Source organism: Galleria mellonella, unplaced genomic scaffold (genome assembly GCF_026898425.1).
Source record: "Galleria mellonella isolate WM207_F2 unplaced genomic scaffold, CSIRO_AGI_GalMel_v1 utg28, whole genome shotgun sequence".
Classification (NCBI taxonomy): Eukaryota; Metazoa; Arthropoda; class Insecta; order Lepidoptera; family Pyralidae; genus Galleria; species Galleria mellonella.
Window position 1 is genome coordinate 5,891,333 of NW_026442064.1, and position 124,242 is coordinate 6,015,574.

Here is a 124,242-nt window from a genome sequence, read left to right on the forward strand (position 1 = left end):
AGGGTACAGAGGAATAACACCTGAGTCCTCAAGAATGGCAACGCTTGGGGGTATCATGGGCGAAACAGTATACTCTGTTATGTCCATGATACTGCTCATGTCTATAGGCGACGGTTACCACTTTCCATCAGGTGAGCCGTCAGCTTGTTTGCCATTCTAAGTTGTATAATAAAAAAAGGTAGCCCACAAATCTACTTTCACATTTAATATATTAATAAGGATTAAATCTAATGCACCTCTACAAAACTAGATACTCATTTGGATTTATATAAATAGTGGGGATAGCAATAAAACAGCAAATTTTATAAAATCACCTTTTAATAGTCCCATATTAAACTCACACAAATAAATAATCTTCCGACTATAAATTATGCTTCGATTATACACTACAAAACCAAATATTTTCCTTTTAATGTTCATAAAATTTATATCTAGAAAATATTATCGTATTATTGTACTTCTACGAAGCATATAGTAGGCACCATGACAAATTAAATGTACGATGCGACCGCCTCGGGTTTCATTTGAAAAATATATTTTGTTCAGAAAATGTTTGGTGTTGTGGGCGCCTCATCGCACAGATAAATGTTCAGGTTTGAATGAACTGACCTGGTCTACTCAGATCCAACTACAGATCAAATGCTATTCTAATTATAAAGAAGAAATCTTCCATCAACATCGTAACCTTCAAGTATGGCATTCATGAAACGACCATCGTTTATGTGAACCAATACATTTGGTGGCATTCGTTTACAGATATTTGGAGGTGCACCGGTATTCTGTCAGTGTAGTTGGTTATGCTCGCGCCCTACACATTTTATACACAGGTATAACTAATAAAATAATAATAAATATTTGTGAAGTTACAATTTATTTTATTACCAACGTTTAAGCAATATTTTCCTTCCATTCTTTAGCCATATTTATATAAAAAAAAGGGTCGCCGTTTATATCTAGCAGTGCTTGAAGTAGTAATTTTTATTTGGGTGTTGGATCAACTTTTAGATTAGCTTTTTTCATTGATTAATCAACGACATCATGAATTTATACAAAGCTATTTTGATATAAACATGTAGATACATACAAAAAAACGAAGACCTAGGAGTTGATTCGGAGGCGCCAGTGCTAGTAAATTTAGATGCTCCAAATTTATCTCATATCCTATTATTTTAATTTCATAATTTCCAACTACACTGTAAGAATATTTTATAGATTATTTTGTAAAACGAACTTTGTTTTTGAAAGTGGGACGGATAGTGGTACGTTCGAGACGTGGTAAGAAAATGCCGTTACACGCTTTTGAACCTCGGATACCTATATTGTAATACTAAAGCATTGAAGTAACAATCACACTGACTTCAGCTAATAATCTAAACTAAAATAATATTAAAAAAGCCGCTGCACGATAAGTAGATCTATTTAGCATCACGTTTATAAGCGGTGTACATTTATTATTTATTATCTAATAAAAGAAAATTTGATACTGCTATTACCAAAATAAAAGTTGATTCTTATACATGTATAATCGATACGCTTAAAATTAAAAATGGTTATTTTTTTGTAACACGAAATAAATATCTTACATTATATAAATAACAAATCGATCACAACTTTCCAACACATGACATGTAGGCCTCCGAAATTATTCTAAATATACCGTTCACAAAGGTGATATAAATGTAACCTTATGCGATTTAAAAAAACTAAGCGAATATGATTCAAAAATATTAATCAAATAATCAGTTTCAAAAAACTATCTTGGTCTTAGCATAGCACCCAGCGACGCCCACTGAACAGCTGTCGGCGATGCCGTTTCTGCCTGCAACATGCCCCGAATTTGTATACGCCGCAACTATATTATAGTAAGTATGTGCTGAACTGGTCAAAAGTATTTTCAACTGCTTTTCTTGCAGCTAGAAGTCCTTTGGACTGTAAATTTATACAGCAGTAAAAAGTATGAAATGATTTTTTCAAATCTTATCACTGTTTATTACTAAACAGTGAGATTTCTTTTTTAAGTCCGTATAGTACAGTCATTCGTCTTTCTCACTTTCTTCTTCATCTTCCTTCTATCTAATATAATAAACGCCATTTGTTTATAACAATTATAGACTGTCGACTTTTTATAAAATCTAGGAGCATATCGAATTCAACATTACTACTGCGAAATAGTGGATTTTCCTAGTTTAACTACTAATATGTATCAGGTACAGGATCATAGTTATAGTATTTTTAGTTTTAGAAAAAACATTAGTATTTTTTTTCACCCAAAAACATATTATTTATGACAGAAATGATTTACAGAACCAACGGTATTCCTCTTAATACATGTTATGTATTAGCAGTTACTCTGGAAAATCACTAGTAATGTTGAAATGTTCCCCAGTTTTCTAACTGATAGTAAAATTGTGAATGAAATACTGTGCCAAGCTGTCTGGTTATCTGCTTCTCTTAAGGAGATAAAACCGTGCCTAGCAGTGAGACTTAACTGATTATTATTGTGTGATAAATTTGAAATAATAAACTCACAATCCTTACTAGTAGTAATACTGGGAACTGGTCATTCCAACATAATGTTAACTGTTTATGACAGCACGACAGTCCGCCGGACAGTGGTCGGCCCGCTCCGTCGGCTGTACCCCAGCCCTTCGTGTTCATTATTTCTAATTACAAAATAAATCATGCTAACTCTCTTACACAGTCGCTTAAATCAACATGTAATAATATGTGTCCATAGCCTAAATGAATAATATTTTATGCTCATAGTGGTATATATTATATATAAGTCAGTGGGTTCTAATAAAATTCTCTTAAAATTATATAATGATATAATTTCAACAGTGCGATTCACTGGTGAGCAACAGAACTTAGCTAGGTGTCAGTGTTACCCGGCAGCCCGCGTCGCCTCCCCTCCCCCGCCGTCTACGCTGTGCCCCCCACAAGATATGTACCTACACTTATGTAAATAGATAATTTTTGGTTCCGTATAAACATACTAATGCTTCGATCTAATATTTAAGGCGATATCACACGACTGTGCAAAATGTTTTCTAGTTTAAGAATAGTCAGTGATTCTGAAACTAATCTCTAACAAAAAAGAAAACTTATGATTTTAAAATGATATTGATTACAAAGATTAAACACTAAATTAAGTAACTTAACTGTCAAGTATCTATCATCTATATATAAATATACTTATTTTATTAATGAGACAATATGTTTCACCTAAAACCACTCCATATTTCACCAGTCCATATTCAAATCCATCAGGATCGAACCATTTATTTCCACCTAATATCAAATTAACTTAAATCCTGCTTGTAATTAAATGTGACTTAAGATTTAGTTGATAATTTACACGGTCGTGTATTACCTACTTAACATTATTTACATACAACACTTATCTCTGAAGTTGTAGGGGCAGGTTGTTAATACTTCCATTAGCAGATGCGGAATATAAATTAAAATAAAAAGAAAACAAAAAAATAATAATAATGATGTATATTTGTTGGGGAGTAAATTACAAAAGGTTTTCTGTAGAGCTACAACAAATAATAATGTCTCGTGGGTCAACAAAATAAAAAAAATAAAAGAACAAAAATAAACAACCTAAAATGTGTTTTTATTTCTAAACAAATTTATTTTTAACATAATTAAATGATACAAAACTTAATTTTTAGGTGTCAGACAATTAATTAATTAAATAATTTAAATTATAATTTTTAGGACAATACAATGAGATATAGGAACATAATACACGTATAATTACAACATAGATTTTTAATGTGTTATTCTTTTCCTTTCATAAATTTAAAAAATAAATTGTATTCACTTTGTTTCGTTAGCATCATGTCTAAATTTTCAGGAAATTATTGGAAAAAGGATATTAGATATCCTATCATATTTTAAATTACTTTTGTTAATATACAACTTTTTCATTGTCTTTAAACATGTATAAAATTATTTAATTTATTTAATAAATCTAATATTCTTAAATTCAATTTCATCAAAATAAGTTTAGCCGCATAGTTATGAAAATAAAATGGATATCGTTATTTTCACTTATTTAGGAATTTATCTTAATTAATAAAATAAATGGATGATTAATTGTAAATAATATAATAATATCATACGAGAGATTCTTAATCTAGAATAATAAATAATAGGAATGAATTAATTAAATATGGATAACATTACTCTTAACATTAAAATAATACTTACTAATAATATTTTTATAACTAAATCAAAAATTACGAGATTCTCATATTTGGTTACATTTTTCTATTACATTAAAATCAATAATCGATAAAATTGAGTCATCACTTAAAACTATTTCAATATAATGATTCGGTCGTGTAATTGGTAAGGTGTCATTTCACATGATTCTGAGTCATGCTTCTATTTGGTTTCAATAGACGGAAGAAATATATCAGTGATAGTTCAGTCATAGCTAAGCTTGGCCTACTAAATTAGAGGATCAGTATGCAATGGGGACGAAATCATTAGTAATGAATGGAGATTAAAGGCTTCATTTATAGCAATATATTACTATATTCTGTATTATAAGAGGCGCTAAGGTAACTTAATGGTCGAGGGATGGGCCGCAGCGTCCTTCTTAAGACATCAAATCCGTTAATGGCTGTGATGATCACGCTGGTGCCCAGCCAACCTAAACCATTAGCGCACGTGGGGTTCCCTGACAATTTTGATATGGGTAATGAAAAAAATTGTTCAATATAGAAGCGCACACTTAGCTTTTTTGGTTATACGGGAGCACCGTCACTGATACATCTTTTGAGGTTCGTCATATAATAGACGTAATATGTAATTTTTATGATATGACCTTAACATAACACACAATGATTTATATAAAACATTAAAATCATTTAAGAATGTTTTATATTATTCTACAATGAATATTATAAATACAATGATACTGTTCTTTTCTTTAGGCGCTGTGCAAACGTGGACATTTTGTTATCGACAAGAGACAGCGTCATAGAAATGGTTACATACATATACTGCAATATATCCATTATAATCTGCTTTTTATACTCGACATATTTATCATGGCAAACGTTTTGTCTTTTTTCAAAGTCAAAAGAAGAAAATAATAATAGTATTTAGGCAAACTGAAATGGTTTTTTTAATCAATTTGTTTATTTTATGCATTATTTTTATCAAAATAACCGTAAACTTGTTCGTCATTTTGGGTTGCATAAAAAAAGTATAAAGGCGGTTGAATTTATTCATTTAAAAATAAAACCAATAAGTGTAATAATTATAAATTTAAAAAATAGTACATTTGGAAACTAATTTATGTTTTGGTTCATAAGAATTAAACTAACAAGACATAATTATTCACCATAAGTAACAAATATAGAGAATAGATTATATAAAAAAATTTGATATTAGTTTATTAAAAGTTGACCGGTTGTTGGCCTCTGACATAAAATCCAGCATTTGCATTTGTACAGCGCCCCCCCCCTCTCATTTCCGAAAAAAATAAACGTTATAACCCTAAAACAAACGTTACAACACTAATATTATATTACGCAGAAATAATAAATAAATAAATTGTGTATATTATGTAGATACCTAACTATTTGTCAATGGTTGGTAAATATTTCAAGCGAAACACTTACGGTGCAAATATTATGGACATAGATTATAACCTTGTATGAAAAATTATAATATTCATTAAGAATCAATAAAAAACATGTCAATTTTAAATATAATAAAAACTTAATAGATATGCAACATTAACAGAATTCCTAATAAAAGTATTTAAAAAGGAAAAAAAAAATAGTCAATTTCATACGCCTTGCGAGAGTTAGCTTCCGCATCTGACCTTTTCAATCCTTACGCGAGCCCGGGTAAGTCGAATAATGTGTTTAACAGACCACCGCTTCCGAGATAGGATTCTCCGTGATACGGATGACGGGCGAGTGGCGGCACGGGCGACGGCGCTCAGCGTCCGACAGCCGTCGGAACGCTACAATCTTCGTCGGTGACAGGGGAGCCACTGAAATATGTTAGCAATATACACAATTAACGTACGTCATAAATTACATTTCAGCTGATAAATTCATATTTTGACGAAACCGCGAATATTACTCCTAACTAACATGGACGAAACTGTACTGTAAATATGAATTCTAAATACAATGAAACCAAATAGTTGAGTAGATTGTTTTAATATATATATATATATATTGTTTTAATATATCTTAATATATCATCAATATATTTAGAAGTAAGTTAGAAAAAAATGTCTATGATTATTTCATGTCAGTTAGGAGGTATTGGTTATTAACCATCGATATTCGATTTTCGAAGTCATACCATTGATAAAAGAGAAAAATAATGTCAAGTTATTTTCCTCTTGGCATTATTTGTTGTTGAAGCCTCTCTTAATAAGAATGAATAGGGCCCTAATTCCGCTATTTCTCATCTTTCAATATTATCCAAAGAAATACAATTTAAATTAAATCGTAAAACCTATTTCATAAGGCCTTGGCGTTGAAGTAAACTGTTTGAGACTGGCAATTTTGACACATAGCAAAATTCTCAAACTCTTAAAGCCGAATGATAATATTATATACAAGGATTTTTATTTATGCTAACATTATAAAAATATACTAATATTAGAAAGAGGAAAGATTTGTTTGTTTGTTTGTAATGGATAAAACTTATTAACGGATTTTAAAAATTCTTTCACTTTAAGTCTTTAAATTTAGTTAAAAAGAAGGAGCAAGAAACAGCTGTTGCTGTTTTCCAAAACTTGAATTAATTACTAAGCAATATCAGATTATAAACATTAATATTTCATCATACAAATACTATTAATACTAGCAGAATTAGGACTCTGTGCAAGTTTTTTGAAATGAATAGGTACAACTTCGAACATTCGGAAATATATAGTACACGCAACCTGTTTTTAGTAAGCATTAGTCCACAAAACACACACGACAGATTTCCTCTATAAACAGTTACAAAATAAATCCGTTGGGAAAAACGGTCGATATTATGAACATTTATTTGGTTATACGGCTCGAAATTACACATATTATGAAAACGAATCCAATTTCACGTAACTAAATTGAATATTATCCTTCAACAATCAATAAATTATGTACTCAAATAATAACTGCAATGACTAAATGATGATGATTCGAAATTGTTACAAAGCACAACACAAACAATACAACACGAATAAATCATATTAGCAAGATAATGAAAAATAAATGTGATTTCTATAATCGACTTGAACAGTTATAAAAATAATTTAAAAAATTTAAGGATTTAACAAACGCAAATAGGTAATTTAGTAAAAGAATTATGTATTTTTATTAATTAATCGATTAAAGTAGATAATATACGTGTTGGCGTACTTTATTATATTTCAAAACCACAAGATTATTTTAATCTGTTATTTTTACTCGTGGTATATTTAGCAAACTTAACATGTCTTTATGTGAAATTGATCATTTATAATAATAATTATAAATAAATAGTCAACACACAGACCACATTGTATTTATTTTATGAACAGTTATTTCGATAAATAGACATGGCAAGGTTTACAAAATATACCAAATATATAATAAACAAAAAATAAAAGAACATCATTTTACTTGTACAAATGCTCTGAGATCGGTACAAGTTGTTTAATTCGAGTAATAGGTTCGACAGACGGAAAATGGATTGATTGCAACGTGCGTGTACAGCCGAACAAAGCGAAAAACAACAATATATTTCTATTCGAACACTGATAAAATATAAATGTAACAGGAATAGAGTAGCATAAAAAAACGTAGAAAAATTTCCACTGAAAAATATGCACTTTACTTTTAGCGTGTGGTAGGTTATCAGACTATTATATTTATAGGACTATACTATTTATAGGATTATATTTAATGAAAACATATGAATTAATTAAGAGAGTAATGCAATTTATAATGTTGTATATTTTTAAAATGAATTAAGCCATTTATTGTTACAGCTCTGTATTTATGAGACAATCTTAAATATAAATATATAATCCTATAAATTCTAAATGAAATAGAAATCATTAACAACTTTTTAATAGAATAATCCAGAGGAACAGGCAGTTTTTTGCCAAAGAAACATGGGACGAAAAAAGACAAGAAATAAGAGCCTCCCTAACTCGAGTGTGCTTTTTTATGATACTTAGCACGGTTAAGACGCTGACGGCCCACCTGATTGAAAGTGGTAGCCAATGTTTACAGACATGAACTGCACCATGAACGTTACAGAATACACTATTACGTATATGGTACCCCTGATGCCTTGCCATCCCTTAATAATATTGTACACTGTAATTTCTTTACCATAAAATAACTATGAAAGTATTGCTGCTGCAGAGGTGTCTATGCAGACCACGTTTGTGCAAATTATGCCCTTGGTAAAACTGATGGTGTCATATTAATATGGGAGGTTTAAATTTGTTTGTCGTTTTTCGGCGCGTTTTTCTTTAGGAAGGATGTTCAGTTTCAGCGGTAAAAGGATGCTACAGATATCAATGTTATCCAGCATGATAGCGTAACAAGTGAAATAAGTTACATACATACATTCACAATGTTATTAGTGTTCGAACAGATTAGATAATGGTATATAAAAAAAAAATAAAGACTTACTCTCTCTCTACGCAAGCTTCGTAACAAGATACTGGCTAGAAGTGTGCCGAGCGATTCTGCAATTTCGAACTACTTCTGCGAGTGCCTATTTTATGTAGTGATAGTGCAGCTACCGGGGTGGGACCGAAACAAAAATAAAAGAACCAAATGTTATAAGTGAGGAATAATCTTTAGTATTTATATACATATTGTGAAAATAATACAAAGGCTGCCAATCGAGAAAATAAAACTTTCTTTAAAAATATTTCACAATTAATCGATATTGTATATTTATTTTATATTAAATCAAATTTGTTTCAATTTTAATTTCTCTATTGAGCCCATGAAGTTTTGAAGAAGTGTGTATAGTGAAAAAAAAATAAAGTGTAAGTGTAAAAAAGAAGAAAATAAATATGTTAATACAAATTAAAATTCATTTTGGAAAAGGAATCGAATGGCGTAAATTAATTATCTTATATATAAAATGTATACATTGCGATATTGAATGTCTGTAAAATTGAGTTTATGAGTCAACATACAAGACAAATAGAGAAGAACATATATAACTAATGAGGAAAGTGACAATAACAATGAGAATGGCAGGAATTGCTAATTAACGCTAAATACTTTTAAACGGAATTCTACGTTTATCTAAGGATATTGTAAAACAAACAAGTCATAGATACATTTAAGCCTCTCTATATTCAAGCGCGAAGATTTTAAGCGTTCTCCAATACATACCATGTCATTATGGGTTGCCGCATAACGTAATCGCATATCCAGGCTCAAACATAACGAGGGGAACAAAAAAGGGGGGGTTCAGACATAACTTATTGCAATGTAATTAATTTATCCATGACGTCATGCCGGCTACATGCTGTAAATTTGTAAATAATTAAAATCATCAACGGAATAAAAATCTATGATAATAAATAATTTCAATATAAATAAATAATTTAAAAAGCTGATTAGGACAATCAAATTTGCAATATGTAGCAATGCACCGTCTTATTAATGGTATGTTTAATTGAAAATAAACTGTGACTGACGATCGACGTGAGCAAATTGTGATGAATTTAACTGTTAATGAGAAACTTAAACAACGCAAAGTATACACTTCGAAACTACTATTATTACAATAATTTTCCATAAATAATAACGTAGATGCAATATATTAACATAGAGAATCAGCTCCCTAACTAAATGGCAAACGAATCTATTTTTAAAAATCTCTTCATTAAAAAGAAAGAAGACGCCGGACGGTGCTTTCTCGTTCTGTCATGGACGCAGCGGCTATAACGTATCTACATACATAGACAGGCACATTTGCCATTTGTCGCGAACTAGAATCTGGACAATTGATCATTACTACAAGTAATATTGTGGGCATTAGTAAATATGGAACAGTAATGCCTACAATATTTTTGGTATTATTAAATTCACCACTAAAGTTTGCACACTGTAGCCTCTGTATGTGGAAGGGTGCTTTCTAATTTTAATACAAGTAGTAGTTAACATGACAGTCCTTATTTTTTTTTTTAATTTCGTTGAAATACTTTAAATGGTTCTTTTTGTTATAAATAACAACGTCAACTTTTGTGGTCCATGTGAAAAATTTACATTGTCATTAATTAAAATTTTCAATTGTGATCTGATATTGAAATAATGTACGTATTTAAAACGATAATTAATAATAAACTATGATTTGCGAGTCTTAACAATTGGGCTTCTGAAACAAATTATCAGATAAAATATTCTATGCACCCACAGTTTATTGTACACTAGTACCAGTTTTTATATAAGAAATGACTGTTGATATTACTTGTAAACTGCAATGTAAGACTTTATTGCATTAATACGAAAGAGAGAGATAGAGAAAGAAGGAATATGCTTTCTTCGAATGATAATAGGAGAATAAATTATAAAAAAAAAATATTATGCACTCTCTATTGGTACGGGTGCAATAAGGTCGCTTTTGAAGACGTTGTTTCACTTCCAGTGAACGTCTTATATTTGTTGTTTACAATATTGGTGCTAGCGTACTTAATTATATTGTGTATAAAACATATTTTTCAAATGATGTAAATAATAAAAAAGAATGAAAAAGTTATGATGTGATTACAAGTGTTACTTTTCTACTAAGTACTTGGCGAGGCGTGACAGTTTGCGAAGCTCTAAAGCTTGCACTTTAGTTTTTAGTGTTTGATCTAAACTAGAACGCATTTCAGTGTATTAACAATAAAAGCATTGTCAACTAATTTGCTTTACTTCAAAAGAAATGATATTTTATTAGTGAACACATTTTTTTATATAATAATTCTCTTAATTTATTAATTTTTTATCACAGTTCCATACCTATATATAGTATCTGTTTCTTTAATTATGGAATTATATTTATTTTAATCACCATGTTTATTATTAGGCAGATGGTAATCATGAGTGTAGTGTCATACATACACAAGTATATACGTTGACCTTAACCTTATATTCGTACGGGAACTTAAGATTTATAACATTAGCTGACCCGATGTCATCACGTCCGGTATTCATTTCTTTTTCTTTAAATCCTTGATCGGACATAGATCATAAAAAAGAAAAAAATGCCAATTTCCTTTAATTATTATCAAATGATGCGAACAACGAATAGAATGACAATTTTATTTATGTATATAGATTTTTCTGACACTAATTATTGACAAATATTTCATATTTTGCTTTTGAAGTTGTCAAATATTTTTTAAAAATCTATTAAAACTTTTAAAAATCGTTTATTGTCTTTGTTATAACAGTACTTTTAAATTATCACCGAGATATATATGAAAATTTTTAATCATGTTTGAATTTTGACAATATAAAAATAAAAGAGCTGCCACTCTCTTATGATATAAATGATTTTAAAATGAGTAAATATTGTTTTAGATTATGTTAAGATTTACATCAATGGTTATGTATAAAATGTATAGAATATATTTAGGTGGATTCAGATCAAGCTTGAGAAAACACTTCCTTCTACTACTCCACTTTTTGTTTAGTGTAAACATGGTAAGAAACATTCTTAAGTGCATCACTGCATTCGCAAATTATCTGTATTATAAACATATATATTCTGTAATAAGTAAAATATATTATATATAAAGTTCAAAAGTGTCTAGCGACCTAATATTTACCAAACCTGGTCTTTCAGTCTGGCTTCTTACTTTAATTTCTATTTTTAAGTTAACTACTTATCCCTATATTTTGTACAAATTAATAAAAATTGCAAGTTATGCATATTGTGGGAAATTAACCCAAGTTAATGTTATCAATTAAATAGAAAATAGGAAAAAAATAGGACTTTTTGTTTTAATTATTTAAAACCATATCTCCACCATTGTCACGAATCATAAAATCGATTTGGCGTGCTTAAAATCAAATCATTCAAATTACTTTGAGATATGGCCACCCACGTTCTTTCTAACAAGTTAAAAAGTTGTTGTGGGCTGTATGCAAGGCCTCCATATTCGGCAGAGCTTTTCTTTGGAGCATATCCCTTGCGTGCTCAATTGGGTTGAGGTCTGGCAATTAAGCAGGCCAGAGCAGAACGTTATACTGAGCACATAAGATACTTTACAGTCTTAGTGATACAGCTAATATTGGTCTAAATGTCATGCTATGTGTTATTTGTTTGCTTAGCCTAAATCCACCTACGCATTTCATTGCCAGTTACGACCAAGAGTTCTGATGAGTGATGTTGTAGTGTTGCCCACCACAGCTTACTTACCATAGCCCTCGCCTTGAAGGAAGAGACGGAATGCCTCAGAGATTTTGCCTGGTTGCTCCTCCAGCACCATTCCACAGTCGGATATCTGGAATGTGAGGTTATAAGTATTTTTATTGTTTGTAATTTGTATGTTATTTTATTGAATTTGAATGTTTAGGTCAAATCTTGTAAGTTGAACCAAAACCATTCCTTGACATCAGATTAAGTTGAAGTTATGCATACATACATGCATACCTTGATTTTGATAGCAATATGCAATGCTCTTATCTGCAAAGTGAACGCGGCCATTTTGAAATTTTTTTATATAAATTTTTAAATATTTTCAAAATGGCCGTCGTCACTAAATGGCGGATGATGTTATTTTTGGTCAACTTTTTTAATATGGAAATTATGAAAGAACTTGAAGAATAGATAACGATAAAATAAATGACATTGTTTAAAAATTACCACAAACACAAGACAGATTACATTATAGAAGTTTGTTTTATTTAAATGGATATGTTATATTTTTTTCCGGACCAGCAAAAAAAAATATGGTCAATGTACTGCCTGTTTACTATCGTCTATAAATGTGTCGTGCTAATGACATCTAAATTATAGACACACATAGATTATTACATAACATCCTGCTATGAGGATTATTACTTGTAAGTTTGTATCTTATGCTTTATTTGTTTGACGAGCAAGATTACTTTTTGTATTTCATTCGCTGGCCACTCGACTGGTATTTCCAAAAGCAATACAAGCTAAAATATAGATTCTATTAGTAGAAATAATATTTTCCATCATCAATATAGATAAAAATTATATTTCAATAATATTGATACACCACTGTCTATACTTCTACAATTCTTCATTATATTTTACCCTATATCTATTCATTGTTAGACATAGGCCTTTATCACCTCCGCTTTCCGCATCCATCCATCTCCATCTACCCATTCACCAATTTAAAACAGTTTAATTACTAGAAATTTGGATACATTACCTTCATCCAAGTGGACTTTGATGGGTGAAGTCGTCCGTTCAACGTGACCGTGTCGTCGACGTGTGGCGACATCGCACCCGTGATATTCAGTACGGGCACCTGTTGAGAAATACTGTGTATTAACGGAAACGAGGTCTTCGTGATCAGCAGAAATCTCTATTTTGTAATATTAATAAATAATATTAGAAACAGACAAGATTTGGTCATATGTTTGTAATGGATGCACTCAAAATTTATAAACCAATTTTAAAAATTCTTTCCCCTGTAGAAACCTACATTACTCAGTAAAATAGGTTGTAAGTTATTTTTGAAAATTCTATCTACTCGTGCAAGGCCTGGTCGAAACGATAGTATATAATAGATTTTAAGAAACTATGATATATGTCTAGGTCATGTCGGTTACAATTGTCGGAATTGTCTCTTAGTAGCCACGCCAAAAACCTACGTAGGCATTCTTACTTTTTTTATTTTTTTTATAACATCTATAGAAATTGGGTAAAGGATTCGTAAACTAGTACACTTGCAAACAATTTACCCTATCCACATAGTTTTCTCTGGTAATCGTCTAGGTTATTTCCTGGAAGATTATTATTAGCCTTTGAAGTAAGTGTTTTGCTAGTAAAACTGGACATTTCAACAGACTTCCGTAAAAAAGAATATTCTCAATTCAGTCGTATTTTTTCTTGTTTGTTGCCTCGTAATTCTATCAGTTGTAAACCGATTTGGCAAATTCTTCTGTTATCTAAAATAATATGTGTTTATAGATTGGTTCTATAGAAATTTTATCAAAATAGATTCAGTAGTTTTGTTTTGGTTTTGCCTAAATTTTAAAGTGGTTGTTTTTTTTTTTTGTTGAAATCTTAATTATCATCAATAAAAAGATTAAACATTGCAATGATTAAATATTATACATCAATGAAATTTGATTCTGTCATAGATTTTCAGTCAGTTTATTAACGTATAAATTACCTTGATCGTGTCCGTATCACGGCCGATTCCGAGATCTGTGCGTTGTACGTACGCGTCAATGAACAACGATAGATTGGTTGGATTCACGTTGCGGCTGAAGTAGTTGCGGTACATCTGGCTCAGGTCGCGATTGCGCTCTTCCGAGTACTGGAAAGAGACAACCATTGTTCAGGCACGCACTCTCTCAAAACCGACATGAGCTCGATTATTAAATATCCTGGTTTTAAGACTATAAGAAAATACAATGCAATGCACAATACTATTAGCAGAGCGTTTCTTTAAAAGGAGATTATTGCTTTGAATTTTACGCTGTAGACGCATAACAATAAAACAAAATTGTGGAATTCGCATAAATTAATAAATATGGGACTTTAAGCTCAATCAATAAACTATATATCACTTTTGCAATAACATCAATTCGCAGAGCAATATACAAGCGCTATGTATATAAATAAATAGATAATGACGTCACAAAACGTATATATTAAATAATAATACATTTCTCACAATCTCAAGTAAATATATGTAGTGTAACAATATATGCAGCGTTAACGCTCGTGTTAAAAATACATACGTAGAGATACATAGAGTATAAATAGAGTATAAACATTTGTATCATCATTTCAGCCGTTAAGTGTCCATTGATGAACATAGGGCTACCAATTAAGGGGAGGTTTGTCAGTAGTTGCCATGCTTAGTAGGTGTATTGGCAACCGCAGTTTGCCAACACACCTGCTTCAGAACTGCAACACACATGCTTTCAGAGATGTTTTAAGAGGGGCACTGCCGCCCATCCTTCTACCATTAAATAGAGGGATGGGCATTCTCTGTTAGTCGCTTCTTACGACACATACGTTAAGAAAGAGGTGGCCTATTCTATGCCGGGACCACACGGTCATTTATACACATACCGTGATACACACAAACATTTGTATGTTACACGGTGCATATAACAAAAACTTATACGTCCATTCTTAAGGAGACAATAAGTATTTACACTTGAGAAAGCGTTATGGCGATACACAAATTATTCAATACATTTCGTGGTGTGCAGTGTAGGCATTGAATAACGCATTAGCATAATTCGCACGGCTAGCAATTAAACACAATGCATTGTGCACACAGATTATCTTCAGGTAAATAGTGCATTAGTACTAAGTAATTAGTAAAATAATGCTTATAAAAGTGAAAGTGAGTTTGTTTGTTACTTCTTAACGGTTTAAACAATCATTATGAAATTTGGTATACAGATACTGTACGGGATGATGAAACACATACGCTATTTTTATCCCGGTCAGTGAACATATCCCGGTTACATGGATAAAGTCACGGATAAAAGCTACTTTGAACTAATAATATATAGAGAAAAGATTTTTTTCTATGCTTGCTTTGTAATGGATAAACTATTTACTTAACTGATTTTGAAAATCTATGTACATAACAGATTTGAATTAAATTTGGTACACAGATAGGTTATTATATCCTAATTTAACACAGAATACTTTATACACTTACTCAGGCAGGCAAAACCATTGGAAACAGTTAATAAATAATAAAAAATCTAAAAATTGTTACAACATAATATATTAATATTTTTATAATAAAAATGACTGAAGTCTGTGTAAAAATTAGATACATAAATTACATAATGGCTCACTGTAAATTTGATGGCATTAAAATATAGCGCGTCGACGCGAAAATTCGATTAGGCTCTTCAAACGCGCTGAGAGGCCCTCGAACTTAATTACTTTAGTCCAGTCACAATTTTCAACAAGTAATTGGCTGTATATATGAGTAGGCGGATGGCTTTACGCGCTAATTATTCAATCTGTTTGCAAACACAATGTCGATGTAATCTCAGGGTATATTATGTGATATACATATACTATGAGTACATTCGACATTCACGGGACACAAATGATTTGGTTTCGAACAGAACATTGTTTGTTATTAGTCGATGTTAGTAATTGAGTTTGGTAGTTTGGCACGATTCGATGTTTTACAGCAATTTTATTATAAAATTAGTCGTGTCTATAACTTCGATTGCGTTGCACAGCATTTTAAACACATTTGGAGGTAATATTAAATCAGCGCTATAGGAACGTATATACTTTTTTTGTACAGTCTACTCCTAAAACATCAGCAAAGTTTAACTGCGGTTGCCAATTCGCCTGCCAAGCATGGCAACTACTAGCAATTTGGTATATACATACGATATACGATAAAGAAGGGCATAAGCTACTTTTCAACAAACTTCAAAAGAAGATTCCCAATTTGGTTGTATTTTTTATGTTTGCTTATAACTCCGTCACTTGTAAACAGATTTGGAAAACATACATAAATATATATATCTTTAAAATTCTTTTTTTTAATCTGAATGGATATATACTTACAGATTGGTCACATAGAATTTTTATTAAAATCGCTTCAGTAGTTTAGTTTTTAAATCAAAATAATTGGTTTCATTACAAATGAAGTAAGTTGTTTTTAGAACACAATTTAATTATTAGATCTACATATAAGTATTTGTTTGCCATTCTAAGTTGTATAAAAAAAAATAAAAAAAAGCATGTATTCCGGTCACACGGACAATGTTACGAATAAAATCTAGTATAAAGTAAGTTCTGTTTGTAGTGAAATATGTGTTAATTTGTTGACTCGTGTCACATGGACATTTTTAGGTCAGAGTGAGTAGGTGTTTGTGTGTAACTCTTGAGATTGGTCGAATGTGTTCGGACAAAAAAATCCTTACCATGGGTAAGGAAAGTAAATAAAGTTATATATGGTGAAAAGGTATAGAGTGTGACAGAGCTGATATACGTAAAGGTAAAAACACTTAAAAAAAATATAGCTAAGACATACCCGGCCAAAGTGATGCCACATAAGATAGTCCAGCACGGCTTGGGTCATGCCGCGCGTACGCAGCGAGCGGCTATTCATCTTCTGATATGCCCATTCAATCCAGCCGGCTTGGTTTGATGTACAGTTCACTAGGGCTAGGGCATCGACCTGTAACTCAGATTTATATTTATAAAATACTAGCCGTTTATATTAGTATACAAAGTGTACTTATGTGTTAACTAGTCGCTACTATGTGGTGACAATTTTCACTACAATTAGTTTAGCAGTGTGATTGAATAACAAACGTACATACATATTAACAAATTTTCACATTTGTAATAATAGTAGTATAAATCAAAATTCGTGTAGGCTTATAATAACATATAAACGTATAATCTTACGTGTTATAAGCTTTAAATACTTGGATTATTACGTCCATAGTGCTGTTCATGTCTTTAGACGACGGTTACCGCTGCCCATCAGATCGGCAATCAGTCAGTTTGTTTACTATTGTAAGTTTAAATTTAATATAAAAAATTTAAGTAATAAATAAATAGATCCTAATTATTAATTCGGTAATAATATCACTTAACGCTTTATCAAATCCTAATTGTAGGGAGTGAGAATAATTAAGAAATTAAAGCCTTATAATTAAAAAAAAATGCATTTGTGAATAAAGCCATTAATTAATTATATCCAATAATTAATGGCAATTTATATATCTAAAATCAATCTTTTCTTATTATAAATACTTAGATTATATAGATAGAGCGTCTCCATAGAAATGCTTTGAGAAAAGTGGGTCAAATTTTTCATACAATTTTGCGTGATAAATAGTTATGAGTGATTCCTGTATAACTTCTATGTTTATTTTGTCTTATAATTTCTGTATCTTTTTAATTTGTAAACACTCATTTTATTTACTAAATAATACGTCAAGATACATTTTATGCGTAAGTATATAGAACACTAATAAAAAAACGAATCAGCTAATTTAACAATTAGCTGGCTAAAAATTTACCCATTTTTGAACGCTCAATGCTCTATCTATATAATCTTACTATATATTTTTTTTCTTACGGTTAGATATTATTCAAATTAAAATTCTTTAATTGTGGAATACATACATGTTTCTACCGTGAAGCAGTTGTGTTTGCATGGCTGTGTTTCGGTTTGAATATTGATTATTTTTCATGAACAAAAAACCTACATATACCTAGATATAGAAACCATAAACAAGTATATTGTATACCCTTCGGTCATAGAAGCAAATTAGAGCAGCAATAACTATGAAAATACACAAGGAATAGCAATATCTGTATACAGAGGCGCACATTACCTATTCAAGTCTATTCCGCTTATATACTAACAAGCCGCGCTTTCGTGATTAATACTGATACCACTCTACATATATACAATATTTGGTCAGTAAGTACCAACAATATACAACGAATAGGCGTTTCCAGCGCAGACAGGCCGAAATTTAATCGAAAATGTCGTAAGTTTCGGTTAGATGTTTATATTATAAAGTATATACGAGTAGATTATAAAAGTATGGTATTGTAAAAGAGAAAATACATAATAACATATAAGTAAGAGCAAGATAGACAATCTGCACAAAAGCTCGAAGTTGATTTGGCGGAAGTATTCTAATTATTATTACATTTCGAATTGGTATTAGTTTTAAGTTAGTGTAGTTAGTTAAAATTAACATGTTAATACCTTGATAGAACATAAATTAGGAAAAATACATAACATTGCACATTTTTTATTCATTTATGCATATATTAAACATATATTTTTTAAATGCAGTGCAATAGTACAAGTACAAATATTTTGTATACGAATTGAAAGAACAATATATCTTATTCCACACAAAATTCAGAAGGTTCAGGAACTGAAATAAAAATTATAACAAATACGTGAATATTTGCTACCTCCATTTGAACTAATTCCATATAAATTCAGACTAGTCACATGCACACATTTACAAAATACGCAAACTAGTGTAACTATTTTCTTGTTTTCATGATTGAATTGCTAGTCAGTTAGTAACGTAGTAGATTTGCCTACGTCTATGACTTGAAGGATGTGATATGGTACTGAGATTACATGGTACAGGGTCACAAGATAAGTCTTCAGTAATGGTATGAAGGGTAATACGGGCGGATCAGAATACTCTGCGATATCTATTGTGATATTCATGTCTATAGAAGACGGTTATCACTTTCTATCATGGGGTTTGTCAGCTCAATGTCTTCTATTTGTTTTGGCGCTATAATGTTAAACGCAATCGTGATAGTATTTGCAATTTGGGATGTCCTTACGAGACCTTATTATCTCTGTCCAAGGAGGTGATAGAAAATTGTTTTTAAAACCGCTCTTAATTCGATTAAATAAAGCGCATAATCTACCTATATAATTTTGTACAATACACAAATATTATTAAAATATTTGAATAAGATTTTAATAATTTATTGATTGGAAAATTTCATAGCGAGCGAGATTCATACCCATAATTAATGTAAAATATGTTTATTTTGCTAGCTAATGTCGTCATAATTTAAGTGTAGTCTTCATTGTTAAAAATAGTAGATATTGAATTGAACTAATGGGATCTTTGTAAATATGAAAAGCTTCAAGTTACCAGAATGTGTTTGTCACTAGAATTAGTGATATTGACAGAGGTACGGCAGTTGACCTGGTTTAGCGTGAATACGGATATATGAAATGACGCATAAAACCGTTTACCGCTGTGTAGGTAGGTAGGTATCTGAAACTTCAGTGAATAGACTTGAGAATATTTAGAGCTAGATACAATTACTTGTGACCTTTAGTAGCTTACTAATATTATATGCATGACAGTGAGTTTGTTACCTCTTGCCAATCATAATGAAACTTATTCACCGTAAAGAAAATGGTAAAGGTAGCTTCAAAAACACAGTGTATATAATTTTTGTATAAAATTTGCTTCAAAATAAATAATGCTTTTGAAATAACTCAAGCTTTAAATTACTTTTTCTCTGCTAACATAATTAACTTATTATGCAAACAAGAGAAACACCAAATGAGTATAATAAAAAATCTAAAAAAGGTGTCGTTATTATGGGTTCAATTAAACTTCTAAGGGTTGAATTTATTATTATTTGAAAATGAACTTGACAAACTCTATGCTTGAAAGCTATTAAATATAAATTGTGTTTCTTGCGGCTAAACGAAACACAAAGGTGAGACAGAGTGACATTTTCAGGTATTTATACCTGACAACACTGTTTGCACTGAGGGGAACACAATAACCCTTAGGTTGTTGTGTTGCCCCCTCAGTGCAAACGAATATGAGCTGTTCCAACTATGTTGGATAAATAACACAAAAGTAAGGACCGGTCTGCTTTGGGCACTACAAATGATTTATTTTATAAATTTGTTTTAATGCTATGTGTATGCTAATATCTAATTTCATGATCCTACTACTTAGTAATTATGTATTCATACAAATGCATAATTTGTAAAATTTAAATATTTTAAAAAAGCAACAGCCAAGTTTCGTAGCCGTTCTTTTTAGCTAAAATAATTATTTAAAAGTGCCTTATATTTAAGTTTATGTGAACAAAAATTATTTCTTTATTTTAGAAAAATTCGTTACATATTCGCTCTGATTTCGTCTATACTATGTGGACATGCTACGAGATTACATCACCAATTCTAAACAGATATTGATCTTTTTGCAACGGATACTGTTTACTCCTAAGTTGTATATAAATTTTTTGGTAATTGAAGCTGCTGATTTTATTTGTAGAGTAAAAAGCCACATGTTGCGAGATATAACCTACTTGTAGGTACACAATTTAAAGTTTTAAATTCAATTATTTTCGACTGAATGTGTCTACAAAACGTCTCGTATTTTTTCTTGGATTTCAGATCAAACTTTTCTCTCTCGTTACTGAAATGGATGTCAATAAACATAATCTAAGAGACAACAGTAGGCTCACTCCCTGCTGGCTGAATTCAAATAACTTGGGAGAAACGAGGACAAAGGAGGTCTAAGATTTAGACCTATGTTTACTATAAAATTTCAGAGACAGTTTAAAAAGAATCTTGATCAAATTTATATAGGATGACATTTGCCAGATGAGTTGGTTTTAAATAATAAATTAAGAAATATTGACAATATTATGAAAAAGACATTGGCAGATAATTCAGACAGAAAAGTCAAGAATTTAAATTTTTATTATTTATATTCTGATGGTTCTAACATTATAATAACCTACTTCAAAATCATAACTCTTGTATTCTATAGAAGAGCATTGAGCTGAAGATTATAAACAAATCTAACAAATATCTAAAGAATCTATAGAAATTCTACAGGCTGCAAGACAATTTTTGTCGCAAACGAGTTAGGATTAATTGAAATTGCATCATATAGACGTTCCTTATACTGGATCATTTATTCGACATGATTTTTATTTCATCCCAATTAAATTGCGTTAAAAGTCGCCTAGCTATATCACAGTAGACGTACCTTCTTTGGTTGTGCTAGGGAGAATCTTGCTAGGATGTTAGCACCAGCGCCGACTCCGAAGCCGATGAAGGATTTGATGCCGAAATGTACCAATACATAGTTTATCTGGTTGGCCAGTTCGTCCATAGTTGGATATATGTAGCTGAAAAATATATCATTGTTAATTCTACCATATAATTTAAACATTTGAATATAAAATTTTAAATTATATATTATTATTAATTTTAATATAAAATCAAGAAAAAAACTGAAACTCCTATAAAGCTTATACTGCTAAGGATAAAAATAATTACGAAATCGTAGGTCATACCATATCTGCGACTTTGCGTGTACAGTCCTACTAATATTATAAATATGAGAGTTTGTAAACATGTTTGGATGTTTGTTACGCTTAAACGGCAGAACGAATTTAATGAAATTTGATACATGGGTAGCTTAGATACATCTACTAATTAGATACATATACTAACTTAACACATAGAATATTACGTATAGTGATTTATGTGGGCAAAGTCGCGGAATATAGCTAGTTAATTATATTTTAAATTTCAAATTAAAAAAAGTTAAACCTTTGTTTATATGTTATCTATAAGCATTCAGAATACATATTCGAGATCAGAGACCGCCGAAAACTAGGTCATTAAAGACCGGAAGTGTAAGCTTTAACAATTTTATACAATATCAAAATCATTCTTTTTTAAATATTAAAATATTTTGTAATTTTAAATAAACTCTGGTAGCTTAAAGGAAAAAAAGAAATATGTACCATGTTACACATTCGTTTAACACTTTTATGAAAACTGTAAAACAAAAAAATAATATATTTATAAAAAAACAATACTGTATAACATTGACAAATAACGTAATAACAGTATGCAAGTTTGTATAGACGAAAACAGTGAGGGATGGGTAATATTTGTTTCTTCTTTCTGTATTGAACAGTTACATAACGTTGTAGCAAATGTATGACACTCTTATATAAGGGGAATGCAGTGAATTTATTCAATGAATTTTTCGCATTACTTAAAAGAATATTGACCTGTGAATGCACTTTGAAAGATCGTTATAATCCTTATTATTCTAGCTATAACACGCAGTCCCTCAAAGAAGCACCTACCTCTTAGTAGGTACTCAAAGACTTTAAATTTCTTGCTTTAAATACGTTCGCAACCCCTCCTTATTACAATTTTTAATGTTTTTTAAATTTACAAATATAGGCTTAATTTTAATAAAGACGTTTGAGAGAATATGACAATTAAGTATATCTATTTAGTATTAGAAAGAAGAACTTGTGCCATGTCTAAGGGTGTCCAAATTTGCAGGTTATTTTACATTTCTGAATTTGCGGTTTCTGATTCCGCAAGACGTGTTTATACCTAGCAGATAGCTATAAAAGATATATACTGATTTATGTGTGTAAGCTTGCCACAGCTGTATATGTATAATCAAATCAAATAATTGTTATCCCAATTATATAGGATAAATTTTAATCTCTACCTAAGAGTAAGTCATCTTGTGCTAGGAATATTTTCAGAGAATATAAAATATAAGGTTCCAACTGTGCAACTGTTTTGAAAATAATTAAATAGCCGACGGAAAAAATGCTTCAGCTTACAGACTAGTTTTTTTTTTTTAATAAAAGACGTTATCTTGTTTCTTGGATCAAAAAATATGTTGGCCGATGCCCTAACCATGACTAGATGACCTAATCTTGAGCCACATTTCGGAACTCCGTATCAGTTGATTAAAGTTTATTTCGTTGATTGGTCTGACCGACATCTCAATTCGATACCTGAATTTAATCATCTAGGAATCTTTAGGTATAGAACGGACGATAAATAGGACTTTCAAAGGAACTTCACTTTGATGTAAAGCTTGAAGCATAGATATAATATGACAGCGCGACGACGGTGAATGTCTTGGTGAAACAATTTTCCGGTGAGTGATTTACCAAAGTCCTTAGGGACATAAAGCGACCTGACCAGACGTCAGTTGGCCGCCATCGCGCCGCTCCGTCCCGTTCTACGTACAGTTCATATTGAGCGGTAACATTACATAACACTGCGGTACTAGGCCCGCCGTCGATTCTATTCTGCCATTCCAAGTAATAACGGAACGTTTTTTAAATATTGGTGCACTGTATCTTAAAATATTTTATTATGTTCTATTGTTAACTGACTTCTTGAATTTACTTTTGCCTAATTTCACGGACTAAATTAATGTCTTATTTTCAAATTTAAAATAATAAGCATAAGATTTATTTTTATATTTATTTAGCGCACCACGTTGAGAGTAAGTTAGACAGCAAGTTTTTGTAAGATACCGACACTATTCTTCTACGAGTATTATTATAATGTTGTAGGGAAAATTGGTACACGGTCAACGATATTTGGTAACAGTTACATAGGATTGTTTATATACTGATTTACGCAGTCGAATCCGCGGGATACTGATAATTATCTATAAATCTATAATCTAGTAAGTATTTTTACAAATAATGATGCAGGGGGAAAACTTCATTACTATTAGAAAATACGAATCTAATCACTGGGGTCCACGTCATGAAATTGTACATGGCATGCGCACAACGAGCGCCAGTTTGTCGCGACGTTGGCCCATTAATGGAGTTTATTCAACTACCCTCGCGAGGGAAAACATTCTTTCGACTGTCGTTCCATTACTTACTACTGTTTCATATCCAACTAACTTAATTAACCTAGTGTCTTCCATGACCCACATAAGTAGTTTCTAATGAAGATAAATTTTTAGTTAGGAAGATATATTCATACTCGTATGTTATAGATTCATTAACGACGAATATATAAACAAAGAGCACCTAACAATATAATCAATATAGAAGAATTATAGATTACCATTATATAATAATAGATTGTCTAAAAATAAACGAAATAAAAATGACTTATTGAAATTATAATGGAGCTTTATATTGTTGTAATCTATTCTGTACCTTGAATAGATATTTGTTGTAGTATTAATCTCGGTTCCCTTACAAAACATATCTGAATACGCCATTTTCAAAAGAGATGGGGTCATATATAAATTTACTAACATTTTTGTTTAATCTTTTCCCTTGGCAAAGAACATAAAAAATATATTTGTATTGTCTTTGCTTTATTGGTTCAAAAAGGGTACTTAAAATTTCAAAATAATCCTACTTTTCCATGAGGAGAATCATATGAAAGGTTTGCTTTTTTTCATGGGAAGCCACCGTATATATAGATGTAAAAAAATAACATGTCGACACAAATAGTATAATTAAGTTATATGTTATTACTATTTCATTCGCTGTATTATTTTAAAAGTACATTATACTCTCAATACGGTATGCTATTTTTCAACAATGCAGTAAAATTTTCAAAGTTAATTAATAAATAATGGTATAAGTTACTTAAATTTAATTTACTTAAAGTTTTAATAATCTCTAAATGTTAATTCATTGTCACGATTTAAGTACTTGTGAAAATGAATTAAAAACTATTTAGTACGGCATTAAAGATTACCGAGTTAAAAATGGCCGCTTTACACGAGTGGGAGTGCAATTAATTACGTATAACTCATCGAGTGTGTAATATTAACGGACTAGTTATATTTCACACAAAATAAATAGTATTACGATTTGTTTTAAGCGGTATATTTTAATCTAAAAAATTAAGCTTATTGAATTTTGTATCGAGTATTTGTAAAACAAAAATAGAATTAAATTAATAAGACAGAAATAATTTAGCTACTGAATTTCGATTCCTTAAATAGTGAAATTATTGATAAAAAATGTAACCTATCGCTTTTCTCGTATTTTTAATGTGATAAAGATTCACTTTCTTAGCCTAGTTCGATTTTTAAATATGCGCGACTGTTGTAATATATAATTATTGTTGTGGATTTTTTTTTATTACTTTTAATGATGGATTGTAAATAACAAATGACTAATGAAAGGAGACCATACACTTTGTGTTACTGCAATTGTATTCCGTCGCTGGTTACTTAGCAACGAACAAGTAACAACGAAAATGCGGTTCCAATAATTTGCGTTAAGGGCGTATTAACCTCTGCATAATATTTAAATGGGGCCTTCGGAAATATACCGTGTCTGACCTTGACTTTTGCTTGATTATGAAATATGAATCCGTTTTCGTGCCCGTACAATTGGTACACGGAATCATAATCTATAACTGTCTAAATAAAGCGTAAAGACAAAGATTTGGTAAAGAAAATGAAATTTTCATTAATACAAAACTGATTGTTGTTGATAGTTTGACTAGTCGATCTTATTTATAGTTTGGTTATTTATAGTATTGTTTTATATTCTTAACATTATTAGTTTTCACGATAGTTTTCTTCTCCTCCGTAACTCGATAATATCATAACTCATATAATAATTATGGACAAATATTAACTTTTCTAAATAGCACTTATTAAAAACTGTTAGGACTTGGCTAACGATCGTAAGGGGCAGAAACAGGTGGAAGTCTTTGCCCAGCAGTGGATACCACTGCTGGTATCGGGTAAAAGCATCTGGCCACCATTAAGAAAGTTGTTTATATTTACGAAATTTGTATGCCCTTTTCGTTCATTATACCTTGCACGAATATACGCGAAGTAAAGCTTACGAAGAATTACAAAAACGAATGTCAAACTATTACACCATACGGCTCCAAGCGATATTTCTTTGTTGTAGAGAAGGAGAATAACTTTTCTATTAACGCGACGCTACTGTTTTTTTAGTCGATACGTTTGTCCTGTCTGAATCGATTTCGACACCTCTACTGGGACAGATAGGGTCTCTATACAGTTGTTAGTAAGATTGAAATTACCAGCATAACAATAAAAAAATTTGCCAAAAAAGCATAGCCGTTCTGAAGTGATGCGCTTACATACCTATATTCGGTGATTTTTGTTTATATAGAAGATTTATACAATAAAGATAGAATATATGGAAGTCTTAATATGTTTATATAAGTTAAATTATGGCTATACAAAACCTGACGGGTATTGATTCAATGACCTAGTAAACCTTTCGTTGTATATACACATCGTTTTTGGTATAGTATGTAAAGATTTTAAAAGGATCAAAGGACAAAACATCTCGGTAGTTTTCCTTTATAAAAACCCGTCTGTCATTATTAGATTCACTGAAAATTATAGAACATTATTTCGAAATTTTTAATTATATTAGGTCTGACTCTCTCAATTTTTATAGAATAATTAAAAATTAACTGAAACCATTAAAAATTTTTAGGTCACAATAATAAACAATTGTTATATTTTTACGTTAAGTAAAAATAAATACAACACAACAATTATAAAATAACAATGTCACACATTATTATATTCCGCACGAGCAGATTGAAGTTTGGAATTATAATGAACTAACTATATTGAAGTCCAAATGCGTACACGTTATTTCATAGCCAGCTTCGGAACAAAGGAAAACTTCGCAAGTTTGGAATGCGACATAAACCAAAACAATTTCTCTAAGACCCGAGACTGACCTAAAAACTTCAAGTGGCCTCTTTAAAACCACCTCGTTTTTAAGGAAGGTAGCTGACGTGTGTTTACTACCCATGTTACCACACCCCGGACACTTCGTACATACACAACGTGAGCCGTGACTGTCACTATTGTAAAAACAGATGACGTTTGTTCACGAAAAAATGCAAACTATATAATGTTATCAGCTTTTACTATCATTTCGTCCACGCGACCGGGATAGATAAAATATACGTGTATACCAAAATTCATACCGATTGGAAGAGCCGTTAAGGCGTTAAAGGGTAACAAAAACACTTTAACGTATGAACTAACTTTTTGTACACTACTTCGTACGCATGGAATTTACAAATAGTAAAACCAATAATATAGAATTCAGACTTCTAGATAACTAAATTCTATATTATATCCTTTTAAATTCTATATTCGATCCTTGATATATAATAATTCTATATTATTATATATCAAGCATCAAACATACATTAATTTTTAAGTTAGACCTTCAGAAATACATTTAAGAAATCTACATAAATTGTTTGTGTAATACATACAGATAGACAAACTTTCTAAAAATTATTGTTTTGGCTTCTATTGCTTTTATTAAGTCCCCTCATGTTTTTTATATATACAGACATAGTCTAATTACAATTTTCTTATATTTATTAGTAAAATTATACAGAGACAGGTGGTACCTTGAGTTGAAATTGATTCAAATGTAATCCACTAATTACGATAACATAATATACAACTATATTCGCGCCAAGTTGGCAGGAAAAATTCATGTTTGGCACTGGATTTTTCTAATTAACCAGACATACATTTTTTAATTCATCTAATGTCGTAATAGTAAATCATTAATTAATCCACATGAAGGATCACTTAATCTAATCGATACTGTGTTTTACTGACAAAGAACACCAATTTAACTTAACATATTTATTAAAGTAGAATAGCATGATTCCCAAGGGAAATTAGGCTAAATTCTGTCACTAAATTACGATACAATATCTTAAAGTTAGTCGCATGGAACGATAAACATTTGTTAATTTACAGAAATGTAATTACATAAATGGGATACAAGAAACGGTTCATTCATAAAGTTGGGTTACGTTTCAAATATGCCAATAAAAAATTATTTTTTAAAAAATATATATTAAAAGCTAGTGCTGATCCACGACTTCGTCCACTTTTATCCTTCTTTATCCCAAATGCTAAGTGTGTACTAAATTTCTTGACAGTTCGTTAAACCGTTAAGGCGTCAAGTGATAATAGACAAACTTACTTTCAAATTTATAATATTGGTATAAGAATAAAAAATCTAGGTAGAACTGGCATTAATGTACTGTCCTTTATGAGTATTACGGTGCTGACAAAATGTACTTCACTGCTCTTCAATCAAATAGGGTTATCACAGTTTATACTCATTTAATAAATTACTTTGTTATATATAATTAAAAACACACAATTATCAAATTGAAAAAGCGGATAATGTTTCGTAAGTATGACCCTGTATAGACACATGTAGAGTAAGACTTCCTAATAGAAGTAATGATGATACATACAATTTAACAACGTATACTCGACATGAATAAAGAGTAATATACGGTTCTTATCTAATACTCGTGCATAATATATCTATCGAATCAACTATTAACTGTCCACTGTTGAATAGCTCTCCCCTTTTTTGGGGTTTGCCAGTAATTGCCACACGTGCCAGGTGAGTTGGCAACCGCAGTTAGGTTTGGTAAAGTTTTAAGAGGGACGCCGCTGCCCACCCCTCGACCATTAAATTCCCTTATTCGCCCATTACGACATCCACCGGACAGAAGGAGGTGGCCCATTCTATACCGATACTATATTATACGATATGATATACGTACACTATATTTATTGACAGATGACAGATTTATCAACGTGCAATTAATACTATTAAAGTTAGAATTACCACATTTTGAAATATTCTTTTTATACGTTTGTGGATTGAGGGCTACCGCAATGAAAACGAGTCTTATTTATTTTATATTTGTTTTTCATTATAAAAGAAATTGGATACAGTAAAGGTGTACGAGTTTATATATTGAAGTTTCTAAAGTTTAACATTTAATCGCCTGACCGAATATGAATAAAATTGATGGACTATATTGTGGAAAGGAAGGAAGAAAAATTTTCCGAGTGATGACCCAATAGGGGCAAACGTAATGTTGGGCATCTTGTTGGATGAAGAAACGACCTTAAGAGAATCTCGGGGTGTAAATGTGTATAGGCGGTTTAGGATCGTTCCTCATGGCTATCTACATCTCATTCATATGGGAAATTTTGCAGAAAAAAGCCAATTCATATTATACGGATTTTGACATTCTTGGAGAAATTTATTTCATTTTATAAAAAAATATTACTAGCAAGTTTGGATTACTACGCACTCTATTTTGTATATTGGATCAACCATAGCACTATATACAGTGGAAACACTAATCATAGCCTAAATAATGCCAAGGCGAAATCACTTTATATACCAGTAGACGTCTCAGGTATAAATAAATGTTATCTAAGCAGTTAGTGTAGAGGCAACACTTATGAGAGCTCAGCTCCCCTAGGACCGGGATAGCAGTGACTAATGGACGAGCCATTACGTGCTGATGGAACTGAATCATTGCGGTGCATTACCCAAACCGACGTCTCTCTTTTCTCGTTTCACATTACAATATTAAACAGCAACATATTAAACGGGGTACTTGAAGAGATTAAAAAGTGTATGTCATAAAGTAAATAAAAATGCTTCCACCGTCTTAAAAAAAACATAAGCAATAGATAAGTTTTCAATCATTTTTGCGGTAACATCGCCTATAGTAATAAAGTACTTAAGCAATTATTCGCTAGTTTGTAATGGTAGGATGTACTCCAGTGTTCATCCTACACTACACACTTGAGTCACAATTGAAGGCGTTTTTATTTGTAGTAGCAAAAGAATAAGGAGTAGGTAGAAGTGACACTCCCGCCAATTCAATAATATTACCGCATTTGTTGCTCGAGCCAGAATGGAATTCCTTTAATCAGCGCGGTTGTGAACCACTCAGAGAGCATATTTAATCGTAAGCCAGAGGATGGCGCTTTATGTTTTATTTTACCTACCTAAATACTAATGTTGATGTTGTCGATTAATTTGGTGGAGTCGAGTTCGAAAACAATAGAAAAGATGGCAAATATGAAACTTTTACGGAGGATATACCATGTATTCGGTATGAACCAATTATTACTTGAATCTATCCATGTCATGTACAAGTTGTTCAATTGTGTATATTGTCGTTACTTCTATCGGTAGAGGGTTAGCTTTATACTATGTAAGTTGTTATAAGGTCGCCACTTACAATCTTTTCTGTTTTCTTTTATAATATACAAGATAAAAACTTGCTTTTTTTGTTATTTATGTACGACAAAGTAATATTATAAATGACAAATTTGTGACAAGGATTGTCACAAATTGATAATCATTTCATCATTTTAGTGAGGGGAAGTAAATATATTCTGTCGGGGTCGGTAGCCTAACAAAGGAAAATACAATACATGAGTGACACTTCTACCTGAATTTATGATTATGATAGTAACATGTGCTACTCGGTTAGTCAAAGAACTGTGTAAAAAAATGTATTGTACAACTACCACAATTATACGAATTTAAGGGATAATTAATAATAATAATATAATATTCTATTACATTTGAATTATTAAAATATGTATATAAATTCCATAAATAGTAAAAGAAAATGAAGAATAAATCATATCGATGATGCGAAAAAAGTAGTTGCACTTGCATATAAATTGAATGATTCCTAGAAACTACTTGGTCGATAAGCATTACTGTGTAAATTATGCCTCTACAGTACCATTAAGGCCTATAACCTATATTTAGTAGCTAGGTTTCTACGTTGAGACTATGCTGCTGCTCTTGTGAATAATTTGTAGTAGTACATAGGGTCGCGCTTACATTGTTGTTGGCTCAAAGTTTTAATTTGTAGACTTCGAGTTCGCCGAAAATGTGGCAGTAGGAATATGTTTGTATGACTTTGCGTGATTGTAATTTTGTACTTGCCCAGAGTACATCGCGTACGAAATGTAACGCAACTTGAGTACCACAATGTTGTAAGAACCCAAGTTTATCATTATTATTGGTTTTGGGATAACAGTTAAATGTTCTAACAATTTTGGAGGCATTACGCCTATAGTAATATAGTACACATATTTTACTGTAGAAATCAGCATCGAATCCAAGCGATATGGAACGACAGACGTATATACAGGTGCATGTGTTTCTGAAATGTTTTTTTGAAAATATTTAAAATCATAAGAGGTTTGATTTTTTGCAAAGAAAGATCCTTTGATGTAGTACAAAAAGCAGTGATCGAAAATACGACGGGCAAATATGAATTATTTGTGTACAAGATTTCCAAATGGCCCGCTGGACATAGTTTTTTCATATTTTACCTCTTCATATATAATGCATAAATAATCTGCCTACACATAACTGTGACTGAGAACAAAAACAGATCAGTTTTGAAACTCTATTCTAGACCAAAGGGGCTGTAATTAGCAGTCTTTCTTTATTATAATAATAATAATGATTACACTGACATGAGGCTGTATATCCCGCGGAAGGCTGGTGGTCGAGGCTTGTTAAGTGTTAAGACCATGCACAACCGCGAGGTTGACAGCCTCAGGACATATTTTCTGGAGAAAATAGACGAGGGTTTGCATAGAGAGGTCATAGAATGTGACAAAGGATTCACCCCTCTTTCTCTGGCTAAAGAGGACTGGCGAAAACCCGAAGTTTTGGGTACCTCTCAGCGGGAGGCCGTATGGAAAGAGAAGGAGTTGCACGGAAGGTTCTTCAAAGCCTTTCACGGGCCGTATGTAAACACGAAGACCTCCGTGCACTGGCTACAGTTCGGTGATCTCTTCGGAGAGACCGAGGGTTTTGTCTGTGCAATACAGGATCAGGTGGTTAAGACGAACAATTACCGAAAGCACATTCTGAAGGATGGCACTGAGGACATCTGTCGGGCATGTCGCCATCCCGGAGAGTCACTCAGACATGTGCTTTCGGGTTGTTCAGCTCTTGCCAACACTGAGTACTTGCACAGACACAACCAGGTAGCCAAAATACTCCATCAAGAGCTAGCTCTGAAGTACGGCCTCGCGAATGAGAGGTTGCCGTACTATAAGTACGAGCCCCAGCCGGTCCTCGAAAGCGACAGCGTAAGGCTCTACTGGGACCGATCCATCATCACGGACAGGACCGTTCTTGCGAACAAACCTGATATCGTGGTGATGGATCGGCACTCTCGAGGGTGTTTTTGGTGGATGTCACCATACCGCATGACGAGAACCTCGTGAAAGCCGAAACCGAGAAGAAGAGAAAATATCTCGACCTGGCTCACGAGGTGACCGAAATGTGGGGGGTGACATCTACCGAAATCATCCCAATCGTTATGTTGGTGAACGGTCTTATCCCAACCAGTCTGGAACAACATCTCAAACGGCTGGGATTCCGAGGCGGCTCACTCCCGGGAAAGATGCAGAAAGCGGTGCTCTTAGATTCTGCCCGCATTGTACGCCGGTTTCTCTCCCTGGGGCCCTGAACCCCGGCCGACTGTGCTTCTGCCGGGGGTTAGTTGCCATCTCCTCTCCTTAAGAGGGGAGATGAGAATTTTAGTGAAATTACACTGAAGTTTTTATTGCAGAGATAAGCCATTCAACTGATGAAAAAATTAATTATTTAAAGTCTCTATTATGCGTTTTCATTACCGGTTATAACGTTCTAATTAGGTATACATTGCTGCGGTAAATTTTGATAAAAACATCGAGGTTTTCATTTTAAAAATGAAACCAGGTGAAACCCTTTTAAATTTTTGCCACTATGCCAATATTTCAATCTACTTCTTTTATCATATAAGTTACAAAAAACATATGAAAGAGCAAACAACAGGGAAAAATGCGTGCTTTAGACAACTTTTCGGAACGTGCTATGCTAATATTTTATAGCGTTTCTTAATACATAAACGACGTTTAAATATTGAAATAGATTTCAGATATATATTGTTCTGATGTACATATTGTTCCCTTTTGCAATAAATAGCCTTTGTCCGCGTTTTCATCTACATGACCGGGATATATCGATTAACTGGGTTAAAAATTAGCCTACATCCATTTCAAATAGTACGTGTTTGCCAAATTTTGAGATGATTGTGTGAGCCGTTAAAGCACCAAGTGGTATAACAAACTCATTTTCACGTTTAAGTTAATAATAAGTTATAATTTTTAGAACTTAAGTTCATTGTTCATTAATTTTCGTTATATATATATATATATATATTATATATTGTAGGTGGTAGAGCCACGCTGTAATACCATATGGTATTGCAGCATGAATGGGCCGGCTCGACCGGGGAAGTACCACACCCTCACAGAATACCGACGCTAAGTGGCTGCACTTTTAGTGCGACCACATTCCGTATGGTGAGTGAGGGAGTCCGGAGGCCCATCCTATACCCATCCCTTTCCTTATCCTAAAATCCTCCCCCAACTCCGTCCCCCCATCTTTCAATGCCATGGCAGTGGAATTTAAAAAAAATAACGTACCCCAGGGAGGTACCAGCAGCCATGTTGCTGGAGAATCCTCCCTCGAGCAACCACGCTCGGGCTGCCCTGCGTATTCTGGGGGGGGCAAAATTCCGCTCTATGGGACCAAGGGCAAACAGAGCAAGACTTCTGCGGCATCCCCTTTGCTCAATGTGAGCCTCTGTAATATTAGGGGAATTCATTCAAACCTGAACGCTGTCCACCACCACCTAGAAACGGCGCGGCCGGCATTGCTCTTCCTCACGGAGACACAGATATCCCCTCCTAACGAAACATCATACCTGACCTACCCGGGGTATAAGCTTGAACATTGTTTTGTTTCGCGTGCCGGTGTATGTGCGTATGTCAGAGAAGATATCTGCTGTCGACGCCTTGGGACTCTTGAAGGTACGGACCTGTCCATTCTATGGCTGCGCGTAGATTGCAATGACCATCCCCGCATCTATGCGTGCCTATACAGGTCCCACAGCGGTAACACTGAAACCGACCAACTCATTGAGCACGTCCAAATGGCTACAGATTCCCTGCTTGAGCAGATTCCTTCCGCTGAAGTCGTGATTGTTGGCGACTTTAATGCCCACCATGCCGAATGGCTTGGTTCGCGTACAACCGACTATGCGGGAAGATCTGTTCATGACTTTGCTTTGGCTTATGGTCTGACACAGCTTGTTTCCTCGCCTACGCGAATCCCTGATGTGTTGGACCATTCACCTTCACTGCTGGACCTTCTGCTGACCACCCACCCAGACAACTATGTGATCTCCGTCGAAGCCCCACTTGGATCGTCGGATCACTGTTTGGTGCGGAGCGAAGTGCCTCTTACGAGTCCGACTCCACCTCGTTCTACGGGTAGACGTCGCATTTGGCACTACAGGTCGGCAGATTGGGATGAGATGCGGATTTTTTTCGCATCTTACCCATGGAGGCAGGTTTGCTTTACACTGGATGATCCCGACGCCATTGCCGATTCCATTGCTGATGTGGTGCTTCAGGGAATGGAATTATTTATTCCTAACTCTGTGGTGCCCGTCGGCGGGAAATCCCAGCCCTGGTATGGAGCCTCCTGTAGAACAGCATCTCGTCTAAAACAGGAGTGCTTCCTAACTTGGGCTAAAGGTGTGGCGTCGCGAGATCCTAACACCAGTGCTCTTAAAAAGAAGTATAACTCTGCCTCTAGGTCTTTCAAAAGAGTTATAGCCACAGCGAAGTCAGAGCATATTAGTAGAATTGGCAAGAGATTGGCTAGTTTGCCCTCTGGGACTCGAGCTTTCTGGTCTCTTGCCAAAGCTGCACAAGGGAATTTCTGTAAGTCATCTTTTCCACCTTTGCGCAGGGAGGATGACTCGTTAGCCCGGAACGCTAAAGAAAAGGCCGATCTTCTTGGATCCATCTTTGCGTCAAACTCGACATTGGATGACGGGGAGAAACCACCACCGACCATCACGTGTTGTAGGAGCTCTATGCCTGACATTAAATTCACGCATAGCTCAGTGCGTAGAGCACTTTTCTCCCTCGAAATCCATAAGTCGAGTGGGCCTGATGGTATTCCTCCAATTGTGCTTAGGACGTGCGCACCAGAGTTGGCTCCGGTTTTTACGCGTCTTTTTCGGCTTAGCTACTCATCGGGCATAGTCCCAAAGTTTTGGAAGACTGCTCTGGTGCATCCGATCCCTAAAAAGGGAGATCGCTCAGATCCAGCTAACTATAGGCCCATAGCTATCACTTCCTTATTCTCGAAGGTTATGGAATCCATAATTAACCGTCAACTGCTCCAGTACCTGGAAGAGCACCGGCTGATCTGTGATCGCCAGTACGGCTTTCGACAGGGACGTTCGGCCGGTGATCTTTTAGCTTACTTAACACACCGATGGGCAGTGGCAATCGAGAGTAAGGGAGAGGCCTTAGCAGTTAGTCTGGATATTGCGAAGGCCTTTGATCGGGTGTGGCATAGAGCACTGCTTTCAAAGCTACCTTCATTTGGGTTGCCTGCGAGACTGTGCATTTGGGTCGCCAGTTTTCTCAAGGAACGTAGCATTAAGGTCGTAGTTGACGGAGCATGCTCTGATTTAAAACCTTTGAATGCTGGTGTCCCGCAAGGCTGTGTACTATCTCCGACTCTGTTTCTTCTGCATATCAATGATATGTTACAGATAAGTAATATTCATTGCTATGCAGACGACAGTACAGGAGATACATTATATACCGGTCACGCAAAAATCTCGCGGGCACATACCGATGAGTACCGGAATAGACTTGTGTCTGAAATCGAAACTTCACTCCATCAAGTTTCGATCTGGGGTGAACAAAATCTTGTCCAATTTAACCCCAAAAAGACACAAGTCTGCGCGTTTACCGCAAAAAAGACGCCGTTTGTCGTATCTCCTCACTTTCAGGGCACTTCCCTTGATAAAAAGTCGAGTCTAGGAATTCTGGGCGTTGATATATCTTGCGACGTCCAGTTTTGCGGTCATCTGGAGGAGAAGGCTAAGATAGCTTCCAAAAAGTTAGGAGTGCTCAATAGGGTGAGACGATATTTCATGCCAGAACACCGCCTGAAATTATATAAAGCCCAAGTCAGGCCGCATATGGAATACTGTTCTCACCTGTGGGCAGGAGCGCCACAGTACCAACTCCTTCCATTAGACCGCATTCAAAGTCGGGCGGCTCGAATTATCGATAGTCAACGCCTTACTGTCCGACTTGACCCACTGAAACTGCGCAGAGATGTTGCATCTCTGTGCATCTTCTACCGAATTTATCATGGGGAGTGTTCTGAGGAATTGTTCGGATTGATACCTGCTGCTGATTTTCACCACCGTACAACCCGCCACAAACTAAAGTTTCATCCCAATCATCTGGACGAGTGGCGGTCTTCCACCGTGCGTTTTTCAAGGCACTTTCTTCCACGGACAACCATTCTTTGGAATCAACTTCCAGCAGCAGTATTTCCGAACCGATACGACAACATAACCTTCAAGAAAAGAGTATATTCCTTTTTAAAAGGCCGGCAGCACACCTGCAATGCCGCTGGTGTTGTGGGTGATCATGGGCGGCGGTAGTCACTTACCATCAGGTGAGCCGCATGCTCGTTTGCCCCCTGTGTTGTAAAAAAAAAAAAAAAAAAGTATATATATAATTGACATATATATATATATATATTATATATATATATATATATATATATATATATATATAATTGTTATATATATTATATTTATATATATATAATTAAATTTAATATTATATATATATATATATAATTGACTCTTAAAAGGCTCATTGTATATTAACTTAATAATAGCTATTAACAGTCAAGGGGAAGCAAAAATGCTAAGTTTAAGCTAGCTGGGCACTAGTAAGGGATGACAGGTGAGGATGTAAAGGCGGGACTTTATATATATATATATATATATATATATATATATATATATATATATATATATATATATATATAATAAGATATGTAGTATTTAATATGAAGCAAGAAATATTATTACTTTGCCTGTGTAATGAAAAAAAGTAATCTATGCTCTTTTTCATGACATATAAGTCAAATTTCAAACCGATTGGTGAAGACAAGAGGTAACAATGAACTAAACAACAAATTTTCACATTTGTAATATTAGAAAAACATCGACAAGATTATTAAACTTTTAACCCTTTAATCAACATAGATTACTTTTCATTTATTTTTTATTTTTAATACACTTTTCTACCAATAATAAAGTCTTTGTATTTTCCAAACGGTAGCTTCGTTGCTTAGTCAGTCTCTTTGTGTTTGACATGTCTTAATTTTAACAATATTCTTTTATACACGCTTCACTTAAGTGCGCTCATTAAACGTTTCTTTTGAGTTCGCGTTGCCTTTGCTGCAAAAAAAAAACATATATACATATATAAAAAAAAGCTAGCAACATGGGTTCGTTATTAAATGTTCTTATGGAGAAATGAGTTTTAATTACTGGTTTATCAAGTCGTGGTTTCATGAAAAATATCGTCCCGTAATTTTTAATGAAGCAAGCTCGGTAATAGAATAGGCAAAATTAAAAACAATTCTTTTCAATTATTCATCGTTATTTGGAATATAATATACCTATAGATTTGTACTTTCAATTAGCATAATTAATTTTGATAAAAAGATCCATTATTTACAAAACGCGATGAAAATTTTTATCACAAATGATTATATATTACTTATTAATGTTAAATATATTAAGTATTATTTATATAAAAAAGCATTTAAGTGTATTTGTTAGTCTGATGCATATAGTACACAAGTATATATATATGCTATCTAGTCGCTATAGTCATGGTCTTGAATATATATATACAAGACCATGTATTTATTATACTCATTATAATATTATTACTTTGCTTATTGTTGACAATTAAATATAAGACTTTTATATTTAATTGTCAATAATAAGTTTTGTATAAATTACATCTTTTATCCCAATCCCATATCATTAACGTTTTATAGACAAACCAGAGGGAGACTTTGTACAAAAGTCGATTGCTCGGGTACCTCTGTCCCATTCGTGTTTCAACCGTGAAGCAGTTGTGTTTGCGTGGCTGTGTTTCGGTTTGAAGGGTGGGATATGGCGTGAATTTACAGGGTACAGAGGAATAACACCTGAGTCCTCAGTAATGGCACCGCATGGGTGGTATCATGGGCGAAACAGTATACTCTGTTATGTCCATGGTACTGCTCATCTCTATAGGCGACGGTTACCACTTTCCATCAGGTGGGCCGTCAGCTTGTTGGCCATTCTAAGTTGTTTAAAAAAAAATACTCGAATAGTTTTTTTTATAAAATCCTAGATAATTAAAAATAGATATATTTATAAAAAGAAACATGTGGAAATTTAGAACAATCGAAAGATGAGGCGTTGTATGTAACGGTCTAGTAATGTACACCTATATCGATACAATATTTAAAAATATGCAAGTAAATTATCATTGTATTTTATTTATTTCTACCGTCTGAATGTACATTCTTTTAGTAACTGTATTTTAAATAGATATTTTTGTTTTCAAGTTAAATGAATTTGTAATTGTTAATGAGAATAAATATCTAAAACTTAAACTAAGGTTTACACATAAGGTTTACACTAAAATAGTTATCAGTAATAAAGGTTTTTCTTAACAAACAGTCAATATAACGTATACATTTCAAACTATGCCAAGGAACCATTCCTCGCAACATCAAATTAAGAATTGTTCCTTGTTATTTTCTTTTGAATTGACGGCATTCTTTTAGAGTTCCAGAAAAAAGACCTTTGCACTAGCAATAACAGTCTTTATTATAGATCTAATCAGACTAGCTAAGTTTCAACGTTACAATGTTTAATTGTTCACAAGTGAATTATAAAATGTTAACGTTAACGTTATTATTAAAATGTAAGGCTTACATTAAAAATATTATCAGCGTAAAATACACAAATCTAACAACCAGTAGCCGACATTTGACCTTTGGAGTCGTTTACAGAATAATCCTCAAGGATTCAAGATTCCACAGGATATTAGCAAAACAGATTGTCCGATAACATCCGATTTTCAAGAGACTTTAAAAAACAGAAGTTCTCAATTCGACTGTATTTTTTTTATGTTTGTTATTTCATAACTCCGTCAGTTATAAACCGATCTGGAATTTTTTTTTATCTGAAAGTCTATAGTTTCAGATTCCTCCCATAGAAAATTTAGTATAGTGTATTGTAAAAAAAAACAACGTTTACTCATAAATATATGTATTATACCCTACTACGATACACATTTCAAGAATCAAAAATTCATAAACGAATTCATATAAGAATTTTGAGCCTTCGTATGCAAACATTTTTTTTATCTTAAAAGCTGCGATGCGTCGTAATCTTAAAATTTTCTGTCGTTTTTCGACCCTTGTTTCAATGGGAAAAAAATGTTCAGTTTTACTGATCACTCCCATAAAAGAATGCTAACGATTTCCATTTTACTCTGTATAGGTATGTAAAAGATTGTTACTTATTTAAACGCATTATTTTCCAGTCAATCTAACAACCATACTTGTTACTCAGTTTTGCTTAAATGGAACGAATCAGAGGAGTATGGGTAAACTTGGCATCATTTTAAACTTACGAGTTATTTCCTAAATCATATCTATTTATTTATTAAACTTTAATACACCTAGAAAGTAATGGCAGACGTAACATCTTATGGCGTCATCTACCAACTGACCGTAAACAGGAATAATAGAAAATATAATTGACGGTGTAACGTAATAAACAATATTACTTACATTAAAACTTACTGTTCAAAATAACATATTAATATAATATTATATAAATAAATAATAATATATAAATTAAATAATATTTATAACACAGTATCAATATAATAAAATATATATAATAATATAGTATCCATATCAATTAAATAAATAGTCATTGCTACAAAAAGACGACAGTCGTCCATACAAAAGTAACTAAATAAACCCTTTTGGTATATAGAGAAGCCATTACGAGATTAAACGTGTAATGAGAATGATTATTCACGAAACTGTCGTTTAGTTGTTAATGTTTGTAAATATAAATGTAAAATATAAAATGGTAGAATTGTACGAAAGTCCCAGGTCGCATTCAAGGTGATAAAACCTTTCTATTCGATTTTCCAGACGCATTGTCTGGTTTTCTCTTTTAGAATTTTCTAGGCATCAATAAAATCCTCAAGTAAACCTGAGCGTCTTCGTCCTCTTTAATCTGGAGCAGACTGCGTTACAAGATTTAACGGATAGGATACGGTCTTACATAATAAGATAAAAGCCAACGGAGATGTATTTATTATATACATAGGTTAGAAAGTTTTAACATCTTATATTTATTATTTAAATTTTATATCTTTTGTAAACATATATTTATTAAAAAAAAAAATACTTTGTTTAAAATTTGTTACCTAGTTATTTGTCTTGTTTTCGTCAGCGTGACTTTTTTCTAATAATAATCGTACATGTAAAGTCACTTTCACATTTATAATATAAATAACGACCTTATTCTATCAAATACTATGTATATATCAGATTTTATAAAGTTTTGGTTAATTGTTAGTGTCAAAAGTTACCAAACTAATTCGCCACAAATCTTACTTCTATTTTAAATGTGAAAGTTTATAAATATAATCGTGATTCTCGTTACTCCATCATATTAAAACGACATAGCAAATAAAAAAAAATTGGTGCACAGAGATACAATATTAGCTGACGAAATATGTTTGAAAATTAACTGGTAAGTTTCAATTTGTTTTTATGGAATAAATTTGATTTTATTTGTTACCCTAAATTAATATAATTATTATAACTAATGCCACTACTATACTTTTTACCCAAATTACGCGGGTAAAGAAACGGTCAATCGCTACTTAATTATATATTATTCCACATTTCCCACAGTTTAAACTTTATTATTTCGGTTGATAAGTGTTTGTGTTTCAAAGTTGCTCCAAAGTTGTAATCACTAAGACATACAATGGTCTATTAGTAGGTAACATAAGTTATTAATGAACCAACTATGTATAGAGTTCAAGTAGTATTAATTTGTTAGTAGAATCGCCTTCGTCAATTATTACTAAGAATCAATTATCACTTCAGGTTGGGATCTCGATAAAGCTAACTGTGGTCCGAGAAGGGACATTAGTCGCTGTATTATACTGACTGTTGGGATTTGAATTATTACAGTCTTACCACAGAAATAATTTAAAACACTATCTAAATAGTTAAAAAAACCTAAGTAATTTCAAATATTGTTCAGTCTCTCTTTTCATTTAAAAGTTTCCTCTTGTCGGTGCAAATAATTCATGCATCTTCTTCCAACCAGTTCTATCCCAGGCCACATCCTTGACCTCCCTATACGACATGACACCTTTGTTCAGTCATTGTAATAATATTTAGGTATTGGTAATTTTATGTGCCAAATATATAGATTATAGTAACAAAAATTATTATTTAAAAACACTTTTCATTTTGTTTTTAAATGGATGACCCGATGAACTTCCTATCACCTACAACACAATCTATCTAAAGTAATCCGAAGTAACAATTCTCATACAAAATTACTATTATTATTATTTTATATTAATAAAGTACTAAGAGTATTTATGTCTAAAAGCTTCTGTAGACGAAATTATTTTTCCCCGATCAAACTATCCCTTAGTGTAAGCCGTGTACTTATCATACGTGTGCTACATCCCTAAAATGGCATGTGTTAAATTAGTTTATTTATATTATTTATTAGGTTTATTATATATTAGATATCTAGTAGGTATGTAATTTAGGCAAATTATTTGTTCCTTGGGCTTGGGAAAATGAGACAAAAATAAAAGGAAACGCAGACCACTACGTAAATATTATGCTATCATTAAATTTTCTGTTCAATGTAATTCTTCAAATAATGTAGTCTTCAAATAATATATTCATTTGAAACAATTAAGACAAATTTTAAGATTATGTAGAATTTTATTTTTGAATGCATACAGCTAATGACAACTACCTAATGCATTATTTTATCGGTTGATAGCTATACGCAGATAATAATATTGATACTAAGTATATACATTAATGCGTTGGATACAAATCTAGGCTACATTGTAAGCTGTTAGTTGTTTCTGCCTGTAGAAGCATGTTTAATGATAGCAATACTCCATGCGATAAAGAAAATGGAGTGCTAACGTAGGAGGGATCATCTTACCGAGTAATGCACATCTTCTTAGGTACAATATACTATGTTTCTTTTTGTCCACTACTACACTAAACGGCAAATAAACCGGGCCACCCATTAGTTTTGAACTCTAGTCCAATTTTCTCAAAAAGTATAATACTTACAATTGTCAAAGTCATACCTATAGAATGTGCGTTTCATGACGATTATAATTAATGGAAACACATTATGATTTATCAATCAATTAAGTGTTTATTAAGAATTTTACAAAGATGAGTCGTTTCCAGTCGCACAAGTCGTTTGTTATCACCAAGTAAAAAACATATTAAAGTCAAAAACAAAAAAAAAAATTAAAAAAAAAGTTTATGATTAGTACTCAGTGTTCCCTGTGTGATAGCATCCTCGTATTCATAGGTCTCACGAGCCTGACGATGAAATCTTGGGGAATTGCATTCCACTCCTCTTCAATTGCGATTCGCAGATATGGAAGCCTTGTTGGAGCAGGTACCCGGGCTCGAACCCGACGTTTCAGCTCATCCCATAAGTGTTTTATAGGGTTCAAGTCCGGACTTCGAGCTGGCCAGTCCATCGTACGGATGCCAACGTCGCGTAGATATTGGGTCACCACATGAGCAATGTGAGGCAGTGCAGTATCATGCATTAACTGCATATCCTACATAAGCAATAATTTCTTCGATGCAACACTGAGAATAACGTTCTCCAGGGCTACGATATTCCCTCTGACGTCGATCACTTCCATGTAGACTCACCCTTGTTTCATTAGTGAAGAGTACTTTACTCCACTGCTCCAACGTCCAATCTCTATGCTTTTGAGCAAGTCGTGCTCGACGGTGGGCTACCGTTAATGCTGTGCCTGTTGCCGCTTTTTTTGGAGTCAGGTCCCGTTCAGCAAGTCTTTTTCTAGCAGTATCTGACCTTATGACCACTTGGCGTTCATCACGCAGACTTTGTTGGACTTGAACTGCATTGAGTCGACGATTTTGCAGAACAGTAAGTTGTATGTAACGATCATCTACTGCTGATGTAGCCCTAGGTCTGCCTGTACCTGGATGGCGATTGAATGCTCCAGTCTCTAAGTATCGTCTGTAAACTCTTTGCACTGAAGATCTGCTATTTCTAAGTCTTCAAGCGACCTCACATTGTCTGTAGCCTGCTTGAAGTAATGCTACAGCTTGAACGGCTTCCTGAGGAGTTGTATCCATTATTAACTCAAAAAAGTTACAAAAATACACGCGTCTATGCAAATGATGGAAAACATTTAAAGAAATGATAAGAAATATCGGACTATCCTCATTGTAGAAGAAAGAACGCTGAGCGCGAATTCTAGCAAAAACAGAGCAAATCGTAAGCATTATGTTTGTTGCTTGATTGCAATGTAAGATGAGGGTACTTTAGATTAAATTTTAGTCATTTTGATCGTTATGAAACGCACTTTCTATAGGTATGACTTTGGCAGTTGTAAGTTTTATAGTTTTAAAAAAATCGGATTAGAGTTCAAAAGTAGCGAGTGACCCGGTGTATTTCTTGTCCAGTGTATGTTTTCTGATTACTTTTCACAGTATATACTCGTAACCCTGATTAAGCAATAGATAGCATCTCTGCGAACGTTTAGAATTATCTGTATGATATATTTTCACTATATATGATAACTGTTCGTCTAATGTTTTTTTTAAATGCACGTTATTATAAATGACACAAAAAAAAATTCTACTACTATCCGATAATGGACAACATTGTTAACAAACTCAATTAAATTGGATTCTAACATACTCGGCTAAAGTTGAACATATCGAAAGTTATGTTCATTATAACGACAACAGTCAAACAATTTTTGTAGCTACTCTATTAGGGGTTATATAGGTGAGCATATTTAATTATAAAATGTTTGTTACCCGCTATTACGGCTATTTTATAAAATAACACAGTTCATTAATATATCCCGGTCACGCAGTGGAAGCAACGAGTGTAGCTTGTAATAAATAGAATGAAAATACTTTATGTATTAAATTAAAATTATTCTAAACCAAAATTTATACAATACGTAAGGTTTTTATTTAGAATAGTTAAAAAGTAATAATTATTAATTATCTAGCTAAAACAAACAGTGATTTGTATAATGTTAAATTCTAGACGGTAGATTTAAAGTAACATAAATTATAAATATAATTTACTGTGGAAAATAATAGTTTTCTGAACGCTGCTGAATAACTATAAAGCAAACAATAAAGTGTCAAACATATTGGTCTCATAAAATTTCCACCCCATAAGAAAATGTGAGAATTTATGGCCGTAAAGTATGTCTTGTCTATTTGTCACAATGTAGGAGTATACGTAATGTACTCGTAAGACACGGGGCGGGTGAGGATTTGGTAAACATATCATGCATTTATACCATCTACTAAAACCGTGTCTACCTTTTGTTTTAACTAATATTCAGGGTATTCGATTAAAATTTAACCGGTTTAGAGGAATAGAAGAATCAGAATTTGAAAACACATATTTTTTATAAATTTATTTAGTTTTCCTCAATATCTCGTAATCAATATACTCTTTTCGCCTTATTTTATTTACAAATTCAAGCATTGAGGCAAGTGATACTGTCTAATTATATTTTCCCTTTAAATATAAACATTTTGAGAAATTTGAAGCTGATCAGGAATAATTTTAAAGTTAATGATAAACATTGCCTTTTACCATATATAACATTACGAAAAACATTGAAAAGAAACGAATGTACTGTACACCTAGTCCTAAGTAATTGTAATTGAAAAATTAGTTTTTAAGACTAGTTTTTAGATGTACGATTCTACACCCGTCACTATCTGCCTCTACTAAGGGATATACATCTCCCACGTGATTACGAGTGACGGAAGCGCAAACTCCATGACTACAGATGCCACTCCGCCACCCAAGGCTCGGTTTACATGGCAACGATCGCTCCATGTCACCGCGGATTAAAAAAAATGATAGCGAGGTAAGAGGGCATTATTCAAACGATATTACTTGGACGAAGTCGGTGGCGCGTGCCGTTCAAAAAATCAATACGCCGAGCAAGGGCCGACCGAGTCGCGTTCGCAAGGACACCGGTTAACTAACTAATGTTACAAAAACTTACGTCACTAACCACTAAACCTGCATACAGGCGTGTCCGCGGCACACGCCACTGCGACGGGGTGCAGGCAACCATAAACTTTAATTACCATCCAGTTTATGGTTTGTATGTCGTGTCATAACTGACTGCTGTACCGATACATATAGATATCAAGTGCAATAAAGTTCTGTAGCCGTAGTGGAGAATAATTTCTTGAGCTTATATATACAGTGTAAAGTGCAGTCTATATACTATATTTTATACAAAATGCAATAGTAAACAAACTGAAGGCTTGATAGAATGAGATACCGTCACCTATGTTAGACATTAACGGCACCTTTGACATGATACCCCACATGCACTTTGCAAACACAGCTGTTCGGCGCCAGAAACACGAACAGATAGAGGAAACAATAGTTGATTTTTAAACAGTCTCCCTCTGGAACTTTTTGAAGTGGGTATAATTGGCAATCTGGTCAATGGTAAACAACCTATGACTGTAATATTAAGGTCATTACTCTCACTTGCCTTCATAAATATAGGATGTACACGTTAAGTTAGAATATAACCGATTCATGTACTAAATTTCATTCAAATCCATACAATAGTTTCTGGGTGAAAGAGTATTGTTCCTTAATCGTTTCTTACGACATTCCGGAGCGAAAAAGGAGTGACACGTTGTATTCTTATTCCGTCACCAAACGGACATCCGTTCATCCTTTCTCGACCCTTTCTCGAGGTGGCTCAAATACGACCGTTAGACCAAACATGGTGTAGAATCACCATGTTTGATCATCTATTTATGTAACAGTTATTTAGAAACAAAGATATAAATGTCCTCTGAAGAAGATAAAGTAAGAAACAATTGTCGGAAACGGCAAAACACAGTAAGTTCGTTAATTTTCCATTATATATGTATATAGGCAACGGATAAAAAAATATACATAAGTTAAAAAAAATAAGGATATTGACAACATAATATTGCGTTGTAGCTTCATACGAGATCTTTTTCTTAATTTTCCATATGTCTATAGACGAGGATGAAACAATGAGAATAAGCTCATTAGCAATTTTATTAGGAATTAACAAGGATACCATATGGAGGTGCACACACATTTACATTGCTAGCAAAGAGGACTGGTGTCTCCATTATTTTAAATCCCTCTCCATAGGTGAGGGTTAGTACTTTTCATCAGGTGTGTCATTTACGAGTAGCTTGCCAAGTAGTAAAACAAGATACGTACAGTAAGCTTGAGGAACAAGCAAATCTATATGTGAGGGAATATTATAATTAAATATAACAAACACATATGTTATTATAGAAATATTATGTGTTGAGAAAAACAATAATGTTTAGATAATTATTTACAGACAGCTTTGTGAGACACGGGCAATTATTTACATTTTATTTAGAGCAATATTGACGTTTGAAATGATTGAACAGCTTCTCTGAGTGAACAAATTAGGGCAGCGAACGAACAAAGCTTAATGTACAAAGAATATTTAAAATGTCATTGTATAATTTTTGCCTTTATTCTATTTACTAATAAAATACTCCGGGAGCTTAGCCGAGCCTGTAATGTTTAAAAAAGCTATATATATCAATTCAAAGGTATAGCAGTATTTGTTATTTTGTTCCGTATAAAAGGCTTTACTTACTTTAGTTTATCCAAACACAAATATTGATGAACGACGATATTTTTGGTTTATGTAATAATTTTTGCTTCGCTATAAGCAGTATTTAAATTAAAAAAAGGAACACTCATTCGTTGCAAAAAATAAAATAAAATGAAAATTAATGAAATTTAAAATTAGACCAACATGACTATAGATTGCAAAAATAATTGGTACATCAGTTTATTGGGGATGTATTGCGTAACATAGCTACAAAAAACAGACGAAGTCAGAACTGCCATCATTTGGAAATAGCCTAAAAATACAAAGTATTTAAGATGTAAACAACATCTTAAAATTAAAAAAACATTATCCTAAAATTTCATTATTAAAATAATAAAATTTTAGGCGAAGATAAAATATGTTTATATTCAGAATATTTCTAAAAGTCAAGTTAAATATAGAAATCTTATGTCAGAAAAGCATTTAATATTGAAAATTTAATTAGCTATTATACAATTATAAACAAAGTATAAAAATTCCACTCATTTTTATTGACTTTCAGTAAAAAATTCGAGAAATTTTCTATTGAAACAGTGGGGCCCTTGTTTGTTTATGTGTATTTACGTATTTTAGAATCTTAAGTTAATAATGAAGTACAACACCATGCGCATTACAAAATAACTGACAACCTTGGTACTCTTCATGAGTTGCTATTGCCATTCATAAGGACTAAGGTCATATACTCGTACTTCCCTATCAAAAATTTCACTATTATATTGCATCGTTCAAACCAAGACAGCCATGCGAACACAACTGCTTAGTAGCAAAAATATATGTTGGATTTCTATCCAATTCCAATTTTTATCCATGCATACGATTTTTGTAAATGTGATATAACGATGAACAAATCCACGTCCTATTATGTAATCCTACTACCTGCCAATATTATAAATATGGAAGCATAACGTTTCGATGTTTGCTACTCAATCATGCTTAAGCGACTTATCAAATGAAACGCGACAAGCAGTCACAGTAATAGTATAATGAGTTACTCTGGTATAACATATCTGTAACATTACGTCATAAGCGTGTTCCCTGGCTAATACATGCCATTAGACATTTCGCTTTTACATTATGCTGACATTTTGCTTTTACGACTTGCTTCCATGATATTATGCTACAAAAAGGTTAAAGACAGTAGCCTTTGTTAAAGAACAATGCTTTTTATTATATTTTATAAAATATCAATTTCCTAATAGTACTAGTAGTAGTAATCCGACTATTCTTATTTTAAAACGAATTGAATGAACTGACGGACGGTGAGATATTACATACATATTTTCTAATTTTGTTATGATACCTAGAACTGCAAACAAACTGACACAGCTCACCTGATGGAAAGTGGTTATTAGAGATGAATATTTTTGAACGCTAATTCGTATGCGTAGATTTTAAAAACAGGAAACCCACTTTTAAATGACGTGTCAAGATAAAACATATACTAGTTTTTAGGTCAGACCTTCAGAACCACATCTGTGGGCGATATTATGGACTGTATATTGATGTATATGTTGTAATCAAACAATGGGTTTAAAAGGAAAATAACTATAATACAGAAAACTACGAAAAATAGACTACGACAGCAAAGAGCAAAAGTGACAATTGGTGGAAACAAAAGTATAAAAAAATACAATAAAAATAAAAACCTTTAAAAATAACTAAGGAGTTCGCAACACACATCTGTGAATAGCGTATTTAATTTGGTATAGTATTTGCATGATGCCAAAATATATATACAGACAGACAGCCAAAATCGTACTGCAAGTAGATTTTGCTCCGCAACAAGCAAAATATTTCGTTTAATCGTGGCATAACTAACAGGGGAAGTGTATCTTAATTTTATTGCAAAAAGAATTATGGAAATCGATTCAGAATTGGCGAAGATATTGCGTAATATTTGTATTTTTATAGTCTATGAAAAAATAAAGATGAAATGAATAACTCCTCTTTTTGGAAATAATTAGTTGGTTACATAATTGCTTATTAAATATTAAAAAAAAACCTACGTAAAAAGAGAAATGGAATTAAATTATATTTCCATTTGTGTGATGGTGTGTCACATTCACAAAACAGGTGGTTGGCATTAGGGATGATGTTCCTTATAAATGGAAAAAAACCGCTAAAAGCATATGCGACATGTATTAATAGTTCTACTATTCAAATTTGTTTAATATTTAATCTGAGTATCGAGACTGTAGATGTAACTAGTTCACTCGCATCCATTTTTCAATACGATCGGATCGTGGTGTTATTTAGTGTTAAGTCCTGATTGTGTATTTATACAATGTGTAAACAAGTCGAAAATTTAAAGTTACTACCAAAACAAGTTAATCATTAATATTTTTTGTGTCCATGCTTACTTCCCTAAGAACCGTTTTTTATTCTTTCTACAATAGAATTGATTATATCTATTAATTTTGTGACGATTGTCATTGTGGAAATAAACTAATTAAGATACACAATCTACTTGTAGACACATTCTGATTTCGTCTTTTAAATTCGAATATTTTCAATATTATCTTTACAAAAGATCTTGATGTTTATTGTGATTTCTCAGAATCGAAGTCCATGTTTTTTGCGGGGCAAACTGTGCTTGTTATTTATACAGACAGCAAATTTGTTTACAAATGGTTTCACAGGACGTAGAATTTCAATAAATCGCTTATAGAGCAACCCTTTCAATGGATTGCGACGACTGAGTAAAAGGCCTGGAATTCTTAACCCTCAGAAATAAGTAATAAAGCTTTCTGTCTCTCATCACGACTGCACTGCATTGTTCTGGGACCTAATGCGAACTACATTTAAATTTTGTAAAATTTATTATCTTCATGACAGATTTTCAGTGGGGTAGTGGTACAAGAAAAATAGATATAAAGGCTTACAGCAATTATTTCCATTTTTTGTCGATAGTTTAATTGGTCCACAGATAAAAAGAGCCGAATGCCTATGATTAGTTGGCTTGCTATAGGGTTTTCATCTCTTGCACCGATATTGTATTTTCAGCAAAACGAGTTCTTTATTTTTATTTCATGAATAATGATTTTTTATAAAAATTTGCAAGTTTTATGGTTTCTAATCAAGAGATATAATTTAAGTAAATTATCTGTATTATAAACAAATGTTTTGTAATATATTCTATATGTATTTCTATTTTGGGTATTCCCATTACCGCGTATGTTATGTATTTATGTATAGTAAGTATGTTTAAAAAATATTTTTTAAGCAATACGAGTGAAGTAACGACGGCTTACGACGCCCACGGCTTGTACGCAATATTAAATTTTTCGTATCCTTAATTTATTTTAATATCTCGTTGGAAATTCAAACACGTCACACTAAATCCAAAATTAATTTCAGTGACATATAAAGACAAGATGTTTGTCTTATAAATTCTATTTTCTAGCTGCAAAAATAATTTATAATGACAAGTAAATATGAAGTATATAAGACCAGTTAATATAATTTATACATGACTAGTAAATATAATTTATAAGATAAACATTAAAAAAGGGAACTACTTAGTTTTTTTTTTTATAAAATAGTGTTTTTTAACTGTGTTTAATCTATTTATTAAATATTAAATAGCGGTTATTATATTTAAACCAATTGTAATACACGCCAAGGGATACATGTATATGCAAAGAACATAATTTGCTAACAAAAAGGTGATCACATCAGGAAATTAATTTATAGGGCGCAAATTGACATCACATACGAGTACATGAGGAAGATTGTTTTTTTCTCCGTTATAAGTAATGCACCATAATACAGATGATCAGCTTTTTTATAATTGTAAATAAAATATTTTGTTAGCCGACAATAGATGATGAAAATTAGAATTATATAAATTCGAATGATTGAAACTTTGTTATGTAATATCTATTTTTATTTTCAAATATTAAGTGGAATATAAAATAGTGGTATCGAGTCGAATTTAATAAGATTAAGTAATTGTTTATATTTTTCATGTATTGGAATACACTTGCATGAAAATATATTAATTATATTTTTGTCAATAATAAAATAATATATAAAATTAATAAAAAAGTAATGTAAAAGTACGATGATAATGTTCTGATTGAAAAAGTTTCGAAGTGTGCGGAGTTTGAACCCGCTCTTTTGTAGAGCCGCACGTTTGACTGCTTGGACCAGTGCTCATGACAATAAACTTTTTAATTTTAATAAATCTTTAAAGGTATTTTAAACTCATGCTTAAACTTAAAATTATATGATGTTTGACTACTAAATTAATGGATTCAATTTATACGAGATTAAGAAGAGAAACTGCTTGAAGGACATTATGAATATAATATCAATTTCTAATAACTTCATCATCAAATAGCAAGTGAAAATGACATTTAGAATTCTATAAAAAAGCGAAAAAATCCAAATGTGAAATATTACATGTATATTTACATTCTGCTTATAAAACGCTCACTCTCTCTCAGTGACGTGTCGAAGGTGGGAAAATCGCATTAGAGTGAATATTGAATAAACATAAAAATATCGAAGGTTTTTTATCTCACTGCCACGACGAAAAAGTGATTTTATTATAGTCGTACCTGTTCCAGTGCTGGGATAAGGTACCAGTCGATTTGTGTGGGGATTAAGATATACATCCAATCATGCTCATCATTTGAAACCAGTTAATATTCCATACCATGAGTGGGCAATATATATATTAAATATCGGTTATCTAATAAATAACACCGAAATTAACCACCCGATTGAAGTGTATATTATATGCGACTGGTATAGGCAATATCAAAATTGGTGAAGACCTTTTTTCAGTGATCAATGTCCAGAGATATTACCACATATACATGTATACTTCACACTACTCCGAATCAGAGGCTTCCAAGCCTCGTGTCGTGTTGCTCAGTATCCCGATTGCAGTGAAACCTTATTCATGTTCATACATATTAAGGGAATCGGTATTTTTTTTGTATTGGGATAAAATAAATAAGTTTATGTCTAAAGGCGACAATTACTACTTTCGATTGCTTACCATTCTAAGTATCATAAAAATTATGCTATCACATATATAATACATATTTTTATATATCATATAAAAAGAAAGTTGGACTACATGGTTACTAGAAAATACACTGTGACATCTATAAAACATACCTACGTTGCCATTTTTAAGGACCGATATGTTATACTTACATATTAAGTAATTTTAACGCCATATCACATCCTTCAAACCGAAACTCAGCCATGCAAGACACAGCTATATGGCAGCAGAAACACGAATTGGATAAAGGCATCCATGCAAACGAAAACGTTTTAAGCGACTTCAAAAAGACGATTTCCAATCCTTCCGAATTTTTGTGGCCACTTTACCCTCTCACGTCGCCGATTCTGATCAGATTTTGACAAATCTTTTTGTAATCGATTGGGTTTACTCCTATGTTGGCTCCATATCAAATAGACCTTGTACACATTACCTGTACTAAAGAATAAATAAATAAATAAATAAATAAAAAAATTACGACGTTTTAAGCTGTTATGCTCGGCCGACCAAGAAGTTATCTTTTAACCTCAACGATTCCGCGTTCTAAATTCAAATATTTTCATTGTGTCTACAAAGCTGTAATAATGTAAGTTGCATAAAAAAGCGCTTTGAATCTTTCTTCATTATACATTCGACTAAGAAGTGGAACTCTTGCTCGCCCATCCCACACATATTCAATCTAGTAATTAGCAAAAAGTAATTGAGAATAGTTTAACACTAGCATCGATATTGGCAAGCTTTCTAAACACTGAAACACTCAATATGCAGAGACTATAAAAAAGATAACCTTCCACAACCATCCGAGGAACGAGCTTATACGACACTTCGCCTCCAATAAAAACGTTTACATCACTCGGTCGTTCCTTTCGACGTTTTACGGGAAAGCAATGAAACACATTCACACAACTGTGTTTTACTACTTATCAGAAAAATGGAGTTATTTTCTATTCTTTACTCAATATTTCTGGATGAATTTCGTAAAACATAAAAAGCATGAAGGTAAAATGTAAAACACAATACTGCTATGGTAAATCATGAATACAAATGCTCATATACCTAACAGTGTTTAAAAATGAACTACATATACTTGATTATGTTATTTAGAATGGTCATATTGCGTATATCCACTAATATTGTTAAAGTTTCTAAAGACGGATAAGAAATTTGTATGTTTGTTACTCAGAGACGCTTAAACAACTGAACGTATTTTAATTTGGCATATATACTAACTTAATATTTAGAATACTTTATATAGTGATTCATGCGGGCAATGCCGCGAGAAACAGCTAGTACATTGTAATTTCAAAGATTAATCCTAAAATTCAAGTCTGAATACATATAATCAAATCGTAACTGGTCGCTGTCTGCCCATGGAAGATATATAAGAAAAACTATTATAGGAGGACTTCATGAATGCAATAGAACCCAAACCAGTGACTTTTAGAATTTTTGCCTATTTCTCTGTATGTCTGTTTGTCTGTACATTTGTACATGCTTATCTCAGAAATGGCTTTATTAATCTGTTGCGGTTTGTTCCACTTAACATTTAGCGTTTATTTAAATCAGTTAATTAATAAATAAGTTAGATCAATATAAAGAATTACATATAAAATGCTTTAACCAATCAAATGAATTGGCTGAAACTTTTTTATGATGTGTACTGATTATTGAAAATTCTGTCTACTCCTGCGAAGCTGGGTCTGGTTGCTAGTTACTAGAATAAGAATTGAAGTTGCGAAACATACTTTAATTATCTACATTGGAACCTATTGTAAAGACAAATGTATTCACCATTGATATTAGGCATTTAGTACGGCAATGTTTAAACGTAATGATCACTATGAATGTATTACTATTGCATACTAGATTAGACACATAACTGTATTTAGAATTTGGTTAGTTCATTTTGTTTATTTTGGATGGAAGAACTTTGTTCCAAATGTATTTATCAATATAATAAAGATATTCAACAAAAGCAGTGCCAAATAACATAGCGAGATATCGTGTAACATACGATCACATAAAAAATATTTGTACCTACGTTTTTCGAAGTCGACTGTAAAATGAAAGGGCAGGTTATCAATTCAGCGTGTATATATTTTATGCATGACCACGAGAACTTTTTATAGGATATTCAGACTTTGATGAGTCTAATTTTATTGAACAATATACCTTTCGATGGATGATATAATTAAAATTTAGTAGCGGGTGAAATTTTGTATTCATCTCACATTTATGTATAATAGAATTAAAATATAAAATAAAAATCTTCTTTGAAATATATATTATAATGTACACATATACGAGGAGTGTATGATAAGTTCGCAGTCTCAGGTGCTTAATGAATGTATAGTTTTATTTTTCAATATAATTCCCTTCAAGAGAAATACATTTTTCACATCGTGATTACAAACTCTTTATGCCTTTGAAAAAATATTCTTCGGTTTTCTCCTCGAAATGCTTTACTACAGCCGCCTTCATCTAAATCCGTATATTTCGTCCTTGTAACTCCTTTTTTAAATTTGAAAAAAGAAAAAGTCACTGTGAGTTAGAACTAGACGAGCTGTTTGTCGAGCGATGTGAGCATTCGCGGTACCCAACACGCACAAACTTTTTTCATTTGTAAATGTCTATGTAAAATCTCTCCAATTCGTTCCTTACTAATTTGTAGTTCTTCTACTATTTGCCACAGTTTAATTCTTCGATCGGTAAGTACTAATTGTTCGAGTTTTTAACGTTTATTTTAGGTCACTACGTTACTGGGCGTCCCGGGCGAGAGTCCCCAACACACGTATCTCTTCCTTGTTTAATATAGTCAAGCCCATTTTTTACTATCGCATATGAAGGTACATAATCCTGAAAAACCGATGATATTTCTTCAAAAATTTGTTTTGGTGTATTTTCTTTTTTAACAAGGAATTTAATTACAGTGCGGTGCTACAAATCGCGAGAATTTCCAATTTTTTCTGACATTGTGTTGTTAATTGTTCCAGGGATTAAGTGTTAATGAAATAAATACAAAAATGGGGTATTATTTATATTTACAAGGAGTCACGCAATTAGTATTATCAGTAGTGAGATGATGAGTCATCGTTAGGTACCTATCTTAGATCGCGAACTTATTAGCAGCCCCTCGTGCTATGCTACTGAGATCACGCTCAATATAATTTTAAAACATTTCTTTTAACAGTCGACTTTTTATTATTTTGTTACGTGCACTTTTTAGTAACACTACTTACTTTCCCAAAACCGATAGATACTGTTTGTGAAACCGATAGATTAGTTGTCTATCGATTATCAGAAAATTATTTCTACAAAGAACGTATCTAAATACCTTAATTTTTATGTGCTACACTTAGATTAGAACTATATTGTATACACCGCGTCATTTGCGAAACGACCTTTAGGATTTATCTCTGTTTACATTACACTTGTTTATTGTACTTCAACGTGACATGATTTTAAATATACAAACCTATTGAATTAATAAGTAATAGTCTTTTATACATAGCTTACGAAGGGCGCGGCAAATATCGGCATACCTTATCGCTCCCTATCGGTCTTATTACGCAATATTGAAAACGCATAGATAGGTAATCATCGGGGCAATGCCCCTTTTATGTATTCTAGACCTTTTTATTCATTTATATGTAATAATATGCTGTATCTATCTGTTCATTTATTTCAGTACGCAACGTCCCTTACGTCAATCGAATATCGATCGATGCATAAACTAACGATACTAATTTTAATCCTAACTCAGTACAGTATATTTCAAGAAATATAGCGTAGATCAATTTATGACGCAATAGATGTACTTTTAAAAACATACAACCTCATATAATACCTTATAGCACGGGGACGACCTAACTATACTACAGTGAGGGGAAGGAATTGTTAGTAATGCGGATTACTAGTAAAATAGCCTGTCAGGTCGACCTCCACGTAGTCCCCCCCCCCCCTCGGAAACCATCATGTTGAATTCCAGGTGTATTAATTATGATGGACTAATTGATGACCTGTCCATTCTCGTCCATCATCTCTCACTGGTGTCTCGCCTCCTCATTGGTGTTAGACCAGTCTCGTTAGGCCGGGCTACCGCTCCATTACCGTTAATTAAAAAAAAGTCATACTATAGTACCTTTTTTTTTGTGTTAATTAGGTACTTTAAAATTTAGATATTTATTCGTACTAATCCTAAATAATTGGGATGAATAAATGATTGTCGTGTGATCCCTGCATAGAATGGGAACAATTTATTGGTAATTATTGCAAGCGATCGGACATGATAGGCACATAAATGGTCGCATTTATACCAAAATCTTTACTTAGTCCTCTATAGTACAACACAGCGGTAATTATTACATTATCTGTATTCTCTGAGCTACTTCAGAAGAAAAACGTTTTAGCTGTAAAATAAATATCACAAATTTTCTATCGACGACATTGTTCGTCATAATGTTCATAGAGACGATTTTACTAAAAGCTAAAAGATTGCTAAAGCTTCAAATCGGAAAAGGACTTTGTGAGTAATGTCTAAGTTACTAACGTACAGAGAGATTCCCCTTTAAAACATAAAATATAGAGAGAATAAAGTTAGGCGACTTTATACATGATAATTTCATAAAAATTAACTTGTCTCCATAGACAAATTTGTCGACCGATTCTATCGATAAATATGTTTTGGTTACCGTACTCGTATATATGTGAAAGAAATAACACCGGATGTTGGCATTTCACTCTATCTTTTGGACTCAGTACGTAGCGATAACGATTATATAATTTTATTTGTCTTTTATCTACGACTAGATGACCCAGTGAATTTCGTGTCATCTATAACGCCATCTATCTAAAAGTAATCCGAAGCAGCGATTCTCATAACTTTTACCTACATTAATAAATTACCTAACTTATAAATTACCTATTTTTATTTTTCAATTTTTCAGTTGTGTAGTGGCTTTTCGTTTAAATAACCTCTGTATTACAACGAACAACGTTTTTGAGTTGACTGATTTTTGTACACATAGGATACGATATTTGAACGTAAAAATTAAAAGCTGTTTCTCTAAAAAAGAGATATGAATAAAAGTGTGATGTCGCTTTTGGAAATAAAGAGATGGTTACATAATAAGAAGGAGAGAGTTACATAAGTCGGTTGCCCCTTCAAAAAATTTTAGTTGCAAACAAGAAACAATTATGAAATGAACATTCTAAAGATAATTGAAGCGAAATTTGAAATTGTGCAGTACTCACTCTTCCGGTAGACTCGGGGCGCCCTCCTCTTGTCCCGGTGCATTCACATGATACACGCAAAAGTTCTCCAACAGAGCTCGCATATCCACGAAGTTGAAGAATGGTTGGAAACAGAAATCTGTGGACATATGCTGTGCGTTAGGGTTTTCTAATAATTGCCTAAAAATTATATTGATCATATACAGAGATAATACAAAAATACCGCTCTGAAACATTAGATACCTTTTTAACCGTAAGAATATGTAAGATAAGTGAGTAACTTTTCCCAAGGAGCATAATCGAAATATAAAACTAATTATTATGCGACTTTAAAAAGGGAGAAGTTTTGAATACACACATGTAGTTTTTGAAAGTAAATCTAAATTTTCGTTAAAACGATTTCAATTATACTTTTTGTAATCTACGTGATTGATTTCCGTGACGGTCTCGTATTATTTTTTTACGATTGTAAGACTATTTTTGTTGAAGTTATACTTTTTCATTAATGTCACTTCTATTTTACCTAGTCTCTCAAATTTTGTTACTAATTTTTATTTCTTACATATCTATACTATTACAAACTCAGCACAAACTAGTACAAACTCAGAATTACTCAACTGATTTTAAAAGATTTTCACCTATAAAGTTATATTTTCGATAAGTAACATAGGCTAATATTATTTTTGAGCCCGTGCGATGCTTGGTCGAATCTGTATTATATAAATACAGTTTATAATTTGCATGAAATAATATTTGTCTAATAGTAAATAGACCGATTAGATATATAACATAATCAACTACCTAAAAGTTACTGCTTATAATTGGAAACTGAGCATTGACAATTCGCATTGCAGCATTTGCATATGTGATATTATACATATAATAGAAATTGTTATAAAGTCGCGTGGTATATCACTTGACGTATAACAGACGTATTAGCATTTACTCCATTAAAAGTTTTTGGAAAATCGCCTTAATTTAACGAACGTCCGTTTCATAAGACACTTTGTGTGAAAGCTTTACGAGATGTCAGTTTATGAATTCAGAATGAAAGGGATTGTTATTAGATATGATATTTGTAGCTCACAAATAGATAACTATGGTAAATTTCTCTTTATTACATAGAAAGTTACTAAAAACATTCCAACTGAGTTGGCATACAAAAGTATACTAGGGAAGGTTTCTAAATATACTAATAACATTAACAACACAACAAATTTTATGAATAACATAACAATGATACATTAAAATAATCGAATACAGAATGATATCTAAATAATCAGAACCTTTTTAAAGATGTGTTCTACCGGAGAAATAAAACATTTTTTCAGTGAGAAACATTAAGAGTCGAAAATCGATAAAAAATTTAAAGCCTCCCTATTTTTATGTCGTTTTCGATCCATGTTTCGTTCAGAAAAAATATTTCGTTCCATTTGTAGAATACATTTTTAAAATCATGCTGATATATTTGTTTTAACTAATATAACCTTGGAGGGTGCATGGTGAATGATTTGATATTAGTACGTAGTGATGCTCCACAAAAAATAGACTTCATTTGTGATAAAACTAGTTATTTTAACTTAATACCAAAACTACTGAACCAATTTTGGTAAAATGTTTATGGGATCAATCTGTAAGTATAACGATTTTGATAAATAAAGAATTTCTCAATTCAGTTTAAAACTGATGAAGTTATGACGCAATAAACAAACAAAAATACAACTGAATTAAAAACCTCCTTTTTGAAGTCGATTGGAAATAGATTTACAACTTTATAAAAACTCCATAAAACTTACAAACAGTTCTTATGTAAGTTCTATCATGTTGTTTAAATTAAAAAAGACGAAGCAAAATGACTATGATTCTAGCGTTTCAAAAAGGATAAATAAAAGAAAGTAACAGAAGAGAAAAAGACAAGACACACGTATTGCTTAACAGGTTTATATATCTAGTTTAAAATTAAATTTGGAACATGCTCCTTTTTATGGATGACTTCATAATGTAAAAGTAGTAATTGAGGTAAGAATTTTTATAACGTTAATGTAAAAAAAAACTAAAGACGGCCAAATCTTAGTATTATATTTTATCGTATTGTTTGGTATCTAATTGTTTTCTGTAAAAAGTTTTACGCATAAAGCCACCATTTTTAAAGCTTATTCTTTCAAAATGTTGATTTTAGTAGGTACACAATAGTTTTTTTTTTAATTCCTACTTGAGTACTAGTGTAGTATATTCCTTTAATCACCTCTTTTGGCATACTGGAAGAAAGGGGATACGATAGAGAATAACGGTTACCAAACGTTTCAATCTACGTGAATGTCACTTACTAATATAACAGACAATCAAAAAAATTTGTTGTGCACGTGTCACAACATACGTTTCCATTAAAATACATGTCGAAATAAGTGTCACATACACAACTCTGTTTGTTACATACATTTTGGTTGATACGAGGGGAGGCGCCATCTATCGTGTATTAAAGGAATAACTTTTAGAATTCCCAGTAAGAAAATAAAAAGAAATCTTCAGATTTTAATAATGTAAATAATAATTATAGGAAACAGACTATTTTCTCATACTAGTGTCAAATATGTTGGGGCAAAAAGTACACCAACGTAATTAAAAAGTAAACTGCGATATCGTTGAAAAGACAAAGGTGAATGAACTAAAATTTCATAAAACTCTCCAATATAACTATTACTCATTGCGCCAAAAGTCCAGTCGTACATTTAAAAACATAACTCCTCTCTGGTAGTTTGATATAATATTATTTATCAAACAATTCTAATATGTCAAACAGGTACAATGTTTCCTGTGTATTCTAGGTGTACTACAGTGTGGCGTGATCGATATTAGCACTGTACCCACGGAGGACGTGCTGTAATTAAACAATTTGCTACTGATTGCTTCCCTTTGACGAGTCCTGTGGGTGCTGTTAATATTCTACGGAATGCCACCCATTTGGTTGTTTATGCCACGCAATTTGTGCTCATTTTTTGAATGCCCATACTTACTTATAATTTTCCAGAGGGACGAGAAAAAAGTTTACAATTTACGGTTTTAGAGATCTTATTATAGTTTAGATATAAATGTTTGTCTTATTATCTGAGGGAATGTAAATTATTGAAAGGCTTCCCGTCTTCAAATAAACTGTATCTTTTTTATTATTTTCTACGTATATCTTAGGCGGTATCTTTCATCTTAGACTATTCGGAAATTATTATGTTTTTATTGAAATATTTTTGAGTATTTTTTTTTTGTTTTTATTACAAAAAAGTATTAATTGAGTGTATTTCGTACAATATTTTACTAGACTAATTGATAGATAAATCGATCCAACAGCGAGATTTCTTTAGCAGCGCTCATCGAGAGTAGAATACATTCAGATCGAGGTAACACCGTCTGTAACACGCTCCGAACTGAATAACAAACGATGAAATATATCATAAAATTCAGAGGATACATTAAATCCCTGATATACTTTTTCTCGGCGAACGACGTCTACTGAATGAAACGAGAGTTCAGAGCCGATACTGTATTTAGTTCCTTTCCCTCTTTGCTGTAGTAGCGTTCGGTATAAAAGTAGCAATGTAAAAGGAGCAACTGAGAAACTTGCACGAGCTGGAAGAATTACGTTGCGGGAGCGAGGAATTGTTACGTAACACCGTCTGGATTTCGAATGAAAATGAAACTGTGGAAATACGGGCTTTGAATTTTCTGGCCGTATAGCAGACGCGTAGACTAGAAATAGCTAAATAATTCGCCTAGCAACGATTTTTTTTTATATATAGATTTATATCTGACTAAAACTCTGTGGTAATACAGAAATTAATACCCTATAATATTGTTGTTTATACATATACAAAGAAAAATGCCATCTGCTATCGCTTGTGCTTTTTTATTTTCTGATTAAAGCGCCTTAGTAAATATTTTTATAAAAGAAAACTGAAAACATATTTTAATTTAAAATGGTAATACAGAAAATTCTGCAGATTCAGATAAGTATAATTTAAATAGAACTTCTAATTAAATAAAACTGCTTGTTAGGCAAAGCGTAATAACTGTTAAACATTGTAAAATCACAATCTTGCAAAATGTCGTCGAGTAGTAAGACAGAGGATTTAATACCGGCGAAGCGGAAAAGAATTAGAGAGGGGATTGGATGAGTTGAGATAATATTGGCGGGAAACGAGTACTGTTATCTTTTTCCATGTATTATGTCGGATTTTCTCGCAGTTCTAAATTTGGTCAACAAATTTTTAGATTTGTAATAGGCGTAACACAATACATTTATCGGGAATTTTATACCTTTTAAGATCACTTTGTAAAGTTTTTTTTTTCAGATTAGAAAAGAACTCAATAAAACTTACAAAAATACTACCTAATACTTTTTCATGTAACAAATTTTTTTGTTAAAATATAATATATGGTATATTTAAAAAAAATTAATGCGCATATATTGTAAAGTTAAACAGTAGATACACAGCCAAATATAATATTATATTTAACTCAATCAGTATGACATTACCTACGTAAAAAAAAGATCCATAATAGATGATGGGCTTAGAAAATTATATTGCGTATGATGGCTAACATTATACTTTCAACAGTTAGTCCTATATCCAAATGCAATCATGTAATACGATCAGTATCAACTTTTGTCTATTAATTTAAAAAGCTTTTGTATTCATAAAAAGTCCATTGAATGAGATCATCTTTAGCTATAATAGTGTTAATTTTCTTTCTGTGATATTTTCTTTATTTATTTTTTTCTTTATGGAATACTTAGATCCTAAAATACTTCAGTTCCTAAATTAGTTAATAAATCTACAAATATGACAGTATTAAAATGAATTGGAAGTTCTAAATATGAGCCCATTTTAATTTTATTTAATGTTACAGTTACTGTTATTTTGACTTCTACAAAGGGCTTATACAATGAATAAAAGAAAAGAATGAACAATGAACGAAAGAAAAAATATCAAGAAATAAAAAAATATTCACAGAATGATCGACACAAGTAATAAATAATTCTTCAAGAGGAGGATAGAATCGACACTGACGAAACGTTTGAATGTGTCATGAAAGATAAAAGATAACTCAAGAAATCGAAAAAATTTTATACATTGTTGTATCAATATATTTTGCCTCTAAAATAAACGTTCGTATAAAATCCTACATACTTGTATGAGAATCGTAAAAATTAGCTTATAAGATTATTTATAAAAAAAAAAGTGATCGAAAACATCATAATATGAAAGTAAGCCTTACTAATACTCGTAAATATGTATGTTCAAGAAATTGTCATTAAATTTATTAAATTGTCAGTCCTTTGTTTTTATTTGTAAATGTATATTACAAATTTATATATATTTTCAACAAAGATATTGAAGTTTTAATCCTATGCTTGTCATTATTCGCAAGTTACGAGCGTTTTTCTCTTAATAGTCGCCGCATATGTCTGCAGGCATAAAAATTTTTAATGAATCTTGAAAGAAAGTTGAGCGAAAATATAATAAAATGCAACAGGGCTGTCTGCTCTCAGTTACTCACAACCTACGATTGACCGGTGAAAATTTATAATAATAATATTATGAAGGAAAAAGGTTTGATTGTTTGTTTGTAATATATAAATTCAAAATCTATTCGATCAATTTAAAAAATATTTTCACGTACAGAAAGTTATCTTATTAGCGAGTAACATTGGCTATATGTTATTTTAGAAAATCTATGTAACCGTACGAAGCCAGGCCTAATCACTAGTAGGTAATAATATTGGTAAATATAGTCAAATATAATATAATAAATTATAATGAGCCTTTTGATAAAATTTGCACCACAGGGAGTTTATTCATTTCTATACACGGTAGCATACAGTTTCCTGTAAAAAATGGGATAAGTGAGGGTTGCCAGTGGCAACCCCACATTGGAAGTAATTGAGAGAGAGAAACCCGGACACATTAGCATTAATTTTAACTCATATTTCTATTAAATCAAGATTGATTAAAAAGCCTGGAGGAATAAAAAGCGTATCATTACGTAATCTGTCACCGACCGTCAATACCAAACACCTTTATACATAGTAAATAAATATAAAAAGAGAGAATTTTATACATAATAAATAATGTATAAAATTCACTCGACGAAATTGGACTTTTTCTTAGGGGGATAATTATTCTACTGTAAAAATTCTTATTTTTCGACATAAATTCTGTGCACCAACAAATCTAAAATATTATTAAAATTTATCTAAGCATTTACTTAAGTAGATATATCAAACACTGTCTGATATTAATTATAGATTAAATTATAAAGTCAATTACACAGTCAAGATAATTAGTAATATTTGAGTAGATTAAATTAGGTTACGCCAAATGGAATTCGTTAACTGTAAATTATGCATGCCTCATCAACTTCCATACTTATGTATATAGTTGATGTTATTGAATTACAATTTAAGATACGAAATGGGGATACGTATTCACATATAGGGTGATGATGTTAGATCATACGGTAATTGTTTAATAGATTTGGAACAATTTATTTCAGTATTATTCTATGTTATTTCTTTTCTCTAATATTCGTTAAAGTCTAAATAAGGTAATGAAAAAATCAGCTTTCTCAAAAAAACAATAAGATGAAGAGAAAAAGAATGAAAAATATTGGGGAAAAACTTAAAGACCCAATTTTTATTTTTTCCATATAAATTATTCCTAGCTGCCAATTTTAAGCAGGTCAACTAATTGTCATAAAATTTAGCTTACACGAACTATTTCGGATCGAATGTCAATAAATAAATAAATGGAGAAGAACCTAGGTTACTATTTATCTGGGTGAATCAACACAGCCAGGTGATACAAATAAAATTACGGGTTTAAGTTAGTAGACAATAGGTTTGTAGATTTCTATGATGACCTGAAGGCCTGAAAGTCATTCAGGAAGACATCTCATTTAGGAAGAACGATGGCAATGAGAATGTAATCCTTTATTGAGAAGTTTCCGTTTATTAACTACGAGTTTTTATTCGCGACTTTATCTGTGTAACCTAATTATGCTGATTGATCGGGATACGTTTACTATGATAAAAAGTAGACTATACCCTTCTCCATCCTATACAGAACGTGTATACCATATTTTATAGCGATTTGTTAAGCCATTAAAGCGTATTTCTCATAATATTAGTAAGGTACTTGTAAAATTAAAGGGAGCCTAATTAGTCTTACAGCGTAACATCATTAATTACTATATATTATAAAACAAAGTCCCCAATCATCTTTGTCTGTCTGTATGATCACGATGATCTTAAACTACTGAAGGAATTTTCATGCGGTTTTCATTTATCAACAGAGTGGTTCCTGAGAAAGAAATAAATGCATAATTCGTTAAGGTGCTGTGTTAAATAGTTGTAATATGACGATAATTGTTGAAAAGTCGGAAAAATCAAGCCATCAGGGAGCTGTCGTCGAAAATGCTGCCTAAACCGTTTGAAAAATAAGAAAACAATGTATGGTGGAATTGTTACTCTTTTAAAGGTCAACGAAAAAGTCCGCAATGGCGTATGTCTATTTTTTAAGGAAAACTTACTACTACACTCGTCTAATTCATAGTACACAGCAAGCTGATGCACAAAATATAAGCATATATGTTCTATTACACGTGCGAAGCTGAGATGGATCACTAGTATAAAATCGCAAAGACAATGAATTTAAATATTAGTCACGACTCAATTATTTTTAATTAATAATATCAAAAATTAAATCAGACAAAACTTTTGGTCCCGCATTAGAAATATGATCTGGCACTACGTCACCTTATTCTAAATGCTGTACATACCTAAATGTATTAGCGTACGTATTATTGTAGAATATAATGTACCTATGGAGAGTGAGTAATATATGTTATGTATCTGAGATAATTTCAGATTGCGTTTAACATAAAAAGCAATTTAAATTTTGGCAAAACATGTTATTTAATTTAAAAACTAAACTCCTGAACAGAGTTTGATAAAATTTCTTTGAGACCAGTTTGTAAGTATATATTTTTAGATAAAAAAGAATTTTCCAAATCTGTTTATAACTAACGGAGTTACGAGTATAAGGTAATAAACATAAAAAAAAAATACAACCGATTTGAGAACATCCTTCTTTTCGAAGTAAGTTGAAAATAAATATATTTATTTAGGCAATTGAAATGTAACAATGCTACTTAGTATATGCGTAATTTTGTATATTTTAATATATATATATATATATATATATATATAAAACGACTTTATATATTTTTCTTAGTAACCGAAATCTAGAAATAATGATAATAAAACCTAAAATATACAGCCTTACTCTAAACGAGGTTAGATCAAATCTTGGAAAGATCAAGCACGAACCCATTGTCTAATAAAAAAATAAACGTCTTTCAAATATAATATACGAAATTGATATAAGTAAGATCGTAAATTAAAATTATTAGTATTTTAATTAAATCATAAAAAGAGACAAAAAAAAAGAGTTACAATAAATAAAATGAACATAAAGTAAAATGATTCGATAAATGAACCTTTGCAGGACATGATTAAATAGCGATAATATTCCCCCAGTCCAAAGGGAAAAACGCGTAAACAACTTTTTAAAAAGCAAAAGACAATATTGAAAAAAGTGGGTCATTTCGCCCGAACAATTTATACAATTTAAACAAGCTGTTACAAATTAACGTTATCGTGCTTCACAACGTTGTTAACAAAACCTTTTCATTAATATATTAGCATATTAATGAACGGGTGCTGTATAAGGCACTCAAATTACAGCATCCCTCATACTCCGGCTTTTTTCTCCTCATAAGTAAATAAATAAGAACAACAATTTTAATAATTCATATCCGAGGCTCTATTGTGGAATAATAAATAAATTTGTCATTCTATGTCATAATATGATTAATTATGTATAACAAATAACCCTTTGATTGAAACTGTATAAGTCTACTTATATATTTCGCCCTGAGCGCGGGACGGGGTATTCAATACGAATTGTATTTCGATTTGTAATACAGATTTTTCACTCACTAGGACTATTTATTATAGTCAATTTCAATAAAACCTAATATAATGTATGTAATAATATATTACATACGTCTGCCTTTTGTGCCACATTATATTAATTAATAAAGTTTAAATAAATAAATAAACTTAATAAAAAGGCAACTAAATTTGGTAAAATTATCACAGAAACATGCTCTAAATGAAATTGAATATATACCGAGAGAAGTACCTTAAGAATAAGAATCGATTATTTATACTTATCGTAGTACCATATAGTTGATATTCATAGGCCAAGGAATGAGTTCTCTGGAATAACATTGGTGTTTTTCATAAGCTGTGGCTTCTAGGATTAAATGGATGGGCGTAGTAAATAGCTATACACAGTATGAAAGCGCACTGCTGCACATGATTCATGCAATAAAGTGGCCAAATATCGATTTATTTTACAGCCGGGACTCGCTATAGATATGTACATGTAATCAACGTCAACACGCTATAACCTATAAATATCATCATTCGTTAATGAAAGTTTGATTGATTTGAATAGTTAATAGCGACTTAAATTGTGTCAAACTTAGTATGGAAATTACGGAAATAAATCATATCAATTGTAAGAAGAATCACCCAAATCGATGTTGAATGGGCGAAGATATACGGCAACACAAATATAAATATATAGTTGAATAAAGAACCTTCTTCTTAGATAAATTTCTTTTATGATGTAGGGATTTTTTACTAAGTTTCCTGAAATTCCCATGGTACGGATGACAAAGGACTCTAAGCGGGTAAAGATGTGGTATAGGGCTGTTTTTATATACAAATACTTAAGGCACCAGTCATATAGTTGCAGAGCTATAAATGGCACTCGACGGATAGCAAATTTTTTTTATATACAATTAAGAATGGCAAACAAGTTGAGAGAGAATTGAGGGTGATTATGATTGAAAGTAGTAAACGTTGCCAATAAACATAAACAGCACTATGGACAGAACGGAATGCAACAAAACAGCCTGATCAAACCTATAGAAAATTTTATGTCGACGATGATTTTGTACATTTGTTACTATGCATACACATTTTTTTATGCAACTTAGAATGGCAAATAAGCTTACAGTACTTTACCTGATAGTAGTAGTAAAGTCGTAACATTTGCTGCTAAAATTATGTTTCATCAACAATTTTATGACTCATCTATTTTTAATTCAAAGTCTTAACTTATACGAGTACATAGCGAAATTCAATTTAATGATGTTGACGTTAGGTTTAATTCCAATTCTATTTCAAAGTTTAATAAAATTTTGTTCACATATAAAATTAAGTCACCCTATTATATATACATTACCTTTCACATGTTTACTGCCCATGACAGTGGCAAAACGGGCAGCAAAATATTAAAACAATCGTTTAATGGGCGCTCGAGGAACATAATTTAAACAACTCAAAAGTTGCCCCAACTACCGAGAATCACGTAATCGAACTTTCTTAATGAACGTCCCGGTTTCCGTTTCGTGTAATAATATCATACTAATGTAGATTCATTTTTAACTTCTTCAGGGTTCAAGGATTTTTGTAATTTTGTGTACTATTGGAAATAAAAAAATATTATGCCGTTATATTTTTAAATAACATAATATGTAGATATGTGACAACATTGTACAACAAGTAAACTGCAAGTATTCAATTTACTGTGATAAGGAAATTTGAAGGTGTCTTATAAATCGAGTGACACTTTTTGTTCTGTAGTGATACTTGCAATCAACAGCGACATATTCAACACCTGTCTGTTTTGTATATGTAACATATTTAGTAAACAATATTGACGATAAATTATCATAATTTGTTTTTTTTTAAATAATAAACTTGTCATTTAAGAATAATTCCAAATAAACGAACAATGTAAAAACCATTTTCACTGGAACTCATTGAAAATATTTTTATACATACACTGATGTACTGTTATTTGGATAAAAATCTACGAAGACCTATTATTATATATGCCAAGCACATAAAAAACAGTACAGTAATTAACGTATACCTACTTAAAAATAAGTAACTGATTCTCATTGAACATAATTAGATTAATTTTTCGCCTAAAACCTTACGAAGACCCATTATAGCTAAAATATTGTGCTCGAATGAATTAATTGCATTCAGAGGGAAAAAGTGTATGGGAATGGCAGCTATCCTAAAAGTAGAGAATTATAGCTCATAATCATTTGAAACATATGATATGCAAATTAAAGCAGATTCATCCATCTAAAACAAACTCTTTTGTTTTTCACAAAATCTTTTATTTTTTTTTTTAAGGAGAATTTACAAATATATATTGCTTAAAAGCAAAGAAGGCTTTTAAGCAATATATAGAAAAGAAAAGCAGCAGGCCTTATCCTGATGAAACTAATATGGGACGAATAACAGAATAAAACTTATATATATATTAAAAAAATCATCATAAAATGGTTAAGATATCACGCATAATACCCAAAAAAATACACGTAAATTGAGAACATTCTTTTTTGAGAAGCCACTTATATACAAGCAAAACTTTATTAATTAGTATATGCGATACGCTCTGGAATATACTTATTGTATTGCGTTTCATATCAATTTTAATACCTTTTGTAAAGAGGAAAAACGTGATATTTATTTCCGTTTCTACAATCACGTTTTTAAGTAAAGCTTAACTGTTCTAGAAAATTTTATTTATCTAATTCATAAATTTTCTTTATTTCTTTTATTTAAATTTCAAGGCTTGTCTTATTATGTTTCGATTCGATATGAAGCATTTTCTTTTATAAAAAGGTACAACTTTTTAGAAACATTCACTGATTAATCATTCATCTTATTAATGTTCTGTTTATATCTACGAGAGTCATTTGAAAAGTTCTTAGCCTAACATAATTAATGAAACCACACGATTTTAATTTTATTTTTATTTTTCAACATACTCTCCGCCGAGCTCAAAACACTTTTTCTATCGACCCGGTAAGGTTTCGATACCCGTTTTAAAAAAATCTTCGTCTAACTCCTCAAAATAAGCGTCCATGGCGGCTATGACCTCTTCATTTGTAAAAAAATGTTTACCACCTAAAAATTTTTTCAGCTTTGGGAACAGATAAAAGTCGGACGGTGCTAAATCCGGTGAATATGGGGACTGACGTAACAATTCGAAGCCACATTGATGGATTTCTGCCATGGATTGCACAGAGGTGTGAACGCGCGCATTGTCCTGATAAAACAAGACTTTTCTTTTCAATAAACCTGGACGTTTTTCTTTGATTTCTTCTCTCAAACGACGCAACAGGTTGCAATAGTAATCGGAGTTTATTGTTTCACCCTTTTTTTAAATAATCCACGAGAATTATACCCTTTGCATCCCATCCTTTGGATGCCATGACTTTGCCCGCCGATAAAACCACCTTTGCCTTCTCTTTGAGGTGGGCGATCCTGCTCTTTTCTATTGTTTCGACTGTTCTTTTGTCTCGGGTGTATTGTAGTGAACCCAGGTTTTATCCATGGTTATAAATCTTCCAACAAATTCTATTGGGTCAGCTTCTTATAACTCTAAACAGTCGCGAGAAGTTGTGAGTCGGTTGCGTTTTTATTCCACTGAAAGCAGTCGCGGTACTCACCGCGCAGACACCTTAGAGAATCCAAGTTCAGTAGTAATTATATAATGTGTTCGCTCAGATGAGATGCCTACAGTCTTAGCTATCACCTCGACAGTCAATCTTTGATCAGATAAAATTAAATCACAGATTTTTTCTTTGTTTTAATCAGTGGAAGCAATCGAAGGCCGGTCATTACGGGGCTCGTCTTGAATGGTCTCACGACCACGTTTAAACTCTGCCACCCAGTTTTTAACAGTCGCATATGAAGGAGCGGACTCACCCAAAGTAGCAGACATGTCTTCATGTATAGCTTTTGGAGTTAAACCTTTAAAATTCAGGTATTTTATCACTGGACGATGTTCAATTTTATCCATTTTCAAAAATAGCTCTGACCTGACTTACGGTATCACGTGTAAACGAACAATGAGTTACTGTGAATAAACTAAACTGTGCATACTTGTTGCTAAATAATGTAACTAAAAAATGAGGATAGTTATAAAAAAAAACAATCACTTTAACCATGTTAGGCTAAGAACTTTTCAAATGACCCTCGTACTTATGCTGATAACGATTTTAATCCGTAGCAATTATGCGTCAAGTGTATGTTATAATAATATGTTATATTTAAATAATAATGATAAAACGAAAAAAATAAACAGGAATTTAATTTCCAATTGAATCATCTTTCAAATTGAAAACATTTCGGAACAATTAACATGTGAAATGATAATACAACATTAAAAATAAAACTGTTTAAAAATTTACATTTATTTATTTATTAGTCATTGGAGAAATATTGAGGTGCTGTTTTTTAGTCGTTTTTTAATGCAAAATGTCGTGTGTACTAACGTCATCGGCTTACTTCACATGAAAATATAAATGATCGCTAAAAATATATATCTGCATAGCTGCATGATCTTTAACACAGACACAGAACTAAGTTCAAAGGAAAATATTTTACAAAGTTTAAAGCAACGTTTTTATAACACGGTAAATTTCAACAATAGCATTCATTAAACTGAACAGCTTTCTCAACCCCATTAACTAAATAGTATGACTTTTAAATTGGTCATACTAAAAAAAAAAATTATATTTATATTAAATCGACCACACAACCATTGGATATGTGGATGTCAAAAACATTTAATTTTACTCAAAAGATTTAAAAATAGTTTATAACTTTTTATCCATCCTAATTACTATGCGTATACCAAATATCATGACCACTGATTAGTCGTTAAGGAGCCAAGAGGTAACAAACGAATAAATCTACTTTTCTACTAGTTCAAATAGTCTTGTGGCCAAGTACCTTCGCACTTCACAGATCTTTATCACCACGTGGTACTCCATTCTCTAATACATCTCATGCATATTGCGTGCAGAAACCTTTTTAATTAGTTTATGATCTACAGTGTAGACAGGTCAATGTAACTTTCTTGTGTTATATCTGTATACTTTTATTTGCGCATCTGTATCTTATAATTGTATTACAATCATTCACGTCTACCATACATTAAATATTTCTATGCAGTCGCATATATTATATCAATAAAACAGAAAACGTAAAGTTAATACATAAAATTTATAAAAAATATGTTGTAGGCATACTAGCTCATTTAGTAAGATTTATTATTAATCAGATATAGTAAGTCAGTAATATTGTAAGAGGTTATATACGTCATTTACAATTTCGACCAATAACGTGGATTAATAAAATCCGAAGCGAAATAAATGGAAAGCTTGTACGAATGAAATCGCCAAATTGAAGCGCGAGAAAATTTAGGTTAGGTACGTAGGTACATACATTCAATAAAATCATAACGAGGTCAAAATCTATGCTATAATAAAATCGTATTGGGGAAAGGAATTAATATTAGAGTTTTCTCTCGAAAATCAGACAGAAATAAATAATAGTACTAAAATTTTTCTGGGATAAATTAGTGAGTGATAAGTATTGTTTTTTACTTAAATATTTGTGTTGTTACTTAAATATTTTTCATTAGTCCAAATTAAATTGCATACGTCGTAAATCGTGTACGTTTTAATCGCTCGAGCAATCACAAAATATATCAATCGCTCTGTTGTGTAAAGTCACGTTGAACATTTGCTAATTATTGAATATTTGTTAATTATATTGAATATTTCTTAAATAATAATTTCTCACCCTAAAGAACTGTTAGTAGCAAAATTTTGTTTATTATTTTATAAATGGCCCGCCCAGATATCGCACAGGTATCCTTATTAACATTATAAATGTGAAGGTGAGTTTATTGGCTACCTTATGACGACTTAACAGCTTAACTAATCACTATGAAATTTGTTGTACACCTACTATAATATATATGGGATAGAAAAAAAAAGCTGCTTTTTATCACGGTCAGTAAACATATCTCTCGATCACGCGGATAAAGATGCGGGTAAAAGCTAGGTCTTTAAATAAAATACAATCCAGTTACACCAGTAACTGGGCTATATTTTGAAGGTAGGTACTGTAAGTGTATGAATTGTAGATGAAAGAATTTATAAAATCCGTTATGTAGTTTTTAAGTTTATCCATTATGAATAAACATATAAAAACCAAATAATTTTCCTATATAATATATATAAGGTAATTTTGTAAATACTACTTTATTTATGTTTTTCGAATTATGTAAATCCTTCTACCATGAGAACGAAATTGCGAGCACAGTTTCATCACCTTCCTGCCCTTGTCCCATATATTTTTGGGCCGGCATAATACGTTTTTCTCTTCCATTCATTTCTATTTACAGTCGTCTCAGTATTCTGGTCATGTCACCTTTCACACAGTCCATTCATCTCTTTTTGGGTCTTCCTGAACATTTACTACCACAGTTTAATGCGTTAAAATATTTTCAATTGTATTGAATTTTTCAGCTCGAATGTACATTAGTTGTAATCTATGAGTGTAAATAAAATATGAAGTTGCTTCATAAACTTTTCGGTAACCTTTAATTACAAATTTTTCACGAAAACTTGAAAGAATAATATTCTTTCAATATAATCTTGGAATTTTTCATAATATAATATCTAATGACATAAAAATATTCCATTCCATAAAATCCTGCTTCAGTAGGATTTAGTAAAATCTCCCTAAAATGAAGAAAACAATATTACGGTAAATTGTTTCCAGTTACCGATACGTAGTAAACAAATTTGATATTTTGTAAGTATTGAATGGGTTTGAAGGAGGCACGGAGTAATTTAAGACGAGTATAGGGCAATAGGTAATATAGAATTTCCAAAATAATATATATAAGAACGTGGTCGTTTGTAAAATATTATATTATTATTCGATGGAACTGTTGAATAATAAACAATTACTAATCACTTATTCAGCTACTAATTTTAATATTTAGTTTGTAAACTATTTTTTGATAGTAACCTCTTTCAACAGTTGGTTAAATTGTTAGTTTCAATTACTGGTATCTACCACAGAGAAGATAATTTACTCTATGTTTAAAAATTTTAAAATCAACGGCAATGTACATGAACTGAGTAACTTTTTCCAAAGCGCATGAAAAAAATACAAGATTTAATAAAAATATAACTTAATAAAGTTATAATAGACAAAATGAATTTACATTAGAATGTCTTATATAATAATAGCTTTTAATCGCAATTTAGTTCGTGTGAGTTATGTTCACTGACCGAGATAAAATGTAAATTACCTTCTCCATCCGGTATAGTACTCGTATACTAAATTTCATAGTGATTGGTTAAGCCTTTAAGGTACTATAAAGTAACAAACAAACTCACTCACATTTATAATATTAGTAAGGTTACATCGAGATGGTTAACAATAAATGATTCATGAAACGGTTAGCAAACTGTTTGCCCGTGCGTGATTGAACACAAAGAGAAATCATTATTTTTATTATTTTAATTAAAGGACTAGCCCGGATTGTTTACTAATTATTCTAAATACAAAAAATAGATTATAGGTTAACTAAACTAATAACAATCTCACACACAATGACCCAATTAATTACAAGAAAGTTCCCGTACAAACTTACTATCTAGGACTGATCATATTCAACTGTTGTTAAAATGTGATAATTACTTTGGCGGTCTCGTTTTATCATCTTACTTTTGTTTCAATGAAATCCCTACTAATATTATAAGCGTGAAAATAAGTTTCTTTTATTGTAACAATCAACTCTTGATGCCTTAAGAACTCAATCAATCGCAATGTAATTTTACAAACCGGTAATATTTGACACAGACACATAACCTACGTGTTATCCCATCCTATAAACCTGTTATGCGGATGAAGTCGCGGGTAATAATTAGTATTATATAAAACACACAAAGTTGAAGCAGAGATTTCCCAGCGGCCGCTGGACCGAAAGAAGGCCATTGTAGACAGATATTACACGGGGAAAGCAACAAATAAATTGGAATATTGTAAAACGTCCTTGGGTGCTTTATGATTGAATATTAATATTTAATGAAAATGTGGATGAAATCAATATAAAAGGTAAACTGAATGCCAGATCAAGGAGTTGCTTTTAATGTTAAAATATGATAAAAAATTCGAGAGCTAGAGGAAACGTTAACATAGACAAATAAAAAATTTAGAAATTTGGACGTGGTACTTCTACGCCATGTGGGGCCAGTGCTATTTACGCTGTTTCACGATGAGCTATGCTTGATGGTAACCGTCATTTACAGGAATGAATAGCGTTATACTTGTGAACTTTTGGCGCCACAGTGTACAAACGTCCTACTTATAATTGTAAAATTTATTAGAATGTAGGCACGTATGTTTGTTATTCTCTTACGCAAAACTACAGAATGAATTTAATTGAAATTTTGTACACATATAGATTATATCCTAAATTAAAATAGAGAATACTTTATAATGATTCGTGCGGGTGAAGTTGCAGGATGCAGTGGACGATAATGTCTCTAGTGGCTGCGCCTCTCGAGCGTTACTATTCATGATTACTAAATTGGGTTACTAAAACTGTAATCCTCTTTCGCAGGGGTCGGACAAAACTCGTTATAAAGTAATCATCAACATAACGACAAATACACACATGTTTGCTTAATTTATTAAAGCGCGGCGGCATCGAAACTAATTAATTTAAACAAAGTTTTCGATCGAAGTCTTGAGACAAGTAAGGGCTAGCACACATTGGTGTATTATAAAGTACAAGAATAAGATTTGGATAATATTAATAAGCTATCAGCCTTCAATAAAGGTCCTTTTTAAAACATAAATCACGGGCATAACTACTTATTTGAATTGCTATATTAGAAGTGTTAACTTTTAATAACTTAAGTTAACAACTTATTCGTACATTATGGAAAAATTGCTATTTGTGCGAATTGTGGTAAATTAATGACACGGCAAAAAAAGAGCAAAAAAAAAGCAATTTTTTTTAATTGTTATCGTAAAAATAAAAAAATAATCATAATCCGTGTTTACACCATTTACACGAATTACATAAAGACAGAACAAAAGAAAGAAAGAAAAGCTTTATTGACAACGAATTGCATTTACAAAACAAAACAAAAAAAAAATTAATTTGTCAGTTTATCACACCAATTTGATGTCCTTAAAATCAGTTCATTTAAATTGCTTGAGGTATGGCAGCCCACGTTCTTTCTCACAAGGCAAAAGTTATTGTGCGGTATATACAACATCCATACTCAGCAGAGCTCTTCTTTGGAGCATATCCCATGCGTGCTCAATTGGGTTGAGTTCTAGCGATAGAGCAGACCATGGCAGAACGTTGATGTGAGTATCGGCAAGAGTACGTGATACGACTCAATGTATATGTTAGTGCATTGTCGTACATTAGTCGCAAAGAATCGCCAAATCAGTTTAGTAAAGGGATGATCAATTCTGAAACAATCCTCTTCGCATAAATCTGAGCATTGAAGTTGTCCCTGATCAAAATGAGATTGGTTCTTCCACCGATCCAAATACTGGTCCAAATCATTATTGTTCTCCACCATATGAATGAATTTCCTGACAAAATTTCGAACATTCTTGATGTCCAGGGGGTCTACCATGAAATGAAAATCCGAATTTTCGGGCTCAGTTTCGTGTTTTTGTTCGTAACGAAATCGACCCTCTAAATAGAGCTTAACGTTTCGTTCCTCCCATAAAAGTTCAAAGGAACGATATTTTAGCATTTTTAATATTTTTAAACGGTACGTATTATGTAATTTTAATATCAAATTTTTGTTTCGTTCGGATCCGAAATTTCGGAAAACATTTCATGGTAGGCCCTCAGAGGTCTCTCAAATTCAGGTACGTCTTGTATACGACCTCATACCGAAATGAGATTCATCAGAAAAGCAAACAGTCTTTTTCCTCTCAATTTTTGTGTTTGCGAACCCATTGTGAACGAGCCCTACGATTGCAGGGTGCTATAGGTGGAACTCGGCGGCCTTCTGGAGCGTAGACTCACTTCACGTAAATGATTTCGGATGGTTTGATTGTTTATTCGTATGCCTGAAGAAATGTGGGTTCTCGTAGTCAACATCATGGCGGTCATGTTTACAATTCCACAGAGTAGGTTCTGGAGTTGTATCGCTGCCTGTGATACGATAGCGTGTCCAGAGGCCTTATGACGGTCTGTGTAGTGCCAAGAGCGACAGCCACAGTACGCTGCCTGGAATCAGCTTGCAACATTCCGACAGCTTTCATCATTTCTTCTTATGTCAAATGATGTCGTTGCCCCATATCAATGCAATTTTTTTCAGCTTCGATGCAGAAATTGTAATAGTTTTGTAAAAACACTATTTACACACTTGCATAGGAATCCTGTTTGAGATTTAATTTTATAATTTTATTTAAAATTTAAAGTAATATCTTTATTCAAATAGTAAAATCAATTAAAAAGAATAAAAAAACGATCTAAAAAAGTAAAAAGAATTTTTGTTTGTTTGTCTGTATATCTGTTTGTCTGTACATTTGTGCACATTAATCTCAGAAACAACTTAACCGATTTTAATGCAGTTTTCACTAATGCGTAGCGGTTTACACCAGGTAACATTTAGTTTTCGTTTTATTTCAATCGGTTAAATAAATAAAAAAGGTATATCATCTAAAAGATCACATATAAAATGCTAAAATAAACGATAAATTGTATTGGTTGTAACTTTTTTATTATATATCTTGATATTCGAAAATTCCGTCTATTCGTGCAAAGCCGGGTCGGATCGCTAGTAATTAATACGTTTTGAGTGATTTATGAAAAATAAAAAAAGGAATTTCCTAGCACTAATTTAAATCATGAGTTTATTAAATTCCCGTTAATCTATTATTAGTAATAATACTAATTACTATTAACAATAACACGTTTGGAGTGACTAGTGAGTTTCGTTCATTATTACTTCGTATTAGTTCATTAAATTTTCGTTAACTTGTTACATATATAGAGTTTGTTAGCAGTTTGATTTTCTAATGCGAGGCCCTATTATGCTCTGGGCTGATTACTTTAACTATCTATATCAAATGTAAGTTGAAATACAGTTGGAATCCGTTCGGGATCCTTAACTACAGCAAAAGTGCTTGATCATTCAATTAAGGATAAACAGGAAACTCAAACTGATTAAAAACTATGTAACTTTACGAATAATAGTAAAAATAATATTTTTTTTGTACTAGAAATTCTTATTAGTAAATTAATTATCATTATTTTTCAAATTGCATCAAAATTTGTCCAGCTGTATAGCCATGAACAAACCTATACTTTTTTTTTTATAATGGTAGTGTACCAAGTTATAAAATTTTAGTAAACTAGTTTATGGAACAAATAACGGTATGCACACAAATGTTCCAAATATGTATTTAAAGTTATGCATTTGTTTCTATTACAATAATTTTACAAAAGGATATCCGTGTACTCGTGAGCAATTTGAAGTTATGTAAGTAGTTACATACTGAAACATATTTGAAATGCAAACATAATTGCACGATGCAGGCAAAGGTAAGTGTTTGGTTTTATTTTAGTCATAAAGTCATGTGATAGACCACTTAAGAATTTATAACAGTTACACATTTTTCAAATTTCAACTTATGTATGTAATTGCGTGAGAGTGTGAAATTCGCCTTTTATAATATTTTAATTAATTAAAAAATAGTACTCACAATTCACTCCAAGGTCATGGTAGGTCAGTATGGCCGGTTTGGCGCGGTCACCCTGCACAGCGACCATGATGTCGCCGTGGTCGGTGCGTACGCGCACCTCCGTGCAGCCGCCATCACCGTTGAAGCGTTGAGAGCTTGGGAATTGCAGCTGAATATTTTTCAATTCGATGTCGTCCATGCTATCGCCGGATAAAACACTGTTGGAACAACGGACAGTTTCAGTACATCTGTTTCATTGTACCTCATCAATGGAATGTCATCATTTGTTTGCAAAAAAATCTCGTATAAATAATTTTTGAATATATGAATTATTATGATAAATTCCATTATTCATTTATTTATTTTATTCATTAAAAATAATTAAAAGACAGCAAAAGCCAAGTCAATGTTATAAACCCAGTATGCTAACATACAAAATTATTATAAAGGTATTTAATTATATATCACAGATAAGGAAAATAAAATACATATACGAGTAAAAAACACAATACACATATAATTAACTCGATTATTTAATTAAATAAAAAAATTACGACTACCCTCAAAGATAAAAGTAAGCACATACCAAGCGTTAACTAATTAGGATTAGATAAAATGAGAGGACTGTATACCATATATGTCTTCTCATTTAATTTTTTTGTACCTACGAGTACAAGGAGTAGTGAATAATCGACTCCAATTATAATACAGACTAGTTGACCCGGCGAACTTCGTTCCGCCTAACAGTCGATTCTTTATTTTTTTTTATTATAATACCTACCTACCTACAGAACTATTGAGGACAGAAGGGGAAAAATGTTGGGACACTTGATACGACACGACGAACTTATGAACATTATAATAGAGGGTAAGATAGAAGGAAGTAGGGGGAGAGGGAAACCGAGACATAGTTACATCAGGCAGATCAAGGAAGGAATTGGTGTCGTGTCGTATCAAGAGGTGAAGAGACTCGCTGTTAATCGTAGTGAGTGGCAAGAGCTTCACCGACAAGAGCGCAGCTCTTAAATAGATAGATAGAATACCTACATAATGTCATTTTATTTTTAATTATTCCAATTTAAATTATATTTTTATTGACAAGATTCGTTGGTTTTTAAGTGGTGAGAAGCGCCCGACGCGACGGCCCAGTGGTGGCATGCGCGTAAGCTGCGCGCGGTACTGGACAGTACTTGGACATTGCAACATTACTTTATTTATCTAAAATAAAAGTTTTTTTTTTTCTAAAATAAACATAGCATGGACATATATTAAACGCCACTTAAAGGTTTTGATACAACATTGATAGTATCTTTATTTTTATTTATCGATTGCATATAACAATGAGGTAATCTTAGTGAGTTTTACCGTCCTCGAATCCTTTCCATGGAACAAAGTCACTACTTAAGAATAGTACGGAGAGACTGGAAATTAAGAAACATGAAACGTTCAAATAATTAAAAAAAAATAATTTATCTAAATGATAATATTAATTCTCGTCTATTATAAATCTGTTCTGTTTTTTACAGTTTTACAAGCATGCACAAAGAAAGATTCAAAGCCACCGGAAAAAAAAAGAGTAAGATAGGGCTTATGTATATAAGCCCTATCCATAAGCCCTATCTTACTCTTGCCTGAAGGAGGCAAAACCCCTTAAAATAAAAAAATAAAAAATAATTAATAATTTATTACGAATTTGAAAGTGAGTTTGTTTGTTACCTCTTAGTGCCTTAACAACTTAAAAAATCGTTATGAAATCCAGTATACACATATTATATGGGCTGTAAAAGATCATGGGCTACTTCTTATCCTGGTCAGTAAACATATTCCGGTCACGCAGATGAAGTCGCTGGTAAAAACCAATTATATATAAGCCTTTACCGCTTAATGTAACGTTTTATTATACTAAAAGCTAAAACACTCCTTGGAGAAGATTTTCATCTGTCGACGTCAAGCAATTCGGAAATTACTGCATACTTGAAAGAAATGCGGGAGATCCTATTCAAGAATTCAACATTTCACAATGGTATCCATTGGGAAAAGGTCCTTTGTTTGCTAGCTACTACAGAGTGGTGTTTAATCGTTTTTAAAGATTTTTGGTAGGAAAGCCTCTCTGAATAAAGTGGCAAAGCGTGTCGAGATTCGTAATAGACGTATAGACATTATATATTACCTTTATTTACTATAAATGTGGAAGTATTTATTTGTTATCTCTTAACGCCTAAACGGTTCAATCAATCACTATGAAATTTAGCATACAAGTACTATATGGAATGGATGACATAGGCTACTTTTTATCGCGCTCAGTGAGCATATACCGATCATGCGAACGAAATCGCGGGCAAAAACTATATATTAGCTATTTGAATAAATGCTTTAAAACGGTCAATTATACTTTTTATGTATATATAACGATAAAATATTCATTTTCGTCGATCAATCAATCAATCGATTAAACACAAATCAATATAATGATTTGTGTTTATTCCACATCAATATTGTAAAAAATTATTACTATTAAAAAACTGTATGACCAGATGAACTTTATATCACCTACAACGCCATCATAATTCGTAATAATCCATAAGTAATCCGAAGTAGCAAATCCCATACAAAATTACTTATTTTAACTTTTTAATTTTTAGTGTTTTAATTAAACCTTAATGTTTTTACAACTTTTTTTTTCTTTTAATTCTGTATCACAACGAAAAACAGAAAAAAAAATATTCAAATCGGTCAAACGGTTTTTGAGTTTTAGCGAGACTAAATAACAGCAATTTATCATTACATATTTTAAAACAAAGTCCCCCACCGCGCCTCTGTCTGTCCATTTGCGATGAACTCAAAAACTAATGCACCAATTTTCATGTTATTTTCACCAATGGATAGAGTGGTTTTCGAAGAAGATTTGATTATATAATTTATTGACTTTATGTATATAATGGCTAAAATATAACGATATTTGTATAAGGTGTCGAAAAAAAAATAAGCCGTCTGGGAGCTTTCAACGAAAACGTTGCGTAAACCCTTTGGGATATAACATAATAATGTATGGTGGAATTGTGTATCTTATACAGGTCTACAGAAAAGTCCACAATGGCATGTTTATCTCTTAAGGATTATATACTATTTCCATTTTAGTACTTTAAAAAATGAACAATTATACAGCGGCAATTGGAAAGCTATTTACACAAATACGGTATTAATTCTTATCATTTTAAATACGTTAGTTGGCTTAAGCATTTCATGAAAATTATTTTTTCCCTTTACATCATGCAAAGTAAGTTAATACCTTAGGAGATATAGCAAAATCAAAATAATGCGCAACGAAATTAATTTCGTGTCGTCGTGATTCGATCGGCGCGGGCGCCTGAGTTTAGGTAGTGTATCAATTTGTAAATAAATTTTATATATAACGAAGAAAGATGATTGATTTTATGTTTGTTACGATTTAACTCAAAAACTACTTAACCAATTTTACCGAAAGCTACAATCTCCTCGTAGTAACACTATTTTATATTTTCTGTAAAGAACCCGTGAAAAGCCATTGATTAATTAATAATTAATTGTCAATAAACTTTTTGTCATTCTAGACGGCTAATGACCATCTAGATAGAGCCCTGCTAATGGGTAATCAAATTGTAATCCAAGTAAAGATGACTATTATAGAAAATATAAGCTTACCAATCATTCGTGAATATATAGACAGAACATTGTATTAATATTCGTACAGATATGTATGCGTACAGTTCTATCAAACTACTTTTCTTAACATTATGCATACACTATGTTCTAAAAAAATGCAAGTCATATCACTTACAATAATGTAGATTAGCACTTTAGCACTTTTACGGATGAACTTGTCTTTTCATTGTTTACATTTCTTGCCACAGGCAAGGATTTATATTTAACCGTGATATAGCATTATTACTAATACGGCGGAAAAAAAGAGACGAACAGTGTAGGGGGCACTAGTTTACAAATGGTTAAACTACCCACTTTATATAAATTGTGTAACATAAGCTTAAATGATAAATTTTTACATTTATTGAGATTTAGATTTTTATTATTAAATACATGTATTATATATGAACCACTTCTAACTACATAAATGAGAAATAAAGATTATAATAATAATGTTATTATATTCGTTTCAGCTATTAATATAACGGTAGCATGTAACAAGCTGCGGGCTAGAGATAACAATAAAAACATCTGGATACAAATTTAATATAAAATAGACGCTAAAAAATGAGAGCCCCGGAGCGAGGTGAAACTTTACCCGTCTAATTCTGTATTCAGGTGGAAATGCTTCCCGGAATACGATCTAGGTAGTGTTTAGGTCACGAGGGCGCAGATAATCTGATTTTGAACGTAATAATAGCAACGGTATTTAATACCGGTCGAGCCTTAATCCAGCTCGGAAACTCAGTGTCGATTCTTGGAATATGGCATTTTAGTGACCAGTGGAAGGTAGAAGCCTGACGAAAGCCCGTGATTTATAGAGCGATAACAATCGATTGCAATAAGTTAGGACCAGCACTAGCCGCGACTTATAGTAAGACTGAGATATTTGATAAGATTTTTTTTATTTGAGCGTTTCAAATATATGATACTGGATGTTAAAATATAGTAGGTAGATTAAAGAACAGAATGTAGAACAAGAGCTAGATCTTTAGAATTTGTGTATATAGGAATCGAATATGAATGCTCTCAATACGTTTGCTCTAATATGATTGCGTGAGAAAAATCACCTACATACGAGTATCTACACTATACAACAACTTATGGTATGGTTGGGGCTAGATATTTTTATATATAACTTAACTTTCTGTCCGCTTTGTACGCGTGGTTTTCAGAAGTAGAAAAAACAATGATATTAGATCATTTATAAATGGCGAATCAAGATAAAACATATACCAGATTTAAAGTAAAATTTTCAAGTACATAACTGTAAAAACCGCATCCAATTTGGTATGTATATATATATATATATATATATATATATATATATATATATATATATATATATATATATATATATATATATATATATAATATATGCTTTAGCATCTATTGGTTTTATTAAGATCGCGATAGTGAATAAAATAAGTTATATTTTATAAAATTTATCTTTCTATCTACCCATGCAAAATCAGGGCAGCTACATTATACATTGTAGTGAATGGCATATTAACTGACGGCGTCTCTTTAAACGGTTTATTGAAAATATGATAGTCATAATATCCTGAGGCCAGGTTTGAGATTAAATTTTTTAACATTGTAACATAAAACTTTAAAAAGTTCAGTATAGGTTAACGTTGAGCACGAACACAGTATAATGTTTATACCTGTATGCAAATTACGTACCCTGCAATTACAGTCGTATGCATATTCATTTGTTTTTTTTTTTCTATTTAGAAAGAATAAAATAATACAATATATACAGGCAGGCCGTCATAAATTTCATTATGAGTATTTTTAATACTTATTGCGTAACAGTAATCAGCAGTGAGCAGCTTTCTTTTCGAGTATACGAGTACGAAGATCTTACAAAATATATTCAGCTTTAATAATAAATTTGTAAGGTCCTCTTTGGCACTAGTCTCTTTCTGCCCACCCCGTAATCTGACGCAAAGATAAATGCGGAACCCACTAGTCCTTTTTCACTGGGAATTTCAGTAAATCCTTTTTTATATATGACCATTTTAAGTCCAAAAAGGAACGTATGAGTACATTCAAAATTTCTGAGATTGTATGTTAATAGAACAGTCGTTCAGGTTAAGTTTATATAAAACTAGATATGCTGGCACTAGTGTGTCTGTGATAGTTTTTTTTTTTTTTATAATATATAGGGATGACACTTTAAAACAAAAGAATTTATACCAAAGAACTAAGCTTTTTTTTAAAACAAACTACATATATGAATCCGTCCAGTAGTTTTTTGCATGGTGCTTGCAAAGACGCGGTTTAGCTATAGTTTTATTATATGTACAGACATAAAAAGATAGATAAAAAGTGAAGTCGACCTAAAGTCTAATAAATAAAGGTAAATACTATACAAATGATACACGTCATCTACAAACAATAATTGAGATATTTTCAGAAACGTATATTGATCTAGCTTTTATTCGTGACTTCGAACACATTGGCTTTTATGTACTCATCATGTTGATATACCAATTATATATTCATGCCGACATTTACAAGGTAGGTAGAGAACTAAATGCCAAAGGAATCAATGCCTGTATTTTAAAAGGGACCAATAATTAAACAAGCAAAATTTTGCTCAGAAAAACAGTAGAAAAATAGGAAGTAACGAATTTTTCCGCCTGTATTTTTTTAGATGTATATTAGGCGACGTTTTCAATAATTACTTATGGAATTGATGGGAGTTATTCCCATGTTGGTTTGACATTAATTTTAGCACAATTGAGGTACTTTATTTTGAGGAATATAATCTTATTATTTTAACCAATAAAAAAAATATGACCATTAATTATTTATTCATTCAGTTAATTATAGCTGTGATATTGCTCTCGTAAATTAAAGCGCAAAATATCATGTGTTAATTTTGCATAAAGTCGAGCCATGGATGAAAATTCAATCATATTTATTCAATTGTCTTTTAAATTGAATGAAATAAATGTTTTGTAAATGTATTACAAGTGAAATATTTAAATTTAGAATGCGTAATCGTGGATTTTCAAATAGATTATATTAACATGCGTTTTTGCAAGAACACACATTATCTTATCACTAGGAATAATGCTTTGCGCAAAAATAATTATCACAAATGAAGTCGTAGCCGCGTAATATAGCAAAATAAATAAATATAAAATTTCTGTTTAAGGAAATCGTTTAAAATAATTGAAATTTGCTTATAAATAGACCAGTTTCTTGTTTACAATGAAGAACGTACACACAAAATAATCCTACGCCGAAAAGGCTCATAGTATTTGCTCAGGCGTGTCAAAGGAATGATAAATTATATTCGTACCAGCTTGGAGTAGTACCTATTGACATACAAGTTATACAGTTTAGAAACCCTGATGAACCGTCGTAGTGCGGTATGTTGTACGCAATGACATTGTTAATTCTACCACTATTACAAACGTGAGTTTGTATGACTGTATGGATGGATGTTTGTTACTCTTTCATGAAAAATTACTAAACGAATATGAATGATATTTGCTAACTTAATACTGACCTGATAAGGGAGACTTTATATAAGAATTCATGTGAGCGAAACTGCAGGATATAGCTAGTATTATAATTGTCAAAATGAGTTTGTTTATTTGTTATTTCTTGTCATCTTAACTGTTTAAACAATTGCATTGAGATTTGCTATATAAGTACTATTTAGAATAAAAAAGGCTATTTTTTGTCCCGGTCAATCTAAATTTAAAGCAAACTTGTTTATAGCTATTAATACTATTTTTATTATAATTATAAGTTTAATATTATATAAATTAGTAATTATATATCTAATAATTAATAAGTCTACAATCTAGCAATCTATGGTTTATTACGATACTTCGATACGTTTCCACGATATATAAATTTCATAAAAAAAAAGTCGTACTCCTATGTTCACAAGGATTGTTCACATAGGTACTATCCGTTGGGCATTTGGAATTTTTTGACAAATAATTTAATTCATATCATGTGCCGCCGGCCTAAAATCGACCGTGAAGTTGGCAGGGCGCCAGAGGCGTGCCGGCTGCAACCACTTTCAATTCGTGGACGACTGTACCAAGCACTACCCTATTCGTCGCACCAAACGGGCTTTTGCACTAATTACATGCACCTATTTGTACTGCCTAATGAGAAAAATACCTATTATTGCCTTTAATATTTTTTAAACGATTCCCGAAACATTTGCAATTCATTCCATTTATGTGGCGATATATGTAGAGGGTCACAGTGAAAAACAATATTCTTTAGAACAACAATATGTATAATACGTGTAGATACAAGACGAGACAACCATTTGAATAGAAACAAAAACCGTGTAGAAAAATAATATCAACATATATATGTGGCCAGACTTAAATTTACATTATGGCCACAAAGAAGTTTCAATAATATAAATTAAAAATAATAGTTTAACGTGGTTCTAACGCAAATCTTATGTTCTACCTATGTTATGTATCTAAATTAAATTATTCTATCTATATAATCGATTGAATACAACAATGTATAACAATTGAATAAAAAAAATTAAACAAATATGAAATGATATAAAAGTTAAACCACTATATAAACTTTCTATATAAATTAGCCGTATGGTCCCGGTATAGAATAGGCCATCCGTTCCTTTCGCGTGGATGTCGTAAGGTCGAACCTAAGGGAGGGCCTGGGATGGGCAGCAGCGTCTCTCTTAAAACATCTCTAAAGCCTAAAACTGCGGTTGCCAATCCGCCTGCCAAGCGTGGCAACTATTGACAACACCCCGCTAAGAGAGAGACCTATGTTCAGTAGTTAAAGACAGTTAAAGGCTGATATGATGATATAAACTTTCACATTTTAAATACTAATAAAACGCACCCGTATGTTCACTGTTAATAACTCCAGTATACTGACAGATCCCTTAATTATACGGCAGCTATTCTATGATATACCAAATCTGCTCTTTGTTTTTTACTTCCATTGTGTTAGCGTTATCGAGTCCCGTCCAACACTGAGCGACACGTACGTTCCAATTAATTTCTATCGACATTACGGAGATTGAAATAATTTTTTATATATAAAAGGAGAATACAACGGGAATACGACGGGAATACAATAGAGAATAAATACTGGTAATAGAATTGTGTGTGCCGACTGTTTTAGTATAGTCGACTTCCTACATGAAGCATCATGTTCTGTCTAACCTATGTCAAGGCAATGTTTCAGAATTTGAACAAGTTTTTTTCATGAATTAAAATCAAGTTATATACTAAATATCCTGATTAGTTCGGGTGTGTGGAATAAATGTGCGAATGAAAGGATGAGAAATAGGATATGTACTCATACAAAACGCAAATAAATAAATAAAATGAATTTGCCATTTGTGCAATAACGAACAAATAAATAAATATGTAATGCACAATTGGAAAGAATAAAGATAGTACTAGAAAAAGTTTAAAATACCTTATCGTGATCAGATGGACAGTAGAGTATTCTGAGCCGGCGAAATCAGATGATTCACCAAAATGAATAAAACACAAGACGTAAAAACAAAGCTTTTAACACTCAGTTCTTTCCGTCTACGCCATATAGGCCTTACGTGAAGATAAACGGACATTTAGACAAATACAAATCTGTAATATCTTCGGAAATAAACATTTAAATTACATGCTGTAAAGGGCCATATTGATCTATATTAAATGGACAATGTATTTAAGGTACTTAATTGGATAAAAATTAATGCTGTATTGCTTAAAATCACTTCGTAAATAAGCCATTTTTCCGTAAAATGTAAAGGATAAAAAATAGTTATTGCGGGTTATCCTTAAGAGATAGACATATACCATCGTGGACTTTTTTGTTGACCTTTTTAAGGGGTACAATACGAGGTCTGTCCGGAAAGTTCGTATAAAAGTGTTCTGGAATGCGAGAAAGAGGAGTGGGGAGGCCAGGTAAGCGCAGGACCCCTTCCTTATGTCCCTAACAATGCTTCAGTTCTGGTCTGACCGCCGTGCGGTGCGAACTGGCTTGTCACGCCATCTGTGAAGTTACCTCTTAACGAAACCCCGTCGGCATGGAGCCCGCTTCCGTTGAAGAGCAGCGCGTCGTAATCAAGTTTCTCTCGAAACTCGGCAAGAATGGCCGTGAAATTTTTGCCGATCTCAGAACAGTTTATGGGGATGATGCTGTGAAGGAACCAACCGTCCACAAGTGGCTAAAAAGATTCAGAGAGGGCCGAGAAAGCGTTCAAGATGACCCACGTTCAGGACGTCCTTCCACTTCACATTCCGACGAAAACGTGGAAAGAATTCGAACTTGTGTTAATGGGGACCGTCGTTTAACGGTCAGACAGTCGTGTGGCACGAGTTCGTCCAGAATTGGCGCGAGAGGGGCGTTGGATTCTTCACCACGACAATGCCCTTGCCCACACCTCTCTTGTTGTCCGTGAGTTTTTGAGTAAAAATTCCATTACGGTGACCGAACACCCCCCCTATTCGCCGGATTTGGCCCCGTGTGACTTCTTCTTGTTCCCAAAAACCAAATTGGTACTTCGGGGGCGGCATTTGGGGGACATAAATGAGATAAAAAAAGCTACGACGGGGCAGCTGAGAAACCTACAACCAGAGGACTTTCAAGGAGCCTTCTCACAGTGGAAACGGCGTTGGCACAAGTGCATTATGTCACAGGGGGAGTACTTTGAAGGGGATAAAATTGATTTACCTGAATAATTGTAAAATAAAATTTTTAAAAAACTTTTATACGTACTTTCCGGACAAACCTCGTATTTTGATTTATCTCGTGAGGTTCAGCCAGCGTTTGCAATGTAAGCGCATAAAAATGTGTTTATTTACGAAATCACATTAGAAATCTCTAAATTTATCAGTGTTTCTCTACAATATTATGCATATATTATACATATAAACCTTCTACTTAAATCACTCTATCTATTAAAATAACCGCTTCAAAATCCGTTGCGTAGTTTTAAAGATTTAAGCATATACAGGGACGGTCAGACAGCGACAGCGACTTTGTTTTATACTATGTAGTGATATTCAGTTCCATTGATTTTATGAATCCGATATAAAAATAGAACATGAATGTAACTAAACAGTCAGCTTGATTGTATATAAATCATATCTATGTTTTAAATTAGCAATGCATGTATGTTTCAAAGTCAAAATAAAGCAATAATATAGCCAAAGTAGAATTCATACAAATTTATAATTCAAGAGTTTCAATAAAAAAAAAATTAAGGATGTCTTTAAACTATAGCAGTACTTGATAGGCGGCACCTCCTATAGAACCTCTTTAATATTGATGTATACAAATAAGAGCAACATTCAAAACATAAAAGGCCTATACAACAGAAATGTATATTTCCTTTATCACTTTGCATCAATAAAATTTGCTTCATAATACTAAGCGATCACATTCCGAAAGATCGGAAGCTTATTTGGATTGTTTAATCTTGAGCACGCGAAGTAAACGAAATATTCAATGGAGAATAATGGATTTTAGGAAGCCAACAGTATACTGAACTGAGAATAATAATTACATCATCCATCATAAGGTAAAAATGGATGAGCCCTGCGTACGTTTATTTATGACAAATTATTTAAAAGTATGTCGAATATCAGCAACGCTTACTTTCTGTTATGGTTATCTATATATAAACTAATAAAAAAGAAAAAAAAATATTTCGTAGGTTAGATTTAATTTTCAAGAATACAATACAATAATAAGAATACACCGCTTCTGATAACTTCGTACTAGAGCAAAGTAATTGTATAATAAAAGTAATGTAAATAAAAATTTAAACTACTCTTATTTTGATATAGAATTTTATTTGTGAACGTATTTAGTTATCAAACATTAGTAATAAATTGATCAATGAGTGGTACAATTATACTCTGATTCTGAAATCAGGGGAACCTTTTACAAGTTCTTTCCTCTGACACGAAATGATTTATCTGCCCATAAGAAGATTGTCTTATCTAACTTGTGTCCTTACATTAATTATAGTTACAACATCCTGTACTAAAGTAGGCCTGCGCATTTTTACGCCTATACTTTCCCAGAAACCAATTAATCGCTTTACTATACATATTACGAATGCAATCTGCCAGGCTGCAGATTCTTCGCAATGGTATTAGAACTATTCGGAGGACCATTAATTAATTTATGACAGTGCTCCCATTTGGAACGCATCTTTACTTTCATTCTCTTTCTTACATACCCGACTCTGGCTTCCATACATAGGTGCGAGGAATACTAATAACTGTACTTTTATTAATATACTAGCTGTTGCCTGCAATTTCGCTCGCGCGTAAATTATAAGTAAAGAATAAATGATTGTACGGAAATGTGTGATTTTCAAAGTAAGTAGCATGAAATTATATTCTGGTTACAAAAAAGTATCGCGGTCTTAACATTTTCTTTTTGCGCACTTTTATATAAATACAGAATTTTATCTTCGTTAATCCGCTAAAGAAATGCTTTTTATTTATACAAGGTATTTCTTACCTTTAAGGAATAATATTCTTAACATTTTGCATTTCATTATTTACACCTTAAATTATATAGATAGAGTGTCTCCATACAAATGCTTCAAAAAATACGAGTTAATGTTTTCATACAATTGTGAATGTGATAGTGTTACTAGATTAAAAAATATTATTTTAGATTAAGAGAAATAGGTAAAGGTCATAACTTATAATTAGGATTAAATATTTTTTTATAATATTTAACTTTATTTATATATTTGAATATATTATTTATTATTAGTTATATATATTATTTAGAAATAATGCATACATAAAGAATAAAAATGCGGTAGATAGAACTTTATAACTCTTTCTTATTGCTTTAAAAATAGTAATATTTTGAAGCGAAGGTTGAAAATCACTGTTTGTGGATCCAAGTATATTTTAAATATGGAAGGATAATATCACTTCATATTATAATATCACAAAAGTAATAGCCATTTAGATTTTTTTTTACTTCATCGATTTCTTTGAATACAAATATCGCAGAATCTTTGTAGATTTAAAACTTATATTGGTGTAAGAAATAATTAAACTTTTAATTTAGAGCGAATTTTTAAAAAAATATCTACGCATGGGAGTGAAAAATATAAATTAATTATATAAAGTTGACTAAATGTAAAAAATAATTAATTGTATTTTATCATAAGTTTAATTTCTTAATGCTAATTTGTTAATTCTGACATCGCATCCATATTTGAAGTGCATACGAATCCTCAGATATCGATTTTGTAAGCAATCAGTCATATAATAAAGATATATTATTACCTGTATACTTATTAAATAATTAATTAAATGCTACTAATATATTAAATGTGATAGTTTATAAAGTTGTTTTTTACTCAATCACGTTTAAACAGCTGAGCAAATTTGAACGAAATTTGCTATGTTAGTAGGCTATATCCTATATAACTTACTATATAGGATACTTTATACTGATAAACGGGGGTAAACTCGCAGGAAACGGCTAGAATTTTATAAATAGTACATTACTGCAGCGGTATTTTTTTTTTCAATAAACAGCTTTCTATTTGCAAACCAGTTCGAAATTTAAATAAAATTTTGATTTATCTCGAAGAAGATTGTTAAAATAATGCTCCCATTTCCAAGCATGTTTGAGAAAATACATATTTATGTTTAAAAAAAAATTCGATAAATTTTGGAAACGGGTGTTTTTCTAAAACGTATTTCTACAGTAAAAAAAAAACAAATGCGACACTAGAGACCCGAGCAGACTTCGGAGGCCTATGTTTAAAACGAAATACACCTGATGTTATTTGCTGATAATGTAGCTTTCTATAAATGAAATTATTTAAAAAAAAACCTTTCCTAATTGTTTAGCCATACACATATTGATTTACTCATCTTTCCATTGTTCTGGATTAGCTAAGTAGATAGAGTGCTATAAGAGACGACGTAGGTTTCTATATGTTGACATTATATATAGACCATAATTTGATTATATCCTTAACACGCACAAACGGTATGGTTATACGTATTGGAAATAGTTTTAAAACAATTTAAATAAGTTGGGCAACCGTTTCTGTAGTCATTCAAATCTATTCCTACAGACGTGATTAATAGTAAACAAGCAACTCGCCCCGGTTTCGGGTGCAAATTAGGATGTGTTGTATATACAAACCTTCCGTAAAAAATATCGTGTTATATAATAGCGTCGATGAATGACATGTTATTACGAGATTTTATTTATCTTTAAGTGGTATGGGGAAAAATCTCAAATCTACTCATATACAGAGTTCACTGCAATAATCAAATAAAGCAAAATACATTTACACATATTTAGTAGAAATAAGTATTATTATATAACTGTATTGAATACTAGTGTCCGACCGAAACAGGTTTTACAGCCGAAACCGATATCGAACTTTCGGCCTTGGTCTCAGTTTCGGCCGAAACATATTTCAAATTTCTCTTCTATGGTATACTGAAATCTAGTGTATTTTCTACACAATTATTTACACAAACATACAGATAGTTAAAGGGTAATGATAAACACTAATTGAAGTATGTTACAAATATGTCATATATGTATATTGATATGTAAAAACATGTTAAAATTATGACTTACTCTTGGAAGTAAACTTAAAAAAAAAACATTCAGTAAGACACACACACAACACACCCACACACACAAAGTTTCGGCGCGGCCGAAAGTTTCGTCTAATTTTTGGCCGAAACCGAATCTAAGGCCGAAAGTAGAATTTCTGGCCGAAACCTAAAGTTCGGTCGGACACTGTTGAATACAGAACAATTATCAGTAATGGTATTCAATATACTAGGTGTATAATTTCCCATACTAGGTATACTACAAAAGTAATTTGCTTGGATACCTGTTTGCATGGCTGTGTTTCGGTTTGAAGGAATATGGCAGTAAATTTACAGGGTACAGAGGTATAACACCTTAATCCTCAGGAATAGCATCGCATGGAGTGTACGAAACAGTATCCTTTGTTATCCATTGTACTACTCATGTCTATATGGCACGATTACCATTTTCCGTCAGATTCTTTGCCATTCTAAATGGCATAAACATTTTTTTTTTTAATATTTTATGTATTTCATATTCATTAATACAAATGTTTGTATTTTACGGGCAAGCTCCTATGAAGGTGAGGTACTGTTTTAAATTGCTATATCATCAAAATGTATTTCCAAATTTATATAAAGTAAATAAGTTTATACAGAATGTCCAGTAAGTCATAGATGGAACGGAATCTGGCAAAAAGGAAAATCCTGCTCTATCAAGAAAAAAAAAAAATACGCCAATAGTTACAAAATAGCAGGAATTTATTATTTTTCTAAAAATATTTTTACTGGGATGACATATTATATAAGTATTAAAAAAAATGTGCATTCCACATAATTCTTTTTAAGTAAAGGGGAACATACATAATGTGGCTTTCAGGTGAAAATGATAGTTTAGAATTTTTCTACTATTTTTCTCGCGTTGTGACCCGACGTTTAAATGAAGCGTACCCAAATCAATGGATCGGTAGGAGAGGTATAGTGGCATGACCTCCGCGTCCACCTGATCGTATCCGATTGATTATTTTTTTATTTGGGGATATTAAAGAAAATAAAAATGAGTTGGAGAATAGAATTCGAAATAAATAACGGGCTCTAAATTCTTTATGTAGGAATTTTATACGACGTTGTTGATTATATATTAGAGTTGGTGGAAGACATTCTGAAAAAAAAAAAAAAAGTTAATACTGATCACATATGTTTCATGGGCAAATTCAACTGTACTTACTGTCATGTTGTCTCTCATTTCAGAAATATAAATTTATAGTATCATTTGTATTTATTTGAAATCTAAATACTGTACATTTTTAGAATCGTCATGAAATTTAGAAGTTTTTATAATAATGTGCTACACTTGTGTAATAAATTTTTTTCAGATAGGCTTTTACTCAAATTTCATACTAAAATTCTAATTCAAGTTAAAATTTTTTACAAAAAAGTTATTTTTTTAAAGTAACAGCAAGAAAATTCTAAACAAATATTTACACCAGAAAGCCACATTATGTGTTTTCCTCTTTACATAAAAAGTGGGATACACTTTTTATATATTTGTAAAATATGTCATCCTACTACAACATTTTTTAGAAAAATAAATAATCCCCACTATTTTGAACTATTGATTTATTTTTTTTTTTATAAGGCTAAATATAGTCCCCCTATAGCTAGAATCCATTTTATCCATGACTTATGGAACACCTGTATTCGACCATTGTAATGTATTGATTACTTGTGTATGTAACAGTAATTTTATTATTATTATAATTTCATTATTCTTATTTTCAAATCACTAAATTTAGTAATTACAAACACACACATTAGACTTATATTTGAATTTAGAATAGGTAATAGGTAGGTTGTGGTTTTCTTAAACACCTTATAAGACTTATTTGGAAAACTATGCTCTTTACAATTACATAATATGTAACAATAGCAATAACTAGAAAAACACACAAATTTTTTCTACATAAAAAATACATGCAAGTGACAAAAGATATCTTGTTCAAAACTACAATTGGACTTACCCAAGTAAGGCAGTCTCCTCCGCATTCATAGATGACATGTTGGATGAAGTCTCTACAGGATCCGTGTTTACTCTGAAATAGTGCAGTGAACTTAGCTTACTTTGCAAATGGGTGAATCTAAATTAATACTTATTTTGTATTGTAATAAAGTTTATTTTTCTAAAATAAAACACCTACTCTTCTCAATGGATTGCCTAATTCAACTGAAATGTCTAAAATTTTAAATTATCATAGATTCTATTTGGATTTTAAAGTAGATTACTTAAAAATGTAAGTGCAGAAGACAAAAGCAAAGAAAGCATATCATGCACAAATACTTACTCATTAATTTCTTCCATACATGTCACATTCAAAGGAGAGGCAACAAACAAAGGCTCTAATCGCTTCCTAGCATAGCCAATGTTGAAGATTTTTTTATATTTTTTTATTGGGGCATAACTTCTTCTATCCACACCAATTCTTTTTTTTGTTGGCAGAGTAGTTCTTTCGTACAGATATTCCATGGACATGTAAAAACCACCATTCAGCGAACACCGATGCATGCCAACTTAACCAAAAGAGAGAAATATAAAGCAAAAAAAAATGTTTTGCACTAATTAAAAAAAAAAAACTATTCTACACATGCTTTTGAGAATTGGAACACAAAAAATAAATTAGAAAACTATGCATTAGGAATATAAAAACAAAATATTTTAAACTTTAATAAGTGTTAAAGTGATTAGTGAACAGTTGAGTTGCTAAGCAGTAAGGGTAAGTGCGAAAAATTTTTAAAAATATTTTGGCTTACCTGATTGTGTGTTAATTTGTCGTATTTAGTTTGAAAACTGCTAGTCACAGCTTTTAAGTATTAGTGATTAGGTATCTCTCACACGTCAACTCACTAAAGCACCAGCTACGTAAGCGATCGTAATGAGTCTGACTTCTCTTCGTCTTCGCCTCTTGGGCCGAGTTAGGTCATACACCACTGAAGATGGCTGTAGCTCACTTCGTAGTGCACTATAAGCGCATGCGTGCGCAAATACGTCAATTATTCAATTTACAACCCGGGAAGTCGCAACACGATACAAAGTGTAAGTCCTTGATGAGCCACCCCAAAAACTTCCAGAAAATAAATTTAATCTTTCTGAATCATTCACCAGAGAGATTTTATTGGCTAAATTGACTAAATACACAATAAATATTTGTAACTTTCCAATAAACAATCATTTGAAATAAGAAATTTAAACTTGAATTTTTGTATTGAATGTTTAAAAAGTCCGCTTAGTTGCTTTGTTACGTAGATTAATATTGTAAAAATTTTCTCAGACTGACAATTATTATTATTTTTTTTTTTTTTTTCTTTTTTTGTGGCGTTCACCCCGATATTAGGGTATTTTGCCAAGAACAAAACGGGGAAACGATAATAGTAATAAAAATACCTAACACAAACGAATTTAGAAAGGATAAGGATTAGGTCTAGGATATTTATAGGATATGAAAGATATACTTGTACATATGAGAATATACTTATAAATATATAGGAAAAGCAATTGATGCAACTATAAATGTATTCATGTAATATAACTAAATCTTAATATTGTTATCATATATATATGAAGATAGTATTTTATAGATAATAGGATCATTGGAAGAAAGTAGAGTAAGAATAGAAGTTGGGAATGGAACACGGATGGATCGGAGATGATTAAAAAGGGAGGTGTGGTCAAATTTAGAACATGAGAAGAATATATGATTCAAGTCCGCCACTTCAGCACCGCAATTACACGACGAACTTTGTACAATACCAAGCTTGTATAAATGAGAAGGTGTGCATACGTGACCTAGACGCATACGAGTTATAATAGTTGTTGCGGTCTTTCCAAGCTTTAATTTACAGAACCATGGTTTGAAAGGAATATCGGGTTGTATAAGGCGATAAAATCTTCCTTTTATTGTACTTGTTTTTTCCCAATATTCCTTCCAGGCATACCTTAAATATATTTTTGGGAGACAAGCTAGGTCACTACAGTAATTATGATACGGATACATATCACCACAAGTTACAGCCTCTCTTGCAATAAGGTCAGCTTTGTCATTGCCGCTAATACCACTGTGTCCTGGTAACCAGGCAAAAGAAACGGAATAACCTCTCAACATGCAAAGATAAAGACTTTGTCTTATGTCACAAATAATGGGATAAACTGGTTTTGATTTAAACGGATATTTGGCTAGAGCTTGCAAAGAGCTCATAGAGTCAGTGAAAACTATTGCCTTATGTAATTTCATTAAAAGTATATATTCTACAGCTTTTAAAATACCATAACATTCCCCGGTAAAAACTGAAGACTCCGGTGGAAGTTTAATTTTTTGAACGATATTAAATTGTGAATGAAACACACCCACACCTACACAACCGCTATTGTCTGGTTTTGATGCATCAGTAAAGATGTAGTGCCATTCATTCCATTCAATGTCAGTTATAAACATAAATTTGGCATTCAATTCTGAATCATTTTTTAATAACCCAAAATCATATTTAATATTAGGAGATAAAACTAAAGATTGATATGAGCATTTATAAATGGGAAAACAGGACGATGTAAAAGTGGGAGATTCTATGGATTTATATTTTTCATAACTTTGTATTAAACATGGAGGTTTTTTATGTTTCCAATAAGATGAAGACGAAATAAAGATATGTAGTTGAGATAACTTTTGAATAAGCAGATGATCAGATAATTGTAAACAACGAAAAAAGAAGCGATCAGATAGATATTGTCTTCTTAAAACCAAAGGTGGATCACCGACTTCGAGCTGTAAAGCATTGATTGGACTTGATTTCATTGCTCCAGAGATAATCCTCAAGGCCTTTGATTGAATTAAATCCAATTTCTTAAAAGCAAATGAACTTCCTGGAGCTAACAAAAAAGTTCCATAATCAATGACACTCCTTATAAGACCATTATAAGCAAGTTTTAGTGAAACGGGATGTGCTCCCCACCAAACTCCAGCAAGGCACCTAAGAATGTTGAGGTTACGCTCACATTTCGTAGAAATATAATTACAGTGGGACAGACCTGTTAATTTATTATCTAGCACGATACCTAAAAATTTAATTTCAGTCTTTATAGGAATGTATGAGTTATCATAAAGCACCTTAATTTGTTGCGGTGATCTCATTCTTGAAAACAAAACTACACTACTCTTGGTTACAGAAAGATTAAGACCATTTGCATCTAACCACGTTTTTAACAAATCTAATGAATCAGATAATTTGGCAGAAGCAGATTCTATGGACTTCGCAATAAAATATAATAAAAGATCATCAGCATATTGTAAAATTTTGACGGATTTATCAAGGAATAATTCTAGATCGTATGTGTATATGTTAAATAAGATTGGACTGAGAACAGATCCTTGTGGAAGGCCTTTCCATACTGTTCTAGATAATTTGGTATCTTCATCTAAATTCATATATATTGTTCTTTCTGATAAAATATTAATAATGAAATTAGAAAGCATTACCGGTACATTTAGAGCTTGTAATTTAGTTTTTAAAATAGAAATTATTACATTATCATAGGCAGAATTTATATCTAAAAAGGCTGAGAGGATTGAAAAATTTTGTGAGAAAGCTATATGAATATCTGAAATAAGAATGCTCACATTATCTAAGGTGCTCTTACCTTTCCTAAAACCAAACTGGTTCGGGGATAGTAAGTTATTACTTTCTAAAAACCATTCTAGACGGTTTTTCACTAAATGTTCAGCTAGCTTTAGTAAGACAGAGGAAAGTGCAACAGGACGGTATGAAGATGGTTCAGAAGGTGGTTTATGAGGCTTTAGAAATGGTATAATAACCTGAGACTTCCATGAAGTAGGTATATTTCCCGAAATAATTATGGAATTAATTATATTTAAAAAGTAAATTAATGTCGCATCGCTAGCATTTTTAAAAAAGGAATACGGTATACCGTCTTCTCCCGGTGCAGTGTCTTTAATAGAAGCTAGAACACCTTTAAGTTCTACTAGAGTAAAAGGAGAGTCAAGTTCGAATAATTCGTCAGAGACGGATAGAGAAATATTGTAAAGGCATTCCGGCACATAACTAGGAGCAAGGCGATCTAAAAATTTATTCGCTAAAGTTAAATCGAGTGCAGAACGTGATGTATGATTACTAAAGGCAGATCTGAATCTTTTAATATTATTCCAAACGACTGATGAATTAACTTCTGGACAGATAGAAGAACAAAATCTTCTCCAGCCTTCTAATTTCTTTTTTTTCAGTAGTTTTCGAGTAGAACGTGAAACTGCGGTGTAAATTTCAAAATTTTCTGGTGTCATGTAATTATTATAATTTTTTTCAGCCTCTTTACGATTTTTAATTGCTTCCGTACAATCTTTGTCCCACCAAGGTGGCGAGGGAATTTTCCCTGAAGCACTATTTTTAACAGGAAATAATAAATCAGCAACCTCCTTCATATTTATCATCAAGTCATTACAACATTGATGTTCATTTCCATGGTAAACAATAGGTAACTCCGATATTTTATTATCTAAATATTGTTTGTAAATATTCCAGTCTACATTTGATAAATTATATTTAAGCCGAGGACCACTCTTTCGACTTGAGGGAATGGAAATTGGAAAAGAAAGAATGAGGGGAAAGTGATCGCTTCCGAAAGTAGAGGAATGAGGATACCACGACAGTGAAGAAGCTAAATCAGAAGAACATATTGAAATGTCAGGAGCACTAAACCCTTCATTCGGTGCAGTTCTACGTGTCGGTACATCTGAGTTAATAATACATAAGTTGTAAGTGTCAATTATCGTCAGGAGTTTTCCACCATAAAAATTAGAAGTAGAACTGCCCCACGATTGGTGTTGAGCATTAAAATCGCCCATTACGAGAAAAGGTTTAGGTAAAATTGAAAATAATTGTTCTAGTTGTGAATATATTTGGCATGTAGGATCAGGAATATATAAAGTAACAAAACAGATACCATTTATAATTATAGCAGCTGCATTAATGCCGCTATATACAGGAAGCGAAAAAGAAGAAAAAGGAAGGGAGTTTTTGACCAATATGGCAACACCGCCATATCCGTCAGCTCTATCATCACGGAGACTTGTAAAGCCTGAAATCCTAAAAGGATATCCTGGCTTTAACCAAGTCTCTTGTAGAGCTATTATAAAAGGATTATATTTATTAATCAAATAAAATAAGTCTGATTTCTTGTTTGTTATGCTACGACAGTTCCACTGAATTATTAGGACTTTGTAATCCATTGTGAGAAGTTAATAATTGAGAAAATACATTGTAAATGGCATCGTTGGACGGTGGTAAAGTTGTTTGTATCATTTTCGATTGCGATAACACTTTAATAAGCATGAGAATAATATCAAAGATGGATTGATTATTGTCAATATTATTTGATGATAATGCACAACCATTAGAGGGAGCAGGAATATTATATTCCTTAACTATGGCTTCATGGGCAGAACGATCATATCCTTGTTGTGCTTTTTGAGGAGAGCGTGGTTTAAGTGTAACTGTTTTTTTATATGATGATTGAATATGTGGTAATGATGATTTCTCTTTGAGGAAAGAAGATTGAAAATGAGATTTATTGGACGGAGATGATGATGTTAATACATCTGAATATAGTTTAGAAGTGGGAGGATGAAATTTTGATGCTTCAGCATAAGAAACACAACTGTGGGCCATTGTTTCTTTAATGGCTTTCTGACGTACATATTCAGGACATTTCTTACTAATTGCTGAATGAGAACCATTACACAAGATACAAGAAACATTTTCCTCATCTACTTCACATTTATCACCTGTATGATTTTGCCTGCATTTATAACACCGAGGATTTGAACGACACTGCATCTTGACATGTCCGAACCTACAGCAGTTATAGCATTGGATAGTGGGGTAAATGTACAAATCTACAGTTAATGATGTGTAAAACATAAATACTCTTTTTGGTAATATTTGTCCATCAAAAGTAATAACAATGGTTTCAGTATTAATAAAACTTGGTTGTCCTTCATTAATGGTCTTTTTCTTAATTCTTCTGGTTTTTAGAATTCTCTCACAACCTATAGGTACTGATATATTTTGGATTACTTCCTCTTCTGTCCAATCTTTAGGAATACCCCTCACAATTCCCATACGGGTTACATGGAAAGAAGGTATAAATGCCTTAAAATTATGTGTTTCTAAGTGACTATTATTTAAAAATGCATTTGCATTTTCAAAATTTGAGAAAGAAAGCGATAAACGGTTTCTTCCTATTCTTTTGAGGCTACCATTCACTATATTATTTATCTTATTAGTGTGTAAAAAGCGACCAAATGCAATAGGATGTAATGTAGTGTTATCATTAGGATGTGTTTCATTTTTTTGTACATGAACGACATAAGGAGCTACATCCTCGGCATTGTACAAAGTTCTGCTTAAAGTACTGGGTGGAGAAGCAGGTTTAACAGACTCGGTATTATTTACAACTGGTATTGATACTAGAGTTTGATTCTCATCCTCAATACATTGACAATCACTATCTTTAATTTTAGATTCGAGACCTTTGGTGTGCCTCCTTCGTTTTTTATTGCAATGTTTGCAAATGCGACGTTCGCCACGTACTCGCTTACGTTTAGAACTTGCAACGCTAGAACCATCTGTGTCCATACTAGATTCACCCAATATATCAAAACTATTATTAAATGGGATAGTTATATTTGCAGACACCTGGGGGGTTGTCCCCCAGGGTCTATAGGTGGATCCATAATGTCTAATTAATATAGGTAATTTACTTACCAATATTTACAGCAACAAACACTATTACTACAAAATATACAATTATATATACAATCTAATACACAATATATAAATAAGACTAATCCTTATATAATTAAAAATAAAATTAATTTAAAGAAGATCAAAAAACACTCCCGCTTTTTTAAACGTTTCCCGCGCTTTTTCCAACAATTATTATATAGGTTCTCTTTCTGATCTGCTATCCTTTTTTGGCAATCGGTTTTACGGCCTTAGATACTAGCCTTTTGAGCTTAACTGATCTACTTACTGATAATAAAAGTTGCTAGATGTCTTTTATATTTTTACCCAAATCACGATTTTTTTTTAAGTCAATATAATTTTTTTTTATTTTTATCTTGTGCGAGCCACCTTCGACTAACCCGCTTGTGGGCGTGGGTTCTTGGGTGTGTAGATCAGGCTGGAGAGATTGAAACAACCACTATTTACTTGGAAGCTCTAGTTCCAGAAGAGTTTTTCCTAGTTCAGATAGTTCCTCTGATCGGATTAAGCTGTATGCCACACAGGCAATGGTTTTCGCCGCAATAGCCGCCTTAAGGGGACGTGGGGGAGAGCAGTCCGGGGCGCGGGCCCTCTTCTGCTAGTGTCGCTTGCAGCACATTACTATGTGCAGGGTAGTTGTGGTGTGTGGTGGTGGACATTTGCTGGTGACCTCGGAGAACGTGGTTCATTTTTTAACTGTTGGCGCCGTCAGGGCCGATCGGCGCGGTCTTCGCCTGCCGGGTGAGACCTCGTGGGGGGAGGCCCGGCAAACTGCCAGCGCAAGAGCGGCCTTGACGATGCCACGCGCTCATTTCTATGGGACCGTAGCTTCCGTTGGGAGCGTGCGAATAAGTTAGTTAGTTAGCGATATGTACAGCTGCGATCCTGTTGGGTGGTGGTTTGTAGACTGCAAACACACGGATGTGGCTTCTGTCTATGCATAGCTCGACTCCGAGTGCGTACATGGATGTGAGATTCACCCGGGGGAGCGGTTGATACACTACATTTCTTTTCAGTGTGACAGCCAACCCGCGATATACCCTCTGGCTGTCCGAAATCCCGTCCTGGCGGTTAGTGTGGTATCCTGGGATGTGGAGTGTGTCGGAAGCCCCTAATAGTGTCTCTGAGATGAGACACACGTCGACACGGTACTCCACAAGCAGCGTACGCAGCAAGGTTATCTTTCTGTGGACTCCGTCCACATTCCCGTGAAGCAATCTCAGCTCCATTGTTAGACAACCTCGCCATTCCTGCGGTGATTGCCGGCACTGGATCTTATCCGGCTTGCACCGCAAGTAGCACCTCTATCAGAATACTGAAAATCATTTTCACTAATTATGCTGTGTCTGCGTTGATGGAGGTGCTGGTTTTTATGGTGTGCTTCGCCATCTTCCCCTTATTAGTCTGTGGTGCCGACGTTGTCGGTAAGGCGACGGCTGGGGTGACGGCGACCGCTGGCGGTTGTGTATTGCTGCTGCTGGTTGTGGGGGCTTGCTCCGTGGACCCGAAAGCACTTTTCCTCGTCTTGTTTTTCCTCCCCCTCTTTCTCCTCTTCTGAAGCGGTTTCTGCGACCGCTCTGTTGCCGGATTTACTGGGGTCATTTGGTTGCCCCGGTCCGCGGCTAAGAGGACTGTACGGTCTTTGTGTGCTGATTTGGATCGAGTTCTAGCAATGGCTCCTGCCCTCCGGTTGCGGATTTCTCTTTTGAAAACCAGGCAGAAGACGCTGTTGGCTGTGTGCTTGTCCCCACAGTTAGCTAACATATCGGAAACACTTCTCGGGAGCGCGGACAGTCGCGCGCCGTTTGCTCTTCGCCGCAGCGGACACAGGCTAACTTTCTGTGGCACTCGTGCCTGGAGTGCCGGAAACTTTAGCACCTATGGCACTGAACGTTTCAACCTGTTTGCTACTCATACACGAGCTTGCATACGAGTTTGCATGTACGCTACTCTCAGCCTCTATAGCGGCGAGCTGTGCGTGTAGCTCAGCATCCGCAACTTTACGTTCTAACTCAGCGAGCCGGCGAGCGTGCTCCGCCTTGGCTGCTAAAAGCCTAGCCTTTACCATACTCCCTGTGGATCTTCTCGATGCGGTGTGACTGTCACCCCGAGACCTGGGTAGGGGCTCCACGTGAACTCCCTCCGAAGGCGTATCCATTTGACTGGTGGACGCACATTGGGCCTCCGACGTCCCTTGATCTCCATACGTAGGGTTTGACTGTCCACTCTTGCTGTGAACTGAACTGGGCCTTTTTTGCACCTCCAAGCTTCGACCTTCACCCCCGGCATGCATAGTAGTTCAGTGATCTGGTAAATACCGGGGGTGGTATCCAGGGTGCGCTTCAACTGTGCACAAAAAATGCACCCCGGGCGACCATGACAGGCTTTTATCTGACGGACATATTCTGGATAATGTCCAAGCTCCGTCAGGGCTTCTGTTATTTCCTCGACGGGTGTGTCCGCCCGGATTCAGCGGGTGGTCACTTTCAAACTCTTCTCCGCCGGTAGCTAGTAGGAGAACCAGCTTATCTTCTCCGTTTTTTCCAAGTCGGAGAGGTACCACTGTATTACACGGTACTCATCCTCGGACTTGGGCGTGAAACGCAACTCTCTTCCATAGGGGCGCGCGTTGGGGGCGTAGTTCATCTTCACCTTGAGTGTACGAAAGTGGCGCACCCAATCCGGTAAGTATTTTACGATGAGCGGTGGGATTCCCTATTTCCTCGCCTCGCGGGGGAGGGAGCGCTGTGGTAGTTTGTGGTGGCACTCCGGAGCCTCTGCATGTCCCTGCCAATGTCCCGGGTAGCGGAGTTGGCACTCTAACTGCTTCAACGTAAGAGGGAGCGAGCACGTTGTTCTGTCTTGGACCGGTAAACAGCGTGTCCCTCGGTCTTAATCTGGGATCCATCTGTGTGATGGGCTGTACCGGAAAGAAGGGCTCTTGGCAGGGGCGCTTATGCCCCTCCTCTGTGTCTGGTGGTTAAGATCATGAACAATCGGCCCAAATCTCATGCCAACTCCATCTCTTCTACGGGTGGCATCGGCTGGTTCTCCAACCGGGCCGTCTCATTTCCGACCAAAGCCGCAATCCTCTCCTCCATCCGCTGGGATAAGAGGTCCGTCGTCAATACTTGCCTCAAGATCAACGAGATGCCGCACACTGGAAGGCGGCCTATATTTATAACCCGCCCGGTCGCAAGATAACTATTACTAACTCACGTTAGTGAGTTTGTGCGAGCGGGACGGGGTGAGTGCGAATGAAATGCGCGACTGTTCTGAGCAGTACTTTTGGCATCTGTTTATTTATGATTCAAAACATAGTATCTTATTTCCTATAACTATTACTTTACAATTTTCCTTATTTCTATCATGGGTAATGAAGACTCGATATAGAGGATGTTTTATTTCTCTTACAAACTATAGGAAAACATACAATCTATAAACAACTATAAGGTAACAATTTACTAATTTACACGATTAAAACACTAATAACTATAAAATATCGCTAACAATCAATAATTAGAAATAACACAAATAACTGTAAACCTAAAAATAGAATATCACAAATATATCTAGTCACAAATTTGTATCCATTTTGAGTACATTGTTTAGTTTATAACATATATAAATTGGTAATGTAAAAAAGAACATAATAACGTACATGTTAAAGCGAGATAGAGAATAGGACATTAATTTGCACAATATGTGCTCGAAGCTACATTTTGAAGTGGAATTAATTTTAAGTGAGTATAGTTACTTAAAATTAAATGTGTACCTGGACATAATATGAATAATAGAGAAAAATACAATTGAATGCGTGTAAGTAGGCTTGAGAAACTTTTCAAGCATACTTACACGTATTTAAATACAATATTTAGAATAGTATAGCAAATATATATATATATATATATATATATATCTGATATACAGTTTTCAGATACCGCAACTGTCAAATAAATACTCTGATTTTTCTCCAAAAGTTTATCCAAAAATTTACAAACGGAAATTTTTACCTAAAATTACGAAAAAATGCTCATTCTGGCAATGATCATAACAATTCTGACATCTGACATTTCAAACATCTATTTGCAATAAACAACAATAACACTACCTTTATATTCTCGATACTAGAAAATAAATCTATGCAAGCACGTAGAAGTTAAACATGATAGTATAAATGAATATTCATAGTATTATACAACTACTCCTATTTATAACATGTATCAGTTTAAAATATCGATATTGAAAGTTGGTTTAAAAATCTTATTTTACTAAATCCTATAGTATAAAAGTCACAAAGTCAATAAAATGGTTGCATGCATTAATTTAGATACATATTTTTTATTCCAAATGATGAGGATTTGTCTGTCTAGTTAACACTGAAGTATCAATAAAATGGAGTCAATTCAATAAAAATCGAGGTATGAATAGAAACTAGAAATAAGAATTGGAGTAGAAAAATAAACAATATTAACATCATATCTGATTTGTATTTGTTTTACCCAATAGTATAATATTTAATTTGTCATTTCTTAAGACCAAAATTGTGTTTTGTAGATAAGCGTAAACATAATTTTCTAAATTTTGTCTTTGTACTTAAATGTTAAATGAATCGCAGAATTTAAAACTTAGGAGTAAATAAAAATCAAATGTTTATTCATTAAAAGAATAATTAGTTAGTATTTAATTCTTTTTCAATTTGCCCTAATTCACGTAGGTTAAAATTTTATTATATTTTCTGTAAAAAATTAAAATAACTTGGGTGATATTGATAGAATTAAGGGGTTAATAGACGCGATGAATATGTTTTATTTTCAACTTAGTGTAGTCTAGCGCCCACATTTTGCTAAACATATATTACGTATGAAACGTATCCAGAAGCGATTCTTATGGCACTTGGCATTTTGTACTGGCATTGTCAAAAATTATGATCCTCCAGGGTCAGGCTGCAGTACTTTAGAATAAATTCATAAGAAAAACACAAGAAAGTCTCTGACGCCATATTTATGTATACTTAAATGTAAACTTATCCCCAGCATTTAATAATAGTTGTAAGCTATATATATTTGTTTTTCTCCCTATTCATTGTCAGTATCAATATATGCTGTTTGCCTATAAAAATTGTTACACTTAGTTCTAAGCTCCATATCTTGTGAAAACAATTGTTGGTGAATCTAAATAAATAAATAAAATTAATCTCGTACAGCCTGCGCTAACAACAACATAATAATTTTACCAGTTTATTGCTTTTATTTGTCTTTATCTTCTGACTAACTGCATCAATTAACGTACTATAATATATAATATTTTCATTTTGATTTAGCCATTTGTTTTTATAAGATCTTACCAACACAAACCTACGAGTATATTCGAGTTGGTGACAGACTCTTTTTTATATAAGTTTGCCTTTTTAGATGTATATTTTTATATTTTGAATGTCTTTTGATACCTATTTTGTTTTCTTACTTGATTGACATATTGTATGTATTGTGCACGTCAAGGAATTATAATGGTAAGCCTCTCTAATATTATTATTTTATCATTGCCGGCGCCCTTCTCTTCTACCAGCGCCATTAATAATAACATATCTTACTAATATGATAAAATTTTAATTAGCCGATGTCTTTACATAGGAGATATTTAAGAAAAAAATATGTGAAGGGTCTTAATGATACTAATAGAAACCAAAATAAATTCTTTAAAAATCTGTCTTTTTTTCTGTATGTGTATTTGTTCAAACATTACGCAAAAACTGCTACATTGAATTTTATGTGGTTTTCACAGGTGTATTCCTGAATGTTTAACTTAAAATTTTGTATATGTATCTTGATACGTAATCAATTGGTCTATTTCATTGCTTTTTTTACTTTAAACCTATGCATACGAAGAAACAGGCAAAGAGCTAGTATATTTTTTTATGAATGATAATGGAACGGTTACCCCGTCTGCGCTGTCGGTATACACTGGTTGGGCACCAATAAGGGATGATAGGTGAAGATGAAGCAGGTTAGCCCATCGTAAAACATTACACTAATAAATCAATCACGATGGTTTCTAGGGGGAACCGCGAGGAGGTTGACCTGATAGAGTATATTGCTAGTAATAGGGTTGCTAATCCCCATTATTATCACTCCCTTTTCCCCCTAGAACTAGTATATTGTGTATTCACATTGTTGCTACTAATGTAAAATATAGGCATATATTATATTATACGTATTATATTTAATGATGTAAAAATTAACTATTTGATATATTTACCTACTAACCTTTAAGAATTCAGATAACATATACAAAACTATTATTTTTAAGATTTGTTTTATAAATTTTAAGATGTTCTTACGCTAGTCGAGACGAAGTTAAACGAATTTCAGTAGTTTTTTTTTTTCTAATATTATTTGGTTCGCGATTGGGAGATGAGTATTAACTTAAGCGTCTTAGTTGACTTAAGCTGTGATTTGATACAGCATAAGTCTCTAGTCTAGCTATTTAACTCTTGCACGCGTAATTTATTTTGACAGTGTTTCGGGTGCTTATTTTTCACAGCAGCGAGAAGGTGATATGTATGAATTTGACTTGTTAGAATTTCAGTAGTTTCGATATTTAAAATATTCTCCTTTTCATATTTAGTAAAACTACGACAGAAATACAATTTAAATATAATTTTTAACATATGCATTAACATATCTTCCTTTCTGCACTTAAAATTAATAGATTGTACTAGAATTTATTAACTACAAGAAAATAAATAATAATATCCCTATCTATTTATCTGAGATTGAAAGTGAAAATAACATAGATACTTAACCACTGTTATAGAGATTTGTGTCATGGTGTCGCCATCTATTAGCAATGCTTATACACAATTTTATACGATGACCGTGCTACTTACGAATACCATGTCGCAAGCATACTGCAATTAAAGTAAGGCCGCTCCTCGACATATACAGAAAATGTTAACTTTAGTAAAATACAGATGGCGCCACATTAAATAAAAAAATTAAATCTAAAATAATCTAAGATGGTGCATAGGGATACTGAACGCGTACCTAAAGAGGTATGCGAGAAATTAATGAATAAGACAACATATTTCACGACGGCATACAGATAAAGACTCAGACAAACTTAAATTAGATAGATGATTCGTAAGTCCTACGAAAACATATTTTTGTTTTTTACAAAATGTGGATAATCTTTTAATAATTTTTTTTTTGATGGGTGAAAATGGTACGGTAACCCCGCCAGCGCTAACGGGAGCTGGCGGAGCACCAGTGAAGGGTGATAGATGAGAATGAAAACAGGCCAGTTAACCCATCATGATGAATTCATCATGAATAAACCATGATAGTTTCCAGGGAGAACTGCAAGGAGGTCGACCTGGTTGGGTATATTGCTAGCAATAGGATTCTCAGTCTCCATTACTAACAATCCCTTTCCCCCATCCTTTAATAATTAGGTAGGTGAATACCTACTAATATTATTATCTACTGTACTAAACGTGTAAAAAAAGGGAAAGGAATTGTTAATAATGAGGTTTTTTTTTATCAACTTAGAATGGCAAACAAGCTGACGGCCCACCTGATGGAAAGTGGTAACCGTCGCCTATAGACATGAGCAGTACCATGGACATAACAGAGTATACTGTTTCGCCCATGATACCTCCCATGCGTTGTAATATAATGCGTTGTATAATAGTTCTATTGCTATCTCATCGACCTCCACGTGGTCCCCCTGGATACCTCGTTAATTCCTGTTGAGTGGAATGGTAACCGCGCCTGCGCTATCGGTATACACTGGCGAAGCACTAGTGAGGGATGATAGGTGATGATGAAAGCAGATCAGTTAGCCCATCGTGACAAATTTCGCTAGAATTAACCACGATGGTTTCCAGGAAGAACCATGTAGAGGTAGACCTAATAGGGCAATTGCTAGCAATGGGGTTGTCAAACTCCATTGCTAACAATCCTTTTCCCCCCTCATTATGTATTTTTATGGTACAGGTTCCATCCAATACCTGAACCTTTTTCCTCGTATGACAGTTTGTCTCGGTCATGAGGACAAAGATGCGGGATAATTTTAGTATAATATTATAGCAAAGGACAGACTTGCCTGAAATCGGAAGTCAATTTTGTAACCATCTGAAACCACTTTAGATCCGAGGTGTTATGAAGTTCTATGAACTGTGAATGTACGGAACAACGAATATACAATACAAATTTGATTAATACGGTTATTTAAATTATTTTATTTTCTTTGCAAAATTCATCTAAACTAGTATTAGCTTTATAGTATTATAGAAGACGAAAGATTTGTTTTTGTTTATAAGGGATAAATAAAAAACATACTAAACCGATTTGAAAAAAAATCAACTGCAGAAAGTTGTGTTATCAGTAAATAACATGAGGAGTATTTGATGAAAAAATAATAATTAAATCTTATGTTTACCGCCAGTGTGAAGCCGGGTCCGATTGCTAGTTATTCATAAGGATTTTTTTATGCAACTTGCAATGCCAAAATTAGCTAACGGATTGTTAGTAATGGGTTTAAAAGCCCCATTATAGTAATATACTCTTTCAAGTCGACATTAACGCGTTTCCCCCTGGTAACCATTGTGGTTAATTCTTGTCGAATTCTTCACTATGGAAGGACTAACCTGCCTTCATTCTCACCTATCACATCTCACTAGTGCCCCGTCAGCGAATACCGATAGCGCAGGTGGGGTTACCATTCCATTTTAACCCTTAAAAAAACATAAATTAATGGAATGTGGTAAACATTGCCAACAGATATGAACAACACTATGGATATCGTAGAGTACACTGTGATACCCGTAACTCTCATGTGTTGCATTATCTGAGGTATTATGCCGTTATAGTTTCATACCTTATATATTTTACTGCCAGTATCGAAATAAAGCTATAGCAAGCACAGCTGCTTGGCCCCCCGAAATATGAGTGAAACAGAAGAATTTTAGACGACGTTTTTTTTATTTACGTAATATATTTGCCAACTTTATTGACAAAAGCTCCCTAAGTCATATCGAATGACAAAAATCGGATTGATTTACCTTACTCCAGTCAAGATGAAAGAAAAACAACAAAATTTGTATGGTATCAAAACCATACAAACTGTATTGATTTTTTTTTTTCATTTATTTATTTGTGTAGGCATATCAACTTGTTCATCTTAAATTATAAATGAGTATATACTTACAATCCATACACTGGAACAATAGTACCAACATGACACCTGGATTCGTGAGAATGTGATTCGGCTCCACTTTGATTAGTTGCTACGTTACAGCCATCACATTCTATCTTGGCATTACCGACAACCGTCAATGCTTCATCAACAACAAAACCAAGATTGTCCATAATTAAAAAAAAAAAGTCTTTTTCAACAAAAATAAATCTGAACATAGAACTGCTCTAGATATGTTTTTTTGCCTGATAGATTAAATAAATGAAGGCTCCGGTAAAGGTGAAGTCAGATGCGACACTGAATAATTCTAATACCCGAACATAAGGCGTGGCAGTGCATTGTTAATTCAACGTTTCGCAATCAAGTGGAAAACTCAATCCGTTTCCAATGTATCTCCACAAACAAATTTACCTTATGTAAATTTTTGAACAGTCAATGATAGTAATTTATAATTTAATACAGTTACTACATTGCTTACTTAGATAAAAAGAGATAAAAACGAAATAATACCTACTTTATATTCGTTCACTTTTGTTATCCCAGACGACATAGTTAGATGCGTTTGCCGACTGAGAGATGTAACACTTGATATGTTAATATTTCGCTGAGTATACTCATTCAACTGGGTCATAGGGCGAGCCAACTGCCGCCGTTTCTTGGGGTTTTGTAACTTACTGACTAATCTTATCAACTGCTGCTGTGAAGCTGTTTAACAGACAATGTTAATGTTTATACGCCTTTAAGAGCATGTATGTTTAGGTACAAAGAACGTAAAATTCAACATCAAAATGCTGGTGAAACTCATGGACTATTGTAGAACGGAAAAGACTCGTGTTGTCTTATTACATTTTTTACTAGGAATCCCTGATCAGGTGCCAAGGGTGTTGGTGCGAAGAAAACATAGAAGGGTTACCCGGATCGGGAGCAAAGTGATTGAAGTTCGTCCGCTCGGCCCGCGCCGACACAGGTGTGAGGCTCAAATTACAAGAGTCGAGTGTAAGCGGGAGCAGAAGCGACTTAGATCAGAGTGGGATGTTTTCTTTAAAAAATATAGGATTAAAAGCTTATGTAGTTTGCAAAATTTAGACGTCGTGTGATTGGTAGGATCCTTATGAAATTACACAATAATATGTTATACCAAGATGTTCGGTTGCTTTACAAGAGGAGACTGCGAGAGTTGACTGTAATGAACGAGCGTGTCGTTCAAAGTATGTATATTATAATACTTAGAACACAAAAAATGATTAACAATCCGCATGTTAACTTCTGTCAACATCGTTTTATATAATATAATCGCAAATTAGGTATACACCCGCAGACTAGCCTACGCATTCAAATGTAGAACAAACAGAGATATTCAAGTGCTAATCGTAATGTAATATGCAATGACACTCTCAAAAGTGCTTTGAAAGATTCATGGATTTTAGACGTGAAAATTTTATTGAGTGGACGGCCCGCCCCTTGCCGAAAATAATAATAATTCTTTATTTAATAACAATTTACACCTAGTTACATCTACTAGCCACCGAACTAGGCTGAGCCTTTATCTCAGTGGTTAGTTAAAAACTTCCTTTGACTTAACATAAGACGGTACAATCTAAAACATAAATACACTCATTTGCAATGTTCAATTTACTTTTGGTGCAACATTGTTAAATGTGGGTAGCATCATAATATTTGCCTTGCCGAAAATAATGCGTAATAATAATATATCATATTTAATAATATGTTAAATTGACAACTAGAAATAATGGAACAAAATATTCACAGCTACTCTCTTATCACTTGTCCTACATGCAAATTGGGCTTTATCCGGCCCTCCGAGCCGTTTGATCCATTTCATAAATTTGTTTCATAAACTTTCCTCTTTGCCTATTTACTGAACATGTTACAGTAAAATGTTGTAACGCTTCAGAATATATACAGTACCACAACTCGCCCCGCGTGTCTTAAGTTTCTTACTGTTTTGATCTAAAATGTATCTGCAATGAATGTTTATGGTCACTTTTACATATTTTAGTGCCTTGCCTATCTATTTCTAACGAAATTGTTCACTTTCTTTTCCTTTAAAAGTTTTTAGTTTGTAAAATGTTATAATAACAGGTAGGTGATAAACTATCTAGTAAAATACTACTAACCTATTTTTAAATAAGTTTCATTCCAGTTTAAAAATATTTAGTTTAAGTTTATAACCTTCGTTACTCTTTTAAAAGAATATACCCTTATTCGTAACAATGAAAACCTCTTATAAACATAATTTATCAATTATAAAATTCTGTAACATTCTTTTGAAGTAAAAAATAAATAAAAAAATGTTTGTTTAGTAGCAATGTTAAGGATAAAGGGGTAAAATCATTTTAATTGAAGGCATAAATATAGAAATACCATCGATATATGTTGTGATGAGCTAACTGATCTGCCTTTTCATTCTCACCTATCATCCCTCACTGCCCCGCCAACGTACCGTTAGTTGGTGACTTATGAAATACGAAACATGGTCTTGCATGATTATCCGTATGTAAAAGCTTCAAATTACTTAGCGGGCTATGTTGCTTGGAGTTCCTTTGCGTGATAGAATCCGCAAAAGAACCATATTAACCGACATAGCTTGAAATGTAAGCAAGCTGAAGTGGCAATGAGTTGATCACATAGCTTGATATACCGACAACCAAAGGGTAAGAAAGGTTCTTGAGTGGCGATCCTATATGGGCAAACGCAGTGTGGGACGACCTCCAGTGGGAAGTCACTCCATCTGGTGAGATCTCCAATGCATTGCAGGGAGTCAGTGGAAGTAGATGGCTTAGGACCGTTCCTTATGGCAGTCTATGGGGAAGGCCTATACTCAGCAACGGATGGATAATGGCTAAAATGATGATGATGATGATGACGATTACATATAATATTATAAATATAAAAGCGTATTTGTTTGTTTATTACATTTTAGTAGTTTAATTACTTAAACGATCATTATAAACATGAAGTGGATATAGACTACTTTTTGTTCCTATTTCTAAACATATCCCGGTCCCGTGGAAAAAGTCGCGGGCAAAAGCTATTATGCAAATAAATATAATGTTTCAGCACAGAGTTTCAGTGTCCGTTATTATTATAATGTTTATCTTTTTTCCCAGACACTGCGGTGGTGTGCGCACGTAGCACAGAGAAGCCGCGTCTGTTTCAAGGCGAATTATTCGCCTCCACAGACGTCAACCGTCATTCCTATTTCTCGTCTAATATAATTACACTGTTCATAATTTTTATTTTGTAATCATGAATGACATTTTTACATTTTTACCCACAATGTCACTGGTTACATTTATGAATACTTAATGCTCATATTTTTAACAAAAAAAAAAAAAAATAATAACAAATCGACATCGTTTGTAAAGAGAAACACTTGAAGATCAAAAACCTGTATTACTTTGATGATGCGCGTCAGACTTTTGAGTTTTAAACAATTTCAAAAAGGAGAAATTTCAATAAAGTTTGCTCTCGTGTTAATTTTTTCCTAATTTTGTCACGATTGAAGTTTTTATTTTTATTTTAAAGAACGAGCGTCTACTGAAGCCGTAGATTTAGAGCAGGGTAAGGACCCTCTTATTAACAAAAACAAACCTATTATAAATCTCTTTTTTTCTATTGAATTATTTTATCCTTTTTGTGCTTATTTCTCAATTTGAAAGATAAAACACTAATAATTAAAATACGCTTGTAGGATGTTTTAGTTTATATGAAAAAGGAGGTGAGACTATAGCAGCGGCAGCTCAACTAATAAGAGTACTGGCCCCAGCATAGTTTTTTACATTCGACTTCAAATCTTTCGAATATTTTTTCAATCATATAATATTGGAGTTTATTTTTAAATTTTTATGTTTGTATGTTGTGCAATATCTTCGTCAACTCAAAATTTGATTCTTTTTATTGTAAACAAAAGAGTTTGCCCTCATGTTAAGTTTATATTATTATTTTTTATAATTGATCGTGGTAATTTATTTTATAAAACAAAATTCCACATTACGTATTCATACATACATTGTGACGTCAAAATGGTTAGGTGTTTATAAATAGTGTTTCAGACAAGGTATTTCATTAGGAATCCCTAACCTTGACACTTACTAAATCAAGTCAAGGGTATCAATAACCTTTCAATTAAAATGAGTTTTTGAAATCGGATCGCCAATGCGAGGAGATGAGGTATCGCACTACAAAAGGAAAATACAGACAGAATGACGACCCTCTCCTTTGAAGGCAGTTAATGAAAAAAAGGTTTTACCTCTACTCAATGGGATTTAGTCTATTGAAGCTAGATTTTTACAAACATTCTACTGAGCTGATTGATTGGACGAACAACAATAGGAACAACCCAGTAGGTAATTGGATTTATTACCTAAAAGATTATATTGATGTTTTAAAGGAGTATTGATTTATCTTTGATAATCCGTTTCAAATAGGTACGGCGCTGTGACTGACATTATCACAAAAGATTGAAGAAATAGTATAAATGTTACAACGTACTAACATTGTAACTAGAGAATGTTTTATATAAGTAAGGGTACTCCCTTACTAATATTATAAATATGAAATTATGTTTATTTGTTACATTGTGAAATTTTGTTTGTTTTTTATGTTTTTTCCGACAGCACGCAAAAACTACTGCAACAAATTGAATATGGTTTTCACAGTTGTATCCTTGAAGGTTAGAACTTAATAAATTTGGTGTAATTTTTATCTTTATATGTCGCATCGCCAACTTATTTCAAAATACAGTCGTGCAAAGTTGCGGGTAGTAAGTAGCTGCAATACAATATTAAAAACGTTCACCATTCTACTACCAGTTACTGGAATATTAGACTTTTAGGTCGATATTTTTACTACTGTACCTATACCGTATAGGTTCTAATTCTTCCAATTTTACGATTATAACTTTCCATCAAACGGACCGTCAGCTGTTGGTTTTAAAGAAAGTTGCTCTCAAGTTGTATTTGATTCGTTCGAACGATTTTGATAAATGTACAAGTTTTTAAGGTGTTTTTTTGTTAAAAATACAGTTCAGCAATTTTCTCTTAATACTACTATTTTACAGACAGATAGACGTTGACTCTAAAATTGACTGATTTGAACTTCATTATTCATTTCTAACTTTCATACACTTTTCGATACAACGACAGTGACGCATTCGAAACTAAAAAAAAAAAAAACATAAAATTGTATATATAACCAGCTTTGTCGCTAATTCATACATGTCGATTTTGGAAGTAGGCAAACACATCTACATGATGTATCATTTATCAACAATTTTATTACTTTTATTTTGCAAAATAAGATGTGTGATATTTCTAAAATTAATCTCTTTGTTGCACTGCATTGTACCTAGGTATAAACTTACAAAAACTTTTTCCGATAACTTTCCATCGACAACATAGCATTGAGAGAAGGCTAGAAACCGCCAACAGAGCCCACTTGTAAGCAATTTACGATTCTATAAAAGTTATAGTGTTATAAGTGGGGAAGGCGTTAGTGTTTGTTATTTTATATACTTGCCTATTTGCTTTTAGACCGAACGGAGGCGTTCGAGACTAGGATTTTAACTTTTAATGCTATAGAACTCAACTAGGATGCAAGTTGTATGACAGCTCAGGATAGCTATACATTATGCAATTATCATACCTACAGATTAAGGACACTTTCTACGTTAATAGCTCTGTTATATAGTATCATCTAAAGTAATTTACAAATATTTTTAAACGGTGAATACAAATCAATTTGGTCATATAAAAGCTGTTTATATAGATTGTTTGTTAGTTCTAAAACTATTCAAATAAAAATAAGAATATTTTTTATTGAAGTGAACTTAATTACAAGTATTTTTGAATAATATTTTTTTTATGATTCTACTCGTATCGCTTATTCGGAAAATAAATTCAACTGATAAGAACGTGCGAGAAACTCTACACGGTAAACGGTCACTGTAGCCTATGGACACCTGCAATATTAGGGGTGTCATATCACGTTATCGACCTTGAAGAATAAGATTTCTTACATGTACATTCTTTGTTGAACCTCACACTTTAGTCTTTAAGGAACACCACATTATTATATTTGTACTTAATTTTATTCATTTATTTGGGGCAACAAGCAAACTATAGTAATACGACAGCGTCTCCAATCGTGGTAATATTAGTAGGTGATTAATATAGTAGTAAATCTCATTACACAAATACGTTTGAACTTTTAAATAGTCGGTATTCCACTTTCTTTTTGAACTCTTATAGAAAAACAATATTCACTCGATTCGAAAAACAATGGACATTCGTGAGCAAGTATAATTTTAATGGGAGATATTTTATTATTAATTCACTGCGGAAAGTGCACGAGCCTGGTGTCATTGGACAGGAAGCACTCTTGCAGTTGACACCTGACACCGTGACACGGGCTGACCCGGACCATTGCATTATCAGCATGATAACACGCTACAAATATTCACTTGAAATGTTCCGAATTGTTTAAGAATGTTTGTTAATTTTGTTGTATTTCTACTATTATAAACGCGAAAGATAATAGGAAAGGATATACGAATAGATGTTTGATACTCTTTTACAATTAAACGGACATATATATATATATATATATATATATACGAGGTCTGTCCATTCTAAGTAGTATAAAAAAAAAAAAAAAAAAAAAAAAAAATACGAGGTCTGTCCGGAAAGTTCGTATAAAAGTGTTCTGGAATGCGAGAAAGAGGAGTGGGGAGGCCAGGTAAGCGCAGGACCCCTTCCTTATGTCCCTAACAATGCTTCAGTTCTGGTCTGACCGCCGTGCGGTGCGAACTGGCTTGTCACGCCATCTGTGAAGTTACCTCTTAACGAAACCCCGTCGGCATGGAGCCCGCTTCCGTTGAAGAGCAGCGCGTCGTAATCAAGTTTCTCTCGAAACTCGGCAAGAATGGCCGTGAAATTTTTGCCGATCTCAGAACAGTTTATGGGGATGATGCTGTGAAGGAACCAACCGTCCACAAGTGGCTAAAAAGATTCAGAGAGGGCCGAGACAATGTTGATTGTTTTTTTCGATGTTCGGGGGATTGTCCATCAAGAATTCGTCCCTCCAGGCCAGACAGTTGATGGAAAATTCTACGTCGATGTGCTCAGACGCCTCAAAGCTCGTGTGGCACGAGTTCGTCCAGAATTGGCGCGAGAGGGGCGTTGGATTCTTCACCACGACAATGCCCCTGCCCACACCTCTCTTGTTGTCCGTGAGTTTTTGAGTAAAAATTCCATTACGGTGACCGAACACCCCCCCCTATTCGCCGGATTTGGCCCCGTGTGACTTCTTCTTGTTCCCAAAAACCAAATTGGTACTTCGGGGGCGGCATTTGGGGGACATAAATGAGATAAAAAAAGCTACGATGGGGCAGCTGAGAAACCTACAACCAGAGGACTTTCAAGGAGCCTTCTCACAGTGGAAACGGCGTTGGCACAAGTGCATTATGTCACAGGGGGAGTACTTTGAAGGGGATAAAATTGATTTACCTGAATAATTGTAAAATAAAATTTTTAAAAAACTTTTATACGTACTTTCCGGACAAACCTCATATATATATATATATATATATAAAATCTTAACATATATTTTACGTACTGATTAACTGGGATGAAGCTGTTAGATATAGCTATATATTAGTATTCAGTAATTATTTTCAGTAATATCTTTACTATTATAAGTGTGTGACCTGTTCTTTTGTTACCTATTAACGTTTTAACCAATTTGGGTGTACATATTATATGCTATTTAAGATAGCGAAAGTTATAGGCTATTAATTATTCCGGTCATTCTACATAAACCCGATCAAGCGGACGAGGTCACGGGTAACAGCTAGTGGTGACATGAGTACTAATAGCAATCTTACTACGTTTTTCAACCGTGAAGCAGTCGTGTTTGCATGGCTGTGTTTCGGTTTGAAGGGTGGGATATGGCGTGAATTTACAGGGTACAGAAGAATAACATCTGAGTCCTCAGGAATGGCAACGCATGTGGGATATCATGGTCGAAACAGTATACTCTGCTATGTCCATAGTACTGCTCATGTCTATAGGCGACGGTTATCACTTTCCATCAGGTGGGCCGTCAGCTTGTTTGCTATTCTGTTATATAAAAAAAAATGAAAAGTACTATCAATATTACGAATACACTGTGACGCTCGTGGTTCCCCTCATGCGTTGCATTCCTGACAACTATGATATTATGCTTCTGTAACCTGTAATTTCATTATAATTGTAGGTAATTGAAGATAAAGACCGTTGACAGATGAACAGATAATTAGCGTTTTGGGGACTACGTATAACAGAAATAGAGAGAGAACTCCATAAATATTTTTTTATGCAACTTAGAATGGCAAAGAGGCTGACAGTGACCTGATGGAAAGTAGTAACCGTTACGATGGTTTTCAGGGGATACCGTGTCCTAGTCGACCTGATAGGGTATATTGATAGCAATCGGGTCTAACCTCCTTATCACTAACAATCCCTTCCCTCCAGTCTAAATGGGTTAGCTATATCATCATTGTTGATTTTGGTTAGCTTAGAAACATAGTAATTATACAAATTTAAAATTAATAATTTTAAACTGTAAAAATGTTTTATAATCTTTTAAATAAGCATATGAGATAGGTACGATCAGCTGTATACCACGTCTTCGCTAGCGCGCAACCCTTTATCTCACGTTCCCCTTGAGGATTTCTTGAGAATTCTTAGTGAATTCCTTCATCTTACAAGGAACTTATAAATATTAAATATTTCTAGGTTTTTAAGAGTAAAAACTTATTTTTTTTAAGTATATCCTATAGATAGGTATAAAACTAAGTTGTATAATGTAACAATTAATACAATTTGCAGTTTGTGCTTAGTTCTTATTGCTCATAAATAAATATAAAGTAGCGGTATACGTTTATTAAATTTATTATATAACTTTTTTTTTCTAGATGAGATACCCATAATTGGATGGGTGTCCTGTTCTCGCTATTCGATACGGGACACTCACAATGAGGGGTCGGGGGAGAGCAGGAGGAGTGATGAAGGGTGATACGGGGGGTGTAAGCGGTATTATTGAGGTATTACCTGACATAAGTAACGTGCATTAGGTTAACTGTATTAACATGGAATACAATTAAAAAATAAATTTGTATAATTCACTGTTTGTGTTGTGACTTCCTGATGGAATTTCATTATGTCAACTGTATAATATTATTTAAAATACTTTTAATGTTATCATAAAGTAGATAATTTTTATTTTAAATAATTCCGAAATTTTCAAATATTAGCAACAACAAAATTTATTGCTTTCTGGATGGCGGAGTACCTAATTACGAGTATATATATACATATATACACTTTGTCACAAATTATCATGAAAAGAAAGGTTTGTGAATCTTCATCAAGAACGAAACATGTGTAACACATACAGATACATATACTAAGCCAGCCACGTTGTTCGCACGGTGAGTTTTGTTTTTTTCCTATGGGAATGTTGTGTTCTGTGTTGGAAATGAGACAGTTTAAAACAGTTTTCCGCCTACTCGGCGACTCTGACCAAGTTTTTGATGGCGCTCGCTGACAACGAAAAAAAAGGAAATACGTGCATCATATTACCACCATCTTTAAAGTGCCCCAGAGCAAATTCCGGCTACCCTAACGGAAAAAAGGCTCGGCAAAATACTTTTATTTTTATGCGATTTCTCTTAGACCACGACCACGACGTCCCACTCTAATACTATACTGGTAGTTTTTATTATTATATTTTATCAGCCGTTGACTGTCCACTGCTGAACATAAAAGGAGTTTTGCCAATAGTTGCTACGCTTGGCAGCCAATTGGCGACCGCAGTTAGGCTTGTAGAGATTTTTTAAGAAAGACGCTACTGCCTATCTATCGGCTATTAAGTTCCTTAAGTCGCCTTTACGGTTCCCATAGTAAAAAGTGCTAAATACATCATGTACACATGTACAAAAAAATTTCGATGAAATTTTTTTGTTTATGTACCTTACATAAAAAATAAAAAATAGATAACTGATGATGGTTTCAAGATGAATATTATCCATAAAATTTTATAACAATTACGTGTAAATTTATTTTCGATAAATTTACTATCCTTAATCCTTTTCCAAGCGTACGGACAATTGTCATCTAAAATAGACATTATTAATTCAAATAATTTATGTGATTGTTTCTTCGAACATTTTCACTTGTTTTGATTGATAATATCAATAAAAAATCAAATAATGTTATCATATTTATTATTTGTTTTATTGTTTCTGATACCAAAATTTTGTTGAATAAGTGTAAGGTACATAGTCACTTTTGTTATGTAATCAATATTTAATCATATCGATAGATGATGAAGTCACAAGGTTGAGTTGTGACATAAGTGCTTACGAACACGAGTTGGACGGATATGACGAAATTATAACGGCTCAGCGGGGCTACCATGAAAAAGCCAACCCGAACTTCGTACCGTACCGTAGGACCTGAAACGAAACGTGGCCGAAATAAGTAATGTAAAGCATATGAAGTTTGTTCGGGAACGGAAAAAGATGAGAAGTCTCTTATCATTCATTTACAAATTTATTATAAACAAGATAAGCACAAAAGTTGAAATACAAATTATAAAAATATTACATACACATATTTTTATTTACACAATTATAAATATACATATATTACATTATAAAAATTTAATTATTTTAAAAATATAAATATTTTTATATTAAAAACTATCGCTAAAAAGTGGTAGGTTCATTCACTACTTAAAATTCGAAATATGCTGGGACGAAACTGAGCATATTTCAATATTATTCTAATAAAAATATTTTGATAAATGAGCGTTTACAGTTACAATTTTTTTTTTATTTTATTATTTAATAGAACATTAATCTTTCTTTTATTCAGATTTGGAATCAAATCTGAATAAAAGAAAGATTAATGTTCATCTAATTCAACATCCACTGATTCTTGTCTTTCTGCTGCTCATGTTGCGCTTTCTGTATCTAAACAATAAAATGAACAAAATTAATATTGAATTCTTTTATATTGATATTTACATTTATTTTCGATGATCATCAACCGCCTTCTGACTTTTCGAACAGGTATAGATAACTTCTAAATTGACTTATAATGAATCTTAAAACATCTCCAAAGTCTAACTGCTGTTGCCAATCGCCAAAACGTGGCAACTACTGGCAAAACCCCCAAGGGAGGTTTATTTTCAACAATGGACATTTAAAGGCTGATATTATTATTAGTAATATATATTCCAATAGAAATGTAAAATAAAAATGAATTTAATATAAGAAAATAAAACATATTCATCAATAAATCATATGTCCTTTAAAGTTAAATTAATTTGATAGAATTGTAATCATAAAAATAAATGTCTCATGAAATATTAATAGTCAAAACACCATTAATGATGTGCGAATCACAAATATATGTCAATATAATTATTTAACTTTGAAAGTAATTACTCTTGAGAGTACTGTAATAGTGTTTGTTAACAAATAATTTCAGTTTTCTAATAATACATTAAATTCTTTACAAGAATGCACACGAATTACCTTTACATATAAATAGTCTTCGTGCATTTTTGTGCATGTAGGAGGTTATTTGCAAACATATACCTATATGTATCTGTTTGTAATAGTATTTATTTAAGTTTGTAAAGATTTTTAAACCCTTCATGATTGCGACTGTTTCACAAAACAGTGTGGTTTTGGCATAGAATGGACCACTCCTTCATTTCTTGTGGGTGTCGTAAGAGGCGACTAGGGAATGGATGGTCGAGGGATGGGTAGCAGCATCCCTCTTTAAGAATTACCAAAGCCTAAGTGCGTTTGCTAATACGCCTGCCAAGTGTGGCAACTGCTACCAAAACTCTCCAATAAAGAGGCCCATATTCAGCAGAAGGCAGTTAACGGCTGATATGAAGATGATGAGGTTAAATATAAGGCAACACTATTGACCGTTAACAAAAAAATAAATCTTGTCATCTAAGCGTTCGGCTTCACTCGGCTACGTTCGTGCCGACTCGTACATGAAACTAATGAATGATTTTAGCAATTAGTAAAAGCAGTATAGTGAATAAATAATATTAGTTAGTCGAATGATTTTCGGTTACATTCGAATAATTCGAATGAATTGAATTAGTAGTCGTATTAATAAATTCACGCATTGCTAGTTTAATGTTATCCATCTCATTTATTTAGATATCTGTGGACATTATAGTATTGTACAAATAAATATAATTCAATTCCTTTCACGTAAATTATTATTTCAATAATTAAAATATTTCTATTCGAATTTACCTATTTTTTTTATTTTTTTTGTATCGTTGTTTGTAATGAATAATTCGAAAACTAATCAACCGATTTAAAAAAAAAATATGTGAAATTACATGTAGAGAGCTACATTATTACCGAGTAACATAGGCTATATATTATTTTTTTAAAAATTTAAAGATTCTTATGAAAATTACAATAACATAACCCAAAATATAAAAAAATGCCCAACAAAGCCAATATAAAATACTAATTTATCTTTTTGTCTATTTATCCGTGCAAAATAGGACTCATCAATAAATAATAAAATTAATAAAGTAGGTTAAAATATACAAACTTTAAAAAATGAAATAATAAATAAAGTTTAAAAAATACAAACTTCAAAAAGGAAAGCAGAAAAGGAAGTAGGTCAAAGACTTGTTTCTTTTTTGCAAGTGAATTAAAACAAGAAGTACCTACATCACATTGAATTTATTTAATGTGAATTGTACGAAACATGTATCTTACGTTGACATTAAATAAAACAAGTAGATAGCATGTTGACTAGACGCCATGGTATACTTATTTGTGGTTAAATCTGTGATTTTATTTCGAGATTCTCTATTAATTTTTTTTTTCTATTATTGCAGGAAGGTATTATACCAATATTGTTAAAATAGCTTTTACGACATAGATGAAAGTCAAGGGCAACCATAGATTAAGAATAATATTATAATGACATATTTCACCAGACGAATCACAGGCTTGGTATGACGTATTTATATACTAACACATTGGAAATACAATCATAAAAAACGAGACGAAAAAATTATTACACACGCAGATGTCTGTGTGAACATGGAACAATGGTGCACCGTGCACATTCTATCGTTAATTTTTTTTTATGCAACTTAGAATGCCAAACAAGCTGACGGCCCACCTGATGGAAAGGGTAACCGTCGCCTATAGACACGAGCAGTACCATGGACCTAACAGGTTTTGAGTACCTCTGTCCCATTCGTGTTTTTACCGTGAAGCAGTTGTTTTTGCATGGCTGTGATTCGGTTTGAAGGGTGGGATATGGCGTGAATTTACAGGGTACAGAGGAATAACATCTGAGTCCTCAGGAATGGCAACGCATGAAGGGTGTCATGAGCGACATAGTATAGTATAGTATATATATAACATATATGCGACGGTTACCACTTTCTATTCTAAGTTCTATAAAAAAATCTAGTTATTATATATTATATATTATAATAAATTTAGTATTTTATAATATTAGTATTTACTCCCTAAATCCATCAGCAAAAATAGAAGTTCATATT

At 32.6% G+C, this 124,242-nt stretch overlaps 1 protein-coding gene across 8 annotated transcripts; it reads right to left on the reverse strand.

Moving 5' to 3' along the window:
* Positions 1 to 300: 300 nt before the first annotated feature.
* LOC113521187 (protein NDRG3) lies at positions 301 to 95,916 on the reverse strand. 8 transcript variants are annotated; one of them, XM_052895434.1, is made up of 12 exons: positions 95,395 to 95,916; positions 94,929 to 95,154; positions 94,608 to 94,679; positions 78,350 to 78,546; positions 57,601 to 57,718; positions 21,717 to 21,858; positions 17,219 to 17,365; positions 14,357 to 14,503; positions 13,388 to 13,486; positions 12,400 to 12,484; positions 9,381 to 9,423; positions 301 to 6,025 (listed from the first exon to the last, which is right to left on the reverse strand). In XM_052895434.1, exons 2-12 carry the CDS (start codon positions 95,147 to 95,149, stop codon positions 5,971 to 5,973), a joined length of 1,326 nt encoding a protein of 441 aa, XP_052751394.1. In that variant the 5' UTR covers positions 95,150 to 95,154; positions 95,395 to 95,916; the 3' UTR covers positions 301 to 5,970. The 8 variants fall into 8 exon arrangements, with proteins under 8 accessions (XP_052751394.1, XP_052751397.1, XP_052751398.1 ...); XM_052895436.1 differs by lacking the exon at positions 9,381 to 9,423 and adding an exon at positions 8,661 to 8,769 and having other exon boundaries at positions 5,888 to 6,025; positions 95,395 to 95,915; XM_052895437.1 differs by lacking the exon at positions 9,381 to 9,423 and having other exon boundaries at positions 301 to 1,819; positions 95,395 to 95,915.
* Positions 95,917 to 124,242: the final 28,326 nt, after the last annotated feature.

Excerpts from the sequence above, each read along its gene's own strand:
- LOC113521187 (XM_052895433.1), bottom strand. The coding sequence starts at position 95,149 with ATGCATCGGTGTTCGCTGAATGGTGGTTTTTACATGTCCATGGAATAT. Across the intron at positions 94,680-94,928 it reads TGTATGGAAGAAATTAATGA|AGTAAACACGGATCCTGTAG; the intron begins GTAAGTATTTGT and ends GCACTATTTCAG. Across the intron at positions 78,547-94,607 it reads GAGGAGACTGCCTTACTTGG|TGTTTTATCCGGCGATAGCA; the intron begins GTAAGTCCAATT and ends TTGTTCCAACAG.